Here is a 121,458-nt window from a genome sequence, read left to right on the forward strand (position 1 = left end):
CAGCAAGAGTACTGACAGGGACTAGAAAGAGAGAGCAGATTTCTCCTGTTTTGGCTTCCTGTTAAATCCAGAATTGAATTCAAAATCCTGCTCCTCACATACAAGGTCTTAAATAATCAGGCCCCATCTTATCTTAATGACCTTGTAGTGCCATATCACCCTATTAGAGCACTTCGCTCTCGCTCTGCAGGCCTACTTGTTGTTCCTAGAGTATTTAAAGTAGAATGGGAGGGAGAGCCTTCAGTTTTCAGGCCCCTCTTCTGTGGAACCAGCTTCCAGTTTGGATTCGGGAGACAGACACTATCCCTACTTTTAAGATTAGGCTTAAAACTTTCCTTTTTGCTAAAGCATATAATTAGGGCTGGACCAGGTGACCCTGAATCCTCCCTTAGTTATGCTGCAATAGACGTAGGCTGCCGGGGATTCCCATGATGCATTGAGTTTTTCCTTTCCAGTCACCTTTCTCACTCACTATGTGTTAATAGACCTCTCTGCATTGAATCATATCTGTTATTAATCTCTGTCTCTCTTCCACAGCATGTCTTTATCCTGTCTTCCTTCTCTCACCCCAACCGGTCGCAGCAGATGGCCGCCCCTCCCTGAGCCTGGTTCTGCCGGAGGTTTCTTCCTGTTAAAAGGGAGTTTTTCCTTCCCACTGTCGCCAAAGTGCTTGCTCATAGGGGGTCATATGATTGTTGGGTTTTTCTCTGTATGTATTATTGTGCGATTTACTGTACAATATAAAGCGCCTTGAGGCAACTTTTGTCATGATTTGGCGCTATATAAATAATACTGAATTAAACTGAATATCTCAAAATAAATATTAAACTGTGTCAAACTGTACATGGAGAAGCACAAATGTAAAGTTTACAATTTGCACATGTGTGATTGGATAAATTCAAACTACTGATATGCATCTCACATTATAAAAATGGCTTTAATCTCTAGTCTTTGCCAGGTGAGATTACCTTTAGGAAACTGGCAATTAACGCTGTAAAAATCATTAAATACACACAGCTGCTTCAGGTATAAAATACATATCTTACATATCTTTTGAGCTACAGTGGGATTTATGATTCATGATATTTCCTTCAGAAACTGACAGACACCAAGCAGTATCTGTGTCATCATACAGTCTATATGTGGCATGTTCGAGTGATATGTTTGGCAAAATTTTGACTGACTTATGTCTTTTATTTACAAAAAGTATGTATGTCCATACATCCCATGACCTCCTCTCACCCCCGTGCAATGCACTCTATTGTTTTCCTGCAGCCACTGCATACATTTCATTTATTTTCTCCTGGTACATTTTCACAACAATGGGCCTCCTCAGTTTCATGGTGGGTCCTAGAAGGACAACAAAGAAAAATAGGTTATTTTGATCTCATGATAAAGTTTAGCATTCCGCTGAGCTTAAAGAGATTAAATCACTGCTGAAAAGACTCCACGGAAACACTGTTTGGCAGTCACTCCAGTTACAAAACATTGACCTCGGTTAAAAATGATTAACAGTAAGTTTAAAAAAAAAAAAGCAGAAGCAAATACTTCCTTTAAATGGCAGTGCTACGTGTACTATACTTGTAGGAAAAGGAAAATAAATTTCAGATAGCTGACCTAGTTCTCCTCCGGTGACGGAGAAGTCTTGTTCCACTATAACCCACTTCTGGACTTTCTGGGCATTGGATGTTGATCGGGCATTAACACGCTCAATGCCAGCCTGAATGGCACTGTAAATAGCTGGCTCCTTATTGGCTATAATCTCGGACACCTTGGTTGCTTTTACGCCGTGCTGCTGGCAAAATTCCAAAGCCTCTTGATTCAGCTCATCTGTGGGCTCGCCATTGTCATCCACGACACACTGCAGAAAAAGAAACAGAAGTGGTAACTCTTTTTTTTTTTTTTTTGCTTATTCAGCAACAATGCCTGTATGCAAAAAGAGAGGATCATTTACTTTAAGTGTGAGCAGCATGGAGAGGAACTTGAGCTTGTCTCCAATTAGCATGGCGTTGCTGATGATGGGCAGTTCAGACTTCACTGCATCTTCAATGGGGACAGGAGGGATGTTCTCGCCACCCGCAGTGATGATGAGCTCTGTGCAGGAAAGACAAAAACGCGTCACCTCTTATTAAGTTGGCGTTGTAGGGTTTTAAACAACTAGCAGTGAAAATAGGTAGTTAGTTCCACGCTTGACTTGACTTTTATGCACTCACTACACAAAAAAGTGTGATTAGACAAAAATTCTGAAAAAGCATATTTTGAATTCTGCTGATCATTATGTCCAAATCACTATTTTCATTTATTATACAAACAGATGGGGATTACCTTGAGTAAAATGTCAGTTAATGGTGTAAAAAAGAGAAGAAAGAATTAAAGCTAGAGAAGACAATCATCTTACACCAGCTGTATTAATTCAAACTGTAAGTCTCTAGGCATCACAGGAACTCAGCCGTGAAATGTCCAGGTTCACATTGCCGAAGCTCTAGCTCTGCTGACTCAGTAATTGCAGAGTATTAAACCTACTCTGGTATTAACATCAGCTCAAAAACTGTGTGCCAGGAGCTTCGTGGTGGCCGAGCAGCTCCTGTAGGTTTAATGTGTAGGTGGCCCAGTATTTTTGTCCACAAAGTGTAAGTAAGTTATGTGTTTGCTTGTTTGTTTTTCAAATGTATAATGTACACTTTTCAAAACATAAGATGTTCTTCTAAAGTGTGTGCTATTTTTCCCCCAAAGGAGTTAGATTTTAATGCTGGTAGTGCTCAAATAATCAGATGGTAAATCTGTGACGTGTTTGTGTCAGCTTTCCTCTGAGGTTGTATTATTAGGGTAATACTTCAACCACTGTTAAAGCTAAGGTAGCTTTGACAACTTTATATATGCTCACAGTCGCTTTATTAGGCACACCTTGCTACTACTGGGTTAAACCCATTCCCACATAGCAGACAGGTCTGGCCCGTTTATACGCACGTGTGTGTGTGTGTGTGTGTGTGTGTGTGTGTGTGTGTGTGTGTGTGTGTGTGTGTGTGTGAGTCAGAGTGTGACCCCATAAAGACTTCCCTAAACCTGCTGGTCTGGAAGTCCAGCAGTTCATCTAAACAAAAGGCACTTAGACTAAAACTGACATAGTTACGTTTACCCTTACAATTTTCTCCAGCTAAACAAAAACAAAACTGAAGTAATAGTCTTTGGCGCCAAAGAAAAACGATTACAGGTCACCAGAGAACTTCAATCTATACATCTAAAAACCACAAACCAGGCGAGAAATTTGGGTGTAGTGATGGATGCAGACCTAAACTTAGAAAAACACATTAAGACAATAACAAAGTCAGCTTACTATCACCTCAAGAATATTTCAAGGATAAAAGATCTGATGTCTCAACAGGACCTGGAAAAACTAGTCCATGCATTCATCTTTAGTAGGCTTGATTACTGTAACAGCACCTTTACAGGTCTACCTAAAAAAATCAGTCAGACAACTACAGCTCATTCAGAACTCTGCTGCTCGAGTCCTCACTAAGACCAAAAAAGTGGACCACACCAGTCCAGCTCTGAGGTCTTTACACTGGCTGCCTGTCCGTCAGAGGATAGACTTTAAAGTTCTGATGCTGGTCTATAAAGCTCTGAATGGTTTAGGACCAAAATACATCAGTGACCTCCTGACCCAGTATGAACCTTCCAGATCCCTCGGGTCATCTGGATCCGGTCTTTTATCAGTTCCCAGAGTCAGAACCAGACACGGAGAAGCTGCATTCAGCTTTTATGCTCCTTATATCTGGAACAAACTCCCAGAAAGCCTCAGATCAGCTGAAACACTCAGTTTATTTAAATCCAGGTTGAAGACTCACCTATTCTCAGCTGCATTTGAATAAAGCACGAAATCCACACTTTTAAGCTTAAATTTCAAAACTTACATTAACTACTGATTTTATCTACTGTTCTGATTTGATCTGTTTTGATTTTATATACTGTTTTGTTTGTTTGTTTGTTAATTAGTTAGTCTGTTTGTTTGCTTGTTTTAATCAATTTTAAATCATGCTTTTTATTTCTTTTTGTTTCTAATGTCTCTGTAAAGCACTTTGAATCACCTTGTTGTTGAATTGTGCTATACAAATAAATTTGCCTTGCCTTGCCTTGCCTTACCCTACCATAAAACAAAAAAAAAAGGTACGACCTCTCCCATGCTCCTAGGATGTGGGTGTGAATGCCAGAACACTCTGGAATGCACACAAAGTCTTATAGTGAACAACAGCCTAAGTCATCAAAAGGTCAACATGCAGTATTCTACCATATGCAAACTTATATTATTAAAAGATTATACTGACTACTAAGTACAATTTTCTATTGACAGCATGCCACATCCGGCCCAATTGTGGTTTGGTTTATGTGGCTCAGGCTCATAGAAAACAGGTCTGGCATCAAGCTGGCATTTCTGACTGACTGGTGTCATGGCAGGGTGTATGTCAACCAGAGGTGGGCTAGGTCTGGCAATGATGGCACTATTTATGTTCCTATGTTCCTATTTTAGTTAGAAGATCCACGTGCTATGTTGCAATACTGTACTGCTATGGTAGCCAACGTTTCAAAAGCAGGTTTGACAGGTTTGTGAGTGTACACTTTATCCAAAACCTAGTGACGGTTTACTCATATTTGCCACCAGGTGGCTGTAGAGCAGGTCACCTACTGGTCGGGATGTTAGTGGTTCGATCCCTGGCTCCTCCAGTCTGCATGTCAAGAGTGTGAGTGTGAATGAATGTACTTAGGAAGCACTTAGTTTAGAGAAAGTGTGTGATTGGGCCATGTTGTATAGAGTGCTTTGAGTGATCTGGTAGAATAGAAATAAGAATCAGTCCATTCACTGTCTAAACGGAGGTTTGTCAAGTTACATTTGCACTATTATGTTCTGGCACACAACTTACACATGGCCCACATACCGCAAAGAATGGTGGCCCAGATTTGGTTTGCCAGAGGTAATCCACACTTGGGCCAGCGCAGAACCAACAGTATGTCTACAACTGGCCTTGTGCTGGCCCATGTGTGGGCCACCTCTGGCAAACCAAAGGGCCGTCATTCTTCGCGGTATGTGGGCCATGTGTAAGCACATAGTGTGGGCCAGATCTGGGCCACACCAATTTTGCTATGTAGGTTTTTGCCTTCAGAACTGAACTTTTCTCTCTGAGCAAGGTGCTGGAAACAGGACAGCAGTTTGAAATGATTTATGCTTTGTGACATGGCATGTTTACCCACTGGTTATATCTTAGACTCTTCTTAGTGCTTGAACTAGGAAATAGAAAAGCATTTCTGAACTTGGTTAGAAACAGGTTCAGCTGTTTTGTTGCCAGTGGCAGTCAATAGAAGTGTGATAAGTGTGTCACAACTATAACCTAAATGTGTCTTTTGGTGCATTTTCTCCCAGATTCAGAGCTATAGCTTACCCTTGATCCTTCCTGTGATATACAGAAAGTCTTGTTCATCGTATCTTCCCAGGTCTCCAGTGTGCAGCCAGCCATCCTCATCCAAAGCCTCTGCTGTTTTGTCTGGCATGTTCAGGTAGCCCATGAAGATATTACGACCCCAGAAACAGATCTCTCCATTCCCATCCGCATCTGGATTCACCAGCTTTATCTTACAGCCTATCATCACCTTTCCACAGCTGGAAAGACAAATCAAAAGCCAGTGATGTGACCAGAATCTGCATTAAAACTTTTAATTGAGCACATAGAAATCAGAGCAAAATAACACAAATGTTGCTTAAATATGATCATTTAACATTTTAAGGAGATGGTTGTACTCCTAAAAACAACAATAACTCCTGGCCCTGACACTTTTTTTTTTACATTATTGACTTTTTACAGTAAGAAGCTCCGTAACAAAATTAAATATTTTAATACGTTTGGACAAACATTTTCAAATTGTGTCTGTTTTCTGATGCTTTAGTCTAAATGAACCATCCTCATTTTTATTTAGATGGGAAGTATGAATATATAAAGAGCTGTGGCTGCCTCGTGAAAAAGAGAGATCATCTGCAAACTGCAGAGATATTTGAAATAACACATGGTAATAATAGATAATGGAGTCAAAAAACTAATCATCACACAAATTACTAAAACTAAAAATATCCAAAATATCCAAAAATATGACGGAAAGTGTCACAGAAAGAGCCCAGTTAAGCAGAAGCATCGAGGTTGTGTCATATTTCTTTTTATGTTTTTATTGTTTTACATGTAAACAGGTGTTTCCTCGGGCTTTTAGGACTTATTCTTATGCTTTTAAATATATTTCGCTCTTTCACATACAGTTTTTTATTATTATTATTATTTTAGAGTATTTCTTCCCTCTATTTATGTGTGAACATGAGCACTGTCATACAAACTTCCCCTTCACTATAAAAGAGTTCACTTTACTTCTGCTCTATTTTGAATTTATTAGAAAGCTGGTATTTTATACTCAGGCTGTTTAACCAAATATAAGGTTGTTGTAAGTTCCTGGTAATATGGGGATTACCCTGTAACTAGTTTATCAAAGGTCAATGTCAGCACTGGACAACGTGGGCACTTGTAACATACCTGCTCATCTTTAAAGAAATGTGCCTCTGCAGTCATCCTGAGCTCTACAGAGCTTGAAGTGACTTTCAAGCTCAGCACAAAAACAAACTCCAATAAACCCACTGTTCAGCACCAAGGAGCAGACAAAGTTAAGTTTTTTTTCCCCCTCAGAAGGCAGTAAAAACAAATTCAGAGCTGGAAACTGTGAATCTAGGACTTCAGATGGACTGAAGTGTTGATTCAAAGAAGTTTTGTTGCTGTGATTAAAATAAATAGGCCACTGCTAAGAAGTCTATTTCCTTATTAGATGCTGTCAGGTTTTTGTTTACAGTTATTACGTTGGCTATAATCTATCAGGTATGCTTGATGAAAAACAACCATCTATCACCTTCAACACAATATTTTTTGACCCCTGCTTTAACCACAATCCAACACTTCAGTCACGTTGATGTCTACCTTGTGACGCGGTATTCATCGATGGAGATGGTGTGAGGGCCAGAGCTTTCACTCATGCCATACAGCTCTTTCAAAGGGATGTTCAGGCTCATGAAGTAATCCAGAGTGTCTTTGGTAATCGGTGCAGCTCCAGTGCAGCATATTCTGCAGCGGTCCAAGCCCAAAGCAGCACGCACCTTCTTGAAAACCAGATTATTAGCCAGCATGAAGCCCCACGGCACCTGATTCTGTCTGTAACACACAAAATAAACCAATATTTTATCAAAATGATTGAGGATCTTTTTTGTTTAGGAATAATGAACTTAACGAAACTTTAAATATGATTTTAAATAAGGTTTTTCTAGGTAAAGCTGAGCATCACTGGCCGTAGTGCAAAACGCCTGGCCAGAGTCTTGCATGATTTTTTTTTCACTCTCTTTCTCCTTTTATTTGTTTAACCAACACAAAGAAAATCAAAGTAATTTGAGAACCCACCAGCTTCAGCCTAAGGCACCTTCTTATATGTTGTGCAGACCTGATTGGCCTCACCCTGCTGGGTTATCCTGCAGCCCTGGTTTGAGACTTTCCTCTTCTCTTCATGTTTCTTGCTTTACTTTGTAATTTTATAATTTATTTATTCTGTCCTCTTGTACACTGTGCAAGTTTCTTAATGTTTTTCTTGTTTCTAAAATTATTCTGTAAGTAGTCTGCTCACAGTGTTTGGGGGCTTGTCCGAGTTACTTCAAAACTGCTTTGAGAAAGGCAAATTTACTACAGTTCTCAACACTATGAGATAAACAAATACGTGAAGAACCGATGACATTACCATCACTCACAACTGCACAAATAAATCTTTCTATGCATTATGAATGTTATAAAGTGATGGCCTGGGGATGTTAAACTGTACAAACATGTGATGTGTTCGTCTAACATCCCTGCTGCTGTCTCACCCGTTCATGACACTGTAGTTGTACTGCAGGCCGATGGACTTGGCAAAGCCTGCCACTCTCTTCTTCATTGGGGATGCTTTGGCTCCCACAGCTTTCATCTTCTCCTCGATCTTCTCCCACACACGAGGAACTCCCAGGAAACAAGTTGGGCGAACCTCTTTAAGTGTGTTTACTAAAGAACCCTGGAAAAATGAATGGTCATTACAGTCAAATATATTTAGTTAATGTTTCCTTTTTCATGAGGTAATAGTCATGCTTACTTTAAGGGCATCTGGCTCTGCAAAGTAGACGGTCCCAGCAAAGCCCATGCAGACCCAAATATCAATCATCTGGGCTGCGACGTGGCTGAGCGGCAGGTAACTGACCAGGATCTCCTCACCGCCTTTTGCTTTTAATATGGTACATCCCGCATGGGCAGTCCATGTTATCTGCACATTTAAAAGTGGGGGAAAAGTCACCAGGTATTTTCTTTCGCCAAATATTTGTCTTGAATCTTTAGAGTACTCCTCTCACACATTGATCGAAACAACATTATGAAATTACAGTAGAAGAACTCGCCAGATTATATAAAAGCTCTCTGGTTGAACCACTAGTGCTATGGTTTAACTCTTTGAAGAATTAAAAGCTTGTCCTTACATCCTACAGCCTGCATAAGATATGCTGCAGTAATTCAGCTTGTTGTGCAAATTCAATTTTATTCATGTTTATTAAAGGTGCTAGAACTAAGCTAATGAAGTGAAAACTGGAGCTTCATAATGAACTATTCCTGATGCAAATGAAACATAAAAAATAGAGCTCAAATACTTAAAAAGCAGTAAATTGGTACAAGACTATCTCTCTATCTAAGTTTTTATTATTTCAGTTTGGTATGTTTTCATATGTTATGTGAAGTGTAACATTTTGCTCTCTCTTGCAATGATAAAAAATACCAGATCCAGATTTTGGAAAGTTGTTCACTTCTAACTTGAATCAGGCTCGACTTCAGGCAAAATGTTTATGTAAATCCATCCATGAATTGAATGAATTGTGCTAACAAGCGAAACTAAGTCAGTTATTTTGGCTAATCTCCTTGGAAGAGGTAAACGCTTCTACGTGAAATTTGTGGTTTTTCTGACTTTTGATCATTTAGAACAGGAGTGTCAAACTCAAGGCACACTTTAGGTCGCGGGCCAAACAAGATAAATATTTATTGAACACACTGTTTATGTTTTTTTAAACATAAATATGAATAAAAATAGACAGGAATAATATTCCAGATTAAATAAACTTAAAAAAAAAAAAAACTTTAACTTTAAATATTTTGCTCTTCATAAAAATATATCCTGTCAAAATTATGCAAGTTAGAAATATGAACATGCTGCCAAAACCCCCAGAAAAAATAAATGAAAGCATATACAAGGTTGGGGCCGCATGTAGACGGAGCTGGGCATTGCTTCAGGAATGGAACTAATAAACTGTGCGGGCCATTCAGTGTCGTACTTTCCCTTGAGTCTATCATTACACTGCAGCTCCATCTGAATCTGCACATGTGCAGTTCAGCAAAGTCCGCTGACTTGGTTCAACATTAATTGGCAACAGGGAAAGTGAGGCAAGTTGCACTGGTGCATTTGTGACAACTTCACTTGAAATGTCTTCACCGCATCATACATGCCATGTCCATGAACTGACAGATTTCCTTGCTGAGCTCAAAAACTCTATTGAGAATTTTTATCCCAACTCAGCCAACGGACCTCTGTATGATGAGGATTGTCGGCAAACTCTGAATCTATTTCCCACATAAAAGACTGAAATTGACGGTTCTTTAAACTTTTAGCTCAGAGAAAATTTACGGTTTGCGTTACGGTGATCATTACATGCTCCATTTTTAGGACTTTACCACACAGCCTTTCCTGCTGTATGATGCAGTGATATGCAGTTCTCCCCCTGCATCTTTACTCGCATCCTGCTGACTAGTCCACTTTTTTCACCGCACAACACCGGCGCTCCATCTGTTGTAGGTCCAACAAGTTTGTCCCAGGGCAGTTTCATGTCGGTTACACTTTGACATACGTTTTAAAAAATGTCTTTTCCTGTCATTGTTCCGTGCTATTTAATGTTCAATATTTCCTCTCCACGGCTGAAGATGGCCAGCTGTGCAATGTCCATCATGTCTATACTTTTCTTGTCTATACATGTCTATACATGTCTGTACTTTTCAGCTTATCCTGACGTTTTGTCTCGTAGTGCCGTCTTAAATAAAATTCCTTAATTACAGCCACATTAGCTCCACTAATAAGACACACGGGTTTACCAGCAATGCCAGTGTAACTACCGCCCCTCCCACCTCTGCCCAGCGCAAAGCACAAGGCTCGCATGCGGAGTGAAGCGGAAATAAGTGCGAGAGAGAGAGAGAGAGAGAGAGGGTGAGAGAAAGAAAAAAAAACAACCCATGGCTCGCGATAAGGAGCCGGCTCACGTCGTTCACGTCAAGGATCCGGCTCTAAGAGCCATTTCGTTTGCAACCGACACATCACTAATGCATAACAATAATAATACAGCTATATAAAATGATCTCGCGGGCCAGATATAAATGTACGCCGGGCCGGATGTGGCCCGCGGGCCTTGACTTTGACACATGTGATTTAGAACAAGACAGAAAAAAGCTGCAATCTAAGCCTTAACAATTTGATGGCTACTTAATAAAATTAACAGTATTCAAAGACTTTTCAGTTCAATCTTAAATCTTAAAAGCCAATACCTTTTAGAAGAAGAGAGAGAGAAATCTCTTGTCAGGGCTACTCACATTGTCATGGCTCAACATGACTCCTTTAGGGTTGCCAGTGGTTCCAGAGGTGTAGATGAGGGTGCAGCACTCATTGGGCCGAAGACTGTCAATCACAGCATTCAGCTGCTCATCGGGCACATCCTCTCCCAGCTTCATGAACTCTTCCCACTACAGAAATAAGGAGGTTGAATCAAAACAGTGCATCAATAATAAGTAAATAAATGTTTGCTATGTAGACGTACTGTATACAGGAACGGAGCTTTCTGCTGTAGCTCGCCTTTGTACTGAACAATGGCTCTCAGATGAGGTAGATGATCTTTAACCTGTTAAAAGATACAAAGATAACATGTGAGGACAGAACCTCACTCACAAGTAATACATGTATTACTTTATAAAGAGATGGTGGTGAATTAAGATGAAACTGCCGACCTGCAGGATTTTGTCGAGCTGTTTCTGGTTCTCCACAACCAGGACATTGGCCTCACAGTTGGCAGCCACATACTGACAGGCCTCTGGTGAGTTTGTGGTGTAAATCCCGGCTGCCAGCCCTCTAAGGGACAAACAATTGCTTGAGCTATATATTACCTTGTATGAGTCACTGTCATGTGTTACCAGTTTGGCTACAGCTTGATGGGAAGTGGAAAATAATTATATATTTTGTTTGGTGAACAGAAATGAGTATTTTTTAAACTGTAGATTAAGCAAGAAAAACTAACTAAAGTGAGGGGTGATTACGCCTATCCCAGCTGGCACAGGGCGAGAGGCAGACGGCCTTTCACAATCACACTGATTTTAGAATCAAAAATTAACCTAACCCTGTTCCATGTCTTTAGACTATGGGACACAAATAGAATTCATTGGAGGAATTCTATTTGTGCACTTTTGCAGTTTGTGGCGGTGTCCAAACTGCACAAGTTGAATGTCCCTTAGTACTTCCTGACAGCTTGAAAAAATGCCAAATATTACATCCACGTAATTTTAACTGAGTCTCATGTGGGTGGAGACACAAACAGAGGTTCTGAGATAAGAAAAGACAAAGATAAATGTGCATGTCAGACAGTGTAGAGGTAAAACAGGTCCAAAAGTAGACTAATTTAAAATGTTATCAGATTCAGTTCCTTATAGAGTGATCTTACCCAGCCAAGATGCAGCCGATATCTGAGATGAACCACTCAGCGGAGTTGAATCCCAGAATCCCTACACCATGGTAACGCTCCAGCCCCAACTGATAAAAACAAAGGACAGGTAGATGTTTTTAAAGTGACTTTAATTACACAGCGGAGCAGGCGTATACCTTCGTTACTTCTGCGTCTTGTTTCATTAGCCACTCCACTCACACGGGACACAGATATGGCTGTGAAACATAAAACGTAACACAAGCTGGGCATTTCACACACCCAAGTTTCCAGCACGCTGTTCTCACATCAAGAAGAGTAAGATAAGAAGTGGTGTTTATAAAACCTGGGCCAGGAGTTAAATGATTTATGCAGCCTTCAGTTCAAAAAGTATTGTTCAGTTACATAAACACAGCTTTCTAATTAAAAACAACCAAAAAACAAAACAAAAACCGAGTCGATGTTTGTTTAAATCATAATTCTAACAATCATTTGGTTACTTTGTTTCCAATTCAGAGCATTTGATGACTTAAAAGTTCTAAGTTTGCGCTTTAAAGGAGCACAAGTGTCAAATCCTCTAAGCGCCTGGGTTTGAGGTTAATGCAGGAGGCAACAAAGACCTTTTAAGGCCAAAGAGCAAGAATGGGTGCAGGAAAGGTCTAAGGGAGAGTCCCTGGGAGTGATCCCCAGCATCTGCTGATCTCTTGGTTAAAAATGACAACTCTGGCAACTTGGTTTACAACTAACTTTGTGAATGAATGACAACAGCATACGTTAAAATGAATGACTGCAGTGTATGCTAAATAAATGCTTAAATTATTTAATTATTTCACAATCCAACAAATCCAACTTTACTCTATGAAATAATGTTTAAGGCAAATTAATAACATTCTAAAGATCTACGACTGCCAAATAGCTTCTTTGCATTATATATGAAGTTCACTGAAGTGTAATTGTTGTTCAACAGATGCAGGACAATTTGCAAAACAAGCAAACAAACCTTGAGAAAACTTTTCGCAGCTGCACGACACTGCTCGTAGTATTGGTTCCAGGTTAGAGTCATCCACTGGCCATCTTTTTTGGAAACCAAAGCTGGATGATTCCCATACTTCTCGACTGTCTCCAGGAACATCTGATGGACGGTGATGGGAGCCTCTGAGCCTGGCCCTGATTCCTCCATTCTCAGCCTCACTGCCTGCTCTCTGCCGGTGCTCCATAACTGGTCAGCTGGGGCTAGATTTGTTGCCAAATGGGCCGTCGACAGGGGAACTGCCTTGGGCTCTTCTGTATTGCGAGAACAAGGGCAGCTGCATATACTCTCCATGAATCACAAGTCAAAAGACACAGCTAGTCAGGTGTATCACAGGACTGCAGATATCTCTGTGCTGTTACCCTAGGTGAGTTACTTTAATGTGCAGTGTGCAGTGAAGCCTCCTCTGTTATCTGAGCTGAAACAGGAAGTTCCACATTACAAATGCTTACCTCCCAAACAGGTTCAGCCAGAAGAAGTCATGTCATTTTAGTTACAGGACTGAATGAGCACACAGACAACATACTAAATTCTGCCATCCAGTAAAAATTCTCGAGTGTTTTAAAAGGCATGTTCAAGACGATCTTTAGCACTTGATGCCCCAGTAATCCTGTATGCTTCAGCATTCCTAAGAAATTTTAAAGCCTTGCAGCCATCTGTCTTTATGAGAGAAGTGATTTCTTTTAAGTGTTATTGTCTTTTTTGTTTTCATATTTCCCGAAAATTTCTTTTCCTTCCAGCTTGCGGTCATTTTATGTCTGAAAATATCTAAAATGATATTTATTTTCTTGTTTCCCCACAGAGTAGGTTATATCTAGCCTTAAATGCCTTTGTGTTTTGACATTTAAAGTGACGAAGTTTATTCATTAGCTTTTTTACAGTTTGCAAATGTTTTTACGTAGTCAGTCTTCTTATTGAAAATAATTACTTAAATCAACCTAAAACAAGATAATAAACAGAATTTGTTGAAAAGAAGTGGGTGTCTTTCACTCTAGCTTCTTATGTGAAAACTTTGTGGTTTACACTCAAGGACAGACAATTTTCTTTTAGTTTGGAGGCATTTTCTCATACCGTTACCATCGCCATTTCACCCTTACCTGTGGAAAATCCTTCAGTAGCTCCCTTCTGCTCAGACGACATGGGAGGCTGGGTCAGTAACTCAGTGTTACTGGGTGGATGGATCTTTGGAGGCAGTGTTGCACTGAAGTCGCCCGTCTTGGCTTTCCCATTGAGTATGACAGATGTGTGGGTCTTTATATCTGTGGCATCTGACTCAGTTTGAGCAGGAATGCTGGAGCAGACATTGAGATGACACGAATGAGAACTGATGATAATCGTAAAATCTAATTTTTAGATAGTTTGAAAAGAAGTGGTCCTATATTATCTATTTGACCTGCCCAGGGACTCATCTCTCTTTACATACCTTTCCATGTTACCATCCATAACTGCAGGGCTATTGCTCTTCATAAATTAATTTTCTTTGAGCTTATGTCTGCTAGAAACAGAGAAGATGAAATTAGCATGAAAACCCTCCAGAAACCCTCCACCGAGGACTCTCCAAGCAGTTAAGATTATGAAACAGCATCACTCCACTCATTTATATGTGACTGACATTCACCAAAGTCAGTGCAACAGGTCACAGCCAATGACCGCATGTGCTGCCAATCACACACGCAGCAGCAGTGCATGTTGAAACTACTAGTATTGCGGCAAGAAGCATTGCTAAATCCACGTAGACTTACTTTGCCTCCAAGCAGCACCTTTCACCCAGATAATCGTGAAAGTGCTGCCATTACCAGTTAACATACTGAATAACAATCATGTCAGACTTAAAATAACTCTTCCTTGGCCTGTGCTCTACACAGTGAATGAATGCCCTCTAATGTGAATATTTAGCAACAGCAGAAACAATTGAAACGTTTTCTGCGGATATTTTCCTCCAAGTTCAATTAACTGCACCAATAAAAACAATCAGTCTTTTTGCAGGGATGTAACAACAATAAATCTGATAATCAATGTTGCACCAGATGGCTAACAAATGCTGACTTTGTATTAAAGATTGAAATCTGTCAAGATAAGCAGGATCTCAGTCCAACCTCAAAATTTCAAGATTGCCCTTGACAAGATTTCTCTGGACCAAAGTTCATAAACTTACAAAATTGCAGTTTGGCAACATTAAGTAGCAGAGGAAAAATCTTTGCTCCAGATTATGTAAAAACTTTATAAACTGACCTGTGATGCAAACAAATTCATTTTAGCCTCACTGGTGACTTAGTTCTCACATTACACAGAAAAACACCTTAACGATTGAAAATGCATTGGAAAATCTAAAAACAGCAGCAGTGAGAGATGTTAACTCTCTGTGGATGTGCCTGCTCACATCTATTCCTACGTTTCAGTCATATGTTTGATTTAACACATTCACTATGCATCTCCAGAGCCGTGTTTAACCTGCAGTGTACATACCCAGTGAGGAAAAATAGAAAAAACAGCACAAACAAGTCTGAATTTCTATGAGTAAAAATAAATCTTTATGCACATCCTGCAGTCTAAATAGCAGTTTATTCTTTTCTCACTTAACACATTCAAAAGACAGAAATGTCTGCTGTAGAAATGATATCCTACCTTCTCTGCTGACAGACCCAAGTGGCATCAACTTCAAGGCTGCAGTCAGGTGTGAGACAAAATTGCATCAACCTTTGCTCAATGCAGGTTCACAGATGTTGCCCCCTGGGGTAAATATCAACGCACAGGGGATTTTGATAAGATTGATGTGTTCCTTGGTCTCACGAGACTTGCACAATCCTCTCAACACCTCCTGCAGAGGTTGTGTCAACCAGATAGAGCTGTGCAAGGAGAACTGGCTAAAAAAAAGTTTTGATTTGCACTAAAAAGAAGTGAGTTTAATCCAGTGGGTTTCAGATCTGCTTGTAGCTTTGTTTGGAGTTTCTAACAGCTATAGGCACTGGTTATATTCAGTTGCAGGATTATGTGTCAAGCATCCAATAAGATAACAAAGCTTTGATGGGTGGGGGTATTATTAAAGTGTTTATTGTCTCAGTTAAACTTGTGATGGTGGTTATTATCACATGAAGGATGAGGCCGGTCATAGAAATAAATGATAAAACTAGATGATATCTCTCTGGGTTTATGAGGCGATACTTTGACCTAGCAAAAAACAACAACAACAAAGTTTTCAGCATAAGGACAACTTGTGCAAATCTGGCTTCGCCCACCCGACTTTATTGGCACATCAAGAAAAAGGAGATGTCAGCAATAAAAAAGGATGCATTCCTTTAAAAAAAATCTCTTTAGTTCTTTTCTGAGATATAAAAAGAAATCAATAAGAAACGATAATGGAAAAGAAATATTTAATCATTAACAGAGTCCTCTTTTAACCATCTTCTATCCTCCCTGCGCCATTAAAGACAGGGAACACTGTTTTCTAAGCAAATATAGGGGAAAGGTCATGCTTTTGACACACAGTTACCTTGCTCACAGGAACTAAGGTCACTGAATCATACCACCTAGTCACACCATAGCCACTCCAACTGTGACTCACAGTGGTAGTCTGGGCACAAGCCATGTGTTTGAACCATTAATCAGGGGCTTCATCAGTGCCAGCAGCCATACCGACCAGACGGACACTAAAATACACACAAAAATGAGCTGCAGACTGCCTCCCTTTAAACGGGGTCCAATTTGTGATAAGGCTCCACAGAGATAGTAATGGTTATTACATAATAGGCCATATACATTTCTCTATTATGAAACGTCTCCAGTGGACGAACAATGCTGACTTGTGTTCAGTGCAAAGTGTGAAACAAAAATACTTAAAACATCAAACTTTTTGCAGTTCTAAAGGTTTCTTCCTTATTAACAACTACGGAAAGCTTACTACTTATTAGTGCTTTACAGCAATACAGCAAGTTCGTTCTAGGAGCAAAACATTTAACCCCTACAGGGTGTCAAATCAAAGGGCCCGCACATAAGAAAGCAAATATAAAAATAACTCAAGTGTTTTAAAAGAAAACAAATACAAGTTTAAAAGGTGTTGAGTACAGTCTGGGCAGGTCACTTGTATTTACTGTCTAGGTTTATTAGTTAATATATGCTTATATCACACATATATATTTGCAGCTCCGTTCCCGAGGTTACACTATCCTGTGGGGGGTTGCAGGAGGAGGAGGATTTTCCACAGCATGGCAACCTCAAACACTTCATTGCTGTTAAAGCATTAGTATAACATTATATAATTAATCTTATCCTGGGCTTGGGCGTAGCTCCTCAGTTCATTTGCTGTCTGAAATGAGCTGTTGAGAAGGTTTGAAGAGCAGGTGGGTGAAGGAATAAACTGCCTGAAGCTGAGTGTTTCTGGGCAGAGTGAAGCATGAACTTTTCCTCTGAGAGGGATTACTCGCACATATCTGACCTCGTTGTTTTGAATCTTTGCTCTTAAATGTGAGCTGCTACCATGGTAACAGTATCCTGACTTGATTAGAGATTAAAGAACTGACTTGAGCTTTATTGTTCCATAACAGAATGTGTCTTTATTTGCAGCCATATCAAACATCAACTTCTGACTTTTCCTTTTCACACATTTTTTCCAACATATTTACATTGACATCAGCTTTGTGTATAAACAGGTATTATGCCATTATTATTGGATTAAACTGAGACACCACAGTAAATGTGAAGCCCTTATCCTGGTGGCCATTTCATCTGTCTTCCTCCCAGGACGTGGATGTGAAGGTGGTAGACGGACTGAGCACCGTGCTTCCCGTCGTTGATCACTGGGAATTCAGTGTGGATGTAAACAAACAGTCTGTATAGTCACATTAATGTCTGGAGAATCATTACGGTAAAATGGTCTAACTTACCCACTCTGTACCCTTCAGTCAGAGATTCTTGCTTTGCCACATTTTTGGCAACAACCAATAAATGTCCTAAGAGCTGAAAGTGGAGAAAAGGAGAGCTGATGAGATTATTTCCAGTCGACAGTGAGCTGTAAATGAATCAGTTATGACTTCTTAAAGATTAATATTTAGTGTGTCCGGTCACAGAGGAGACCAAACTGGATGTGAGACCTACAGCAGGCTCATCCAGCTAACTTCGGGACTGATCCTGGGATTTCTGAACTACTTCTAACATGGTAACTTGCTGTGATACTAACCTGGACTAGAGCAAGTTACGTTCCAGATCAGTAATCATCAGGTATGAAATCAACGCCTACTGACCACTCAGATCTCCAGGAAATAGCGTCACCTTTCGTGAAGGATTCCTCAGACGTCTGTGCACGTACAGTAGGAGGTTTTAAAGTTTTTTTAAATATCGTCTGAAGTCTTTGTCTTTTGGTAATGAGCACCAATAATAACAACAGATTCATACAAGAAACTATTTGTTGATTTGTTTTCTTTTTCCAATTTTACAACAATGTTATTGCTCTATAAGTGTTACTATCAAATCCTAAAACAGAACACATATTTGTGCTTGTTGATTTTTTTTTTTAAATCTGATTTAAAAGTAGTATACGCCTTCTGTTTTTAGATTTCTTCTTTATTCTTAGACTGTTAAACAAGGGAATCTAGATAACAACAGTAATATCTGTATATCTATCTAATCTGTGTTTGAATTTTAATCTGGACGGCTGGACTCCTTTACAACTTCCCTGCTATATTATTTTATTTACCTGATATCTATTTAGGATTATAGGTTGCTTCCCTTGTGGGAAATATGAGGCTGCAGACCAGCCCACATTTGTTGCTGGTTATTTGATGTCAACACTGCCCATTCAATGCAAAAACACTCATACTGGTTGTTACATTAGGAAAGCCAGAAAACAAAAGAACATCTGGGCATATTTAACCTGCTCTTTGATCCAAGACCCTGGTTTAAGGCTACACTCTGGGTAGTACTGGTTTCAAATGAGGGAAAGGTAGCGCCTTTAGTGCTTCACCTATAGATTTCTTCCAGTGCTGTGACAACAGTTTGGGGTGAGCTGGTTCCTAAATGCTCTAGAAATTAATCTCACAGACATGTCAAATAGTAAAAACATAGACTTATAAAAAGTGAGCATGTGCTGCACAATCTCACTGCTTGTGACATGATCTGAGAGTCTAGACAAGAAAACACCAGTTTACCTCAGCGTCATCATCTTTGGCCTCACTTATTCTGGGAATAGGAATTCTTGGAATAACCAGGAAGTGAACAGGTGCCTGTGGACTGATATCCCTGAATGCCAAACACTGATAAACACAGAAAAAAAATCTTGTATATGAAGGACTGAACTGCAGAAATGTAACCACAAAATGTTTATTTATGAGCTCAGACTGTGCTTACCTTTTCATCCTCATAAATGATATCTGCAGGGATGCTTTTGTCGATCACTTTGGAGAAGATGGTTGGAGCTGGGGAGCCGTACTTCTTGCTGGCTTCCTCTGCCAGCCTCACCTCGTCACTTTTGGTGCACAGGGGTCTCTGGGGGTGAACAACAGGCATGCATCACACATGGGAAAATCAAAAAGCTGCTTTTAAGTACGTGTCGCAATGAAACCAAACCTCTTGGTGGTGGTGGGGCACTGCAGGTTCACCACAGCCACCACCAGTAGGACAGGTATTGTCAACATGCTGTGCAGCAGCTAACGAAAGGAATATGTTGACAAGAATGACAACAGGACGGTTTATTTTGATAGCAGATACCTCGCTTCGACAAACATGGGGAAAACGGCTGAGCGTAGCCGCTCTCGTCCCGAACAATGGTGTCCGCAAAATCTGACGACAGTACATAGCTGGCTTTTGCAGTTTTGGTGCAAATAATTTTGTGTCTATATATTTTTAAAGGCCGAACAGCCTGTTTATTGACAAAAACACTGCACCTCACCAGAGCCGTTGCACAGTCCTAAAAGTCCAACTTTGACGTAGCCTTCGGGTACTCCCCTACCGTTTGGATTGTTCATGCTGCATCAAATCTCTACTAGCGTCTGCCACCGTTTACAATAAGCTACATAGAAAATACACAGTGTAACACGAGTATGACGTTTTCGCTATAGTTTTGAATGATTTTGGTTTCAAAGTTTAGCGAACGTTTTAGATTTGTACCCACGTTTTTAGCGCGTTTAACTAAAAATTGCGAAATTTCTGAGTGAACGTAAAGGCACCGTCGCTTACGCGACAGGGCTTCATTCAAGAGCCTCAACGTTCTCTGACGCTAAACATAATGCTAATACAAGCTAAGCTTTATTAAATTACACGACCATTTTATTAAATTACCACACCACTGCCACAACTAAATAAAATAAAATGTAATGTTCTTTAATACCGGTCTAAGTTTTGACTTATATTACTTTATCTAGGCGTTAGCATTCAGTCTGGCTCTTTTTTCCGCAAGGGGGCGCTGCTCTGAAAGACTGTTAGTTTGTGTCAACGAAAGTGAAGAAGAAGTTAAGCAAACATGGCGGCCCGCACACGGCTACCCTTGCTGTTCCCCAGAAACTTGTTTCCTTTCAGAAGCCAAAAGCTTGTCCACACTGAGGTTTCGGTCAAGGAGCCAGCGTACCCTCCAATAGTCCCCTCTCTAACGGCTAAAAGTAAATCTGCGCGGCGGCGACAGATTGAGGAACGGGTGAAGAAGATATGCACCTCCTCCGTGGAGGACAAGCTGTCCCTCATCACTCGCATCCAGCGGGAGAAATTTGTAGTTTACCCTCAAACTTTCGCACGGAACGCAGACAGATGGTACCAGCACTTCACTAAAACCGCGTACATCCCGGGCCTGCCCGAGAAATTCACCCCGGGCTTGGAGAAGACCACAGCCGCGGTTCCAGGAATCGACGATGATGCGTTCGCGGACATACGCTCCTTGGTGACCCGTGTGATCCTGCAAGAGCATTGGCAATTTAGGAAACGCAAGCCTTTCATGTACAGACACCAAGAGCAGGTGGTCGGACCTTTTCTGAGGAGCCTGGTGTCTGGACTCACCTACAGTTTAGCTAAATACAACCCACTGCTGCAGCTTTCCAGTCTGGGTGTGTATGATGAAGTGGAACTAAAGACGCTGTAGTTAGTGGTGTGGATACCTTCAGAAAAATAAAGGCATTCATAGTGAACAACACAGACTTATATAACAACAAACGTTCCAAGTAGATTTGTAGACTCGACTAGAGTGGCCCATTAAAATCTGAAACTTATCATATCACAAAAGTCCAGCTTTTATTATAATAATCTTATGACTATTGCCAAAATAATACGAAGATATTAACAAGTTTTATTGCTCAAAGCAAAAAGACAAGGAGTTCCAGATAGCATGAAGTATGAGTGCCATGTTTTTCTACTTAACGATCCTAGTCCTCTAATGTTGATCTATATTTGTTTTCTTAGATCTCAGTCCCCAGGTGAACTTTTATTGGAGGAGGGGTCAGAGAATTATCCCAAAGGGACATCGGAAACGCCGTCTCGAGCCAACCAGGTTCCAGATCGACGACCGCCCACACAGTCAGATCAGAGTAACCCAACAGTTGCCTCAGGTAGGCGTCCTTTTCAGACCACATGGATCATGTAATAGCAATAGATGCACACTAAGGGTTTTTGTAGGCCTTGCATAGTGGGGGAAAATCACACAAACCACTTAAAATGTTTTTCATTGATGTTGTCATTATATATTTAATTCTACTTTATTATATTGCGTCTCATCGCAGTGTTAAAAGGTTTTAATCCAGATTCACACATTTAAAGCATCGCTTTTTCTGCAGTTATATAGCAATTTTCTGATCTTGTCAAATACTCAATGGACTTCACTCAGAGTTCTGCAGTTATTTGTGTATATATTCAACATTATTACCACAAGGGGGAGTTTGGGGGAGACTGAATGGGCCTATGGGCTCTAGACGGCCTATCTTGCAAGTTGGGCTTGCAAGTTAATTTGATCAAATTACTTTGTCAAATAATACATTTACTTTTAGTTTATGCCGCTGGAAGCCTCCCATGCAGCTGAAGTTCCAGAGATCACGCTTCGTCCCAATGTGATGCCGCTGTTCAGAAGGCAGTACGACAACAACATCTTCACAGGTGAAACAATGATGTGGGTCATGCAGGCTGTGCTAGGTGGTTCTAGACATGTTTTTCAGTCTAGTGAGTACATGTTCCTGGTTAGTAAACATGATCACATTTTTTTAATCCTGCTAATCTGATGACACACAGCCACAGCACCACTATGTTTTAGCAAAAAGCCCTGTGGACACTGTGTTTCAAATCGAATCAAAACTACTTTAAGTTTGCTGACTTTGCCCTAAAATCAGACTTTGAAAAGCTGTTTTTCTTTTTTTTTCCTATAGTTTTTATTTTTTATCACTCCTGCCACCATCTTTGCTGCCACGGAGATCTCCCATAGATCTTATTTCGGGATTCTTTGAATGTCCCGTCTCCCTTTATTATAATATATCTGATTCTATCGATCAGTCATGTTTGAACAGATTTTAGTTGCAAGCTCAGTAAAACAGTCCGTGTAGGGAGCAAAGGAGGTAGAAAATATATATACTGCCTTAACCCAGAGCCCCAAAAACTGGCCACTGTCCCAAAGGCAAACTGATTCGTTCCCAAATTGTAATTCTGGTCTCACTAACAGGTCATCAGGTTGATTTTTCTCATTATTTACTTATCGTAATGGTCAGCAGGGGGCGCCAATGTGGAACTAACTGGTATTTAGTAAAAGGTATAGTTTGTTTTTTGAGAACAATTATTTTAAACCCAACCTTGCTTGGTTTTAAATCTTTCTGCTTCTATAGCAAAGTATGATAATAATGTAGCTGCAGGTGGTTTTATATTTGAAGTTTTCATTATCACAGAGGTTACCCAGTGTTTGGCTCATTTTTTTTCTTTATGAATCCCCTCTACTTTCTGTTTATAACAAGCCTCTCTGTTTCATTTAAAGGTGCAAAGCTACCAGACCCAGCGTGCTACGGTCACACTCAGTTCCACCTGGTGCCCGACCGATACCACAGAGACCGGATGGTTCGGCAGCAGCAGGCTGACCAAGTGGAGGTTTTCCTCAGAGCCAACGCGCTCGCCAGCCTCTTCGCCTGGACAGGAGCTCAGGCCATGTACCAAGGTGAGTTCCTAACACAGCAAAGGTGCAACAGAACTGAGATGCTGTGTTTATAAAACATTACAATACATATTTATGTCTTCATGTAGTTGATTTACTTTGTTCGCTGAAGAGATTTAAAGACGTGTCAGAAAGTTAATAGAGCAAATGTCATCATGAAAAGCTTTTTCTTTATGTTCAAGTTGGTTTCTAAACATTTTCTAAAAAGGTCACACACTCACCAGCCACACAATAATATCTATCAGCATCTATCGGCAGCATTTCAGTGCATTTAGGCATGAAGATGTGGTCAAGAGCTGCTAAAGTTCAAACCAAACATCAAAATGGGGAAGAAAGGTGGTTTAAGTGACTTTGAATGTGGCATGGTGTCGTTCGTTGTTCCTCATACACCGGAAACTTCTGAAATTCTTAAGCCAACCCAAAGTATTTAGCATTTCTTAATACTAAGGATTCTGGCGTAACTATTTCCTTCAGCCTGGTCTTAGTATTGCAGAAACTGATGATCTACAAAGAAAATTCCAGTGAGCAGCTGGCTGAGGCAGGAGGAGATTGGTCAGACTGTTTCAGTTGCAACAGTAACTCAAAATCCATCAGTCTTGAACTCTGCTGTGACATTCAGGTGGTAGAGTACAACATAAAAGCATGGATCCATCCCACTCTGCATTAACGGTTGAGCCTGGTAGTGGTGGTAGTTTAATGATGTGGGGGATATTTTAATGGCACACTTTGCTTCTTTTGGTACCATTTGAGCATCCTTTAAAAATCACAGCCTGCCTGAGTATTGCTGGACGTGTCCATCCCGTTATGACCACAGTGTACCCATCTTCTGATGGCTGCTTCCCATCACGAAGCTCAAATCATCTCAAACTGGTTTCTTGAACATGAAAATGAGTTCTCTGTACTCAAATGGCCTCTACAGTCACCAGATATCAATTCAATAGAGAACCATTTGGATGTGTTTGAACGGAAGATTTACATCATGGATGTGCAGCTGACAAATTTGCAGTAACAGTTGTGCAGTCGTGTCACTATTGACCAATCTGAGAAATGTTTCCAGAACCTCGATGAATCTATGCAATGAAGGCGTAAGGCGATCATCCACTTAGTAGCCAAGTGTACCTAATGAAGTGGCAGTGAGCGTTGTTTTGCTTTTTATTAGCCTGGCAGAGTTATAGTGTCTCTGAAATCTCTGGGTATGTGTCGACTATCATAATTAATATTGGTCCAGAATCGTCATTGCAGCCGACCAATCACGTTCTGTGATGTCATAGCTTTGTGACTTTTGGGGGGAGAAGTTTGCCTTTTTGCGGCAAAGCTTTCTGACCAAAAGTCTGATCATGCTTCAGGTTGAAATAAATTTTCAAAAACAATAACTAAGTGTTTAACAAATGTAATATTAAGGGGTGTCTTGTTCCCCCTGTGGACACGCAGTGTACAGGACAAATCTATGACATATCCACTATGTTTAGTCTGTTTCCTCCAGAGCTGCAGAGCTAACAAAGTGACTGGTCAGTGGCATTACTCATGATGCTGCAGGAATAACGCTGATACAGGAATATGGGATTACTGCAGTGTCTACATTTGGCTTTAAATCTGAGAGAAGGCGTAGCTCGTGTTGATGCTTCCCTCTCCCCGCTGTAGGTTTCTGGAACTACGAGGATGTCACCAGACCCTTCGTGTCCCAGGCCGTGATCACAGACGGCCACTTCTTCTCCTTCTTCTGCTACCAGCTGAACACAGTTGCGCTCTCTGTGGAGACTGACGCCAACAACCCCAGGAAAAACCTCCTGTGGGGCACAGAGAGCCTGCGACTGTACGAGAGCGTGCAGGACGGAGAGGTGGTGGGACTGAACGACGGCGTCGTCAAGCTTCTGGTTCAATTCTTCATGAATCAGCCGTAGTTGGATTGTAAGGGAAGGGGTGGAAATCTTTAGGCAGATTTCACTTATGTTTTTTGTTCTCTAAAGAGCAAGATGGGAGTGAAGTTTGCCAGTTTGTATGAAATGTAATGTTGAAAAAAGAAGAATCTGTATTCCTGTGAAAGTAAGTACTGAAAAAATACTGTGTACGCATCCCTGATTATTACAGAGGCCTGAAAGATCACAATGGAAATTTGCGTGTGTGTTGGGTATTATACACTGAGAGTTAAGGGAAGCATAGAAAGAAGCAATAATTTAACAAATATCTGTAGCATCTTGGGCGAATCCGTTGTGTGAATACATATTTCTGACTCCCGTCATCTCAGCCTGGGCTGCTTCTGCGACAGACGTGTTGGCGGCACACAACAAGAGTTCAGAAATATAGTAGCTTCAACACGTTTAAGTAAATTCATTAACTCCAGCCAAACTCAGCATGTCTCACACAGGCTGAGGAACGAGCCGCTCTAGTTTACTTTCTAAATGCAGTGATACAGATTTGTTTCTGACAGTCGCGGCTGAGGGTGTGTCGCCTCTCGCTGTGGTCACAGCTACAACGGTCTACATGATTGTGTGTCGTGGGACAGCTTAGCTTCTTGTGTGTCGTGGGACAGCTTAGCTTTTCCCCGTGGGGAGGAGGAAGTGCAAAGGTTATTCAGGACAAAAACATCCACTGTATTTATAGAAAAAATAATAAATGGCAGATTTTCAAAACTGACTCTTGTTATTGTTGCTTAATCCATCCTAAACTTATTTTTCTGTTGACTGCTCTGCTGACGTGTTAATAGACACATTTTTGAAGTGTTTCTTTAGTGCTCGGAAATAAGTTTCAAATGAATCCAACACTGAAACGGCGGTTTGTGTGGTTTTTAATCGGCTTGTTTGCATACGGTGCAGTCATTTTTGGGGAAGAAACTATGACTCTGTGACTATTCTCCTACACGTAAACGCAAAACAGATGCACAAATATGATGAATATGTGAAGATATATTTTGATTTACATGTTATTCAAGTACTGTAGATAGATTACTGCAAGGACAAAAGTCATCGGAAGCACAGTGAAAGGTTAGTCAAAGAGTGTAAGGCACTGCTACGAACCACAGAGAAGAAAAACGGGTAAAAGTCATTTGAAGTTTACGGTGTTGCCAACAAGAAGAGAAAGTCACTTCTGTTATGAGAAAGGGGAGGGGACAAAGATGACGTGATGTGTCAAGAGAAGCGTGTCTGGGTTTCCGCACAGGAAGTAAACAGGAAAGGAAAGAGGCCCCTTGTGTTGCAAACTCGAGTGTTGATTAGCTGGAAGCTGTTGCACTCCGAGTGTTGAAACAAAGTGATGCAGTTATAACAGATGCCACAATAACCGTATAAATGTTGCTAGCGTTCACTTTTAAAAATGAGTTTTAAAGCTGGCTGCAGTCTTTAAACTTTGCGCTGCCTCATGGACGTATTACCCTCCAGCTCCTTAGCTTCTTCCTGAGGCCTGACAGAAAAAAAAGAAGTCATTCTTGGATTATGAAATCTGCAAGTATCTTAAAAGAAATACTGCGTCATTGTACTCACAGCTCGTTCTTTTGGTTGCCGTTCGGCAGATTTTCTGAGAATGAGACCGATAAATACAAGTTAAAAATAAGCTTTGTCATAAAATGTTGCAAAAAGTATATGATAGTGATACAAATAAGAGCTGGATGATGTTTATCTACCCTCTTCTGTGTTGTTCTTCCTGGAATGAATTTTCTCGTAGAGCAGGATGGCAGTGACCAGCACGATAACTTCAGCCAGGATGGTTAAGAAGGGTTTCAGGGGCTCAATGAAGCTGATAATCTTCAGTACAGAAAGAGGAAATATTATATATCACTACTCCTACTGTTTTCAGTCACATCCACAGGAAAGAAGAACAGATGTACTATCTTATGGGATTAGTAGACCGCACTCAGTGTCTATTCTGCCAAGTAGTTTTAAAAGCTTTATATGTTTGAGTAGTTTTTTGTAGTTTGAAGCCTGTGGAGTTGGGCTCTCAGTGGTTCACCAGACCAATCATGACAGGCCATGATTAATAACATATTTTTTTTTATTTTACAAAAGCAGTAACCAGTGAGTTTTAAAAAAGAATGGGATGCAAAGAGAGACAAATTATTTATTTATTATCAAACTAATAATGAATCCTGGGTCTGAATTACAAACTGCTCAGGGCCTGTACAGGTACAGAGTTCCTTTTGTTTACTGACAGCTCCACAAGGTTTACTGACCTTGAGCTCCACATGGCTCACTGAGGTGCCGATGCGGTACACCGCCCCACAGTAATAGGAGCCAGAGTCTTCATCCGTCAGGTTGCTGATCTTCAGCTTAGTCTTCCACCCTTCATTGTGGATTTCATAGCGCTGAGGCTCTTCAACAACGAGGATCTGTTCCCATATATATCAACATACGTTAACATGACACCGTCTGGATTTTGCTGAACGACACAGTAACAACAACAAATTTAAATGTCTTTGAAGCCAAATGAGGGAAAAGAAGGAGAATTAAAAGGAAAGATTCGCGAAGCTGTGCTATGATCCCATTTGACACCCGACCTGCCTCCCAACAGGAGCGTTGTAGGTTTTTGCTTTTTATTTTTTCCACTTAAAAAAATAAAATGACCCACACAACAAAAAATCAGATAAATAAATCAAGTTAAAAGAAGACCCCAGTCCATTGGGATGTTATCCATTGCATCTATTATCTTAAACTAATACTGCATCACATTACAGGCACAATTAAAATATCAGTAATACTGAACTTGTTATCCCATTACAAACAGCTATAACTACTAGATACTGAAAATGTGTATTTAGCATGCATAATATAAAGCATGACAAGCTTTAAAAAGTATGCACACTTGCACAAAATATGAGGAGCTGTTAAAAATAGACACTTTGTTTAGTATAAGATAATTAAGATAAATAAGGATAATTCAAGATGTGTAACATGCAAAGCTGCTCTTGAAGAATATTCTTGAGAAGAAAAACATGGGAGATGAACATAAGAGATCCTACTTGAAGGAATGTCAATTAAAAATGATCAGTGACACAACTGTACCGGCTCTGAGCAGCTTACCTTTTCTGTCCCATTGACTTTATACCAGGTCCAGGTTCTGGGCTCTGGTTTGGTTTCCTCCATTTTACAATAAATCACCACAAAGTCCCCCAGATAGCTGACTATCGGCTTGTCTCGCACCTCACTGATCTGTGGAGCTGGAGGAAAACGACCGAGATGATGATGCTTATGAAGACATAGCAGCACTGCACAGCCTCAGTCGAGTGTTATATATTGATATTCACTATAAATAGCTTGAGCAGGGACTTGAGGGGCTGATAGCAAAACAAATGAAGCTGTGAAATGTCTTGCAGAGATTCGTTGTTTATTTCCTTACCTGCCAAAATAAAATCTATTTGTGCTTCAGTCCCAAAAACACAGGAGTAACTTCCAAGGTCTTGTTCACTGACAATATGGAAACTGTAAAGCAGAAGTCAAAGAGGGGTTTAAGATATTAACATAATAAATCAAATGCTCCTGTCCTCCAACTATCTGATTATTTTAACTAAACTGTTGCCCTACTTTCATGTAAAGATAGTTACAGCTGACATGGACAGGCATGAGCTGACACTGCAGTTCTATTTAAAACCTTTTATATATTCAGGTCTTTTGATAAAACGTTGTAACAGTTTTTGAGCCACTCGGAGGGGAACTGCAAAGTGGATTTTCTAAAGCTGTCAGATAAAATATGCACATGAAGTACTTACTCTTGTTTGAGAGTATACTGCTCATTCTCCAGCTGCACAGAGCGCTCACTGTCCTGAATCGTCTTCCCATCTTTTGTCCAATAAACGCTAATGTTTGGTAGTTTCTTCTGATTCCCAGTCCACGTACAGGCTAGCGTTAGATTTACAGGCTCATGCAGCTGGATTTCCTCTGTGTGATTTTCACCTGTGTGGAGTTTTGTGGAACAGTTAGAAACACACACACACACACATACACACACACACACACACACACACACACACACACACACACACGTCTCGTTTGTATCTTCATGGGCACACACACACACACACACACATATACACATACACTCAAGGCAAAATCAGGCTCTAATTTAAATCCAGCTCCACATGGTCACAACAACATGGAAATCCTTACATCTTTGTCATAGCACACTATTTTACAAGATAAATAACTTATCAACATGTGTTCTTTAGCCATATTTACATGAGCAGTAATAAGGAAACACAACATGCAGAAATTACCTTTAAGAACAACACTTTTTACAGTTGTTTTAAGAGCAGTGGTGGGAACCTGTGGCGCTTTGGTTGAGCCCAACGTGTCTGACAGGAAAAGAAGTAAATGTATAAATATACACAGAGTCTTTTACTGTGTGTAAAATAATTCAAAAGGTACAATATTATTTATACCAATATTTTAAGGTGATTTTAAGGCAGATATCAGTGTTGCTACTTTGCTGCCGTGTGAAACAGCTCGTAACTGTCTGTGAAAAGTGTCCTCTACATAACGGCAACAAGGTTGTTTCCTTCATCATCTTTTCAAAGAGATGTTTTCTTAAATAAATACATAAATATCTTAAGATTGGGATTAAAATGTATTCGGACAAAAAAAAGAAATAAGCACTGAGTAACTTTAAGGTTTTATCTTTTTGTCTGTTATATAGTTCTTAAACTAACACACATGCACAATCGCAGAATGAAGCATAATGAGGCAACAATTAAAATCATATCAATATAAAAATCCTTTGCAAGCACGATAATTAAGTAACCTACTGTTATGATTTTTCCTTTTACATTTTATCCTATGATGATTACAAATATTTGTCTTGAGGGAAACAGTTTGAGACACATGTATAAGGTGAAAAATCATAAACAATCACTACCAGTATGCTTCAAACCAAATTATGTTGCACACAATTATGTGAAAATCTTATGACATTTCGTTCTGGCCCTTACAAGGTTACGGGACCATTTGGTGGAACAGAGAAAAGGCTGAACAGAGCTTGAACACAACCACAAAACACAGCAAAAATGAAACCCAAAATTAATTTACTTGTATTGATGTGTCTGCAGCAGACGCAAAGCAGGCAGATCTGAAAAAGCGGCTGCTTCCAGGAGGCTGACATGGTTATCGTCCCTCTGTCCTCTCTGTGAGCAGGTTCCTCACTGTCTCTACACACTGCACGGTATAACCACCCCACCCCTTCTCCCTCATCTGCACAAGTGACGCAGCCATGATATCACTCTGCAGCCTGTGGGTGGCTGCCTCCATCCATTATTCACTCAGATGGGGTTCGTGTCTGGATGTTGTGCTGCAGTTTGTGGTGCCCTTCAGGACTGCATATTAACACAAAATGTTAAAATAATGTGTATCTGTATTTGCGTGTATACTTTGATAAAAATGTTAAATCTTTCCCAGCCTGACTAGGCTGCTACTGTGCAGCTACGTGCAAGGTGTCCTGTTGTGTTATTTGAGAAGGTCACATGAGCTGAATCCCCTCATGAAATATCAAAGAGGGGCAACTAACAAAGTACCAATTCTGTTACTGCAAATGACTCATGCAGTTCTACCTTAATATGAGTATAAATTTAATACTATTCAATTGTTCACAGTTATACCAAGTGAAACACTAAAAGTGGCCTCACTCTAGTTCTCACAGCGTGGCGTTTACCTCTAAAGTTACCCATAGTCTCATTGGCCACTTCTTTAGGTATACTTTGCAAGTGCCGGGTTGGACTGTGTTTGCCTGTAGCACGGCTTTCTTTGTGTCATTCTTTCAACAAGGTGCTGGAAATATTTGTGGTCCATATTGACATGATAGCATCATCATCATCCATCCATCCATCCATTCTGTAGTATTCATTCCACTTCATTTCTGTATTCTATGTATATAAGTTTAGATTGGTTATTTATAGTTGATTTACACAGCTTTGTGTATGTATGTGTAATGTATATATAGACACGTGTGTGTGTGTGTTTATGTGTGCGCGTGAGTTACATTGCTGTGCTTGAGAGCCTCCATCTACCAGAATCAAATTCCTTGTATGTGTCTGCACATATACTTGGCCAATAAACACGATTCTGATCCTGATTCTGATCCATCCATCCATCCATCCATCCATCCATCTACTGTCTGAATGTCACAGCAGAAATCAAAACTCATCGATCTGATCTGATCTCATGCAGCTCCATCAGCACTCCTCATTCAGGTCAGAGGAAATTGGTCAGACTGCACATCGTCTTCATAGATGATACAAGCGCATTCATTTTTATTCAGTAATAACACATACCAATTATATAATTGAGACAAAAGAAGTGAAATGGTTAGATATTTAGTGGTTGAAAGAAACTTATTGTGGTTGAAAGAAACTTGAAGTACCTTTTTTTTTTTGTTCAAAACTATAATTTATTTATTTTCTATCTTCTGTCCCTTGTTGTGGACATCAGATCAGTTGCTGTAATTTTGTTCCTAATGCGTTCAGATCATGTTGAAATGTTCACTTTCAGTGTTCACTGTGTGTGAACAGCTCCAACAATATATATGAGAATATGATGAAGACAAATTCTTTAAGCACAATATACTAAAAACTAAAAATTGGCAAAGGCAGAGCAGACATACAAAAAAATAATTTCTTTAAATCTAATTTAGTAGGTGGAAAATTCCCTTTTTCCTGTTCTGATTGTAGCTATTCTGTGAATAAAATGAATTGATTGGTTTGAATCGAAATGATTGTGTGAATTTAGCTTGATCTGATTGGTCAAACAATTCATTTTCATTCATTAAGAGAGGCAAGCTGGGCCTGGGCCAGGCTTCCTGGAGTGCTAGGCCGTGTTTCACCACTGATTTACCACATGAGATTCAGGAGGGCGCTATTTCACACAGGGCATTATACAATCAAGGAATGAGAAAAAGATAAAAATAGGGAAAGCTTGCCTTTTAATTAGCGAATATCAATCAACTGTGCAGCAGACTGTGTGAACCCTCAGCCAGTGATGTCTCAGCATCAGGCCAAGGCCTAAAGCAGCAACACCAACTTGGGGGTGATAATGTGAACAGTGGCAGAAATCCCAGGAAAGGCACTGGAGTGGAACGCTTTTGGAAAGTTTCATGGTTCATTGAAAAGACAGAGGCTAAAAAAAGTCCTCTGCTATAGAAGGGTGTAAGCTGGGCTCATAATGTAAGGCAGTGAGTTCGAGAGCAGTGGGCTCAGAGACAGAGGCTGACAGCAGAGAGGTGTTCTGCTGCCATCCTGAGGGGGTCAATAAAAATAAACAGAAAAACATAGGTAACAAATTTTTGGGGTTGGTTTTTTTTTTTTTGTTGGTTTGATTGTTTTTATTTCAGGTGTATTGTTAGAGATCAGTAGTAGAAATTAACAAACATGAGTCATTAATATATGTTTAAGGTACTTTAAGGATCATTTTCAGCTCCAAGTTTTATAGTAAACCAGCCTTATATGACTTCCCAGTAACACACACAATCAAATTAAAAACAATACTCAAGTGACTACCTGCCACACGCCTTGTAAACGTTACTTATGAACTCGATCTCCCACTCCAAAAGTATGAATATTTTGGAGCAGCACGGTGGTTAGCATGGTGGTTAGCACTGTTGGCGACTTTCCCGCCTCTCGCCCTATGACAGCTGGCTCCAGCACCCCTCCACTCCAGCAAAGGATATGCTGAAGTGAATGAATGGATGGATGGGTGGATTTAAATTATAATAAGTTACTTGATTGTAACCACGTGTTGCACTCTACATAAAGTGATCTATACTAATTAGAAGTCATGACTAAAGGGGACATGAAATGCTGCACCGTTGGGCCCTACTCTCAGAAACTGAAGCCAGGTTTAATAACTAAGGGGTTAAAGTCTCGTGTGGTTGGTTGGTTCCGGAACTAGTGACAGAATCGATAACGCAGAGGAAAATAAGGTCACTAAAACTAAAATTCAGTTTAAGTTGATCACATCTGTGCTGTCTCCCACTGCAACAATGAGTTTTATGTTAAGGATTTACTGTTCACTTTCACTCTGTCTCTTCAGCAGTAAGTGGCTCTTCGCTGTTTGGCTAGTTGCATTCAAACGGGAAAATCCAGGGTTAGCCGTAATGTTCAGGTTTGTAAAGCACTTTATAAATGAGGGCCATATACTTTAATGGTATATATGTAAGATAAAATAAGGAAAGGCCGATCCACTATAAGATTATTTCCAATTTATGCTATTTCTACAATTCAGAGGAAAATAATATTATACTTTTTGAACCGTTATTTGATGGCTGTAATGATATATAAATGCATATAGTGTGTAAGTGGATAGTGGGGAGACCCAAACAGACGTGAAGAAGATGATCTGTCGAGAGCGAAGTAAAGACCGCCGGAATGACGTGGATCCAGCTGAAGAGGACGGTCCAATACAGAGTCCGTTGGCGTGGTGTTGTTGCGGCCCTATGCTCCACCAGGAGTCTACAGGCTTGATGATGATGATGATAATGATGTGTAAGTGTATAACATGTTATAAAAGAATGGGACGTTAGGTTAGACAATTCTTTCCTCAACTTCTAATAGCTAGAAGCTCTTGCACTTTTTGATGATTTCATTGAAATTTTTAAATATTTAAAGCCCAAATGCATAAAACACTGAAATAGTTTTGTTTGTTTTTTTTAAAGAAAAAAAAAGATAAGCCGGTATATTTCCATCCATTTTTGTCCCGTGGTGTCTATCGTAGCTGCCACAGGGTAAAAGAGGGGGTACACACTGGGCAGGACACCTGTCTGTTGCAGGGCTGACACAGACAGACAGACAACCATTCACACTCACATTCACACCTACAGCCAATTCAAAATCACCAGTTAACCCATTCATATATTTACACAGTGAAAGCAGAGAGAAGATAAAAATACACACAAACTCCTCATCCAGCTGGTGGATTCAAACCCAAGACTTTTGCTGTGAGGCAACAGTGCTAACCACTGCACCACCCTTAACCTTCATATATAATAACAAAAAAGCTGCCAAGTCACAAATGTATAAGTAATAATTATAAATACAAGAATACAAACATGGATGTAAACCACCTCTTTTTCTCAGGTTTATTTGATAAAATGCATACCATGTACCGTTTTTATTTTAATGCCCATCTAGTTTGTAGTTTAAATGCATCTGACTAAGAAAAATAGTTTCAGCTCTATTTTTAAGTCTTTGAAATACTGTTACATGAGGACCTATTAGTCAGTTTACTCAAATACATGTTTTCAGTTCTCAAAACAGATTTACAAAGGTCAGCATAACATTTTCCGAAACAAACGATGTATAAAATATACATTTGAAATATGTAACAACAAGAGCAGCAGTAATATAGATTCAGAACTACAGACATTTAAAGCTTCTCTTCTGTCTCACTGTGGCTGTAGCTGCAGACTGTTGATGAACACAGTCTGCAGCTCGTTGATGTCGTCTGTGGTCTCTATGGGAATGCTGAGCCTGCCTGGTGAGCTCGAAAGCCCACCGGAGGTGTACGGTGGGTCATAGCGACACTGGCTGAGATTTTCATAGTAGATATCCCCGCAGCCTCCAACTGCGCCCTGCAGATGTTCACCGATGTCCAAATAGCGATGCTGCGGGGAGAGGCGGTTGTAGTCCTGGGCCTGGTGTGACCCGTGATAGAGGTGGTGGCGGTGTTCGGGTCCAGGGCTGTGACAGGGGCTGTGGGATGGACTGTGGGGCATCAGGCAGGTCTGCAGGCAGCTGTTTCGCCGCATGGCCCGGTGGAGATCCAGTCGGGCTATCAGCGGCTTTCCAATGTTGACGCTTTTCGTCCAGTGGATCGGATGATCGTCGTCCATAGCAGTGAAGGTTCCCTGAAGGCACACGGTGAAGACCAGCTCCTCCTGTTGCATGAGGTGTTAGCACACAAAAAGTTGTATTAATCAACACTCAAAGCTGTTGTAGCACAAAATGAAACCACATCAAATGATTTCTGAATTATAAATCATCTTAACAACTGTGAATAAACTTTATGGTGACCAGGTAAATCCTCCTACTTCCAGTGATCCTATAAGTTTTCTATGTGTCAACTATTCAATAGTTTATCTATACAAGAGGAAAAGTTTAATGACTTTTCCTTTACACATGCAAACATCACTATATCTATTAGATCAGAGATTAGCGAGGATTAGCAAGAGGAGAAGATCTTAATAAATCATAATCTGGGGTGGCTGTGGCTACATGTAGCTTGCCATCACCAGTGTGTGAATGGGTGGGTGAATGGGTGGATTACTGAATGTGTAAAGCGCTACACAAATACAGCATTTCATAATGCCTCACAGCCTCCTAGAAGAGCCACATGTGAAAATGTGAAAATCCTATTTGATTTTCAACGAATTTGATTTTCACATTCGTTGATCTCTGACATCAACATGTTGTGACCCTGACAATATACCATTAACCACCACCTTTTATAGCTGAAGAGTAAAGATTATCCGCAGATGTCGATGTAGCAGCGGAGCAGATGTTACAGATGTTATACAAAGCTTCTCTGCCTATCCATTAAGTGGTGCAGAAGGTGGTCAGGAGAAATCATTAATTTTCCATAAACATTCATCACAGTTATTCATTTGGATGACCTCTGATGGAAAGAATAGCAAATGTGTACTCATTCAAACTAAATTCAAGCTGAATTCAAACAGCAACAGGATTGAAAGGATATAATTCCCTCAGCAAGTAACATGAATGCACTCCACAGCTGGTAGCTTAATATCCAGACACATGTTTGGGATTGCTCCACCCTTTCTGTAATATCTCCACATCTATTCCTACTCCTCAGATCAACTTCTCCATCAACCAGAAAAAAGCCAGTTACATTCACACTGTGGCCTGGGAAGTGCGAGTATAGTTAAAACTCCATGAAACACATCCCACTACGCTCCGATCAGCTCACCAGTCTCAGACCTCACACCATGATGTTAGCTGGATCCAGCACTCTATATTTCCTCCAGTTAGGTCCAGCTCCGAAATCTAGCACACTAAACGATATACTGTAAATATTTATAATTCTTACCCTAAGCTTCTGCAGTGAGCTGAGTCTGGTGTAGAGACAGTGCTGCGGCAGACTGCTGGACAGGAGGTAGATCCCTGTCTCCTCTGGAGTTTCTCTATTCATCAATTTAGGATCCACATCAAGGTCCTAAGGGAGTTTTCACAAACAGAAAAAGTTGCATATTTACAGACACTTACGGTGTAACTTCTCCTTCACTGCTTAGTGATAGACAGATACAAATGTATGTTCTGCTTTCAGATTCATGAGAGCATACCTGTGAGAAGTCAGTGACGTGTGCTTGACAGAAGGACATGTCTGTAGGTTTCTTAACGATGTGAGTGTAAATCACGAGCACATTGGAGAACTCCGCAGCGAAGCCCAACTTAATCTGAGCGCCGCAGTCAAAGTTGAGACACATACTCTCGGGAAGTTCTGCATAAAATACAGAAACGAATTTAGACTCACATACATTTAAGTTTGCATGCATTTGACCGAAAGTCCACCTGTAACCATTTACTTAAAATGAAAACTGAAAAACTTTGACTCCCATGTCCCAAAGATTAATAATAACAGCTTTATTATTATTAATCATGTGTGTGTGAATAGTTTTTTGTTTTTACATTGCCCTTGTGACTAAAAGAATTGAAAGAAAAATGCTAAATATGCATTACACTCCTTTTAGTACAACTAAATAATGACTAACACAACAATATGTCAAATATATATCACTCATTCACCAAAAAATGTCTTAGTTTGTAAAATACTGAATGCTTTCACTGCTTCTCTCTCAAATGCCACAAATAAAACAGGCATGAAAGAAAAAGCAGCATTTAAAGTGAGAAACCTAACAGGTTGGGACAATATTTAGAGGAACTGGGTCCCCCTCAGACACTGTGAAAGCAAGATTTACAACAGTAAGAGCGAATGACTTCTCCATTGTAGGGGCAAATACTAGAAGAGGCACCGTGGCTGTTACAGGGTGCGTCTCTCACTCTACTGATTGTTGCCCCTTCACCAAGTTTCTACCAGTATAAGCTGAGCACTTTTTCACCATTTGTAAAAATCTGACTGAGCCTCCAGTTCTGAGCTGCCATAGGCAAAAACGGTTTTCCAAGCAGAGATAACATATAAAAAAATGCTTTAAATCTCTAGTACTAAACTCACCGTGAGCTTTTGCCCACTGTCGGCTGTGGGCATGAGCGAGATCAGCGCTGTCTCCGGGCAAAATAGGATCCGTCAGCGCTCTCCTCTCCGACAGACTGCTGCGGATCTCCAGAGCCTGCTTCCCCTTTGTAGCGTCAAACTGGCCCATATCTGTGCACAAAACATAAATCAGACAGTCTGCAGTTATTATAACACAAAAAGCCAAAACATCCTTACATGACCGGAAACACACTCAGATTAAAAACATTGCATTGGGAGTTGAGAGGCATTGGATTTTTAATTTAACAAAAGCTAATGGATCATAAACTTGTGGGTCCTTGAAGGAAACTCCATTAGCCAACAAGCATGGAAGAATAATGGAAAGCAGAATACGTTTAATTAAATTGTTTTATTCTTTTCATCAAACTGACCGCTGAAACACATCCTGCAGGAAACACAGTAACTGAAATGCAATTTAATTTTAATTTTGCCAAAGGATTCAAAATGCTCTGCTGATCATCTTTTAACTAAGTGCTTCCTACATTGTCTCTGATGTTAGCATATGCTGTATTTTTGTGTTGTTTCTTACCCTCGGCGACTCTGTCCAGCACCACAGTGATCTTCTCGTCATCCAGCAGACGCTTCTTCAGAAACTTGACAAACACACCGTTAGTGAAGCCGGTGGAGCTCAGCTCAAAGGCCTCTGCATCTTGGCACCTGAACAGCCAAACAAATAATTCAACACTTCATATCTGGGAAAGCAAAACCATGTATGAAGTTAATTTATGGACTTACGTAGCATATCCAAAGACAATGTTGGCGGTAACCCTCAGGACGACGTTTGGAGTGCTGTCATCGTGAATATTCCTGAAAATAAATATGTAAAATTTTGATACTTTCTAAACTTTAAGCTAGAGAGACAATAGTTTCCTAACTGTCCTTTTCTTAAAGAAAACAGAACATATGCAGTGCTCAAAGAAAATTAGAGGAACACTCAAAGCAGACATTGGGTCTTGAAGGTCGACGTACATGCTCATGATGAGACGCCGCATTACACCCTGTTTGATCTTCTCGCAGACCTGGATCAGGACATCGAGAGCTCCTGGATAGTCTGTGGCTTAATTTGACACACGGTCTTTTATCCCCATACCAAACAGCAATCAGTGTAGTGCTGGCTAGCACGTTTAGGTCTGTGTGATCTTCAAAGGATATGCCTCCCCAGACCAACACTGACCCAATACAAACAAGTCATGTTGGATGATGTTACAGGCATATTGTTCACCAAAGTGTCTCCAGATACTTTGTCACATGTGCTCGGTGTGAATCTTCTGCTACACCCTCCACAATCTTGAGACTGTGTCGGGAGACACAGCAAACCTTCTTGTGATGACACATACAGATGTGCCATCCTGGAGAAGGTAGACTGCCTGTGCACCCTGAATGGGCTGTGGATACCATCTCATGGTATGAGCAGTGACAATGCCACTAACAAACACCAAAACTAGAGAGAATCAGTCAGGAGGGACGAGGAGAGAGCAATTCAGTTCAATTTTATTTATATAGCACCAAAACTGTTGCCTCAATGCACTTATAGCAGTGGTCAGTAACGGCCACTTGTGCAACCTTTCCTTTTGGGGGCGATGTCTTCTTGTTACCTGCTCAGTGCCACTGGTATCACTTTTATTTGAACCAACGCTGCTAAAATGGGTTCACAATGTTTCCTGCTTTGTAGCAGGACAGACAGATACCCCGGAGGTTTAACTGACTGTGTGTTATACAGTGATGATCTGTGTTCTCTTGATTTTTTCTGAATGACTCTAGCACTCACCTCTTCCTGCACATGTCCAGCAGAAAAACATTGAGGTCCGTCTCCTTTTCCTGCATCAGTTTAAGGATGCTCTGCACACACAAACAGTTGGCCGAGCGGTACGGATTTGGAGCATCTACTGGCACCATGAAACTGTTTCCATAGTTTTCATATCCGTGACCAGCATAGTACAGCAGACCTAAAGAGGAAAGTCGGCATTTCAGTCAGGCAGCTGAGAGATACAAAATCTGGTTGCATACAGCTTTTTTTTTACTGTTGTTATTTAATGTTTATTTAATTAGAATAACATTTGTTAAGTTATAAATAATCTTGAAAATGCTATGCATTAATTTATATTTTCTTATTTTATCTAAATATTGTTTATGCTTAGATTAGAAGGATTAAAATGGTAGAGTTTCTCTTTCATGCTGTGTTTTGGGATCCTTATATTTCTGTCACCTTCTGGGCTGAAACAATGGCCCAAACCGCTCAGAGGTAAGTCAAATGCAAACGTACCATAGACTCCTTTGTGAAGCAGCAGTAGAAACTCATCTACAGCATTTCTCATCTCTGACTCTGTGAGGTCTAGTAGCGAAACCACCTTGAAGTTTAGCTGCCGCAGGAGGTTAGTGAGATCATAAACATCCACCATTGGAGCTTTAAGCTGCGGGTGGTTCTGGTAAGACAAGTTTCCGATCAGCAGGGCCACTTTGTCAGTTGCTGGGATCAAACACATGAAAGGGAGAAAATGATGAATGTAATAAAAGGAATACCATCCAAAAATCAATGACATACATGGTTTCAGAACTGGAAAGTGAAGTGGAAACAGAAAATAACTGAAAAATAAAATGACATGTGTGACAACGGTGCAAAATCCAGTTATGAAACCTTACAGGTGTGTAGCGAACATCAGAACAAAGGCAAAGTTCACTGGAACATGACGTTAAGTAGTATCGGTTTAAAGGTGTGATAACGCAGGGGTTTTCCTTTTTCCCCCACATACGACTCATCTGCTTTGCTTACTTTTAATATCATGTAAATGACAACAAAGTCCATGGTTCTTTTCCTGTCCTTCATTTGAGTAAATCTGCTGGTACTGTTTTGCACAGGATCGTTTGTTCAGTTAGACTACAATAAACAATGATTTCCAATGCCAGTTCCTATTTTTTTTTGCATGGCTGCACAGTACATGTTAGAGCAAGAAAAACATCCATCAGAAGAAACGGGAAATTTACATACATTCACAGCATTTGCGGTTCATTGTTTGCACAAACTAGAAACTGAGGTAGAGATGATAAGAATCATAATAACCAAGAAATGGAGGGAGGGAGGAAGGAAGTGTTTCATACAACAGTGACATTATTATCACGCTGATGTCATAAAACACGCCAGCCTTTTGTGAAGCTTTTCCTTTTTTGGTGAGTAGCTTTTTTTAGTGGGTGTTATTCTCTGGTGTTTAGTGCATGATGCTGCAAAGTGTTATTTTGTCCTTGTGTGTGGCTGCTAACACTGTGCTACAAGAAGGTTTCACATCTTTGTGTTGGCGTAAGTACTGAGACTGAAACTGATCTCAGTAGTATCGCACATGCAAAGTAGAGGAACTGTGCACCAGCTATCAGTCCTGCATAAAGACACTCACCATAAAGTTGTTCAGGAATACTGTTTAGGAAGAATTCATTGGAACCTAAAAAACAACAAGAAAGTCAACACAAAGCCAAGCATAACATAGGAAGTGCTGTTTAAGAGAAATATTTGATGTCTATGCTTGCTGCGCGTGGTTCCTCTTACCTTCTCCAATGGCGTAAATGTCATCTAGGAAAAAAAAATATCATTATCACTCAAGTTTAGCGTACAAAACTGATTAGTTAAAGGAAAGGGTGAAACTTAATAGTAATAAAAGTAATAGTAATAATATTCAGAATTAATAAGAAAGAAAAGACCAAAACCAACACTGAGGTAATCTGCTAACGTCTCTTTGTGCACAGGGACACATGATCAGTCTGCTCTTTGTCTACATTTCATTTATAGACTCTACAGAGATTCAGGGGAAGCAAACAGATGCATGAAACAGTGAGCAAAAAGCATTTATTGTTTCAGTATTTAAGTAATATTTTCTCCTGTTGCATCTGATTCAGCTCAAATAAATGTGACTGAGCATTCAACTTAAAATGGCTTGCAACTGTTCTCATAGTGGTCCACGGTTTAAATGAGTAAACACTTTTTAAATGATGCTGGAAGCTCGTAGGTTGTTTTTTTTTCCGCAGTAGCAAACACTGTGTCATGTCACTCCTAGTTCCCCTCAATCTCTACAACTGAAGTAGAGAGTACAAAATTAGCATGACCCACAGAGCCACAAAAACCACAATAATTGAAAAAAACAACAGAATGATACACAGAAACTATTTGGTGGTCTAAATGTTTCTTTGTGAGTATTTGTAACAGTCAAAGGATGCTGAGTGTGGGACTGCAACAGTCATCATCACACGTAATGGACACGTAACCACAATTTAGTGCTGCAGACATTTTTCCCCATACAGCAATCGAGCTCTGTCACACAGACAGAGAAACACGATGAGTGGTTGAATTGGATCACTTCAGTAAGTACCACAGATAAATATGAAATGCATTAAAGATGACAGGAAGGATTGATTTTAGTACAATCAGAAAGCATGCATGTGAGTTTTGTGCTGATTAGTGAGAATAATCCAAGACCACGATCCACATGCAATCTGAATGAAGTTGTGATTTCCATTCGCATGCAGCTAACACCTGCTAACTGTTACCCAATTTAAAACACCATGCACCAGTGCCTTCAACTCTACCTTCAGAGCACTCCATTGCCCCTGAAATCTGGACTGATATCCTTGGTGCTTTCAGTTAAGAACAGAGGCAAATAATCGCTCAAATATAATGACAATGAAACTGGTTCAATAGTAATTTTAAACAAAATGTCCTCAAGTGTGACATACCTATCACAACATCAACTTCATTGGTCCACATTCTCTCAGAGCTGCTGCTGATCTCACAGCGATACCTGCCTTGTTGTTCCTGCATCACGTGAGGAATCTGAAATATACACACAGTTATGCCACAACAGTTTTAATGTCTCAAAACACACACACACACACACAAACACACACACACACAAGCAATAAAAGAAAAAACATTTCTTCCCATATCCTCTCACCATGAGTTTCCTCTTTGTAGAATTCGGAATTGGGACTCCATTTCTGTGCCACTGGTATCGAGGAATCGGCCGTCCCACGGCTCCGCATTCCAGCTGCAAATCTTCCCCAACATGTAGCCGCTGGGACTGAGGCTGGATCACCACCTTTAGTCGACCATCTAAAGAGTGATAACTCTGCCCTGGTGATGTGAGGAAAGAAGACAATTACACACAACACTGCATAACGTATTCTTCATCCGTTAAAGGATTCCCATTTGAGCTGGAAAAAGTGACAGAGTTTCAGGTCCCGCAAAAATAAACAAGTCCTGTTCAGACAAAGAACAGGAAACTGAGGTCAGTGAGCTTCAAACACTAACAATATCTCAGTGATGAATAATTTGTTTTCAATGGAGAAAATCTACATAAAGTCAGAATAAAATGTTGGAATACTGGAGAAAACCTTTGTACACAACACCAAGAAAGAAACTTCTGATTAATTGTGTAAACTGCAAGATTTTGCACATTCAAGATGTGTACCAGCAGGCGTGGCTCTGGATTATGAAATACTTCGCCTGCTATCCAAACAATATAACAACAAACTGTCAATCACTGCTGCTTTGCATTGAATAGACAAGAGCTTTTGGTCTTATAACTAATCTGTAACAATTGTGATGTAACAAGAGTGCAGTGTTTAACACCGCGCTAATTCGCACACACGCTAGATTCTTGAGATTCTTGGCTGAGCAGCTGTGGCGCAGAATTAATATTTAGCGCATTTATGCTAATAACCACAGCAATTAACCACAGGAATTACAAAATCACTTCTGCATCACGCTAAAGCCATTCACAAACGCTGCTAAAGAAACTTCAATGTTTTAGCTTTAACTGGAGATAAGATTACCAACGGCTCTACAAAAAAGGCCCTTTCTCTAACAGTAAGAACACATGACAGCCCTCCTGTCTTGGCCAGAGTTGATGTGTTTTTGGAGGTTTTTTGGTAGGCGGAGTCAATCAATGCAAATGGGGGCACTTGGTCAGTTTCCAGCATTTGAGCTGTATCACTCTCTCTCTCTCTCTCTATGTCTCTCTCTCTCTCTCTTATCTACCCAGCATTGTGTTACTTGTTTTGCCTGCTTCAACCTTTTAATATAGTTTTGCATAGTACAACACCTTACACCAGGCGTGGGGGAACTCCAGGGCTCAAGCGCCAGTGTCCTACAGGTTTTAGATGTGTCCTCGATCCAACACAGCTGATTTAAATGGCTACATTACCTCCTCAACATGTCTCGAAGTTCTCCACAGGCCTGGTAATGAACTAATTGTTTGATTCAGATGTGGTGACCCAGGATGATATCTAAAACCTGCAGGACACCGGCCCTTGAGTTCCCAATCCCCGCTCTTACACTCACCATTTTAACTCCACCTGCTGAGATGCTGACAACACTGACCTCATAACCTCTTTTCAGTTAATACTTTTAATTTAAACTGTGTCTCTTTCAGTTTTTGTCATGGCTCATGAGGTGAATCATGACCTGATAACTTCATTTCTTCTATCCACACAGCGGACAGCATATAGACAGTGATGTAATTCAACTCCTAAAGCCCAGAGATGTTAAATATCAACAATCAGAGCTGTAACATCAAACATCACCTTAACTGAATATGATTTTTGGACAGAGCTACTGAATATAAACCTGCACAATCTTACCGTAACACAAGGTGACATTCAGGACATCCACCTGAGCCCAGTGGCTGAACTCAAAGGCATCTCCACAGTTGACTCTGCAGATGTAAAAACCAGCGTCCTTCATCTGGACTGGACTTATTACCAAGTCTGGGGAGAAGCTGTTTGGAACCTGAAGTTTGAAAACCACATTTATTAGTTTACAAGGTTGTTCCCAGCTCAGAAGTGAGACAATTTCGACACCACAGTCATTTTATCTAATGCCTGAAAACTCTGCATGATGGAAACATTATGTCATCATTATGGACATAATAAACTGGAAGGTATATGCATTTTTCTCAACTTGGGCCTGTGAGCTTTGTCTTTCTTTGATCTTCTACTGTCAATGATCTTTATGAGTCGCTGAAATCCAAAAAGGGATGATAAAGTCTTTTACATCACAAGATCAGGAGCAAGCAGGGCATAAGGAGCACTGTTTCTATTTGAAAAAGGTGCTGATTGAGATCACTTCAAGCCCAAACTTGTTAATTTTGTACTTCAGCTCAAGTTTGTGACTCACTGCTTAAAATCCTGACTTCCTTAAAGACTTTTGCCAGGAAGTACTGCTTAAGGAAATGCATTTCAGAGACCGTGAGGCAAAGTTAACAGTTAGAGGAAAAATATTTTTTAAAATAACCTTGCAGTTACCTAAAATTACATTTAGTGTCTTGAAAAAAAATTGGAAAAAAAATTGTGTATTTATAAAACTAATGTCCTTAGTTTTAGTCTGTTAGTTAATTTAGGGAAATCAGGCTGAAGAGGCTGACAAACAGCCTCCTTATAATCATTAAAAACACACAAACAACACTGACACTAATGAAATTTAAACATTAACTACACAACACAATGAGCAAAACCACTCTGTAAACTGAGTGAAAATAAACTAAAACCAAAACACAAACTCATTAGAAAAGATCAAAGCTTTGGGTAGAAACTCAGACATGAGCTCCTTCCTCCTAATAATACGACAGCATCTGAATGTGTCTTTTTCTATGATTGAGCACCCACGTCACACTTCTGAAAAAAGTTACATCCTTCAAGTCAGAATGAGTAACACTTATGTATCCCTTTCAGCATGGCGTCACAAGACTGAATGCATGCTGACGCTGACACATGCAGACAATTGCAACTGTGCACCTTTATGAATTGCTCAGCTCACTAAAAAACATCACTGCGCTATAGGAAGAGATTCAGGTAAGTTTCTTAACCACTTATTTAGGATCACCCATTAACTATGATGAAACAACAATGCTATTTACTGCACCGATGATAGGGTAATCATGTCTTCTCACTATTGGAAATACTCTGTTTTATGGGAAAGTCCTGACTGAGAAGAGAATGCAACCGCAGGACTCACTAGTGGTGAATTTACCGGATCATGCAGGTGGACTTTGTACTAGGAAGTTGTCGGTTTAAACACCATTTAATGTTTGATCAGACCATGTTGGACATTTTTGATCTCACATGCATTTCAGTTGTGTCATTTCTAGTAAAGTTAGTAAAGTTATGGCTGCAGTGAATGTGTGAAAAACGCTAAAGAGGTTTTAACGCAAGTACTTCAATTTAAAGTCAGAAAAAATTCAATGTGTGTGTGTGTGTGTGTGTGTGTGTGTGTGTGTGTGTGTGTGTGTGTGTGTGTGTGTGTGTGTGTGTGTGTGTGTGCGTCAGAGGAACTCACCTCTTCCTTAGATTTGAACCACTGGTACTGTACTGGAGACTTGCCCACAGCATGGCAGCTGAGCCGCAGATTGTGGCCACATATAATGGATACAGACTGGGGCTGAATGAGGATCTGGAGGGCTGCACATGTACAGGATAATTACTGTGGATTTACACTGATTTAGATGGACTGTATACAGCAGAACTTTGTGGTGCCTATAAGTTTCATCCAAACAGCACAATGAACTGCGAGCTTCAGATGAGAAATAAATAGAATGCAGAAAGTGAAGATTAACCTGCAAGATTGACAACATAGCAGCATCGATGTGGTTTTACTCTACCTGGCGGTTTCAGGCACTGCAGAGCCTCTGAGTTGCCTAAAGTTTGGAGGTAGTCCATCAGATGGCCTGTGGTGCAGCCTCGCTCTCCCATCAGCCTCAGCAGCATGAGACTCGGGCTTCCCTCCAGCTCCAGCACCTTCAGCGAGCACATCTCCATGTCGTCCGAGCTGGAAAACATGTAGGTGATTGTCAGCATTTCATATTTCAAATCGTATTACAGTAAAACTCGTCTTTACCATTTTCACACACAAAAACTCAGATCATAAGAAACTGTTAGACAAAGATAAGGGAATAAGTTTACACAAATTTAAAAGAAAGGCAAATTAATGATAATCTTTAAACCATCTGCACTGCTTAGTGCACAATCAGTGAAAGACTTTATCTAACAGATAGATGTTAGTGTCATACCGTAACACTTGTATTTGTTGAAGCTTATTACAAAGCTCCTTAATAGGTTATATTTAAGAGCTGATATGTCTTGCTGTTCAGTTTTTGTGATTCTCTATTTACCTGAACTCCCTTCTTTTGTGCTATTTTACACTTGTCTGAGCTTATTTAGTTTGTACTTATTTGATTGAGCCACGTTGTTTTTTAAGTTTTGGCTGCTGTTTTGGTATAATAATGCATATTTCATCTTATAAGCAGACTGCACTGTACGGGGAATATATGTACTCAAACACACGGTGTAATAGTGATATTAGGCAGGTGTGATATCATATGATAATGTTACAGCTGTACAGTAACAGCTAGGATGAAAAAACAGAGGCAAACATTAGTCATCATCATTATTTGTTAATAAAACTGCATATAAATAATGACTGGACCCTACACTTTTGATTGATAGTTTCATTAACTGCCATTAACCTGGAAGACGCTGTAATGAAAAACAAATATTTGTCCAATTTAATCTCTCAATGAGGGTTTCTTGATTTTATTAACTTGGAGTTACATATTTATTTATGCCAGAAAATATACAGGTTAATTGTGCATTACTGTATTACATACTCTATACCTTTATTTTTTAATATAAACCACAACATAAAATTGACAATAACCACCAAACCGAACAGTGTAACTATAATGAAAGTTAATCGCATTAGTCTCCATTAGCTTTAATAAATAAACCGGTGGTTAAGTGTATGCATGCAATGATTTCTGGTCATTTGCTAAGTACAAGTACTAATAGTAATGTTTAACCCACCTGACTTTAAACCGTCTATCATTGCCAACAATCTCTCCAAGTTTTCGCCATCCTTTAGTGCTGGATTTGTCCAGCACCTCACACAGCCTCTTCACAACCGGCTCCTTCAACGAGTTGATCTTCGTGGACCGTTCCAAAGAGTCCGACATGACAGTTCCTCAACCAAAGCTCACCATCAACGTGTTTCTATCGCACGCAAAAGAAAAGTTATGGCACGAGAAATAAAATATGTCTACTTCCTGAAAGAAATGATAAAGTTGACAGACACGCCTACAGCGTCGTCTTGGTTTTTCCCCGTGGTGCAGCTCAGTTGTGGTTTCCTTCTAACAAAGACCACTTATGCATAAAGATGAGTATCTGCATGTACGCTTGTGAAGCGAGAGGCGAAAAGAAAATCCCGAACTCTGGCCTGTTTTCAGAGTTTACCTCCTTTCATTAATTCAACGCAATTAAGATAAACCAAGTAACTTACTCAAAAATTAACCTGTGTGATATCTCATTTTCTATTCGTAATTTTGTTTGGCGTTAATCGAAAGAGGATAGCCTACTAGCTAGCTCTGTGCAACTGCCAAAGAGAGTGTAGCTGCCCTCTACTCGCCATTTGACAATGAATGAACGATTATTAACTGAGCCAACACGATTATTTGGTATTTGTTCAGTGTAGTTAAATACGTCACTGTTTTTTTTTACTGTAAACGCTGCTAATACTAGCTAGTATATACCAAATAACCCTTATTTATCAAGGTTAATCTATATATTCTTTTCTTTTAACATGCAACGTCCTCGTATATTAAACGAGTGCCCAGGCTTAAAATCACAAACCAAGTAGCACAGACACAGGAACTTGAGGAGAGGTGAGTCATCTCGCTCAGTTTGCACTCTTTGATTGCAGTCAGCCGCTCAGGTGGGAGCCGGTGACCTCCTCAAAGTGAAGGAGCTAGAAATTTTCTATAGGTTATTGGTTGGCACAGAAAATGAACAGGTTTTTTAAAGAATCAATCCTGTTTTCATTTATGTAGGCATCACTTCCTGGAAAGATACATTGAGGACTCAAACAGTTTTTACCCAGTACTGACATTATCAAGTCAAAACTGGTTGCAATATAATGTACACAAAAAGGTTATATCACAAAAAAATTATTCTGTTAATCTGGACGTAGTGTTTTCAGTGGGGAAAACATTCACTCATCACTCATCCAAGTGACCATCTAAGTCTCGGCTGACTGCAGGCTTCCCCCACCTTATAAACTACCACCACTGACTAACCCTAACCTGCAGTCAGCACTGGTTTTGTGAGTTGACCAAAGGAGAGGCTTGACACCCTTGTCTCCTCTTACAGAATCTCAGAGCTTTTCTTCTACATATTCATATGGAGACTGGCTCTCTGTAAATCCTGTTTTGTTTAAAGGCACTTTTTGTAATTGCCCCCTGCAAGCTGTAACAAAAGAATTCACCACAAGGTGGCACTGTTTTACCACTGGAAGCATATCTTTTAGAATAGAATAGAATAGAATAGAATAGAATTCAACTTTATTGTCATTGCACATGCACAGGTACAGGGCAACGAAATGCAGTTTGCATCCATCCAGAAGTGCTTTAGTGATATAGATATATTACAATATATATTAGCAATAATATAGATATGTGAGTATATTACAGAAATGGGTCTATTATGGTATGTTATAATGTACACGGTATGAAGTATGTTGTGAATATTCTATAACTATGAGTATGTACAGGCTGTAGTGAGTACAAGCTATGTACAGGATATGAACAGGATATAAATATGAAAAACTATACAGAATATGAAATAAATAACTTTACAGAATCTGAGATATACAGCTATACAGAAATGGGAAATATGCAAGTTGTAAACAGTTGTAGGATTAAAGATTATCGAATGTACAGAATGATTATTTACACAGAGCTATACAGTAGTGCAGTTAAGATAAGTGAGGGTGTAGATAGTTTCTACAGAGGCTACATATATATATTTTCAGGCGTGTGCTGCTGTTCAATCAGTCCAGTACCATAATAAAACAAAACCTAACAAAACTAACCTGTCTAAACTTAACTAAGCAGCATGTTGTTCATTAATAATATTTTTAAAAGTGATGATGCATGAAAATATTTGAGATGCACAATAGATTCGGTATATAGGAGAATGGAGGGATGAAAAGTTCAAATTTAATGCTGGGAAATTCATGTTGAGGAACACAAGAAAGAATAAAAGTTAATGTACAGAAACACAAACTAATAAAATTATAGTTGTGACTATTTTACAAACTGCAATGAGACTGCATGGTGCTGTTAGTGTACTCCTAGTGCCAGTCCCAAGCCTGGACTTATTTCCTCACATACTTTTGATATTTTTAGTTATTTTTTGATGTCTTTAAACTTGTTAGAGTCCTGGGTAAGTGACCCAGTGTTTTGTGTTATTATAATTCTTTGATTTCATCACGGTTTATCATTACTAGTCTTTTGGTTTATGGTTCTGTATTTGTAGCTCTCTAGTTCTTGGTTTTTGTTCCTGTGCATCTCACATTTAGTGCAGGTTTAGTTCTGACTTCACGTTTTTCTCATTCCCCAGTCAGTCGTGTCTCATGTCGCAGTTTGTTACTGTGTCAAGTCCATGCCTGTCGTGTGTTTTCTGTCTTATTTTGATAGTCCCTGTCCTGTGTGCAGTGTGTCTGGTTTTGCTTCCCCTTGTCTCATTAGGTCTGATTTGTCCCAGCTGTGTTACCACCTGTTCCCCATCCTCTCATTAGCTGTGTCCCAAAACCTAGGCCGCATCCTTCGGAGGACCCAGCCTTCGCGGTCTATGTGGGCCGGGTCCTTTGAAGACCGAGAAGGCCTGAAGTACAAGGCTGTGAAATGGGACAGTCTTGCCTTCAGATTTGCGTCACCGCTGTCTCAGTGGAGTTTAATAAACTCAGCCATCGGCTCCTTGCTATCTAAAATAGAACAGGACACTGCCGTAAATTCTCGGCCATCTCACACTTCTGTTTAATCAGTTTTCTGTTTAATGTTTATTCAGCTTTGTGAAAACCCCGGAGGAACCCACCTGAGGGATTAATAAAGTTTTATTTAATCTAATCTAATAACTTTGATCTCAACCAAACCGATTTACTCCCCAAGAAATAAAACACTGATAAACGCAAAACAATAACGTTTTTAAGTTATCCGAGTGACTTATATATCATGTTTAACCTGAGTAGCGAAAGACTGCGGGGGTCTGAAAACAATGAAGCCAGGAGCCCGCTGTTCTCCCTGGTTCGAGTGACCATTGAACCCACCGGCTAGCTATTGAGCGGGTGGGTAACAGACGTCTCCGAAAATGTCGGAGCACTTTTCCAAATATGCGATGTCTTGATAAACCAAGGAGATATTTTAAGTTTATACAGCTACTTTCACACCTGAAAATATGATAAAAGTTTATTTTGTGGGCCAGAAAAATTAAAAAGAGTAATATTAAAACTTAGTAGCGGCCACCATTGTTGGAAACTGGAATTGGCTGGGCAGCGCTATGAATTCTGGGATATGGTGGGCCACGAAGGATACTTCCAACCCATCCTTCAAATCTGGGGAAAATGAGGACGCATTTGTCGGCCGGATTCAGAGGAGTCTACGAATTGAGACAGCCTTTGTCGCGTTGCTTTGACGTAATTGGTCTACAAATGTGCCCTCAGGAAGATGCAGCCTACGTTTTGGGACACAGCTATTGTCCTGCTTGTGTATTTAACTCCTGTGTTTCTCTCTCTTAGTTGTTGTGTCGTACCCTCACTATGCTGTATCTCTGCCTTCTGTGTTCAAAGTTAATTCCTATTTCTCTGTTCCTGGTTTATTTTCTAGTGTTTTAGTTTTAGTTTTTGTGTTTCTAGTTTCGCTTTTGTATTTGTAGTAAGTTACTTACAGCAAAGTAAAGCTTGCCTCCATTTGTTCACTCTTTCATTTAGGAGACCTGCATTTGGGTCCTACATCCTGCCTGCTACACAGCAAACCTTGACAAAACTGTTTGTGACATACAGTGGGATGCAAAATTTTGGGCAACCTTGTTAATAGTAATTATTTTCCTGTATAAATTGTTGGTTGTTACAATAAAAAATGTCAGTTAAATATATCATACAGGAGACACACACAGTGATATTTGAGAAGTGAAATGAAGTTTATTGGATTTACAGAAAGTGTGCAATAATTGTTTAAACAAAATCAGGCAGGTGCATAAATTTGGGCACTGTTATCATTTTATTGATTCCAAAACCTTTAGAACTAATTACTGGAACTCAAATTGGCTTGGTAAACTCAGTGACCCCTGACCTACATACACAGGTGAATCCAATAATGAGAAAGAGTATTTAAGGGGTCAATTGTAAGTTTTCCTCCTCTTAATTTTCTCTGAAGAGTAGCAACATGGGGGTCTCAAGACAACTCTCAAATGACCTGGAGACAAAGATTGTTCACCATCATGGTTTAGGGGAAGGATACAGAAAGCTGTCTCAGAGACTTAAGCTGTCTGTTTCCATAGTTAGGAACATATTGAGAAAATGGAAGACCACAGGCTCAGTTCAAGTTAAGGCTCGAAGTGGCAGACCAAGAAAAATCTCGGATACACAGAAGCGATGAATGGTGAGAACAGTTAGAGTCAACCCACAGACCAGCACCAAAGACCTACAACATCATCTTGCAGCAGATGGAGTCACTGTGCATCGTTCAACCATTCGGCGCACTTCACAAGGAGATGCTGTATGCGAGAGTGATGCAGAGGAAGCCTTTTCTCCGCCCACAGCACAAACAGAGCCGCTTGAGTTTTGCTAAAGCACATTTGGACAAGCCAGCTTCATTGCGGAATAAGGTGCTGTGGACTGATGAAACTAAAATTGAGTTATTTGGGCATAACAAGGGGCGTTATGCATGGAGGAAAAAAAACACAGCATTCCAAGAAAAACACCTGCTACCTACAGTAAAATATGGTGGTGGTTCCATCATGCTGTGGGGCTGTGTGGCCAGTGCAGGGACTGGGAATCTTGTCAAAGTTGAGGGACACATGGATTCCACTCAGTATCAGCAGATTCTGGAGACCAATATCCAAGAATCAGTGACAAAGCTGAAGCTGCGCCGGGGCTGGATCTTTCAACAAGACAACGACCCGAAAAGCTGCTCAAAATCCCCTAAGGCATTCATGCAGAGGAACAAGTACAGCGTTCTGGAACGGTCATCTCAGTCCCCAGACCTGAATATTATTGAAAATCTGTGGTGTGAGTTAAAGACAGCTGTCCATGCTCGGAAGCCATCAAACCTGAATGAACTAGAGATGTTTTGTAAAGAGGAATGGTCCAAAATACCTTCAACCACAATCCAGACTCTCATTGGAACCTACAGGAAGCGTTTAGAGGCTGTAATTTCTGCAAAAGGCGGATCTAAATTTATGCAACTGCCTGATTTTGTTTAAACAATTATTGCACACTTTCTGTAAAACCAATAAACTTCAATTTACTTCTCAAATATCACTGTGTTTCTCCTATATTATATATTTAACTAACATTTTCTTTATCGTAACAACCAACGATTTATACAGGAAAATAAGGACTATTAACAAGGTTGCCCAAACTTTTGCATCCCACTGTATATAACACTGACTTTTTCTCCACTATGCAATCTTTTGTCCTGCACCTCCTTAAATTGTCTTACTCACTGTGATTCTCTGTTCTTGATGATTTTACATATTGTAATTTGATAGGTATTTCCATTAATTCTTATTGATTTTTAATTCTTTGTAAAGTAACCTTCAGTGTTTAGTGTTATTATTTAATAAAATATATTTTACCCTAAAGATTAATGGGGTCCAGCCATTTATAACTTCCTTGTTAATTCTTCTTAGAGTTATAAAACTCATAAAAAATCCTATTTTATCAGCAGCTGGTTTAAGAGGATGACCTTTTACATTAAAAAAAAAGACATGCAGAGAAGCCACGAGTTTATTCTTCGAGTTAATCACCATGACAGTCTATGAAGATTAGAGATGTGAATCTATGAGGAGGTGCAGCACAGATTTAACATTTGTTTATGTAGAGTCTATTCAACACAGACTGCAAAACATGCAATAGTCTTGCCATAACATGACAAACTGCATTCTTAGGATTGAAAATGCCAACTGGAACAATGATGGTAATAACAACATAAACTCACCTTTATTTAACGTCACCAAACAAACAGGTTCTTTTAATTGTTTATGGCTATATAAGTAAGTAATGTGTTTAATATAAAATGTGAACATGACTTAAACAGAAACTAAAGGTGTGTCACTCTTAACTGACACGCCAGATGGGCTAAGCACTGCCCGGATAGACAGGCGTGTGGAAAACTACTGGGGAGCTTCTCTGCTGAACGCAAATTTTTGTTGCTGTGGAAGTTATCCCGCAAACATGTAATGCTTCGCCCAGCCTTAGGGCAAATTACAAGTAGTCACAGTTAAAGCTTTTCACTGAAACCTGTAATTTTACCACATTTGTTTTAAACAATCAGCCCTTTTTAATAAAGCATTTTATTCCTATTGAGCGATCATGTGAGAAGCTTTATCCTATCTTAAAATCAGTATGAGTAATTTCCAGCCACACTTTCCAGTTTCAAATAAACACGGCCAAAGAGTTGACTGAGAGAGTCCAAATGTAACAGTAGAGAAAATCCTGAACACTGAATCATAGTGGATATATTTAGGCTTTTTTTGGTCAGCTATTAACTGTGACTCATCTAGAATCAAAAGGCCTAAAAACTGTATGACATGACAAATACTACAACAGAAAACATATCAAATGTTTGAGCTGAGAAAATGCATTATTTAAAGCAATATACTAACTAATTAACTAACTAACTAAAACAAAAATAAAAATAAAAATAAAAATATACTAATTTTGAATTTGATGGCAGCAACATTTCTCCAAAAAAGTTGGTGCAGAGCCATGTTTACCACGGTGTAGCATCACCTCATCTTTTTACAACAGCCCATAAATGTCTAAGACCAGCTGCTGGACTGTGGAAGAAGAATGCTGTCCCTTTCTCGTCTGTTAGAAGATTCTAGCTGCTCTTTCATGATGGACTGAATGTTTTCATTGGTGAAAGGCTTGGACTGCTAGCAGGTGAGTTCAGCACCCAGACATATATGCAGTTTGACAAGCTGAAATACCCACGCTCTTCCCTGAAAAATACATAGTCTGGATGGGAGTATTCGATGCTCTAAACCTTTAAGCGTTGATGGTGCGTTTCTAAATGTTTCCAGTTCCATAGGCACTAATGCGCCCTCATACCATAAGTGATCATCTAGATCATGTTCACCTAAAGCTCCTTTCTTACATGACAGAGTTTCAACCGGCATTTGTGGATGCACAATGAACTGTGTTTACAGACAGTGATTTGTAGAAGTGATCCTGAACCCATGACGTGATGACCAAAGCTCACAGACAACCAGTATTGATATTCTGTCTTGTCTCTTGCGCACAGGGATTTCTCCAGATTTTCAGAATCCCTTGATGATTATGTTCTGTAGATGATGGGATAAGTCTTTTCAATTTTACATTGAGGAACATTATTCTAAAATTATTCCACAATTTGTGGACAGTTTTTTTGTAAAATGGTGACCCTCTGCCCATTTTTACTTTGGGAAGCTCTCTCTATTTAAGGTGCTTTTTCGATGCCCATGCATGTTACTCACCAGTTGCCAATTAACCTGATTAGTTGCAGATGTTCCAATTGCTTTTCTACCATTTTCCCCCATCTGAACTTTTTTTTTTAATGTGTTAGTGCTATTATGATGCTATTAATGGCAGCAGGCTTAAGGGAGCTTGTATTTTTCATAAAATACAAGTGAAACAACGTGAAACTTGTGCACACTCTGATCAGGTTTCACGTCATTTGTTTGTTAGCAAGGAGCTGCTTAAGTGAACTCCAGAAAACCTTTGTGGACATGGCGATCTGCAGTCTGTCCTTGACCAGTGCCCCTAAAAAATAACAACACTGATGATGGTGGACAAAGAGGAACGTCCACACCTCCATATCAGACGAGAGCATCCCCATAACATCATTTCACCTGTTGTACTTAACCCTTTCATATTCCAAAATAGAGGTTGTCGTCACTGGAAGACAGCTGCACCTGTTTGCAGCAAACAGTGTACAAGCCATCTAGAAATCAACAATACCGCACAGATGGATGCTTAAAGTAAAATTCAAAGATAAGGCTGGTGAGATTCTATATTTTACTTTTTGTTGCCAAATCCTAAAGTAAGCGCAAAAGTAGCTACGGCTAAATCTACATCAGAGAATTAACACCAACAAGGAGATGTATATGGGACTGAATTAAAAAAACAAATTCTGTGCTCATGGTAACAAAAGAGCTAGTGTGGGGTGTATGTTAATATATTTTTATTTTACAGCAACAGTGTGATTATTGAATTTTATTACAAATTTCAACATTTAAAATGTTGCTCTGATACTGAAGGCCTTATAATTTACATAATGATGTTAGTGAAATCAAAATTCCCTAACATCATTCAACAAACCCATGTGAATGTGTGATGATTAGTGTTTATCTGATAACAAACCTAGTCATGACCCACATATACTCACTCGAACAATTTAGGGTTTTGAAACAAGCTTTTATAAGCTTGTAACCAGTATCTGTTTAATTCTGTTTTCTACACCCCTCGTTCATTTCTTCATTTTATGTTTGTTGGCTATTTAAAATAATGAAATAGGTGCAGAAATATTAATCTATCACAGAAATGGTAAACGGAAGAGAAAGTGTTAGGTACAAGAGGAGGTCGCTCAAGAAGCTCTACTGTAACTTTCTTGAGTTTACAACCTTTTCTTCATGTGACCTGTAAAACATGACAGCAATATATTTTAAGAGAAAATGTGAGACAGGTGTGCTGCTCTCGCTCTGACTGAGTTTATGCATCTTGATGACTCACTGCAGGCAAATATTCAGGCAAAAAAGTACAGTGTACACAGTGTATATATACAACAATAAAATAAAACAAGAAAACATGAATATTTTTAGAAATCTGCCAAAGACCTGTTTAAAATTTTAAAATGGTTTTGTTTTTATTAGGCAAGTAACAAAGTGAATTCACGTTTTTACACCAAAATGCAAAAATAATGTGTTTTACAATTTTTTCTGCCTTTTTTTTAACTGTAAATATAAACTCGTGGATAACAAAATAATCAAAGCATTAAAATATTTTGGAGTAGCTTTGATATGCGTGTGCATACTGGTGGATTAACCATTATAGGAACATTAAAAAAATGTAGCTAAATTTGCTAAAATACCAATAAAACATCATGAAGGTATGAAGACTGCCATGTTACTAACCAGCCAGTTACCATTACTGCTGGCACTTTCAGGGAATTAAGTGAAGTGAGACATCTCGCTGTGTTTACTCTCTCGCTCGTACTCAGGTGGGTATGTCGTGACGACAATAAGCCCCTCCCCCCGACTACTAACGAGACACCTCTCTTCCTTATTTGTGGTCATACCTGGGGTGTTAGGCGCATTGGTTGCCAGGTGTGCGGAGCTCGTCTGGAGCTCGTTTGGCTTTGTGTCATGACTGAAGAAGGCTACCTTTTTTGTTCTGTACCCGTCAACGTCCGATAAATATCGATGATAAACATAGCTGCCAAGATCATAAAGTGGTGAGTGAACGCCAGAGCGCGTCTATTAACTCTCTACTAACCTTTAGTTGTACTTATTTGTGTGTTTCCCCCCCCCCCCGCGGCTTCCTGGTAAATATCACACCTGATAGGGCTGCATGTAATTCTTTGGTAATGGATTCTGTGCGTGTTGTGTGCTCGCAGGTTGGTCTACAGAAAATGAAAACCTAAATGTGCTATGTAATGCAATGCAGGGTATTAATCAGGCTTCCTATCACTGAGTAGCTGAGAGTATAAAGCGCGTGAATCCACATGATTTTTTTTTTTCTTTTTTAATTTAATGTGGGTTTTTAAAAAAATGTTATTTCTTCCACTTTAACACAAAAAATCTGATAGTAATAAAAGGAAGCAATTAGTTAATCAGTATTAGTACACATAATAAATATTATACATATAGTTACATACAGTTTATATCCTTAGGTACAAATTATTAGGCCTATATTTATACAGAGTGTTGACTGAACATCTATGCTGTTGTGTGTTACCCTAGTAACAGTTTTTCAGCATGCGTCTTGCCAAAAATTCTTATATATATATAGACTTTAAACGTGTAGAATATTATATGTACTTCATTAGAAGAATATTAAAATATATACGTTATACTAGATTCAAGATAGGATAGGTTTGCTCCCAGACCAAATGTTTATTCTGATTGCCAAGAAGAGTATTTAGCTTTGGGTTTTTATTTTGGCATGTAATGAATTGAGACATAAGCCCGATCCAAGACTTGCTCGACTGAGCGATCCTGTTAAAACTTGTCAGAATGGGTGTCACAGCAGGAAAAAAGGAGCTTGTTGTCTCTGTTTGTGCTGAGCAAAACAGAAAACAAATTACAAAAAGGGAAAAGGTGTGACCCCTTTGCGATATTCTGTAGATTACAGGTTGGTAACCAGTAAAAGACGGTTTCCTACACTTCCTGTGGTGACTGATTGCATCAATCATGTTAAGGTGGCAGAAAACTACTTTGGTGTCTGAGTTCCCACTGAGCTGAGCTTCAGTAAATTTCCAGTCCATGTAGAAAAGCCGTGCAGCAGTTTGCAGTGACGTGCAGTTGCTTAAGAAATTCATCAAGCATTTCCAACATAATTGTGCGTACTTTGTTTCTGTGTGTAATCTTTATCCAAGTATCTCTCAGGAATAAGGAAGTGCATAAACAGTCCAAAGTGCGTGTTTGTGAATTAGATGACTTTTTAAAAGTCCCCTACACACATATTAATGTATTCATCTCCAGCATTTTCTTAGACAATGTAAAATTTGCTTAACACCAAACGGCATGTTTCAAACTCTTTTTCACGTTTTGTCTAGCAATTCCTGCCAAATCCACTTTGCTTTTGAAACGAGCAAAATGAATCTAACGTCACACTTTCAGTTTATTTATTTACTAAAACACTCATATAATGTTTGAATTCCTTGATTACAGCTGATGATATTGCCAGCCAATTATTAACAGTTCATTTTAATGTTTGATAACCATATGAAAATTGTTACTGACCCGTATATGTAAATGAAAAACTGGTATTATTGGTTGCGTTTGCTGTTTTCCCACCATATCTGCTTGTTTCAGGTAACAACAAGACATCCTGCCTCAAGCTCGTATCACACCATTGCCACTTGCTTGTGATGTCACTTCCCTGTCACAGAGTGTGATGGCTTGTGCCAGGATGGTGAAGCATCTCAGGCTGCCATTGCTGCTCCTGCTGCTGGCATTAGCTGCAGAATGCAACAGTAAGTTAAATCACTGAGGTTCGATTCGCTCAGAATATTTACTTACGGCTAGACGACATTTCAGCTCAAGTATAGACGTTTTAGTGTTAATGCATGGGGTTTAACAGAAGTATTGCTCCTACATCTCTTTTGACGTCATGCTGAGAGGATTGATAAAGAAACATCCATCACTGGGCAAATTATCAAATTATTTTTGAACCTCTGAAAATTGGTGACATACATAAAAGTGGCTGTAACGCCCAAACCTCAATGTGATTCTTTTGTTAAACCCTTTGAATTAAAGCTGAAAGTCTGCACTTCAATCACAGCTTGACTAAAATCCACTGTGCTGGTGTACAGAGTAAACAACTACATCATGGTCCAAAACTGGGCCTTTAGTGCTAGTGGCCTACAGACTATAAAATGCAGATAGTTTTGGAATTTTTTTTTTTTTTTTTTTTTTTTAAAGGATATTCAGTGCTCATTATCCTGAATAATTGCATTTAAAAATTAAAACGAAACACCTTTTTTTTTTTTTTTTTTTTTTTTTTTTTAACTAAAATAAGTTTTCTCTGGTGTGTTATTCTGTTATTTGGAATCTAACAAAAAGCAGCTATGGTTAAGATCTCAGTTTGAAAACACTGAATCCAAGCAAGATTTAATGTACAGACTAATAACTGTGTCTCTACAATAAATCAGTCTGAAGATTAACTGTGAATCTTTGCAAATATAGTCCACGAATAAAATGAAATGAAGTTATGTTTGATATTAGTGGTTTCAATTCTGCCTACTTTCCGTAGCCATGTTACGTCTAGCAGCTGGACATTTCTGGGCTCCTGCTCTCGAGCAGTAGGAGTTTTACCCTCACTTTATCCTTTCTTTTGAGCCAGAAGCTCCCTTGTTGTGCCTCCTCCACCAGATATTTGAGAGCATTTATCAGCATGGAGTCTGTCATCGCAATTCCAACACCCCACACTCTGTTCATGAGCCCACATCTGACAGTCCTCAGTAATTTTCCCTTTTCCCACAGAGCAGGCATGGTAGTGGTAGATATGTTACCATAGTGAGGTTGTGGTTTTCTGTTGTGGGAATTTTGATTTTGTATTGAGCTCATGTTCTATTTCCTTTCAAGCCACAGTAGTTGCCAACACCTCCAACTGCAAATCTGAGCCCCACCTCTTTGCCTGACAAACAGGATCAGGCACTCTGATGTTATCATGCTCTCTGTTTGCTTCCAGCCTTATTGCTTTCAGCTAGGTTATACAGGACCCTCATATCAGGCCTATGTTACTGCTTCCTTCTAGAAAACGTGCTGCAAGGTGGTAGCTCTCCTCTAGGCCTCCTACACAGCCTTGATAATGATGCACAGCCTTGATAATGATGCACAGCCTTGATAATGATGCACAGCCTTGCTTGGGGCATCCACCATACGTGTTCTCATAACAGCCCTTCGATAACAGCCTCCCAGGATGTCCACCTACTGTGCTCCTGTTGACTAACAGCTCTGACTTTATTTGTCTTCTCTTTCATTTTCTCAGTCTCAACCCACATCTATCAATCTGTCCTATATTTATAGAAACAATCTTGTGCTTTTTCAGTCTAATGATGACTGAGTTTACTGAGATTCCAGACCACTATGCCCTGTGCTTGAACATGAGAATGACCCAGTCATATACAGATTTTATTATTGTTTTTTTCTTAATATTATTCTTTTAGTTGCACCTTTTATGGGTCTGCCTCCATTTCACCCGTTCCCTAACATCCTCCTCTGTCACACCAACCACATGCATGTCAATGACTCTATCCATTAATCTTCTCTGTGGTCTTCTTCTTTTCCTCCTCTCTGGAACCTTCACATTCAATACCTTTGTCCTATATACTGACTGTCCCCACCTTGCCTCTCTAGCTTTGTCACTTAAGTATCAAGAAACCTATTAAACTATTTTTGACAAATTTTTCCACCAATCGCTGTGGAGTTTTGTCTAAATAAACATTATAGAAAATGCCATTTCAAATGGTCACAGGTTGAGTTGCTGTGAGCACAGCTTAAATGAATAAACTCTGGGTGGATGAGTGAAACTAAGATAAGTTATCAAAGATAAGAGACAACGTTCACTTACCTAAGATAAGTGAATGCTGTCCTTTAAATGACTGTGCCAAGTTTTTTTATCATATTGTTTATTGGAAGCTGATGTCTCTTTGTCACGTGTGTTGCCAGGCATGTCTCCACCAGAAAAACCAGACAAACTTGGCTGCAGGTCCCCCGACAAGGAAACTTTTTTCTGCTGGTGGACCCCAGGCTCTGATGGAGGGCTGCCCACTGTGCATCACCTCTACTATAAGACAGAAGGGTTAGTTTAACCTACCAAGTCTGTTTTCTTGTTATTTTACACAATAGAGATTGTGGGTCCTCAGCTGGAATCAAACTGGAGTTTTAAGTACGGCATATTGTATTTGTCTTCACCCCACGTTACCAGATACTCCATGAAGTTTCAAATTCTTTATCACCCGCGTTGAGAAATAGTAAAGGTGTTGTTTAGTTGTACGTGGTTCTAGATAAGCAAATGTGGGAAAACTACGGGGTCTCTTTTCACACCCTTGTGAGCTGAGCACAAATCTTTGTGGATGTGCAAGTACACCAACGTAGACGTGGCTCACCCAAATGACCCACATTTCTCTAGCTAAATCCTAGCACTAGCATTTCAAGAATCTTCACAGATGAAATGCCACAAAACTGAGTCATGGTCCTGAGAGGATGGATCTCGAAGATGTTTGTGTGTTTGTGAAGCCCTGACTTGGTGACACTCCAAATCATTAGTCATCCCAGCGAAGAATATAATGTAATTACATGCTAACCAGCTCATATTATCATTTAGGTTTCCAATAGTTGTTTTTACTATAAATAATAAGAATATTATATGATATTTTTAAGTGTGTGTTTTTTGTTTTTTTTTCTCTGCTAGTTTTGAATCATCAATCACTTAACACGCATATTGAGTTAATTGATTGATTCCAAACTGGGCAAACTTGAGTATGTGAGATACACTTAACGCTTAAGCCCATAGAATATGATAGTAAGGTGCAATAGAAATGACTGTACATGCTTACAGACTCATCAGAAAATCCAATTATTCATTTCTTAGGAGATGCAACTGAAGTCACATTGCAGTGATCGGTGATGACATGTATTTTGTTCATGTGCAGTCAGGAGAATATGCGCCAGTGCCCGGACTACCACAAAGGTGGAAGTAACTCCTGTTTCTTTAGCAAGACCTCTATCTGGGTCGAGTACACTGTGATTGTGGAGGCCTCCAATGCCCTGGGGAATACTTCTTCAGACCCCCTTACTTTTGACTTGATGAACATTGGTAAGTTTTTCTAGTTTTAAATAATTTACATGAAATATATAAATCAAACATGATTTTTGATTGTTTTGTGATAAACAGAAACCATTAAAAATAGAAATATGAGCATATATCATTTCTGTAAAGCATTCTTGTACTAAAAATATCCTCAAAGTTTATTTATTTTTTTATTTTCTGGGTTGTAATAATCATTTAAAATATGATTGCTTTTGGCCTATCACGGTACTGTGCACTAAACTATAAATCACGCTGACCCTTCTTTAGCTACACAGGTTATTATTTTACAAGACTGAAGCTTGTTGATATAATTAGGATTTTCTGGTAATGATTAAGGGTCACTTCAAACTTTCTCATTCAGAATTAAAAACTTTTAAAATGTTAATAATAATAATCTGCTCAGATCAAAATATATTTGTGTCAGAACAGGAGTAACACAAAAATCTGTACGGACTGAGCTAATGATTGGCACAGTTTTATTGCCCAGACTGCCTTCTTGAGGCTGGTGAGGAATGGAAAAGTACTGAGTGACATACATGAGCCGCAAATAAAAACCTGAACAGAATGAGGTGGAACTGGTTTGTGCACAGCAAAACTTCTGTATACTCCAGCATCAAATTTCACACCTTTTGTTGGGGTTATACAGGCAGAGCGGTATCTGCGTCCTGTCCTGTAAGCAAACAGTAATTTCACTGCATTAGTTGTGGAGGGTTTTTGGCCTCAGAAAACACACTTTACAAGCACCCATGCATGAGACTAAGCACAGATCAACATGCTGGTTTCTGAACAGGGCAGCTGCAAACCAAAGTAGAGGTGTGGCCATAGGGAAGGCAATGCTAGTCTGCTGGTTGGTTGTTTCACATGTTTGCCTGCAAACAAATCATGGGTGTAGGGTTTCTGTTGAGTATCACGAGAAAATTTAGAGTATCGGACTCTTCATTTGCTAAATTGTGATTACATTTTATGCACTAGAGTGTTTGGGTTTGTTTTTTTTGTTTTTAATCAGTTCATTCAGTTCAATTCAGTTTCATTTACATGGCTCAAAATCACAACAACAATTAACTCAAGGCACTTTACATTGTAAGGTAAAGACCCTATAATAATACAGAGATAGCCCCCAACAATCAGACAACCTCTTATGAGCAAGCAGGTGGTGATAGTGGGAATAAAAACTCACTTTTAACAGGAAGAAACCTCCAGCTGAGCCAGGGACAGTGAGGGGCAGCAATCTGCTGCGACTGGTTGGGAGGGAGAATGGACAAAAGACATGCTGTGGAAGAGAACAAGACATTAATAACTAACGATTAAATGCAGGGTTTTGTATAAAAGAAGTGAGTGAAGAAGAAACACTCAGTGCATCATGGGAAACCTTCTAGCCGAATAGACCTATTGGGAGCATTCTGTGTCGCCTGATCCAGCCCTAACTATATGCTTTATCAAAAAGGAAAGTTTTAATCCTAATGTTAAAAGTAGAGATTCACACTGGGAGCTGGTTCCAGAAGAGGGGCCTGGAAACTGAAGGCTCTGGCTCCCATTCTATTATTGGATAGTGGAGTAGTGAAGATAGACAGGAGTGGGTGGGGGTGCAGCAATGGGTCGCAGGTCAGACTAAAACCTGGGCTGCTGCATTCTGGCCATGTTGAAGGCTTTTCAGAGAGTTCATTGTAACAATAAATTAGAATAGTACAGCTTAAAAAAGCAATAAATGCATTAACTATTTTTTTTTTCAGCATCACTCTGAAAAAGAAGGCATTTCCATGTGCCCCCCCCCCCCCTTTGGAGATGCTAGCACTAACAAAATTAAAAAGACAAGAGGCTAAGCGGGAGATGGAAGGTTTGAAGATAATATCTTCATTGGGAGTGATCTTGATGGACAGGATCAGAAATGAGTATATCAGTGGGAGAGCTCAGGTTGAACAGTTTGGAGACAAAGTTAAAGAGGCCAGGTTGAGATGGTTTGGACGTGTTCAGAGGAGGGATAGTGGATATATTGAGCAAAAAAAAAAAAAGTGATGAAGATATGCGGGAGGACTGGTGGAACAGAAGAGGATGTTATGGATAGGCTGAGATGAAGTCAGGAAGCAATTTTGTTAAATGAGCTAGCTAGAGACCAAAATATTTACGATTATGATTTTTGCCTCACTTTAACAGCCCTACCTGATAGCTTGACAGTAAACGCACAAACTGTGGGTTAACTCTTGGACTCCAAGAACCTTATCTAAAGTCACTCCTCACTCCAACATGCCCATCTGTATCTACGCTGGTGTTATTGGATAAAGGCAAAATGACCAAAAAAAATACAATCACTTTTTTCAGCCTAGTTCAAAATTTCAATATGTAAACAAACTAAAGTTAATGCTCTTCTCATAAAACTTAATTTCATTTTGCTTTTAGTGCCAAATACCAAATGTTGGCATGCAAATATACTGAACTAAGTTTGTACCTGATAAACAGCATCACAGTCTCTGTTTCTCTCTATTGATGAACAGTGAAGCCCTTTGCACCTGAAAATGTTACAGTGGTGGTCAACATAGAGGACAGTCCACACCTCACCATCCAATGGCATACACCGTCTAACATAGACACAAAGTCAGGATGGGTCACTCTGAAGAATCAACTGAGAGTCAAACCAGACAAGAGCAAAATATGGAAGGTGAGTGGCTGACAGAGCTTCTCTAATATTGCATGGAAACGTTCTTACCCTGTGCCAAAAATGAGTCTCCATGGAAAATTACCATTGGATGAATGAAACATGTGCCAACCTATTTTGTTCTCACCACTGTGTGTATGTTAGTAAATTATAATTGTTCGGAATAAACAGTTTTGCAGACTCTCCGTGCTATTTGGATACTATCTACATGCTAACCCTCCCCCACCATATATAAGGAAACAAGTTTCCAAAATGACAATAATAGTTATTATTGGTATTATCAGTAGAGGTGGTGGTGGTTGTTGTTGTTGTTGTAGTAGTAGTAGTAGTAGTAGTAGTAGTAGTAGTAGTAGTAGTAGTAGTAGTAGTAGTAGTAGTATTAATTTTAAAGATTTGTTTTCCTAAGGCAGCCAAGCTGTGATTTGTTTGTATGCATTTTCAGGGGGGCTTCTAAATGTTACTTTTCTTTTTTTGTTTTTTAAGATACATGATTTATCAATATTTTTATATTTTTCCGTGAAACTTCATTTAGTCAATTGATGAGGTCTAGTTATCCCAAGCACAGTGGCAAATCTACTATAAAATAACTTCAAAAGAAAAAAATTAAAGTATTGCAATGGCCCAGTCAACGTTCAGACCTCAACCTGACTGAAATGCCGTGGCGGTACCTTTAAAAGAGAGCCGTGCATAAATGAATGACCGCAAAACTCAGTGAACTTAAGCAATGCAATAAAGAGGAGTGGGCCAAAGTTCCTCCACAATGAGGTGAGAGCCTGATAAAGTCATACGGAAAATGATTGCTTCAAGTTATGCATGACCTTGTGTTTTTCACACACTGCCTCTGCCTTTTGGCTTAGTTTTTGTTAAATAAATAGTGACATGGTGTAATATGTCACCTGCTGCTGTATCTGAGGTTGTGTTTACCCAGTTTTAAAACCTGGAAATGACTAGGTTTTTTTTTTTTTTTTTTTTTTTTTAAATGTCTCGGTATATCAAACCTTCAAACTGACACAGCGCACGCTTCCTGTTTGTATTGATTGTATGTGAAAATTGTAAATAACTTTCAAAAATCTGTGGATCTGAATGCCAATCAAGTCTAAAAGTTACTTCTTCTTAGAAGTCACTTCTAAGTTTGACCAACATTAATTTTATGCAAACCTTTTAACAAATATACAAATCAAACCGACATAACATTTTAGAATTAAATATGAAATCAAATTAAACTCAAAGTTTAAAGTAAATTAAGTATTATTATTATTATTATTATTATTATTATCATTTAGATTTTCTATCCAAAAAAAACAGAAAGCCACACAGTGAAAGCTTAACATGTTACCCATTATGAGTTGAAACTTCAAAATGTTACATTTTGAAAATTAATGCAATCACAAAATTAATTTTAGGTCTAACTTTTAGCAGTCTTGGCTAGTAGCGATTATCTCCTCTGTCAGATGATGAATCCATGTTGGCAAGTCAAGCATGAAATCAGGCTCTGGAATGAACTGCACCAGCCCAAATAGGAAATCATTAAACAACCTTTTACTGTCATGTGAAGAATAAAGTTGTGGTATAACCTGTCACACACGATTAATCAGTAAATCAGTATACTGCAGTTTAACCATAAATTTTATGGTTAAATTGTTTTATTTCAAAGTAAACAAATGTATTTTTAACTCTCGTTTAGTCCAAAGGTGATCTTAACAGTAGTAGAAGTCAAATGTTTTGTGATTTCTTTTCCTCTTTCTTTCTAGAATTACGCGTCAGAAACACAAACACATTTCACCATTTACAGCATTGATCTTGGGGTGGTGTACATGGTTGAAGTGCGCTGTGCAATAGACAATAGCTGGAGTGAGTGGAGCAACACTACCTTTGTCAAAGTCCCTAACTGTAAGTCCCGAAAGCCCTTTACTCCTTCTTTACAACATATTGGCAAGTGCTAACAGTTAAAGATTAATAAAAATGTGCCTTTTTTTTTTTTTTTTTTTTTTTTTAAAAAAAAACAAAATTCAGTTTCTCGCAAGGACAATTCCTTTTGGATACTGGTTTTCAGCCTCTGTCTAATTCCATTGCTTGCGGCAATGATTATCTTGATCCTGAAGAGAAAAACGTATGTATCTGATATAAAGTCTAAATCACTCTATTTTACATGAAGACAAGATGTGAAGACTTGACTCATGACTGTTTTCTTTCTCAGTGTGAAGAAGTATATTCTGCCCCCTGTCCCTAGTCCAAAGATAAGAGGAGTTGATGTTCAACTTCTCAAGGTGATTGCCTCTCCATTCTGCTTCTAGAATATGCACACACAAAAAAAGCCCCATTGTTTTGGTGCTGATAATAATGTACTCTATTAACCTTTGCAGAGCGGCCAATCTGAAGATGTCATTAATGCCATGCTTCTCAACCAGAGATTTCCTGTTATGATACCCTGGAAGGACCAGAAAGAGGATTACCTGATCGTGTCTGATAAAGAAACCTCATATTTGCCGTTGGAGAAAAAGAAAATATTCATTCTGCCACTTGCCATGGCATTAGACTCAGAAGTCCAATCTAAGGAGACAAGTGAAGTGGATCACTTTCCAAAAGACAGAGAGTCTTCCTCAGAGGAGAGTTCAGATAAGACAGAGTCGTCGCAGCTTCTTACTAAATGCTCAAGTGCAAACGTTTTAAATGATGAGAAGGCAAATCGGCTAAAAGGTGTCACTGAGAAGATCTTCCAACCCTTTGGAATCGGTGGTTATGTGGATATTCCGAGACATGAGCACATACAGGAAGCAGACTACAGCAGAGTGAACGAGGTAAATGGTGACAATATTTTAATCATGAAGAAAGAAAATATTCCCCATACTCTGGACACACAGGGACAAGAAGGCAGTGTGCCTGATAACTACAGCATGGTGAAAGAAGTGAATAGTGACAACGTGGTTTTCCTGGAGAAACACAGTGAGTCAGTTAACGCTTCTTTTAAGGCTAAAGGCTACATAGACTGGGTCAATCAGAAGCCAAAAAATCTTCATATGACTGGGCACAGTGAAATGGGAGTGTGCCCACAACTAGTTGGTTGTGAATATGTAGATACTGTCCCTCCACCAGCTGTAATCTAAAACTTTTTATCATATAAAAATGCTATTATAAGGTGACAGCAGACATTCATCATTACTTACTGTTGAATCAAAGCTGTGAATAGTCTATATTTTTGCTGTTCTCGTTGGATGTACGGTTGGTACAGACATTCGTAAAAACCATAAAATGTACCATCTCTGGTCCAGAGTAGAATTTTTTTTTTTGATAGCTATGGGATGGATTGCTGTTAAATGTGCCACAGACAATCAAGGCCTTGGGCTACTGAGTATAAATTATACTTGCACCAACAGCAGGTAAAAGTTTGTCCTTATTCAGCAGAACAGTTTGACATGTGCTCATTGGATTTGCGCATTTTGTCCAGACATCCATGAGAATGATAGTGCTCTGTTTCATCTCGAGTTATCTGGGGGCTGACTTTTTGTTTTGAGTAACATCCAGTGAATGGATTCTTTTCAACCAGATTTGGCTAATACTGTGGTTTACCAATTAATACCTGCAAAAGCCTCAGGTGTAATTTGTGTTTAGTAGTAATTAGTATTGCCAAAGTTATGCTGAAATAGATCGAGACTATACCAGCTAAACATCAAATCCCTGCTTTTAGCTCAAAGCATGATGTGTCAGAGTACAGCATGACTGAATTGCTTTTAAGTCAACTCTTATATTACATTAGCCATGTCAAGCTTTCAAAACATTATTAGTAGAATGCTTAATTTGTGGTATAGCTAAGTAAAGTAACCCAAGTTTAATCATTTAAAGCTTGTTGGCAAAGAGACGGTTGCTTGATGGCTTTACAGTTACTGTTTTCCTTTTTTGTTTTTTTGTTTTTTTTGTTTGCCTCTGGAAGGTAAATTGTGGTCTGTTTCATTATCAAGAATGTACACAAAAAAGAGCATATCCAGGTTTCTAAAGTCATTACAACGCAATATTATTGGCACATTTTTATTTATTTTTTTTAAAGTGGTGGCATACTGTGCTGTAACTGACAAGCAAATCTGCATATGAACCTGTGCCTAGTCTAATCAAGTGATTATTTTACAAGATATGGTATCATTAAAAAAGCTTCAGACTTAAAGAATAGATTTGTTTTACTGATGTAAATTTATAATTAGATTTTTAAAATGCATCTTGTAACATAATACAAGGACTTCCAGATAGGTAATACTTATGCATTACGCATGTAAACAAGCTAATTACATGTGGAATTTAAAAGAAACTTTTGTTGTGTGTGTTTGTTTGGTTTTGTTTTTGTTTTTTGTTTTTTTTTTAAACACTCAATTAGAGAGATGGGGAGAGAGAGCGAGATCAGAGGGAGCAGAGTTCAAATGGGTTAACAGAGATGACATAATAAAATATGGAAAAATCATTGTTTGTTCATTTTTCTTCTCTGCCTGAATCTTAAATACTCTCTATGGTCTAAAGGAGCATTTGGCTACCATACATTTCATTTTTTTCAGAACTGGTTCATGTATGAACTAGCTTACATTCACCTCAAAAAAGGTGTTGTTGTTTTTTTTGTTTTTGTTTTTTTAATTTAAATAAATTTTTATATACCAAAACCTGAATGTCAAAGATGTATCGGCTCATCCAGCTCACAATCCATCACCAGTCACAGGTTATTGCCTGTAAAATGACAAATGTGACCTTGGGGTGGCTGTAGCTCAGGTGGCAGAGCAGGTCAGCCACTAATCAGAAGGTCGGTGGTTTGATCCCAGGCTGCCTCCTGGCTGCATGCCAAATATCCTTGGGCAAGATACTAACCACATGTTTGCCTACTGGTGGTGGTCAGAGGGCCCGGTGGCGCCAGTGTCCGGCAGCCTCGCCTCTGTCAGTGCGCCCCAGGGCAGCTGTGGCTACAATGTAGCTTGCTATCGCCAGTGTGTGAATGTGTGTGTGTGTGTGTGTGAATGACTGAATGTAGTGTAAAGCGCTTTGGGGTCCTTAAGGACTAGAAAAGCGCTATACAAATGCAGGCCATTTAACAATTTGGATAAAAACCCATTAGGTGATCACCGTGTGCATGTTTCATTACAACCTGATCAATACTGTTGGAGCGGCAGCGATTCTTACTTCCGTTTAGCATTTATTGATAAATGCTGATTGAACAAATATTTTTATGTTTATTTGAGAAGACAACTGAAGGTTGCAGACTTGCTGTTCTCTATAATGTTGGGGGTATCTCAGCCAAATGTACTCAACACACAACAAAGATTAAGATTAATAAAGATTCACTTATTAAGTTGTGATTACACAAATGACACTTAAAATTGAAATTTAAAATTAATGGACTTCAAACTGATCACAAAATAATGTAATTCCATTGTTCTTGGGAAAGTATCTTTTCTATAGTTAAGTATTTGTCAAAAAAATATATACCTTTTTTTTTTTTTTTTTTTAAAAACAAAAACAAAAACAAAAAACCCCCAAAACATCTCAACAGTGTGGCAATACATACTTATCAGCACTTTTGGAGCTTACTAAATATTTATTATCTGTATAATTCGATTATAACAAATGTCATAAACTGACAAATGTGATTTCTTACAACTTTTTCAGGTTTAAACAAATCTACACAAACAATACACAAATTAAATGAATGAGACTAAACATCTTAAAATTAAGACTATGCACAGACAATTTGACACAACACACACGTCACATGACACTGTTACCTTGCAAAACAATTTCAAATGTATGAGCCCCAGAGCAACATATTGCATTTTGTTACTTTTGAAAATGTCTGTTATGAAATCTATTTTCAATCTATTTCTCCCTGGCATGAATCACAAAAGTGATAATGATCTCAGAACTACTTTGCATGAACTCGATTCCAATCTTGTATAAGATGGACCACTTTGAAGCTTTGTCTACACAACATCTGTAAAACTTCATGCCTACTTTCCATAAATGAAAAACATATCAGAATTAGGTCACATTCATCTGCAAGTCCCTCCATTGCAATTTTGCTGCGATTGTCACCTAGCACATCAGATTCTCATTTTCCTTTTCATTGCAATAAAAAGTCAAGAGCTACCTGCTAATATTTTGTAGTAGTTGCTGTTAAATGTAATGACTTGAATGTAAAACCATGTAATATCAGTCAGTCATTCGGATATTAAAATCCAAGCTTGGTTTCTACTTTTAAAAAAATAAAGTGCAGTTTAATGGATTTTAGTTTTTTTGCCCCTGTGAAATATTGCATGGTTTAAGTTTATTACCCTGTGTGAACCTGCCAAAAACTGAACCAAATGTGTAGAAAAGATTTGTATTTGTGGGTAAAATTTTGAAAATGTAAAAAACAAACTAACTTATTAACATGAGTGAAAGTCTAAGCAGGTTGTTTCATCTTTCATCCAAGTGGATTCTTCAGTAATAAAATCAAATTTATTTAAACCCTACTGAGGGTTGTGCTACATATGCTAAATACCAATTCTAAGCAGTGTGAAAGTCACAAAAGTCTGTATTTAAAAAAAATTGACTGTGTCATATGCACTCTAAACAAATCACAGGTATTATGTTTATTGTGTATATATATTCTAATATACACTGCTTTATGTTGAATTCTTGTGTACAGACGGTATGCTATAGAGACTGGTATGCAGCATATGTTATATAACATGAATGAGAACATTGGAGAAGAACATAAACATTGGTTTATCATTGTTCTTAAATTAATGTGTAACTTCAGTGTCATGGCAAAATAAAAGAAGGTAAATTTAAACCATTAATTCTTTTAATATGCAATCTTGAACTTACTCCACATGTTTACAAAGGATGATACACAACTCTTTATTCAAAACCTTCAAATTTTACTGGAGTCAAGGAATGTCACTATGTCAAAATGTCATTTCTTTATGTAAAATGACACTAAAATGTCAAAATCGTTTGAACTGAAGTTTATTATAAAGAAAAAAAAAATGCAGTGTTAAATCATCATACATCCCCTTAACAACCTCCACACACGGTCATGAAGCTGCTGATCATTCAGATTGTGGGATCTCTTCAAGTTCAGCCCTACTAAGTTGGTGATTTACCTCACAAGAAATCATAAATAACTGGAATAAGCACTAACATGATACTGACAAAGTCCTGGAAAGCTGCGAGCCGCAGTTTGAGAAACACCTGCAGCACTGTAGCCTTGGAAGGCTCTTTTTCTGCCAGCAGGATGAGAAATAAGGGGATCCATTTTTCAGGCACAAAAGGCTTCACAACTGTTAGCTCTCTTCATCATCAGTGTTTTCAGTACATTCATTGTCCAAGTGCATGGACCGCAGCTCCACCTCAAAGTCCATTAATGTGTGGTTATACTCCTCCTCCAACATTTTCTTCCAGATTTTTACTGAGAAAGGGAGACAATATGTAATTATTTTTTACTGTTTCACGATTACTGTTAGAGACACTTTGTTTTTTACTAGACAGAGCAATATCATCGCTATCCAATGTTACAGTTACTTACTGTATTGTGGTTCCTCTGGCTCTGTTACATCCGGGTCAGGCACAGGTTCCTCAGTGTTTGTTTCAAGCTCTGCCTCTTCCTGGTCTCTCTGCTCCAGGCTTGACACCATCCCTTCATAGGCTGCCCTGGCCTCAGAAGACAGCTCGATCATCTTGTGATAATAATCCTGTAGGTACGAAAGTTTTCAGCTCATTTGAAATTACCTATTAATGTCATCTTAAAACAATAATTGTGCGTACTTTTGCCTAACAATAACCCTGACCTGTGCACCATCATAGTTGAAGATGCCGACCAGGGTGACAGGCACGGCCTTGTTGACACAGCGTCCCAAAGCTTTTCTAGAGAGTGCAAATATGAACGGCACACCCTGCTCACGACATGTATCGATGATTGTGTGGAGAGCCTCATCCAGGCCGCCTGTGAAAGGTGATATTTTTGCCCTTTTCATGCAATTGTAAGCATTCCTTGTACGTCACAGCTCTCCCAGGATCACATTTATGAAAGACTATATGACAATTCTCGCTTTTCCATGTTGCTTGATAAATCAGAAAACAAATTGTATTCTCTCCATTTTGTCTTCTCTCTAATTTGTGATTTTTAAGACCAAAAAACATTTCTGAAATGCCAACAGGGAATAGTGTGCTTTCTAAAAGCAATAGCATAAAACTAGAAAAAAAAGGAGATAATGAAGTTCTGAAACTGTAATGGACATGTTTAAAAATATTAAGTGACCATAAAGAATTGGGATGCATACATATAACTCCTGATGATCATAGCCTAGACTTGAATTTTAAAGTAACAACACAAAGAACATGAAAGTTGGACTGGCCCAAATTTAAAGAAAACCTTCAGAATTCCTAGTTTCCAAACTGAAAGCCAACTATCAGGTCTTATAGTACCTTTGGACTGGATGCGTTCACAGTTAGGTGAGATAATGACACACTTGATCTTCCTGAGTTTGAGGTGCTTGTGGACCTCCCTAAGGCCCATCACGAGCCGCCTCTTCATGCGGGCCTTCATGGGGTCCTTCTGGTACAGGCGGTCCTGGAACCGAACGAGCTCCTTTAGCAGCAACATCACGCACTCATCCACATCTTTGCTCAGCATCTGGCTGCAATAACTGAAATGCAAATGAAAATGGAAACGCGATATACTCAGGGTGCAAGCAACCAACATCAACTTGTGACTGGTCATGCAGTGAAGCATGCAGCTTTGGCAGTCTTACTCTCTGAATTTTCTGCTGTGGATTTTAGGTGCTGGGTATGACTGAGGTGAGGGGATTTGTTGCTGTATGGTCTCATTTTTGTCCATCTCTTCAGCTTCTCCCACGATCTGATATGTGTCGTTTAATTCATCAAGTCCCTCTGCAGGAGAGCTAACCTCATCTATGGTTTGAAAAGCACAAAATTAAAAATATTAGCTGCAATCATTCGTTTCCAACAGCTCAGAACAAAGCATACTGGCAGCAATAATTTCACTGCATGCTCTGACCTGTGGCGTTTGCATCACACTGCTCTTTTTCTGTACAGTTACTCGCAAGTTTATACTCGCTTTCAGGCAGCAGTCCTCTCTCCTCCAGTAAACGCCTCTGCTTCCTCTCCTCTCTCTCCTTCAAAATGACCTGAGGAACCAAAACATGAGTTCAAGTCTATAAACAGAGCTACACAGCTGAAATGAATTCTCATAAAATTGATTATATTTGTCTTTATTGCATAGTAAATAAATGAACTTTGCCTTCTTCAGAGGAGTTGGTTTCTTTGCTTTGGGCACCTCTCTTTGCTTGCCTTTCTTTACCAAAGGACTAGTTGAATCGAGGGGATTGTGTGCAATTTTATCCTGCTGCCACAGAGGCTTCTTCTGGGCAGATGTTTGCTTCTGAACAACAGGTAGTCCTCCACCAACTACACATACAGGAATACTTATTTTTCATCAGGTTATGATAGCATGCACTCCAAGATCGGGGTTAGGAAACGACTTAAATTAGCATTATTCTTCAAAACAAAGTATAAAGTGATATCTATCAAGCCAACCTGACCAACCTGTGAGAATAACTGGCTTAGCGTCCTGCTTGGCTTTCTGAGACTGCTGCTTCTTTTCCAGGGTGGCCAGCATGTTTCCGATGTCCAGTTGCATAGGAACCTTGCTCTTTTTCCCAGAGGCTTTCTCGCTTTTCTAGAAATCAAGTAAACAAGAACAGAACTGCACATTAAAGTCAAACCTGTTTCCAATTCTAAAGGTTAACTTTAATGTACACAAGACACAAACCTGTCCTTTTTTTCCTGTTTCAGTGGGTTGTGTCTTTGCTGCAGGTGATTTTCCCTGGTTCTGGTCAGCAGATTGATGCTGACTTCCTTCTCTTTGGTTTTCCTTAAAAAGAATGTAAAAATCACTATCATAAAAAACACTATAAAATGTAATTTTAGACTAATATTAAATATATATATGATGAAATGATGAGTACCTCATTGCATAGTTTTGTATTGCTGCTGGTTATTAACCTTTCAGTCTTCGACAAAGCAAGAGTCAAGTCTGGGAACTCCTCTTCATCCTTCAAAGAAAACCATACAACAGAAGTAATCCTTCTCCTAGCAACAGAACGAGTTGAACAAAAATTCACAACTCAGATTTTCTTCACCTCAAATTTTGGAGGCTCTTGAGAAATCACCGGCTCTGACGAGTCACCTCCTGCACCCTCACTGCTACTTTTCGGCTTCTTTTTTTTCTTTCGCTTTTTCCTCCCTGGAGCTATCTCTTCCTCCTGTGCAGCCATGCTCTCAATCTGATAAGATATAAAAATGACAAAGCTCAAACACCCCATGAAAATATAAAGGCTTACTGTGAAAGTTTAGCTTTTTGTTATGTTGAGGAACCCATTTGATAAATTCTGTTATATCAAGGATGTAAACACCATGATATATAGTCTGTGTGTCTATAATTACATGTTTGCTTGATGTTCACAAATAATGTCTCTTTGGCCTCATTACTCTGTTGCCTTGCTTATTTTGGTTTACAATGTCTTTGTAAATAAAGAACAGCTCTTCACAGAAACTCTCCAGTGTTGCCATAGTTTGAACACAATTTTAAGTACTGCACTCTAAAGACTGTGCTGATAATGTTAGAGATTTCCATGGCTGTTGTGAATGGCATTGTTTGTTGTTGTTAGATCAATAGATTTCTGATAATCCACAATGAAAGTTCAAACAAAGTTGAAAAAGATTTTTGGAGGGCGGTTAGACAACATAATCATATGCAACTATATCTGCCTGTGCTAGAATGACTTAGACTGTTATAAGCGATATGTGTCTCACACAGTGCACAAACTATGTCAGGGTGCTGCTGCTTCCTGAACATAATGGAGGGAGGTGTGCCTTATTCAGAGCTAGAACACGAGTCCCTCTGTGCTGATTGCAAAAGAGGTACAAGTTGCAAACCTGCAAATGGGGCTGCTAAATGTGGAAAGTGAAACGAGGCATAATAATCTCTACTTTGACTGTGACGCATGTCAGGTGGACAAGCTGATATGGTATTAAAAAACTGTAATTACCTTGGACTTCAACAGGTGTGCTGTGTCAGATTTTATAACTATTGCAAGTTGGCATGCTGTAATTTCATTTACATTTATGAATAAAATGCAAGCTTCGAGAGAACATTTGTTGCTTCTTGCTTTTTCTGTGATGGTGCTCAGCCTCTGTGTGGATACAGAGTGTAACGGGAGAGCAGTGGGAGCTCTGTTGCAGAGTAATACTGTCCACATATTTTTAATTAGTGTGAAAAATCTACCTACATTTAAGAAAACCTAATAAAAAGGTTAATTACAAAAAACGCCAAAAGCTACTAAATGGATGGTGCATAAGTGAAATTAAGTGTGATGGTTACTGCTGTGCGAGAGACATCAAGAGCCAAGAGTGAGCTATTTAAAAACAAAACAAAACACGACAACAAATGGTAAATGGCCTGTATTTGTATAGCGCTTTACTAGTCCCTAAGGACCCCAAAGCGCTTTACACATTCAGTCATCCACCCATTCACACACTGGTGATGGCAAGCTACATTGTAGCCACAGCCACCCTGGGGCGCACTGACAGAGGCGAGGCTGCCGGACACTGGCGCCACCGGGCCCTCTGACCACCACCAGTAGGCAACGGGTGAAGTGTCTCGCCAAGGACACAACGACCGAGACTGTCCAAGCCGGGGCTCGAACTGGCAACAGATTACAAGGCGAACTCCCAACTCTTGAGCCACGATCGTCCCAATACCACAAAACGAATACATACACAACTCACAAATACTCAGATATATCTAGTAATATTTAGTAACAGCCTTACAGATTTCTTTCCATCTTGTGGTAAGTATATAAAGTGTAACGCAGAGCAGGGGTAGTGAGAAGGCTGTTTCGCCTTTCTTGTAGAATAATGAGAAAAGAAAAAAAAAAGTGTTCACACCTATAATACTCACAAATTAACTTTTAAGTGTCCAATTAAATCTTTTTTTTATATTTACTCAAAATTTATTTATAGAAGTTAAATTCGGCTGCTCTCTTGTCACAAGGGACGCAGGAGCATCCCGTGTCGATTTGGCAAAACATGATGCCCTTCCGAATGCTATCCCCGAAGGGACTTGTGTTTCCAGCTGAAATCAAAACATGGGCCCAGATAAGAGCCAGAAAATAAATGGTAGGTTTACCTCATGAAAATAATTAATTCACTTACGGATTGTTAAGATTTGCCAATTGCCTAGGAATCTGGTATAACTGTTGAGAATCTAAAACATGCATCATACCTGCATACTGTTACAGCTGATTGTCTTGTCATTGGGATCAAGTTTCTTCGGAGGCTGAGAGGCAATGTTAGCCCAGGACGTCACCACCGGTTGGACTGTGCACACACACCAAATAAAGATAATCAACGTGTGAAATATTTTTAAAACTGCCTTAAAATTGCTGAAAGACAGACTAGAGTAAATCTGAGCCTACCTGCTTGGATAACTTGGCTTTCTGGCTTGGCATTAGTGGCACACACCTGAGGACCAGGTAGGGTTGGAGATCCTCTGCTGCCAGACTATGCAACAAAAAATTACAGCAGCACCAACATCATGAGTATAGCTTTCTGTAATGTGCAAGAGCTGTCACATAGCTTAACATTTGAGATTCCCATGAGCTGACCATCCAAGAAGATGCCAATTTTGGAGTTTGGGAGCTTGTGAATGGAGGATCCCAGCACTCTTTCCGAACAGTAGGAGCTGCTTTGGCCACTGAAACACCACCCAATTCTGGAAAATCAGCCATCTTCACTTCAAATGGGACAGAATTTGTCTGTGCTGGTTTTGGCTTCCCTGCAGAGGTTGGGGCAGATCTTGTACCTTTAAAACCTGGGAATGAATTATGAAATATTAAAGGAGAAATATTTACATAAAGCAGCGGGTTTTAAACATTTTGTGCCCAACATACTACAATTCTGTTCATCAAAACTGAACAAACAAACAAAATCTATAAGACAACAATATGCTAAAGAATCTCATCAAGAATTACTGCAATTCTCACTGTATTGACACCTTTGCTCTACATCATCTCAAATGAATGTTGTCAGTTCATTCTTTAATTGCATTTCAGACAGTTACAGTTTATCTGCAGCATCTAGATCTTGCAAGATACCGTTACACACAAACCATCAAATGGTCTTGCAGCTTCAGCTGTAGAGCTCCTTTAAAGTAGGCCAAGCTTCTTTCAGAATCTCTCTGTGCCCCTTTAGCTTTCTTGGCACCATATTAACATTGCCAAACTGCTGCCAGAGGTTTATGCACTTGGGCTAAAGGCCACAGACATTCCAAATCCACGTGAAGCTGTAAGACAGGCAGCTTTCACAATAATATCTGCTGGGTCATCGGCATAGGTTGTTACTTGGAGTTTGAGTAACATGAGAAAGCAACAAGGTTGGTGCACAAACATGCCCAAGGCACTAAAGCAATAACCAAGCCTTTAATGTGTGGGCAACTCACAAGTTAGCCGATCATTCGTGTCGCTTTGCCCTCCTGTATATGGCAGTAATACGTGCAAGCTTGATACCAAATCCCATGGGATATTTGGGAATCACTTGACCACAAAATGATTTCCAATGTTAAAAATATTTTGTTTGTACATTCAATACAAAAACTAGCATCTGAACCAAGAAATTATTCCCAAAATAAGTTAATACCATGTACGCCACTTACCTTTTTTCTGCATGTCCACTGAGGTTTTGCCCATGAATTTTCCTTGAGAGTCCTTTTTGTTTTGAGGCATCTGTGAAGATTAGAAAATAACAATTTACTTCATGAATAAAGTTTGTTTATATGTAGGTTTCTGTAAATAAAAATAAAACCAACCTTAGCTTGGGGATCCTGTTTGGTCCTATTGCTCTGTAGGAAGTTATCACTGGCCTCTCTAACAGGGCGGCTGCTGCTGTAGCCATGACTCCTCGGTGCATCTCCTCCTCTGCCTGCTGGTTTTGGGCTCAGACCTGACTGGCTTCTTAACAAATTGTAACAACATGAGCACCTGATGAAAAGCCAAATGATTAAATACCCCTGAAAATGATAACTTCCTACCCTCTTGAAAACTGATCGGAGGTATAAGGGTTTGGTAGAATCAGAGGTTGCGCTGATGCTGATGTGTGGGGCTCTGCAGGCGGTTTCCTCGACCCCCTCTGGTGTCTATGGTCAAAGTCCTGGAAAGCAAAGCACATGACAGTTTTTTCTTCTGCCACCAAACAGCGCGTTGGTGTTTGACCTTTGATAATCACGCCATTAATTCCAAATTCGAGTAGAATTTGCATAAAGAAATTTAGCTTAAGACTAACCGCTATATCGATGTTTTGGACTCACAATGCACTAAAAACGAAACGCATCCATCTCCACTTGATTACAGAACATCCAGCTTATGTTGCACAATAGTAACCGCCGGGTTGAAAATGTCTTACAGTATAACTGAACTATTAGCTCATTATTGTGTTCAAACCACACATTGTCTTAGCAGTATCTCACTCGTGTAACTAACAGTTAAAGTTTGCTAAGAGTTAGCTCACGCTCAGCTGCAAAAACTAACATTCGTTAGCTTTCTAGCTAACTAGCTAGCAAAAGAAAAGAACAAATGTGGCATTCATTTTCATAAAATACCTTGTCCATCACTCTAGTTGAAGTCACATCTTCGTATCTTCATATAAGCTCATACAAGTCGCCAAGCTCCATCTTACGAGTGTACAGACAATAATCTACCCCAAAAGTGTGTGCATGGCTAACCAGGCTAAGCAACCTGTTTGACAGCATGTAGCCGGAGCAGCTAGCTGCGTGAAACAGCTGGTGTTTACATGTGCAGTCAGGAGATCCACAGCGACACCCTCTGATAAAACAATGTAAACCATTTAACGAGTATTCCTGTTAATTAAAAAAGTATAATAAACTCTATGAATCCATCTTTTACTGAGACCCCGAAGGCTAGAAAGACGCATAAACATATCTATAACTCTATACTCTGTGCATATATGTGTAAATATAAAACACTTAACATTATCTAAACATACCAGGAGGACCCCAGATTAACGTTGTTGCTTGGCCCTACTTAATTTAAGTTGCTTAAAATTGCACTACATACACATTATTACTGACGCTGGCTCCGTAGTGTAGTGGTTTGCACATCTGCTTGGAACGATAACACATTATTAGTTATATTTTGTTGTAGTTTGCTTGGACTTCTTTGAAACTCCAAAATAAATTGTTGTGTATTTATTTAGTATTTCATGAAAGAGAATTGCGTCTTTAAATTTTCTACTTTGTTAAGTTAACAAAACTAAAAAGCTTTACTCTGAGTACCAAAAGTCAATGTCTGGTTTAATTATATAGCACATTTCATCATAGGCCTGCTTTAACTCAATATGCTTTACACAGAAGATAAAAACACCTATGCAAGTTTATGATGAAAACAAAACGAAGTAAAGTGCACATCCATGCACACAGTTATTAACTGTAAGCCTGTGAGAACAAAAAGTTCTTGAACACAGATTAGATTAAATTTAGGTCTGTAGACAGCTTAATCCAGAGAACACGACCATACGTGAAAGCACCCTCAGCACACTTAGATTTATCTCTGGAGACAGTTAAAAGATCTGCAACTGAAAATCTGAGAAGAACGACTGAGTAATAGACACTGAGCTATTTAGAAGTTTACTGGAGGAAGTCAGATGTGTACTATACAAACCACTGAGAGCTTTATGAGCTAATAGAAGGATTTTAAATGTAATTCTGTATTCAGCTGGGATCCAGTGAAGTGACTTTAGCACTGGGATAATATGGTCCAATTTTCATGTCAGGACTCGCCGCTGCACTCTAGACAAGCTGAAGTTGTCCTACTAGTAATTTGGATAATCCTGCAAACAGAGCAGTAGTCCAACTTGCTGAACACTTGGACCAATTTCTCAGTTAGTTTGCGATTAGGATTTTCTAACTATATCTGTGGTAGAAAGCAGTTCTGGTGACCTTATTGATGTGATTATTAAAACTGAGATCACTGTCCAAAATGCTGCAGAAGTTCCAGACAGAAACAGAGTGAGACTGTATGGGATGATAAATATGAAAAAATGTTCTCTCTCTGACTTTTTGGACCAGGGACAAGGATTTCCATGTTTAAAACGTCTCTAGACAGCCAACTGTTAATGTCATCAGTGCATCAGTTTGTGAACAGAGGTTAGATCATCAGAAAATGATAAGTACAGCTGTGTAAGTATGATAGGATATATTGCGATTCTTTATGATAGTGCCAAGGAGGAGCATGTAAAGGTTAAAGAGTAATAGACTAGTAACAGACCCTTGATTTAATTTCTGTTACACTTTAGGGGCCAGATGTTTTGCAGTGGTACAAATGTGTTTTAGAGTAAAAAACTTTTTTTCTTCTTTTTTAGTGCCTTTTAGTACAGCCATTTCATTTTCAAGGTGCAAAATGTAGAGAGGAGAATATTTAAATCAGTGGTACAAACTGAATTGAATCATGTTTTCAGCACACAACTGCTGACGGTGTCAAAATTTAACACTGAAAAAAGTATACCTTGCTTTTTGCACTTCATACTGACCTGAACTGACTGTGCCTATGAAATAATTGCACCTTAGAAATAAGCGCAACTTTTGTAAATCAGCCATAAAACTAACCACACCAGTTTGGGTCTTGTGCTTACATGTTATTTTGCCCCATGATGAGAACTGGTTAAGAACCTGAACTGTTAAACCAATTGAATCACAAAGTCGTTGACTAAAAAGTCACACATAATATATCAAATTTAAGTTTCTTTCATATCGTACATGGAGTGTAAGGATTTTCATGGATGGTGTTTACACTTTCCTTTGTTTTAACTGGACTTTACATTTATTTTAGTTCTCTTGATATGAAAGCATCGAACTGTGTATACTATGCTCAGAATAAATCAAGTTAAACTCAGATTAAAAAACAAAACTCATGAAGAATTCCCCTTTTTTGCATTTACCAAGAATAAAGATTGTAATCTTTATTTTTATATACTAAAAAAAAAAAATATCAAAAACATATCTTACCTTTAAAAATGTATTTTAGATACATATTGTGAAGTAAAATGTATGCAGCAAAAGCATTAAGTAGACCCAAATACTAAAGTATAAAGATGTTGATCAAAGCTGTACTTGAGTACAGTATTTAATGTGTAGTTCACATAGAATGAATTAGAAAAAATTATACAAAAGGTTCAAAGTAAGATAACTGTTCATTGCCATGGACTGATGTTTCATTCTCTGTAGTAAAGAATAGAACATCAAAAAGTTTTATGTGTGTTAATGCTAAAGTATCCTTTGCAAAATAGAAAATCTTAGTGATTAATAAAATACAACATTACAAAAATATCTGTGTACCAGGAGCACTAATATCACATGGAATTCCTTCTAACCCACCCAGTCTACAATACACACCGGTCTATATGAACACACAAACAACATTATGTTCATTCATTCGTTTTTGGTATTTGCACCATCTTCTCATATCATTTTGTTTCATTTTTTGATCTTTGGCCAACAGCATGGAAAAGTAAACATCCTATTACTGTGAATTTAGTGCTTGCTTTCCCAGAAGATGTAAACATCATTGCATTGATGTAGGTAATGAAACACAAGGTTTTTTTAAAAAGTCTTTAAGTTGCTCATTCCTCTTTTAGTCTCCTGGCTATGCCCAGGAGAGCTAAGGGCAAGACGAAGGAGGCCGATGTGATAAGAAAGCAGGTCTGTGCTCCAGCAATCCAATACACTGCAAACAAATCAGTTAAAACAAAACAAATATGAATATATAACAAATAATTCAAATAGCACCATCTCAAGAGAAAAGCAGCACTATGGAAAGATCCTTTAGTTTCAGTTTCCTCACCTGAGGAGGACACAACTGGGCCCAACGCTCTGGCCAGGGCACCCAAACTACGCAGAATCCCCATCACAGTGCCCTTCTGACTGGCTGAGCCTAGAGGAATCAGCAACAGTGGGTAATCAGCAACAGTACCAACATTATAGCAGGATCAAAATATTTTTGATACTTTGATTTGATAAAAGGCTCACCATGGTCAGAAACTAGAGTCGACAAGCAGGGGACAACTATGGCAGCCGCTGTAAGAATAGGATACATAATACGTTGGAACAATTTTATAATTTAGGGACATTTAAGTAAAATGCTATATAGCACAATATCATACAAAACAATAACAATCTGATATTTTGCTTCTTAGAAAAGTTAGAGGACGACTTGATAAGAATAACACGAAGTATTTAAACTAAAGTGATATCATCCACTCCTGTTAGGGAGCAGACTAAAAAAAAAAAAAAAAAGGATCCCTACTTTAATATGCACACATATTCTGATCAAAACAACGCCTAGATTTATGGACTTTGCATCAGATTAAGTATCAGGTTAGACACCATGTTTCTAAAATTTTGGGGGCCAAATATAATAACATTAGTTTTTATCTCAATTTTGAAAATGAATGAAAAAAAATTCCAGACATCCAGGCCTTTGTTCTGTAAGATATATCTGTGGTTTAGCTACATAATTTGCTATAAATATAGCAGCATATAATCTGTATATCAATGAAAATGTATGTAGGATTTTCTTAGGGAAGAATGTAAAATGTAAATAGAACTGGTCCCAGTACAGAACCCTGTGGAACTCCACGTGAGTATAATTCATTCTGAAATTTGACTGAAACTCTTCAGATAAACCACTCCTCTGCTAATGACTTCTTGACTATATTATAGTTGTTCATTTAAGAATTTTTGAAATAAGAGAAGGGATGGGGATTGGTCTATGATTACTTAAGACAGCTGGATCAGGCAAAGTCTTCTTAAGCAATAGTTTAATTACTGCATCCTTGAAAGTGTTCTTGGCAGTGTTCTTCTATTTTAACAGTGTACTGTCCTGTTATGTATTTTGGCAGTAGTTTATCACATAGTTTTTAGATTTATTTACACATTCTTGGGTGCTGTCAAGACAAGACAGATGAAACTGAGTTACTGCATATTTTGAATACAGTAATTTTGACTCACCAAAGGAATACAATGACAACCCAATGTACAGCATTGTTACATTCCACGATAACCCAATGATTACAAAGGCTGGGATCAATGCTATGATTGCCTGAAAACAAGAAAAATGGTTCAGTAAGGTAGACATTTGTGCAGTGATTTATCCTGTTCCATTAACACTAACAACGGCATTAGATCAGTATTTGCCATGCAAGCAGTTGGTGACTTTACCATACGAACAGCCCTGATGTGCTGCCCAGGTTTTATTCTGCGAGCATAACCACCCTGGATTAAAGCCATGATGACACCAATAAAGAAGAACATCTTTCCCTGCTCCATGCTGTTAGAGAGAAAAACATAAGGTTGCCGTTTGTCAGACTTAAAAGGGAAACTCAGAGTACACAGCCTTATCTTTGAGTTCATACCTTGTAAACTGGAAACGCTGGTGAGTAAGAAAACTTAAGGTGAACTCCAGACCAGAGAACAGGAAGAGGTAGCAGAAATAAACCAGCCCCAGCACTCGAAGGCTTTGCATTCCTGTGAAACACAGCCCAATAGTGCAGCACTCTGTTAAGGTTTATTCACTCTTTATAAACAGGACAATCACAGATGAATGCAGTGTATACACTACTCACCGTTTCTTGAAAGTTGATCTTTTTTCTTACTAACAGCTGCAAAATAGAACAAGGATAATGGATGCAGCAGGTCCCTGCAGTCCCCACAGCCTGAAGACAAAGCCTAAAATGGAACAAGAAAAATGATCTGCATCTCTCTCTCAGTGAATAATGATTTGAAAAAAACAATGCTGTTTCTTCAGAAACAATAAGAATTATGTGAACTTGTAATTTTATTTTATTTATGTATTTTTTCTGCGGTGGGTAGGTGAAAACTGAGAAAAATCAGACATGTTCAATCCAAACAGTGATCACTGTCTCTTTGAAACATTCCTCGCCTGGTGGTTTCAGGTATGTTGCTCAATCTGGCAGACATGCACATAAATCATCGCCTTACTAATAAGGTGGTGTACACAGTGGATCAGCAGCCATAGACCTGTCCAGACATGCGTTAAGTGGAATGACAAAAATTGCTTAAAGTACACCTCATAAGGTTTTTTTGAAAAACTTTCATATAATTTCTGTTGAAGAAGGAATAAAGAGGGTGGAAATACTCTAAACATTGGACATCAGTATATCCTGTGTTTAGCAATGTGAGTTTGAATGTTCTCCCTGTGTTTGAGTGGGTTCTCTCTGGGTTCCTCCCACAGTCCAAGGACGTGCAGTTAGTGGGGTTCTGAACTGCCCAAAGGTGGGTGAATGTGGTTGTCTGTCTCTATGAGTAAGCCTTGGTCAGATTGGCAACCTGTCCAGGGTGTACCCCGCCTCCTTCTCTCCCTATGGTAGCTGAAATATGCTCCAGCCACCCCACAACCCTGATAAGGATAAGCGGAAGAAAATGGATGGATGGGTGTTTGTTGGCGGTGGTCTGACTATTTCAGAAATGGATGATCTACTTTGATTTTCACACACAACCATCTTTAGGGTTTTCAGACTATGGCTCAAAAAAGACAAATTACTCAGTGAGTGGCAGTTCTCTGGATGGAAATCCAAAAGCCAGAGAAGAATGGCCAGACTTCTACGAGCTTTTAGGAGCACAACAGTAGCTGAAATGACCACTTACAACAAAGGTACGTAGAAGAATGCACAACATGTGGAATCTTGACGCAGGTGGGCTAAGGCAGTCAGAATTTGGTTTAAACAACATGAAGGAATGGATTCATCCTGCAGTATATCATGATTCAGGCTGGTAGTGGTGGTGTAATGTGTGGGGGATAATTTTTTGTACACAGTGAGTATTGTTGCTGACCATCCCAATCTTACTACAGTGTGCACATGCTCTGATGACTGATTAAAGTAGTTCACTGCACTCAAATGGACTCCAAAGTCAGCTGATCTCAATCTAACAGAGCACCTTTGTGAAATGGTGGTAGTGAAATTCCCACCATGTATGTGCAGCTGACAAAATCTCCACCTGAAACGGTGTGGTGCTCTCCTGTCAGTATGGACCAAAATCACTGAGAGTTTTTCCAGCACCTTGTTGAATTTATGTCTTGAAGAATTAAAGTAGTTCAAAAGGAGGGCAAAGGATGGTCCAGCACCCAGCAGCCTGTTACCTTAGCTCAGCATGAAAAATTGAAAACATTGGAAAACAGATAGTCACTGATACTGGTACTGATATTGGCCCTTATTGAAATACTTTGTATTTAAGGTGTGTGATACTTCCTCTTCATGGGAAAAAAGTACTTTTTTACTAAACTAAATGTATTTTTCAATTATAGCAATCATTTTTAGAGAAACATATTGTAAACACAATACAAATATATGGTTACATTGTTTTTTCTACTGTTAGATCAGTATGTTGTCAAATACAGTGGATGTCCTTACATGGTCATTTCAGACAAACAGCTCTGGCAATTACTAAAGCGGTCTAACCCATCTCCTGTTGGGTAATAGGGAAGGAGAACTGAGCTAAAGACTTCTTGTTTGAGACAAAGCCCAGTGTAAGATAAATGAGCACTGTTTTGAACTGTGAGTCATGGAAATCTACACAATTGTAGCATAATAGGTCAACTTTAAGTGAAAAAGGTTCATACTTGTTCTACCACAGGGTGTTTTGGGAATCCATACAGCACAACTGATGGCTGGAAAATGTATGTCTACTGTTTAAAACTGCATTTAGTTCTGTTTGCATTAGCAAGAGTGTTTCTAACTAACCTTGACGTCCTTTGTTAATGTTTCTGGCAGCATCAGCCAAATAAAGAGCAGATCGGCAGTGCTGAAAGCCAGGGCGAGCAGAGCTGGAGTGAGGTAGAAGACATTTCCTGTTGCTTTGGAGGTGATAGCAAAGTAGGCGCCCATCAGAGGCCCCACAGTGAAGCCCAAGGAGAAGGCAACGCCGATCATGGCCTGATTACAACAGAGGGAAACAGAAAACAGAAAGACACTTTATTCATCTATTCTCAATACATGTGCTAAGCTAAGTGTACTGATAACAAAAAAAAGTATGTATAAATATAACACAAAGTAATTTTAATTAATTTCACTTCAACAAAACATTTCCTGTAATGACCACAAATATTTCTGCCTACCATTCCTCGGTTCCGTGCTTTCGGGCACGGCAGGTCGGCTATGATGGCAGTGCAGAGGCTGACGTTGCCCTTACAAATGCCCCCAATTACCCGAAACAAAAGGAACATGCTGAAGCTCCGGGAAACAGCCCAGACTGCATAGGAGGACATCAGCCCTAACTGAAACACAAGGCACCCAATTAGATGTGAATGAGTCAGCTCTGGAGAAAGGGCTTTGTGTTTTCTTACAGAACGAATAGTGATAAACAAAACTTTAAAAAGTCTTAAAAAAGTGATGTTTTCCTCACTGTGGTGAGCATAAGCAGGGGTCGCCGGCCATATGAGTCTGACAGAGCCCCGGTTACAGGTGATGCCAGGAACTGTAGCAGAGAAAACAGTGAGCCAATCAGACCTGTGGGGGGGGGGGGAGGAGCATTATTAAACCAATGAGCCTGCAACACTGAAAATGTTGACCTTAACGTTGAATAAATCTGATGTTTAAAATTAATCCAATATACCTCCAAACAGGACACTGTTGTATTTCTTTTCCAAAGGAATCCCAACAGCCTCCCGGAACCAGTCCACAACAGTTTGAAGAGACTGATACACACCATCCTGCCCACACACAAACAAAGCATCACAGAGCTATAGTATAAATACCAGCAAAGTGGTTGCTTCACCATGACTCAGCAGGCGGATTCACCCACGGACTAATCGAATCAAATCACTCATGAGTTTGTTACAGTTTTTATGGAGGAGATTCTTCAAACAAAACCATCTTTGTTCGAGGATGTGTTCACAATGTAGAAATGGTCCGTTGAGGGAATTCCATTCAAAAAAATCCTATCTAACAATTTTCACAATGTCGTCAGTAAACACTGTTACCCTTTGATCATCACTGGCAGGAAATAAGGCTGCTGGAATCACCTTCAAAGTTTTAATGCTTTTAACCTGTTTCCTTGTCGTGTATAGCAGGCTTATCAGCTTAATGGACTGGACTGGTTCTTATATAGCGCTTTTCTACTCATCTGAGCACTCAAAGCGCTTTAATATCTGCTGTGATTTTAAAAGTGCCTTTACATGATTATACTGCTATAAATAAATAAATAAATGAAAGACCAACCCCGCTTTCTGCATAGTGATCCAAAATAGAAGGCAGCAGAGGTAGAATCAGAGTGAATCCCAGCAGGTCCAGCAGCAGGATGATAAACACAATCTTGATGACCTTTGTGGAGAAGTTGCCTTCATCTTCCTTGGATTTGTTTACGGCTGACATTTTTCCACCTGATAGTGTTTCTTTTCCTGCTGTACAAAGAGCAGCACTTTTAATATAGTGTGTTAAAATGCCCCTTGTGACTTTTCTCAAATAACACAAACAATCAGAGCCATCCTTAAAAGAAATTCACCCTTAAAGAGTTACTATTGTAGGCTATCCCGATCAAACTGAAGTAGTTTCTTTACATTTCCTTGAGTTTCTTGCTTTGTACAAATCATACAAAATCATCATTTAAGTACTTTTTCCTTTTAAATAAACTGAATTACTGTAACTGAAATAGGTCTCTATTTGTCTTATCACTTAAATGTGTAGGTACAGTACCTGTACCATGTGTATTTTTAAATCTATTTTTATTTAGTTAAATTTAGTAAAATAATGTTTATTCAGTTACTCAGTGTGCTGACATTTTACTCCAACTGCGGAAAACTTGTTAAAAACAGAAATAATCATTCATTCAGATAAGCAGGAGCATCCAGGGCTGGGTCGGGGAGGGCATCCAGCATAAAAAGCAGAGCCAAATCAAATATCAAATCGTTTAAGTTGCATATTTTGGTTTCAACAACTTAAAAAACGAAATAAAACTGAGAAGGTCGCTTTTACCCCAAAGGTAATACAGTAAGTATCACTATAGTGTCCTAGAGAAGTATACTAAAACACTTAAATACTCAAAGAAGCACCTGAAGTCGGTACAATATTTAAGTAGCTGTATTTTCGCGTTAAGGTTATAAAAATGTGGACGCTATTAGTATGTAAAAAGAAGCGTTTCATGGACTGGACAGGTTTAAAATACAAAACGTTTACACCAGTTTATGCCGGTAAACGTGTAATTACCGACACCCTTCATTAACCACATCTACTTACAGTAAGTAATCAGGAAACAGAGGGAGAAAAACGTGTTGGTCAAGGAAGGAGGAAACAATTCCTGCAGCCTTCCTCACCCGAGCAAATCCACCTCAATTTGTATGAACTTAAAAAGCATCAACACACAAATGTGTTAGGTTGTGCTTTCAAATATCTTCATCTAAAAGCACAAAACACGTTTCTCTACATGTAAATGGTTTGGATCCAGTGGTACTGACCAATATTTATCAGCATCGCATTTTTTCCCTCGATTTTTCTCCCTATGTATTTCTTCTAATGTCACCTTAACACGTTTAACTTACCCAGTGTGCGCAGAGCGGTGGACTCAGAGTAGCAGATCAAAGTGAGGACAAGTTCACCTCGACCTGGCTCATCAGTCAGTCCATTATTGAGTACACACCAGGAAGCAGCGTCCTCTTACATTTGGATGACAAGAGTGTGTCGTAACCAACGCAAACACAAGAAAATGCTGCCTTCACGTGACCCCCGTAAGCTCGTATTTTCGCCTTTCTCCCTCGTTAAGGGTTTTCTGTGGTGGTCCAACAAATCTTTTGATTCAGTGCGTCAAAGCAGTGCTTAGAGAATTTATTGAAACAGTAAAGCTGTAATGCCATGTAGTTCACTTTGATGACTGGAATATAATCAAACAGTGGCATGGCCAAACGTTGTATTGTCATATTAACACCATTACTGGTGGCAGAGTGTGTCATAAAAAAATTTGAGAAAACTGAAAAGACAGCCTTTTAGTCAATCCATCTTCTGTTCGCTGATGCCTCATCAGAAATGGTTTCAGTGGCTGTCAAGAAGCCAGTGGTAGAAAACAGGGAGAAAATGCTCAGTATGCCAAATTGCACAAGAACTGGGCTGAAAATCAGTGACAGAAGTTCTTATAGAGGGCTGAATCCAGATGTGAAATGTTTAGTTCAAATTGTCAATATGTATAGAAGAGGTTATGGTGGAGGTGCTGTCATGGTTTGGGGTTTCATTTCAGCCAGTGGTGTTGGGGATCTTATTAAAAAGGTTTTGATCAAACATGGAAAACCATGTAGGAAAGCATCTGCTTGGCAATAAGAAAACTTTTCACAAGACTGATCCCCAAACACACCTCCCATGCAGTGAAAGAATATTGGGATAGAAAAAACACACACACAACTGAACCCAGTCAGTCATGGATTTTCCTTCCCAGAGCCCGGAACTTAACTCATTCACTGCCATTGACGTCTATAGCCGTCAATTGCAGTGAATGAGTCAATGGGTTTAACTCATTCACTGCCAATGGCTGGCAGTGAATGAGTTAATATTACTGAAGCAGTGTGGGATTATATTGACAGAGAACAAAACCAAAGTCAACAAACATCCAAAGAATTACAAGAGAAGCACTCAAGGGAACAAGGCTAGGTTAAGAGAGTTCAGTTTGTGTTGATGAAAAAAGGTGGCCAAACCAAGTATTGAATTTCAGGCTCATCAGAAATGTCCAATCAGACTTTTTTCTCAGTATACTGTATTTCTATTTTCACATTTTTATAATTTGCTACACCCATTTCCTAGATCCACATCAAAATTAAAAAAAAAAAAAAATGAGGGGTGGGTAAGCCATTTGCACAGTATTATTTAGCTAATGCGCACATTGCTCTTTACATCAAGACATTTGAAATCAAACATTTATTGTTGTAACCAGATTATATTTTCTTAATGCACTATTTGATTTTTGCTACAGGGCAACATTTTTAATACAAAGCATCCATGTTTTATAATACAAGGATATGAACACATGTGGTCTCATAACACATTAACCTTTTAAACTTGAACTGTGTTTCAGTCTTCTGTAAATGTCCCTGATTAGTTCTTGGTCCAGCCTGCGTCCGTTTTTTGCTGTTGTTCAAGAAATTGAAAAAATGTGGACCATTTATTAATCATTTATGACCTATTGTGCACGAGTCTGTATCTTCAGATGTACTGCCTTTTCTGACACCAGTGACATCTACTGTAATGGTAAAATTAACTAAAAATGTTTAAATTCACCACTTTCATAGAAGGCGCCACTCTAAGCTAGGAGGAAAATAAATATCAGGTGCTGCAAACACTTTAAATTCAAAACAAATTGAAGTATAAAAAAAAAAAAAAAAAAAATTTGTTAACATGGAATACCAAACTAAATACTGATATTTTACTGTCAACTATTTTCCTTTTCAGTACAAAATACACAATAAAAGTGTGTTGAAATACCAAACAACACCTGAAGGCAGCATTTAATGAACTTTCTGTTATGGAAGTTGGTTCAGTTCATGGTATTTAACTCTGTAAACGTTTTCATGTAAAATTAGTTCACAGTGTAGAGGTTTCTGCAGATTTTACAGTAATAACTTCTCGTAAATAATACCTCCCTGCACAAACTACAGGAATAAAAATGAACTCTGGATGACAGTTGATCACGGCCATTATCCATTAGTGTTTAAAAAAAATACAAAAAAAAAATTCTAAAGATTTTAAATACAGTGTGTCACACATAATACATTCACCATATTGGTTCAAAGTTTTATTTACTGAATCACATCTATGTTTAACAGCTTTACCATAAAAGCATTTTATAGGAAGAAGTTTAAAAATGCACAAAAAAAGGAAACGTAAACATGTAAACGTACAGTTAGATAAGATATGAGAATAACAAAATCTAAAATGCGTAACTCAACACAACACTGGAAGGAACTTTCCATAAAATGGAAACCCAAATAAAAAAAACGTGGAAAAGACTGTTAGATTCCATGCCGCATGACGTGACGCTTCAGTTCAGAGCTGTTCACCAAATTTCTTCCACAGAACTCACAAGTAAATCGTTTCTGCTCTGTAAGCGAGGAGCACAGGACTTCAGCAGGTTCTTTTGTTGTTGTATCTGAGGGAGGGGACAAAACAAAACAAATCAACAACGTAATTATCCCATACCGAAGATTCCTCAAAATCTATTTATGTTCACAACCCAATACTTACCTACAGTTAGTTATCACAAAAAAGTCGATAAAAGCTCAGAAAAAGAGTAAAAAATTACCATTAGAACTTAAGAAAAACTGAAACCCGAGAAGTTCTCATATTTTTTGCTTGAACGACTAAATAAACAATGATCACACACATAGATCATCTCCTTTTGAATCACTTTTTATCATCAGATTTGTCTGTAATCACACACAGTCCTGTTTTTTTCATTTAATTTTTCAAATTAATATTAGGAATGCACTAAGATACAGTCATGTGAAAAAGAAAGTACACCCTGTTTCAACTCTAAGGATTTACATATCAGCACATAATAAGAAAATATAACAACACTGTATATGTGTAATACACTATATGTATTACTAATATTACATTTATTTAACAGAAACTCAGCCAAAATGCAGAAGCAGTGTGTGAAAAAGTAAGTACACCTTATATTCAGTATCTTCTAGAACCATTCTTAACAGCATTCATCGTCTGTATGACTTTATCAGTCTTTACAACATTGCTTCAGTTCAGTTTGAGGTTTTCAGGCATTCATTTAAGCACAGCCAGTCCTGTGGATCAGAAACGAGCCTAAATCATCGCCCCTCCACCACCCTGCTTGACAGGTGCTGCAAGGTGCTTGTGCTGTTATCCTGTTTGGTTTTCTCCAAATGTGATGCTTTGCAGTATTGCTAGACATCGCTATTTAACCCTTTAGAGCATAGGTGTCAAACTCTGGCCCGCGGGCCAAATTTGGCCCACAGCCCAATTACATTTGGCCCGCGAAGCCATACCAAATGACTATCAGAGATGGCCTACTGGTATTATACAGCTAATATATATATTGTTTAGTATTAAGCTTTGTTTGTTCCATATTCAGTTTTTCAGCAAAACGTGTTTGAGTCCATAAGAAAAGATTCATTCTTATATCTGGAGGAATAAATATATTTCAATAAATATTAACGTTAGCCCGCGACTTTGTTCCAGTTTTGAATTTTGGCCCACTGTGTATCTGAGTTTGACACCCCTGCTTTAGAGTCTCAGATGTAGCTCTTCTACATATATTTCTTTGGTTTGTCTGAGCATCTTCGCCTTGTGCATTGTTTTATCACACACGTGAATCAGATCAATGAACTGCCAGACAATTTGTTTTCATAGAGGTCACCATACTTGCTGATGATTGTAGCATCTGGCTGTTACTTACCTTCTTACATCCTATAGACGCAGCAAAGATGGCCTTTTTAGTTTTTCCACACTGCTTCTGCATTTTGGCTCATTTTTTGTTAAATTATTAATGACATAATAGTTCATCTTTAATTGTACTTATCTAAAGTCCTGACACATAAAACCTTACAATTCAAAGAGGGAGCACTTTTATTTTCATAACTCTATCATTGATGTTGCCCAATATCTGCATTTACCGTCTCTTTTTCTGTACTTTAAACAAGTGTTAAAGTGTACTTAAGAGTGTACTTTTAAGTGTACTTAAAATATGTGTTTTGCTTACAAAAATGCACAAAAACTAATATTTTAATTCACTCATAATTTCTTTTTACCTTCAGGCTCTTGCAGACAATCATCATCCTTCATCCCGTCGTGGTCACCAGGCGCCTGATCTTGGTGTCGTTCCTCGTCTTCTGTGAGCATCTCAGATTCTTGGTTCTGCTTCTGCTCGAAAGGACCGTTCTCTTCTTCCTCCTTGAAGCATTCAGGAGAGTGCACTTCCTTCTTCAGACATTCTTTCTCAAGTACTGGTATTTCTGTGCAAGGTTTAGGTTCCTGTTCACTGCTTTGCTGAGTGTGCACTTCTTCCTGCTTTAATTTTGTAAACGAGACACCTAAAATATCGCCGGTGATCATCTTAAGTCGTGCACAAGTGGGCGGGAGGGTTAACATATGTCTTTCAATTTTTAAACTGTCCTTTGTCCTTGTGTTATTTACATGTGCAATATTTAGCTTTGTTAAGGCTGAATTTGCCTCTATACCAACTTGACTCTTTGGATTCTGGAACAAAGGGAAGTTGCTCTCTTCAGCTAATGGGATATCACTTGCATCACTTGCCTCAGTGCCCTTCTCCATCTTGACCGTTTTACCCTCATCTGCCTTGTTATGCATCTTGCTGTCATCATTGGCCAACTGTAAGATATGACGCAGTATGTCATCTTCTACCTTTGCCTCAATGTTCAGTGTTTTATGCTCAAGTGCTTTAACGTCTTGCTTTTGAGCTGGTGTTTCTTCATCCACTTTGAAATCATTTCCTGTCTCCATTTGTTGTTTGTCTCCAGATTCTGTGAATTTAGGTTGGGCTTGGTTTTCATTTGTCTGCCTCTCTTCCTCTGGATCGCCGTAATCCTCACATGGGGTATCTGTAATTTTCACTTCTCTTACACTTTGTTCCACATTTCCTGTCTCCTGTTCTCTTGCAGTCTCTAGCAGCACAAGCTCCGCTTGTTTTTGCAGCTCTTGTTGGACAGTAGAGTTTGGTTTTGCATTTTCACGTTGAATGCCTGATTCGGAAGTCTCGCCAGGACTTTCTCCGTTGGTTTCCTGGCATTCCCTGATCTGGAGTGCACTTTTCTCTGTGGTATAGTTTTCTTCCAGGTTCTCAGCTTGTGGAACCTCATCACAGTCTGCAAAAAGGTCCTCCATTTCTACATCTTCTCTGTCCTCATCGAGCTGGTCCATGTTAGACAACTGTTCCTCTTTTGTTACTGGCACATTACCAACGCTTGCCTCCAGCTGATCAAGGCTCACCTGACCCACGAGTTCATGATTCCTCACGACCTGCATAGACAGAATCAAGGTCCAAATTATGATACACTTTTCCATCACATTATATTGGGGTGAGGGTGGGGCACTGATGATGTAGAAGCCTCAAAAACTCATTTATCCAATATAATATACTTGGAGTTATGGGGTTGAGATAAGACTCCCAGTCCTATAGTTTATGGGAAGCCAGACATGACATGGTAAACACTTTCGTGGTGAGTTTATGGGCTTAGTCCCTGATTTTGGAGGCATACTGAATAAAAAAAAATGGTAAATGGCCTGCATTTGTATAGCTCTTTTCTAGTCCCTAAGGACTCCAAAGCGCTTTACACATCCAGTCATCCACCCATTCACACACACATTCACACACTGGTGATGGCAAGCTACATTGTAGCCACAGCGCACTGACAGAGGTGCCCCAGGGTGGTAAAACATTATTACAACTATTTTGCAAATCATGTTTAAATTGCTTAAAAATGTTGGATTATCTTTTGTCTGCTTACTGCATAGAGATAGCAGTTTCACAGTCAGTCCCTCTCCTTCTCACCACATCTTATTCTTTGAAACTAAGATGGTTGTGGTGAAAATGCTAACTTGGGGTATCAAAACACAATTTCAGAAACCAACGGATAATGTCACAGTAGTTGTCCATGTCCATCTTTGACATTACCTATGGTTTAATCCCCGTAAATGTAGCACTTTTCAATAGCCAAGGAATTGGGGTAGGATATGCACTGCATCACTCCATTAGGTGCAACCTTAATCAATCTAAGGAGCTTGCAAAGAAAAGCGTCTGGACTTCTTTGAGTTGCTTGAAGACGTTTCACCTCTCATCCGAGAAGCTTCTTCAGTTCTAAGGGTCAAATGGTGGAGAGTCCCAGATTTAAACCCAGTGGGAGTTTCCCCCCAAAGAGGGACAAAGGACCCCCTGATGATCCTCTACCTAATCATATGAGCCAAGGTGTAAAAGCGGGTGTGGGTCACAATCAGCCAGGGTTTCGGGTGAGCTCATTGTGAAGCCTGGCCCCACCCTATCATGTGATTTCCTGAGGTCAGATGGCCCAGGATGTGAGTGGGCGTTAAGGCATCTGGGAAGGGATCTCAAAACTGGATTATAGATGGCAGACAGTTGGTGTCATAAACCACCGCCTCTGTTCAAAGATGCTCGCTCACAGTGGACGTAAATGGCTTCTTTCACTCCTCTTTCAAACCATCTGTATTCTCTGTCCAAAATGTGAACGTTGGCATCCTCGAAAGAGTGACCTTTGTCCTTTAGATGCAGATGAACTGCTGAGTCTTGTACAGTGGAGGTGGCTCTTCTATGTTGTGTTATGCGCTTGTGAAGTGGCTGTTTGGTCTCTCCGATGTAGAGGTCTGGGCATTCCTCGCTGCACTGTACAGCATACACCAACGTTGTTAAGTTTGTGTTTAGGAGTTTTGTCTTTCGGATGAACCAGTTTCTGTCTGAGTGTTTTGCTGGGTCTGAAGAACACTGGGATGTCGTGCTTGGAGAGAACCTTGAGTTTCTCTGATACACCGGCTACATAGGGGATGACAATGTTGTTGCGTCTGTCTTTCTTATCCTCCCTCGCTGGTGTCTGATCTTCTTTTCTGTGCATCTTTGCTGACTTTATAGGATTCCACTTCTAGGATATAAGGATTCCACTTCTTGTCTTTTGATTTTGACCCAGGTGTCGTCTACATATCTGTACCAATGGCTGGGTACTCTCCCTTTAAAAGAGCCAAGAGCCTTTCTTTCCACTTCCTACATGTAAAGGTTGACTCTTCAAGCAACTCAAAGAAGTCCAGACACTTTTCTTTCTAAGCTCCTTAGACTACGATGACCTGGATGACTGAGAACCTTCACAGACACAACCTTAATCAATATTAAACAGATTTGTGGCAAAGTTTTTGGACTACAAAAACATTCAGACTAAAGGAATCAAATGGCCCAGTGCCAATGTCTCCGTAGCGAATGTGATATGTGAATAAAACCATTCTTTTGCAAAAGTAAGTCCACTGTCTATATGTAGCTTGTGAAAGTGATGCAGTGCTACTAAACAAGATGCATGGTTGACATTTAAAAATGTCATTCTGATGAATTCTTTACATTCATTTTTATATCTATTCAAATTTTTAGGATGTATGCCCCCACTCTCTTTCGTTGGCTACTCCCTTCAAATATCAGACATGTAGACGTCTGACATCTAATTGCTGCTTACATTTTTTATAGGCTTAAATAACTTAATTCAACTTCATTTTCTCTTGATTTTCTAAATCTTCATGGTTATGACAGCAGTGTGTAGAACAGAAGCACCGTCTGCCCATCAGTTAAAGAAACAACGTATTTTGACCCAAAGGAATTCCAAGGATGCACAGAAGGCTTTAGAGAAATCCTGACCTGATGCTTATCGCTCAGGTGTGCCTCCAAATCACTCAGCCGGGTGCAGTCGAAATAGCACAGCCGACACTTGTAGGGTTTGATGTCATCGTGCCTCATCATGTGCAAATGCAGGTTTTCTGGGCTGCCACTGGTGAAAGTACATTTGTGACAGCGGAAGACGATGCCTTGAAGGTAACGTGACAGTTTGGGGCGACGAACCTCTATTGGCACTACACGTTCCTCTGTAAAAAAAAAAAACAAAAAAAAGGAAAAAAGGGAATGCCTGTGTGACAGCGTCAGATATCGGAAAGCAGAACACATTCCTACAAATCCTGCAAATGCTCCAACATACCACGATGCAAGACAATGTGATCAATCATGTTGTTCTTGTTCTTAGTTTGGTACAGACAGAAAGGGCAGCAGAGGTCCTTCTGATGAGTAGGCTTTGACTGGCAGGTAGAGTGACCCGTCTCCATGTGCATTTCCAGAGTTTTCCTAATGACAACAGGAGAAATCAGTGATAACATTGCAAATCTGTCGGTGTTTGGTGACAAATCGTGTTGAGTAATGAGTAAAAATGACAAATTCAAGATGTCTGTCAAGTCAAATACCTCATAAAACTCATCCAAGTTATTTCCATACATTTAAAATAATTGACAACAATGTCTAAATTTGAATAAAAGAAGCTTCTTCTTCAAAAAGGGTTCAAACATCAGATAGCGCGGCATGTTTGATTTAGCACACTTTTATGCCAGGTTCTCTTCCCGATGCCACCCCAAAGGGATTTGTGTCTCCTCCTTGAGGCAAACCAGGAATGCATTATGTCACCTGACTATAGAAACTAGCCAGATCCTGCACATCTGTGATGATGCAGAATTAAAAGTATTAATTACAATTTGCAGATTTTTAGTAACACACTAAATTTTATTAAAGAAAAAAAGAAAGCCAAAAATCTTTTGTACACAGCAAACTACAAACTCTTACAGCACCTTACCTTAAACCTGTGAAAAAGTTGCAGTCTTTACATCTGAGGATTTTCTTTCCATGCCGATTTAGGTAGTGCCGCCGGATACTAGACAGGTGTCCAGTGCTGAAATTGCAGAACTCACAGTGAAGCACGCTGTTCTCAGGTAATTTTGAAAGTTGCACGTTCACTTTAGATTTGATGCTGCTCTGTGCCATCATGGTGTAGTGGTTTAACTGGCGCCGCACATCTGGGGGCTCCAAGTACAGAGATCCTGTCAAAGTTTCAAGGACCCACAGTCTGTTAGTACTGCTACAAAACCAAAAACTGTTTGTTTTATGAAAACCAAGACCAAGTTTAAAAAACAAACAAAAAAAACAAAAAAACAAACAAACAAACACACACACACAAAAAAAAAAACATGAGAGATGACTTGCCTTTAATCAGTTCAGGTCGCTCATCAATTTCAGGCAAGCTGTTCATTTTCTCTGATGAATTAGAGGACTCCTTAAACCTCTCTTCACTCTCATCTTTGTCTTCAGTCTCAGCTGCAGCCATGATAAGATCTAAGCATTCAGCAAAAGAATAACCAAATGAAAAAGGAAAGACATAAACACAGACATGAAGCCACACGAAATCTCTCAAACCCCTTCTTGTGAAAGATGTGGCTGTCTTTAAAACTAAGCCAAAACCATCCCAGTCTGAACAGTTAAAGTCAGCTTCTAATATAAAATGCACCTGTGACAACTCATATTAACTTGACCAAATCCAGCATACAGAAAACTTATGCTAATAATCTACAACAAAAGACTAATTTTAAAAATTCTGGTGATTTTGAAATCAATGTTCGCAGATCAAAGTCAATGCATTTGACACTTAATGCTCATAAGATACCACTGGTGATGTTACAAATGAGTTCTTACCATTATGCTTTTTCATAAAATGACTCCTCCAGAGGCCAAAGACTGTTGTCCGATAGGTACAGCAACTACACAGAAAAGGTCTCAGAGTTCCAGATTTGTGGATGAGATATTTGCTAATGCTGGTGAGGTAAAAAGAAAAAAAAAAAAAAGGTTCACAATCATTCAACTCTCACAAAAAATACAGCTTGGGGTGTTTGGGACTTGCTTTAACGAACAAAGCAATCAAAATTCAATTTCAACAAGCCTGTGAAAGATACATTAGTCAAACAGAGAGTAGATGAAGTAACTCCTAAAATCTGTAAAGGAGGTATAATTTCTTGACTTTGGTTCTCTTGTCAGAAAGCCATTGTTTCGATTTATGAGGAAACGGTCTTCTTGTGCAGTTTAAAGTTATACAGGAGTGGATAGAGGTGGAATTGAGGAAAGTGGGAAAGGGGAGTCTAACTTTTTATTTAACCAGGAAGTGAAAATGTTGAGATAAAGAAGCTTTTCTGCAAAGGTTTTCCAATACCCAGATAGGCACTGTACTTTTTCAGACTAAACAAGACCAACTGCTAAAATTTCCATTTGGCTATGTTACTTTTTAAGTGAGCCCACAAAAAAAAAAAAAAAAAAAAGTGGCAAAATGGTGTGACTGCTTTAATAGCATTATTAATACGTTTTTTTTAGTTTAGTTTTTAACAATAAAAAAAGCCCAAAGTTCTTACTTGTGTTTTAATCCAGATGTGGAGCTATTGTCCAATTTCTTGATGGCTGCCAGGGCTGCGTGGCTGTGCTCATGTGAATGCAAGCCTTTCAATGACATAAACATCCGGCCGCACTGTCTACACGTGTGTTTGTCTCCATTCGATTCTAGTTCTGGCTGCTGTACATCAGAGAGTTCTGATGTAGCGGCGCTCTGTACTGGTGTCCCGTTCCAACGATTAACCTCGTTCACAGTTTCCAATGTGGTCGTTTCGTCTTGCCTGCAGGGCTGGAAAAAAAATAAATAAATCACAGTAATGGTCAAATAACACGAGTAGATCAGAAGACAAAGAGCATAGACAGGAATTACAGCGTCAACTTACCTCGCTGGATTCTTGCTCTAGTGTTGTGCTAATAAGCGACTCCTTTCTCTGCGCAGCCTTGGCCTTCTCTAGCATCCTTGCTCTGTGGCGATCCATGTGATAACACACCTTTCTAATCCCATTTAATTGTGTGTTGCAGTGGTCACATTTGTAAACCCCTGTGGTTTTCTTTTTCGTCGATCCTAGTGACAACACAGTAAAGTCCAATTTCCACTCTGAGCGGTGAAAAGTACTATAGTGGTCAATGAGCAGCTGCGACGACTTGAATGTTAATTCTGGACATTTCAAACATTTAACCTTTGTGCTGTTGCCTGATTTAAGTATGTTGCTGGGAAAGTTCCATTTACGCTTATTATATTTCTCAAGAAGTTTGTAAATACTGACTGCATCCAATTTGTGAGTATTTTTGTAGTGGCACTGGAGGTATTTTCGATACAGTCCTTTATAGGTGCACATCTGGCACTTGTACAACTGTTTGTTGCTGCGGAGGCCGGACAGCAAAGTTGATGGGGATGCCTCAGGAGTTTCCGTTTGTGGAGCCTGTCTACTTTCCGCAATGCTTACTTCTCTCGAAGTTTTGTTTTTCACAGAGGCATCCTTCCGTGCTGAGCCCTGAGATGTGTGAACCGGCTGGCTTTCAGTGTCTGTGTGCTCATACACTTCTGTGTCATGATGAACCCTCTTACAGTGAGCATTGAGTTTTGTCAGTGATCCATGGATTTGTGAACATTTTTTACACAAGTACCCTCTTTCATTAGAACCTTTTCCTAAAGTACAATTGACCATGTTTGATACAAAGACTTCACCTGTCTCAAGTTCATCTGCCCGGACTACAATTGCTGGATGCTTCATTTGACAGTGAGTGAGGGTCCCGTGGTAGCTAGCATTCACATATGGACAGTTTGGACACTTGTAGATCAAGAGGCTTTCTTCTGCTGTTATGCTAGACTTAAATGTCTCAGAGGCTTTTTCTTGTTGCTGAGTTGATGGGTCTTCAAATGGCGATGGCGCTGTCTTCTTGAGAGGCTGTTTGTATATGGGCACGTAGTATTTTAAATAAGCCTCCTTTCCATGCGTCACTGCATAGTGGCCTCCAAGATGCTTTTTCCTGAAGTAAACTTTAGAACACAGCACACATTTGTATACGCAGTCCTTTGAAATAGTATGCTTGTGGTTAGCAAGCAAATGGCGACCAAGAGCAAGTTTGGTGGTGCATGTGTAAGAACAGTGCTGGCAGTTGATCACGGCATAGATTTTCTTGCTTAAAACTGAAGTCTTTGATACAGATCCATGTGTACTGTAGGCTTTAGATAGAAGTATTTTACTTTTAACTAATGGCTTAGGAGCAGGTTTGGCCGTGCTTTGTGCTGTGCTTGCACCAGTCTTCTTGTGGTCTCGCTCGCAGTGTTTGTTCAGTTTCTCCAGTGTTGCGCAGATTTGGGGACAGGTTTTACACATGTGCCCACAAAGTTTCAAAGTCTCACCAGGAGGACTGCTTTTCCGGGTTTCGTCCAAATTTTCAACATACACCATATCCACATGGAGACTGTCGGCCCTGGATGGGAGGTTGGGATGCTTCATCTGGCAGTGAGTGAGAACACCCTGATAAACGGTATTGACGTAGGTACAATACGGACACTTAAAGACATGCAGACGTTTTTGGAGCTGCTTTTTTGGTTTTTGTTCTTGTTCAAATTTTTTGATTACAGTTTCCGGGTGTTTCATTCCACAGTGAATATGGAGACCGTGTTTGCTATTAAAATTTGCAGAGCAGTAAAGGCACTTGAACACTGTGGAGGACGCCTTTGCTTCATCCTGTGATTTACCAAACTGGTAGGAGTCAAATGAGCGAGGTCTGTCACTTTGGTCTTCCACCCGCCAGCTTGCGCTTGTTTTCTTGGAAAGTTTTGCACTCAAAGGATGAACCATTCGGTAATGGTGTGCCAGATCTGACAAAGAGTTAGATTTAAAAGAGCATCTTTTGCAAGACAAACCAGCTTTATTTTGTCCGGATCTTTGGGATAGCAATCTGTTTTCAGTGCCATTGCCTCCACTCTGCTCTAGATCAGGCTTCTTCTTTTTAGAAAGGACCATTCCAGGACCAGCATATAACCGAGAACTTACATACTCAACGCAGGGGACACGTCCTAGGTGGCGTTCCTGGTAGTGCTCATAAACTGCTGCAGCTTTTTCATGTCTGAAAACACAGAATTCACAATAATAGCCGGGCTCTAATGATCCTCGTCTAAAATAATATCTTAAAATATCTGTGACTGTACGCTTTACTTTGTGAATTTTCCTTAAATGCGTCTTCAGAGCATATATCACGTCAGTTTTGTATGCGCATGTGTAACAGTTCAGGGACCTCTTTGTGTGTGGGGTTGTCACTGAGGGTGTTGCTGAAATGACCAAAGACTTTGAATGCTTCTTTGTTTTTTTCTTTTTCATTTTCATCTTGAGGATTTCCTGAGCAGCTTCTTCATTTTGAGTGGATGTTAGAGGAGATTTCTGTGCCTGATCGTGGATCTTAGATGTATGCAGAAGGATTTCTGAAGGCTTCGCCTTAAATCCATGATGTGTTTTGCTGTAATGGCGCATTACCTGATCCAAAGTACTATGCCTGTAGTTACAAAAGTGGCAAAAAAAAGCTTTTTCTTCGCCTTCATTTATTATAGGAAGAGGTAGATGGGAAGAAGAGGAATCCTTTGCATTTGCTTTCCTGATTTCATCATGGATTAAAGCTGTATATTCAAGAACACACTTAGTGCTGGAATTACACTTTCGATGAACCTTGGCCTGATGGTTAATTACTCCTTTTACAGATGGATTTCCGAAGTTGCATTTGTGGCAGTAAAACAAGTTTTCTGGACATGCGTAGGACTTGTTCTGTCTCTCTCCTGTTTCTGAGGCATCTGCTGTGTAATCCTCCTTATACAGATCTTCTTTTCCCCTATACATCTTCACTTGTTTACTAGTATTAAATTGGGAAGATGAAGAACTTTTTGACATCTTAGATTCACTCTGACGTTTCTGCATCTCAGCACTATACCATAGGACATCATCAGTACCTATTGGTGCATCCATAGAATGTTTTGCATTGTGATGACCAAGGATACTCTTAACCTTGGTACTTGTGTAACTGCAGAACTGGCAGTAAAATGTTTCATTTGGTAAACTGGATGAGGAAATGTCCAGTCCAGTAGTAATTTCATTACTGGATTTTGTTGGAAACTTCGAAGATTCCCCTTTCGTGGTTTGGGAAGATTCTGAACGATTCTTACAGGCTTCTGGTGTGGTCTCTGAATGATCTACTACAATCACAGAATCTGAACACTTCTCAGATGTCATCTCTGATGCTGCATGTGATGTGGGACAAGCTGACTGTTTGATTTTATCTAATGTGATTACTTCATCTGGGTGGCTTTTTTGGTAGTGAACATGCATAGCAACAACTGACCTGTGACTAAACATGCATTTCTGGCATTTATACAAGGCCATGTCTGCTCTTTTAGAAGAAGAATTTTGGGATGTGTGGGCACGCTCAGGAGAAATTCCATCTGATTTTTCTAAACTCAGCTGAGACGATTCCTTTTGGCATTCAGACATTGAATATCTGCAGAACAATAAGGAATTCTCCACTTCATATGTTGCATGCTTTGCCTTGTAATGTTCTTTCAAAGACTTCAATAGATTGGTAGTAAATTTACAAAGAAAGCATTTGAAAACCAAACTGAGGCCACATGATTTCATGGCAAATACATCTGGGGCATCTGGATGATTTTCCAAGTAGTGCCTCTTGAGGTCAGCTGTGCTTAAAAACTCAACTGGACACTCCAAGCAACGAAAGGTGGCACTGTGATCACTTGCGTCCTGAATGTAGACAGAATTGTATCTGATATAAGGGTGGTCACTTTGATAATGGGCAGAAATTCGCCTGATGCCCACGTCACTGTAGTCACAATGTTTACAAGAATACACTTTTGCCGCGTCTGCCTCGTCTTCATCTTCGCTGACTTCAAATGAAAACTCGTTGCTGCTGGATGACTGCTGTCTTTCATTTTCTTTTTCCGTGAGCATCTCTTCGTTATCCAACTTGGCTTTTTTGATAGGATGACCTTTTAAACTTTTACCACTGGATCTCTTCACAGCACTGTCAGGAACAGTTTCCTTTCTGAATTGTTCCGGAGTTTTAGATGGTGTCAAATCAGTAGTCAAGTCAGTGTGCAAAAAATGGTACGACTTACTTCCTGTGATATCTATCACAGACTTTGCTGTGACTTTAAACACACCACTACTGTTTGGACAGGAGCTTGAAGGAGATTCCTGCAAAATGATAGTTCCTTTGGTTCCATCAGCTAATTTTTCAGCAGTCATTGCATTTGATTCAGATGACACTGAGAAGTACTTTGTAATGGTTTGCAATGGCCTCTTGTAGGTTTTCAGGTCCTTTAACGTGCATTTCCCTTCTGAGGTAGAAATATCTGAAAGAACTGATGGATCTTCCGATGTTCCTGCAGCTTCATTGTTCTGGTTTGCTGAAATGACACTTAAAGTGCTGTCGAGGTTTTCTGAAATGATGACACCTCCTGACACGTTAGGATTTTCTGAAGTTTTGTGACACAGTTCCTCGTGTTCACTTAAACCATCCCAACTACAAGCTTTAAAATCACACCTCTGGCATTTAAAATTATCTCCTGAACTGCTGCTGCTGTTCTCTGTGTTGGCTTTGTCAGTCCCAGGGGATAAACCAGCCTCTCTGAGAGAAATTTCTGTATTGAGGCCATGCACCTTGTTGAGGTGTTCAAAAAGGTACACCTTCGATTTGAAGACCAGCACACAGTGACTACAATGGAAAGCCTTAACTTGGGATTCTTCAGTGACTGCTTGGCTGATGACTTGCTTGATGTGGCCAGAGGTGGAGCACTCCACTGTATCTGAGGGGGCAGGCAACAGACCAGTATAGATCAGCATAGGTCAGTATCTATTCACAAAGACATTGCATACCTCTGTGATACATACCGTTTTCCATCTTGCATGCCTCTTTTAACCCACAGCCTTACACATTAAGTGACACACCTAGACAACTGAAAAAACAGATTATTATTTTTCTCAAGGCACAGAAGCAGCACAACATAATCCGACGCTACTTCGTTACCCGTTATTAAGTTAAACGCACAAGTGAATACTTAAAAAAGAGAGCGAGAGAGCGAGATTGTACGCTTTGCTAATATTATCTTTAAATATGGCAGCACAAAGAACTCAACACCTCTATTTAACTTTCAGTGTAGCATATTCAACAGGAAGGAGACGTAAAACGAGTCAACCGAATAAACAGATCCTACCTATTTTAACAAAATGCCGAAATGTGCAACTCGCTAAAGTGCGCGATGCACGCAAGGTTTTTACTCACGCATGCACACAAAAACAGGACAAGGCTTAGGAGGCACCGTTTTGAACCGCTGCTGGAGGTCGCATGAACACGGAACACGTTTCCGCCATTTTTCCCGCGAGTGTGACTCTCCCTGGCCTGTGCTTCCGCCACCGCAACAAAACATCTTCACTTCCGTAGAATTCACCAACCCTTCAAAATAAAACTACCTGAAAACTACCTCCGCTGTGTAAGTAATTAAAATATCAATTATAATGTTATTTACCAGCAGTTACACGAGATTCGATATAACGACAGGATATTTTGGTTTAATACGAACTAGGATTTCTTGATTGTATTTCTTTTTTAATTTTATCAATTTGATTAAAAAAAATATGTGTTTGTTAATATTCACGAAAACGTATGGAGTTTTTTTGTTGTTGTTTTTTTTACTTCCACGCTTAGTTCATTGTGAAATCTGGGGAAACAGTAACCGGAAGTACGTAGATTTCATACCTTAACGCCAAGCCCCCCTTTTAAAAGTCTTTTCTGTTTTTGTGATGGTGTTGTTTTCTGTTTCTATGGCCGGCGATATAGGTATTATAATGTCCAATGAAAGGTATTAACAAATCCTCCATACTGTAAGTGTTATATAGCACCGCATATTTAAATAAATGGGCGCTATTGTTATTAAAAACTTATAACAGAAATCCTTTTTTCAGGCTCGGTTTCTATCGCAGGCAGTTGGCCACGTGCTTGCAGTGACGATGCTTGCTGAGCTGCACAGGTCACAAAGAAAGCAAGAAAAGCTTTGTTTTACCAATATCACCTTGGTATCCCAGAGAAATTTTATACTGATGTTGCAGACTTTTGCAGAGGGTCTGGCTTTTACAACAAGATGAAAGCTAAAACATTCTAGGGGAAAATTAAAGGATCTAGATTTGTGTCATATATCACATCTTCACAGCAGTTTTTGCTCAATATGTTTCAAATTCACTCTTTATATGTTCATGATGCGCAAATCCTTTCGAGGCAGATATCCTGCTTTAAGCAGGAGGCCGTTTGTGTAAAAAAGGAACGACCATCTCTCAAACGAGAAGGGGCTTAAGAGTTTATCTTTCACGATCTTATAATGCGGTGAATGCAGCCATTCCTCATCTCACAATGAATAGTACTCATACTAAAAAGTACAAAATGAAAGCATGTTTTTCATTATCAACTGCACCACTTAACCAGCCACACTGCTCTGTTTCTATTTTCATTGTAGTCTTTGGGGCGATCGTGGCTCAAGAGTTGGGAGTTCGCCTTGTAATCGGAAGGTTGCCGACATACATCGCCGCTTTACGTCAACTCCGAAGCCCTTTGGAACAGGGCCCTGTGCAGCACTGTTCAGCAAGAGCAGTGAGGTTTCAGTTGTAATGCTGCTTACACTTGTCACATGTTTTTTGCATATGCAATAATGTTGCATATTCCACAGCCCTACCCTGTCTTGACAAGTAAATTTAAGAATCTGTTTAGGACTTATTTATTTTATTTCTCACTTTGAATTTTTTTTTATTGAAACTAAGCTTCTGGCTTATTGGTGTTATTTTAGTCGTTATGCAGCCGTATTGTTTGTAAAGTTGGTGAAGCCTGCAGTTGGCTGAAACTGAAGAAGTCACATAGATAAGTGATAAAATGTTTCTACTAAACGCTGGGTTCAGATGAACAGAAATAAATTTCTAGGATCCGATCAGCTTACACTGACTACTACTCCATGGTTGTTTTGTATGTTAACAAGAACAAAATAAGTGAAGTAGACTTACAGGGCTTGTTCAAAGAGGTTTTCCAACATATGGTTTTAACCAAAAAAGCATGGGTGCTTTTTCCTTAAAAAGTGCAAAAAAAGAAAGAAACAGGCAATTGTTAAGAACGCCTTAGGTGAAGCAGTGTTAGATAAACTAACAAAACACTGCTATTAAAAAACTATTGGCATATAAAAGCTTCCATTAAGCTGAATGTTATTTATATTATTGCATACATATGGTTGACAGAAAGTGACCTCTGTAGCTATTTCCCATTGAGGATTGCAAAAGAAACCACAAAAACGAATAAAACCAACTTACTGATTGTTTGTACATGTGCAGAGGAGGCAAAGTGGATATACTGGATAAAGAATGCTGAATATGGAGCTGCCATAATAAAAAATAAAAACTAGTTAGTGTGAGACCTGGTTTTTATTTAACCAGTAAGGAAATTGTGATGCACACTCCACACCAGTTGGAGGCGCTGGTCCTCCAACTTGTCTGTCAGCCTCAAAGAAGAGACGACCAATGACGACCCAGCAGGGAAGTATTGATGTGGTTGTCATCTGTCCAGTGTTTGGTCTTTTTAAAATCGGTATATTCTCTATTGTAACCTTCATTGTAAGCTTGCTTTGGCGTTATATCACACTAGAGTTAGCAAGTGTGTTGGTAGCATTCATTATATTTTCAGTGATAGCTTAGCCTTGTTACTGTAACACCGGCTTGTCTTATGTAGGTGTGTGCAGTGTCTTACCTAAACAGCTAAAACAGTCAGGTTGTTTCAGCCAAAAGTTTCACACATCTCTGTTTCTGTTGTACCAAATGTATTTGTTTAACCTTCGTTTGCATGTGTTTTTCTGCTTCTGTGTGTGCAGGGGTGATCTTTATGAGTGCAGAGAGACACCATGTTCCCAGCCAAGCTAGCTTTGAGCACTCTGAAAAGGATCCACCATGGAGCTTGTTATCGATGTCTTTCTACCTGCTTCATCCAGAAGGAAGGGATACAGGCTGGAGATGGGCCCCCCTCAGACCCCCGTGTGTGGAAGAGAAAGCCTAAGAACCAATCTGCAATCTGGTCATCAATAAGACTTCTTGAAACACAGCAAAACGGGAGAAGACGGTTCAGTTTATCAGCTGCTACTATAGTAAATTCAGCACCAGTACACGTCCAACCGTACCTCCGGCTGATGAGGCTGGACAAACCTATAGGTTTGTACTTATATGAACATCACATTGTTGGGTTGTCGTGTCTTCATTCGCTCACCCCAACCAGTCGCGACAGATAGCCGTCCCTCCCTGTTAAAAGGGAGTTTTTCCTTCCTACTGTGACAAAGCAAGCTCATGTACTCAGGTTTAACTTCAGCAGGTCATTATGACCATGTCTACACATTCATTTTCTGCTATGCAATGACTTTTATCTGTGTCAGTTTAAAAGAAAAATATTGATATCTAGAATATTGCAGAATTTTGACTTTATTCCAAACATGCACTCTTTAAGCCCAGAACGATTTTTAGCAGCATTTTCACCATGTTAACAAAACAGAACAAAACAAGAAGCTATATAACATTAATACAGTCTTCAGAAAACAAATGGCTAAAATAAGCACGTCATCTTTGACCTTGTAGAGCTATTAACTGGCACTAACAGGGAAGCACCTTTGTAAGCATGTAGCCCTAACTCATGATGTAGATAATAATTGTTAAAATTGTTCTTTGAAATAATCCTACCAAACTGTAAAACTCTTATGTAATTACTGTGCAAGACAATGAGTCTAAAATATCTTGCCCCTGCATTTTTTCAGTGTCACTGCACAGATGCATCTAAAACCAAACCACATTTAAAATGCCACCAGATTAATGTAGCTATTGGCTGCGCATTCATCTCTTTGTGGGCTTTGTTTCTGTTCTTATCTTACTTCCTTGTTTAATTCCCTTGAAATTCATTGCCTTTTAATCGTAGGGACATGGCTGCTGTACCTCCCCTGTACATGGAGCATTGCTCTGGCTGCTAACCCTGGATGCTTCCCAGATCTGGGCATGCTCACACTGTTTGGTACAGGTGCTCTTCTCATGAGAGGGGCCGGCTGCACCATCAATGACATGTGGGACAAAGACTTCGACAAAAAAGTAAATGAGATTTTCTTACAGCTGACTCCAAACAAAGAACAGGACATGTTTTTGCAATAAAGTAAATTAAACCTCCATTTCTAAGCAGACGTTAGACTTACCTGTGTCACTGTCACTCGCCTGCTCAAAGTGTTTCTTTATTTTTCAGCTCTGATAAATTGAAAGTGTTTGTGTTTTTGCGCAGGTGTCCCGCACAGCCTCTCGACCAATCGCATCAGGAGAGATTTCTCGAATGCAGGCGCTGGTCTTCCTGGGAGGGCAGCTCTCGCTTGCACTTGGGGTTCTTTTGTGTCTCAACTATTACAGGTACTCAGAATCAATTTTATGTATGAACATTAATGACATTTTATTAGGAAAATATAAATAGAAGAATAGGAACAGGTATATAGGTTAGATTAAATCCTCAGAGTCATGAGAAAAAAAAAATCAGTGCAACAGTTGAACTGGATCACAATATTACTACAGTGTGTTAATTTTCATAGTGTAACTAAAAGTGATTATTTATCCAGTTATTTTGCAGTCTTTCCCTCACATTGTTCAAAATGCTCTCACAGTATAGCTCTGGGTGCTGCTTCTTTATCTCTTGTTATCACCTACCCGCTGACGAAGAGGTTCACTTACTGGCCACAGTTTGTGTTGGGTATGTGCTGTGTAAAGTTATCTTGTAGTGTTCTTTGTCTAGAGTTAATATTTTACAGATTACCAGAACTATAGCTGTTCTCTTGTTCTCTTCTCTCACTTTAGGACTCACTTTCAACTGGGGCGCTCTGCTCGGCTGGTCCGCTATTAAAGGCTCTTGTGATTGGTCCGTGTGTCTCCCGCTATACTTCTCAGGAGTGATGTGGACGCTGGTATATGACACAATATACGCACATCAGGTAAAGTAGTGGGCCTGAGAGATCGCACCACTTCGTTCCTATTAAACACAATTCTTTCCTTAAACCAAAGGCTGAGTGCAGTAAATGTAAAAGAACGCTCTCATACACCAACACTACCCTGAACCAATGATACCTGGCAACATGCTTTTTTTAATGCCAAATTCTGACACTGCCATTTAAATGTTGCAGCAGAAATCATGACCAAGGTCATCAGCACCAGACCAGGAAAGCAGTTTTTCCAGTCACCTGTTGTCCAATTTAGCTTGCAAATGATAGCTTCAATTTCCTGACAGGAGCCTCCAATGTGCTTTTCTGCTGCTATAGCCCATTGTGTTGTGCGTTGAGAGATGCTTTTTAGCAGATGTTCTTCTGAGTGGTTATTTGAGTTAACCTTGCCTTCCTATCAGCTTCCTTTCTGTCCATTCTCCTCTAACCTCAGACATCAATAAGGGATTTTTGCCCAGGTGAACTGGTATACATAATAAAGTGACTGTTGAGAACCTGTAAATTTAAGAAGAAAGGAACCGAGAAACTGAAACTAATTTAAAAACAGTTTAAACTGTGAGTACATGGTAGCTGTTCCTTTATATTTAAGAAATGCAGTTTAAGGGATTGCAGTTTACTGTGTTTACTGATGTTTTTCTTTGAGGTGAACATGAGATTAGGGTGTCCTATGTTAAAGTAGGGACCTTGATTGACTATGACCTCGTGTTGTTTTGTCTTTCATAAATAGGATAAGGAGGATGACATCAAAGTAGGAGTCAAATCTACTGCACTGAGGTTCCAGGAGCAAACCAAACCCTGGCTGAGTGGCTTCGTTGTGGCCATGATGTCTGGACTGGTATTAGCTGGGGTCAATGCTGAACAGACTCTCCCTTACTATGCTGTACTCACCGGTGTAGCAATGCACCTGACAAACCAGGTGAGGATCATGGTCAACTTTAATACAACATTTAAATGAGAAACATGCGCAGATTCAATTCTAATCGAATATGTGTTTTAAGATTAGGTTTTCCATTGAAGTATATTTATTTTCTTCTCTCGTAGATTTACACATTAGACATCAACAAACCAGAAGACTGCTGGAAAAAGTTTGTTTCAAACAGAAACCTTGGACTGTTGTTGTTTTTAGGTATTGTTGCCGGGAATTTGTGGAAAGAATAAAGACACACTCTGAAGAAATGAACAAGCCTTCATATAATTAGAGACAATGTTTTATTACATTTGTGTGTTTTGTTTTTTATGAGAAGCACTCTTTTAACAACTTATGTATTTTCAAAAATGCCAGTAAATCTTAATTTAAATTGCTGCAATAACTTTGACCACCAGGGAGCAGTATGATTCTTCCTACCTGATGAATGTACTGTACGCCAGTGGCCTCATTACTTTGTTTTGGTCCATAAAACACATAAATATCTGGGTCTTTGCGTGACATCCTTCACAAGTCACTGGTTGACATTGGTGCTCTTTGTTTTTATTCTGGCCAGGCAGCATTTACCCACTTTACCTGTGCTTATGTGTCAGAAACCACTTCCAGTTATTAATTATAGGACTTTGGTGAGAGTCGGCATGTAGATCTGCAGACTTTACTGGTTCTTTTTAGTGCTTTTGCAACATGAGACTGCTCTCACCCATGATGTTTCAGTACTCTAAAACTTTTAAACAAATTTTAAAGAGAATTCATTTACATCCAGTCCAGTGAAAAACTAAGTACATCTTCCAATATAGAAGGTATGTTTAGTTGCAATAACTTAATCATTTTCTCTGAGTTTATCAGTTCCTTACATTGTTGTAGAGGAATTTCGGCCCACTCTTCTTTACAGTGTTGCTTCAGCTCGATATTTGCAGGCATTTGTTTATGCAAAAGTTTCTTAAGGTCCCACCACAGCAATTCAATCAGGTTGAGGACTGGACTTGACAGGATGCCATACAGCAGACCTTCCCAAAGTGTTGGGCCCGCCCCTGGGGGGGGGGAGGCATGAAAAGGGGAAAAAACAAAGCTTGGACACTGCTAGCACGGCGCCCACACAAACGCAAAGCAGGAGCTGAAGCATAGCTGAATATGTTTCCAAACCAACTTCATTCTATGCCGAAGACTAGAAAATACAGTGAAGCATAACTTCCCTTTGGTTTCACCTGCACAAGTCCAAGGTAGGTCTCCCCTGCAGAATTGGTTTTCCCTTCGTTGGGAGCACGCGCTGGGCTCTCCAAATCACGGACAAACAGTATCCCACATTCTTGATTTTTAGTTCACAAGCACTTGTTGTAATGACTAATTACTCCTGACATTTTGGAGATGTTAGCTCTTTATACAGTAAAGTTACAGCGGGATACAAATAACACCAGGCTGATACTGCCACGATTTGTTCCCCCTCATCTAAATCACGGACAAACAGCATCCCACAGTTGTTTATGTTTTTAAACCCATTTGGCACAGAGGCATTTTTTTTTTTTGAAAAATTTATTGATAGCAATGTTGAATATTACACAGGAAAAAAACAACTACATGTAAAATAATTACACCGTGACGCCTCTGCCTTTCTAAATGGAGGGACAGTAACTGCGTGTTTATATGTAAGCATGTAAAACCTGAAGATGGAGACAAAATACTGTTAATCTAAATAGCTGCCATTCTGCAATTCCTCTCATGTAAACAATAACATTGCCCACAGCCTGACATGAATAAAGGCACATGCCTTTAATGTTGCATGACGAACTCTGTATTCCTCGTCCACACAAACACAAAAAATGAGTTTTAAAAAAAATCTGTTTTCGGTGATTCGAAACACCATTTACGTGTGGACGAAACAGCTGCGTTTTCAAAAATACCAGTGTAGGCGTGGATGTAGTGTAAAAGAGTTAGTAGTTTATTTTCTTACTACCAAGGTTATTATTGCTAACGAAAACTAACGAAATAATGAAAACTAGAAGTGAAAAAACATTTTCGTTAATGGAAATAAAAATAAAAACAAAAAAAGGAAAACTAACTAAAACTGTAATGAGTGTTCACAAAACTAATAAAAAATTAACTGCATTTATAGCAAAACTGTGTTTAATTTTCATTGATGTGTGCGTGTCATACAATAGTCAAGGGTGAAAATGAAGTTTAGTTTCCAGATTTTTTTTGCTGTCTAATTATGCCAGCAGGTGGCAGTACGTTAGTCGAGTCGTCTGTGTTGCTGCTCCGTCCACGCGCAGAATCATGTCAGGAGAACGCGCCAGATTCCAATTTGGGATTACTTTGAATATGACTGTTTTGGATAAAGCAAGTGTCTTGTAGTGGAAAGAGACAAATTATGAGGGACATTTCTAAAGGGAAAAAAATTCCCACAAACCTTAAAGTGCACTTGAAAAGCTCACACAAGAAGGCTAACCTAGCTTACCTTGAGAATGTAAGGGAGCACACTCAACCCTCGTCCCCAGAAAACAGAAGCTAACCCCAGGCAAGGCAGCGTGATGCATCCCGATGGTAGCTGGAATCGCAACATACCCAAGGAGTATGGAACGCCAGGACTGCCATAATGAATTAATTAAATACACCATTAAATAATAAATTAAATGTGTCAATAATTAATTAAATGTGTCAATAATTAATTAATTAAATATGTCATAACTATTTATTTAATTAATTATTTAATGGTGTATTTAATTAATTCATTATGGCAGTCCTGGCGTTCCATAAAGGATAAGCAGAAGAGAATGACTGATATGATGAAACTGGGATTTTGTTACACTTAATTATTGCAAACACAACTAAAACTATAACTGAAACTAATCAAAACTAAACTGAAACTAAGGATTTTCAAAAAAAAACAAAAAACTAAACTAGCAAACAATTGGTAAAAACTAATTAAAACTGATATAAAATTGAAAATCTGAAGTCAAAACTAAATATAAAATAAAAACTAATGAAAATTGCAAAACTATTAAAACCCTGCTTACTACCTGCAGATTACTTGTATTTGCTCAATTGTTTACTAAATGTTTGAGGTGTGAAATAAACCGCAATTGAGCAAAATATGGGTGTGTGTGGTTGGAGGATGTGTTAGTTAGTGCGTGTGTGTGTGTGTGTGTGTGTGTGTGTGTGCGCGAGCGAGGGGGAGGGGGCGAAGAACACTTTTCTGTAAAACAAAGGGGGGCCCAGCAAAAAAAGTTTGGGAACCACTGCCATAGAGGATGCCAGGGTTGAAATCATGGATAAGATGTTTCAGAAAAAAGACAAGATAAAATCTAACCCACTCTAGCATTAACACTTGCATCAGCTTTAGGAAAACTACACCTAGAGGACTGGGTGGCGAGGTGAGGTTGATCCCCTCCATTAGAGTAATGAATTGTCCATAGGAATCCAAAGGACCACCAAGCAGTGTGGTAAAATTGAGGATGTAGTTGATTAGAGGGAGAAGCGTGACACAAGTCTGCCTTTTGGATGGTGTCAGTACGACTCGTTTCTCCTGAAGGTCCAAAGACACAGAGGTGATTCTCTGGGTGAGCAGCATCAAAGTGGACACTGCCAAGAACAGTCTGAAAGTGAAAGAGATATTGCTGTGATTAAATAGGATATCTGTATACATATAATGTTTTTACTTTAGATGTAAAAACATTATGTCTAACTTAGGCTAAGAGTTCATCTATAATGGTGAAGAAATGGCCTCTGACATTCATATCAGAGTCTTTTTAGTACATTAGCTGTTCTAGAGCTGTGATCACACAAAGTTGATTCTTGGAAACGGCATCTGAAAGGTTAGGCAACAACATAACAATTCTTGGAAACGAAACAAAGTCAACAGGCTGCTAAAACCACGTGATGTGGTTGAATGCTTCAAGCAACAGATTGTTTTATTGAAAAACACATGGTCGTTTTGAGTTTGACATATTTCACAAAAGTGTGATTAGGAACATTTTTGCCACTGTGTTTACAACCCTGTACGCGTTTGAAAACTGAAGGGACTGTGCTGTGTTCTAATCCTATCAAAGATCAGAACATAGCTTATATAATTGAAAGAGCAAGATAAATTGCTCAGGAGTTTCACCTCATCTCCCAACCGTTGTGGCAGACGTCTGTCCCTCCCTGGAGGCTTCTTCCTGTTAAAAGGGAGGGTTACCTTCCACCATCACCAAGTGCTTTGCCCATAGGGTATCATCTGATTGTTGTGGTTTTCTCTCTAATACTGTAGGGTCATTGCCTTACAACTTAAAGACCTCACTTTTGTGATTTGGTACTAAATTCAAATGACGATTTTATGTTCTACATTGTTATATTTCTAATTTCATGATGCAAATGTGTTCTTTCTTATGTAAATATGATCTTTCTTAAAAAAGCCGTTGTCTCTGTTGTTCTAAACCTAGTAGATACTATTAAGCATTAGTGATACCTTTGAAGGTAATCGATGCCTGGATACCATCACGGATACTTGATTTGAAATATGTGCTAAGCATGAACTGCACCTTCTTCAAGTATCCAAAAATGTACTGCTCTGGTCACAGGTCCTCATTCTTTTTAAAGGTGCCAACTTCTGTAACTTGTTATAGAAGAGAGAGGGGTTTTAATATTTTTTTAAAATAAATACCATAGAGATACCATACAAATCACTGCATGCTGCATTATTTATATTTATACAACATCCTAACTCTGAACAGGCTTGATTCATACATCTGTACACCCTAGAGAATATCACTTACGAAAGGTTAGGAGGATATAGCATGAAAACTGTCCCATATGTTATGTAATTTGTAATGGCAGAGTGAATCAAGATTAATACCTAATAAGGACTGGTTCGTGCAGGTATTACTTCCCTGTTAGGGCTGCCACAAACGGATTATTTTGATAGTCGACTAGTCACAGATTATTTTTGCAATTAGTCGACTAATCAGATCATGCGTCCACTGACGTAAAAGTGCATCTTATTGCACCAGCAGCATCTGCTCTTATATAACTACCATTAGCTTACAGCTTTAAGTGTTTAAGGTCTGTGCTACTAAAAATAAAGACAAGATGGTAGTTTATTAAACTTTTAATGAAATTTGCAGATTGTTCTGTAAACTCAAATATCTGCTCAGTTTATCAAGACACCACATATTTTCAAAAGCGCCTCCGATTTTTCGGAGACGTCTGTTACCCAACTAGCTCGATAGCGAGCCGGGGGCTAGGCTCACTAGTGCCCTGAGACCCACCGCTGTCTTTCGCTACTCAGGTTTAAACATTAAAGTCACTTAGATAACGTAACAATGTTGTTTTATCTTTTTTTTTAGTTTTTTATTTGTCCTGAGTAATCAGTTTGGCTGAGATTAAAGTTATAGTTTTTACATAGCTGAATAAACGTCAAGCAGACAGCTGATTATCAGAAGTGTGAGATTCTCGAGAAGATTACTCCTAGTGTCCTGTTTATTTTAGATAGCAAGGAGTTTATTAAACTGTACCGACCTGTCCCTCCCTGGAGGCTTCTTCCTGTTAAAAGGGAGGGTTACCTTCCCACCATCACCAAGTGCTTTGCCCATAGGGTATCATCTGATTGTTGTGGTTTTCTCTCTAATACTGTAGGGTCATTGCCTTACAACTTAAAGACCTCACTTTTGTGATTTGGTACTAAATTCAAATGACGATTTTATGTTCTACATTGTTATATTTCTAATTTCATTATGCAAATGTGTTCTTTCTTATGTAAATATGATCTTTCTTAAAAAAAGCCGTTGTCTCTGTTGTTCTAAACCTAGTAGATACTATTAAGCATTAGTGATACCTTTGAAGGTAATCGATGCCTGGATACCATCACGGATACTTGATTTTGAAATATGTGCTAAGCATGAACTGCACCTTCTTAAAGTATCCAAAAATGTACTGCTCTGGTCACAGGTCCTCATTCTTTTTAAAGGTGCCAACTTTCTGTAACTTGTTATAGAAGAGAGAGGGGTTTTAAATATTTTTTAAAAATAAATACCATAGAGATATCATACAAATCACTGCATGCTGCATTATTTATATTTTATACAACATCCTAACTCTGAACAGGCTTGATTCATACATCTGTACACCCTAGAGAATATTCACTTACGAAAGGTTCGGAGGATATAGCATGAAAACTGTCCCATATGTTTATGTAATTTGTAACGGCAGAGTGAAATCAAGTTAATACCTGATGCTGACTGTTTCGTGCAGGTAGTATTCCCTGTACTGTATAAGTAGGTGCCAGAAGGTTTGCCACAACATCTGCATAACAAATGCCCAGGTGTGGATACAGCTGTGATCCACACAGCACACGAGTAGAACAAAGGCAAGTGTGGAGGTGAACAGGAGGGTGCTGTAGATGCCCATCGTGAAGACTGCCAGGACACTACCTCCAGCAGAAACAAACAGGTACCTATAGAGGGGAAATCATGCTGAAGGTTCTCAGTCATCCAGGTCATTGTAGTCTAAGGAGCTTTAAGTTGTTTGAATACGTTTCACCTCTCATCTGAGAAACTTATTCATTTTTAGAGTCAAATGGTGGAGCTTCCCAGATTTAAACCCTAATCTGCCTAATCACATGAAGCCAAGATGTGAAAATGGGTGTGGGTCACAATCAGCCAAAGTTTTTGACCTCAGGAAAGGGTGGGGCTACATTTTACAATGAGCTCACCTGAAACTTTGGCTGATTGTGCAAAGGATCATAAGGGGTCCATTGTCCCTCTTGGGGGGGACACTCCCACAGGGCTTAAATATGGTACTCCACCATTTGAACCGAGAACTGAAGAAGCTTCTCGGATGAAACATCCTCAAGCAACTTAAAGAAGTTCAGACACTTTTCTTTACAAGTTCCTTAGACCATCCTGAATACTAAAACTACAATGATTGGCCAGTTAATCAGTGTTTTTTTTTTGTTTTTTTTGTTTAGTAAATACCAAATAATTTATTTCAGGTGGCAGCTTCTCTAGTTTGATGATACAGTTTTTCTTTTGACATGCAATGTATCACTATAAGCTAAATTTCTTTCAGCTGATGATGTCAAAAATTTAATGTCCTTTTGTAACATTTTCTCACCTTAAACCAAAAACATAACAAATAAAATGGCTAAAGAGTAAGATTTGTGTGTATGAGTGTATATATCTATATATATAGATAGATACACACACACACACACACACACACACACACACACTGATTCATATAGTTAAAAAAAACACCAAATGATATGTTTACTCAAATATGTGATCCATTTGATAGTATTTACAATCCAGATGTTACAGTGTTTGTATATGTAGTACAGATCATTGTATGATGCAATCAATCAGTGGACTCATAGGCCATAATTATACTGTACATACCTGTATGTCAAGGATAGATGCCCCCGTTTTGCAAGAAAATAAAATAAGAAAGCAAATGGAAGTGAAAGACATTGATACATTAAAAAACGATGTTGCTCCCACGACCAGCCGATCGAGCCCATGTCTGCATTTCAGGCTGAATACCACAGTTGAACTCAGGCAAGCACAGTAGAGATTTGATGCTGCTGCTATCAAACGTAGGTAAAATATTTGTTTTATCTGTGGTTCCTATTGCAGTTTTATAGTGGTCATTTCTTTTGTCTGGCCTTATCAGTGCTGATTGTCTGTACAAACAGTACTGACATTTGTATGGTTTTGTAACTGTTTGTCTGAGAAAGCTTGTCCTTACATATTTCTGCAACTGTAGCAACCAAAAGAAAAAAGAAATGTCTTTTTATTTTGCAAATTAAACACTGACTGTTCATCCTTACTTTGTTTGGATAAGGTTTCTGCTCTACCTTGACCTTCAGCAGTTTCTATAGGCTTGAATCAAATATACTTTCTATATAAACTCATATACTCCTGTATATGAAAGATAAAAATGAGGTGTGGTGGTGTATTTGTGTGACGGTGTAGAAAACACGAATGAGTGTAAACAAAGCAGGAGGCTAAAAGGTTAAAGATAAAATGAGGGGTTATTTGTACCCCAGCAGTCAACAGCAAACTTTTGGAATTTACTCTAAAATAAACATCCAGCGAAGAAGAAACTCTGAAGGTCAAGAGATTTGTCATTATGAGATTTCCTCAATTGACAATAGATTGACAATATTATTTTTTTATTAGTTTCTAATCACTTCTAAGCTGAGCTTCGGTTGTAACCAAAGAAAATGTGACTTTTAATACTTTTTTAATGTTTCTGTGGCTTCAGGGTTATTGTTGTTACAGTCAGAACCAGTTTGTTTCAGAAAAATAAGAATATATTATATAAAACATATATGGAGTGCTGTAGAGATGTGGAAATTTCTATGGGGTAAATGAGTGAGGATGGATTCAGTCATAGAGGAGTAAAAGTACACCACTTCTGACGTATGCAGGCTGAATTTCTCCAGTAGCTACAGGACATGGATCCTCCGATGTGTGGGGGTTTTTTTTGTTGCCTTTTTTTTTGGACAGACATTTAGCTTCCACTTTAAGTCGTGGGAGAAAGACTCGTCAATGTCCACTGGGCAGGCAGGATGATGGGGCTGGGTTCCTCCTGAAGTCCAAAATCATCTCCACTGTTTTGACAGCAGCATCCAGGCTGTTGCCTCCCCACCGTGTTGCCAAATTGGCAATTTCAGCCCAAAGGATAAACATCTGAGATGAGCTCAATGAGAATTCATATTAAAGTTTGACATTGGTGACTGAACACATTTTTCCTACCAACTGATCCTCTTGAAGAACTCGCTCCTAATTCAACAGTCGGAATCTGCATCATTCAAGATCTTGTATTTGTCACGTGCATACTAGTACACAAGTATAACACTCAGTGAAATGTGTCCTGATACGCTCCTCGACTGTGCAAAAATAGAGAGAAAAAACATTATATACAGTAAGTAAGTAAATATATACAAAGAGGCCATTGTGTGCAGTAAATGAGTGAATTATATACATTAAGTACGTCAAATAAAATAAAACAATCTGTTCAAAATTTGGGAATGTACATTGTGTAAGTGGGGTCAAAACTAATCTGGGATTCCCTTAACTATCATAACTTCCATAGTATATTAGCAGTTCCATTTAATATCATTTAACTTTACTGTTGATCGTTTTTGCAACAGAGAGAGAGAGAAAAAATTACAAAGACCAGTCAGGAAAAGAAAAGAGTAGAAAATTATGCCATGAATTGTAATGTTACACCAAAGAGCACATCCTTCTCCTGTGAGCATCATTTTAAGTATATGGACAGATTCCTTTTTGCTTCAGGTATCAGAGAGACAGATCTGTGACCTGTAATGTCATCTCAGTGAGTCTATCTGATGATAAAGACAAAACAAACAAAAAAACAATTAGTCCCATGAGTAAGACCCACACTATGCAAATATTGCTTCAGTGACACTATTGTTGAGTGTTTGTCCTCACAAGAGAGAGGAGACCAGAAAGCATTTTCACTCGTGAGGTTTGGTGTTTGGTTTCTAAGGGGTTGCATTATTAACAGGATGATGCATCATTAAAGAGCTCCCGTGGTAAGCATTTCAATGATTATGAGGCTCACTATTACACAACACAGGTCATGTGGATCACAATGACTTAGATATAATAAATATAGCATTGGTTTGTTACTATTGGTGTTTTTTTGAATCATTGGCTCTGTAGTGGTATTTCATATGGTACAAATGTCTCAAATGTTCAAGGTGAGGTGACCTTTAGACATCTAGAATTTTTTTAATTAAACTGCTACTTGTCCTGGCAGACGTCCACCAGATTTTGCCCAACATCAATAGATTTCTGGTTGTTGGGGCCTGGAGCCTGGGGCTCGCTCGGGCCACTTCGGGGGTGGGGTGCCCTCGGCCTCTCGGCCTGGGGCTCGGTCACTCTGGCACAGCTGGCTGCCGGCGGAGCTCACGGGCACGTCACTGCAACCCCCCCCTGGCTTCTGCTCCGCGGCTGCTGAGTGACCCCTCATCTGGGACTCTCCTCAGCTCTTTCTGGGACAGTGGCGCGGCTGCCTCTCTGTTGGTCTTCCTTGGTCTCTTGTGTTCTGAGGGCCTCTGGATGTCTGGAGTTTTGATCTCCTCCATACCTGCTTCATGCCCTGGAGGACGGGGCTGTGGCCTCCCCACACCCTCTAACAGATCATTACATGAAGGAACCTTTTAAAAACAAGCGCGTTCATGCTCACAGGTGTACACACGGGTGCTCACACACACAAACAACACCCTTTTTGGCTCCTACCTCAAAGCACGCTGTGTGCTGTCGATCTTGCATGCTGCACAATAATGTTTAATATTTAGTATTTACTTTTTTCTTTCTCAACAGGTGATCCAGGTGATTGATATATGTATTGTTTTTGTCTGCTTATTTTGTTGTTTTTTGTTTTTTGCCCTTTATCCCCGTCCCTCTTCTCTGCTGTTTTTCTTTCCCTCTTTCTTTCTCCCCTTTCTTTTCCTCAGTCAAGTCGGTCCCGTATCTAACAAGTGAAAATAAAAAATAAAATAAACAATAAAAGATGAATCAAATAGATCATTACGGCAAGGCTGGGATGGTCTATTTGGTAAAGTA

The 121,458-nt window shown here is 39.2% G+C and overlaps 11 protein-coding genes across 30 annotated transcripts; 3 read left to right on the forward strand and 8 right to left on the reverse strand.

The window, feature by feature from the left end:
* Positions 1-918: 918 nt before the first annotated feature.
* On the reverse strand, positions 919-15,606 carry LOC120745665 (long-chain-fatty-acid--CoA ligase ACSBG2-like). 2 transcript variants are annotated; one of them, XM_040050719.1, is made up of 15 exons: positions 15,462-15,606; positions 14,260-14,331; positions 13,934-14,127; positions 12,807-13,090; positions 11,828-11,916; positions 11,121-11,241; positions 10,934-11,014; positions 10,710-10,859; positions 8,188-8,355; positions 7,928-8,109; positions 6,999-7,229; positions 5,433-5,650; positions 1,955-2,094; positions 1,618-1,861; positions 919-1,350 (listed from the first exon to the last, which is right to left on the reverse strand). In XM_040050719.1, the coding sequence occupies exons 2-15, from the start codon at positions 14,301-14,303 to the stop codon at positions 1,259-1,261; spliced, it is 2,238 nt and encodes a 745-aa protein (XP_039906653.1). In that variant the 5' UTR covers positions 14,304-14,331; positions 15,462-15,606; the 3' UTR covers positions 919-1,258. The 2 variants fall into 2 exon arrangements, with proteins under 2 accessions (XP_039906653.1, XP_039906652.1); XM_040050718.1 differs by lacking the exon at positions 15,462-15,606 and having other exon boundaries at positions 14,260-14,413.
* A 1,753-nt stretch (positions 15,607-17,359) lies between these two features.
* Positions 17,360-20,589, reverse strand: hint2 (histidine triad nucleotide binding protein 2). 3 transcript variants are annotated; one of them, XM_040050726.1, is made up of 5 exons: positions 20,475-20,589; positions 19,176-19,313; positions 18,977-19,081; positions 17,717-17,789; positions 17,360-17,629 (listed from the first exon to the last, which is right to left on the reverse strand). In XM_040050726.1, the coding sequence occupies exons 1-5, from the start codon at positions 20,511-20,513 to the stop codon at positions 17,538-17,540; spliced, it is 447 nt and encodes a 148-aa protein (XP_039906660.1). In that variant the 5' UTR covers positions 20,514-20,589; the 3' UTR covers positions 17,360-17,537. The 3 variants fall into 3 exon arrangements, with proteins under 3 accessions (XP_039906660.1, XP_039906659.1, XP_039906657.1); XM_040050725.1 differs by lacking the exon at positions 20,475-20,589 and adding an exon at positions 19,712-19,958; XM_040050723.1 differs by lacking the exon at positions 20,475-20,589 and adding an exon at positions 19,536-19,710.
* On the forward strand, positions 20,236-25,565 carry mrps30 (mitochondrial ribosomal protein S30). Its single transcript, XM_040050721.1, has 5 exons — positions 20,236-20,860; positions 21,213-21,358; positions 21,794-21,899; positions 22,762-22,938; positions 24,577-25,565. The coding sequence occupies exons 1-5, from the start codon at positions 20,287-20,289 to the stop codon at positions 24,834-24,836; spliced, it is 1,263 nt and encodes a 420-aa protein (XP_039906655.1). The 5' UTR covers positions 20,236-20,286; the 3' UTR covers positions 24,837-25,565.
* Positions 25,566-25,700: 135 nt separating this feature from the next.
* emb (embigin) lies at positions 25,701-30,078 on the reverse strand. The gene is made up of 9 exons (XM_040050722.1): positions 29,943-30,078; positions 29,135-29,212; positions 28,631-28,814; positions 28,261-28,343; positions 27,945-28,081; positions 27,098-27,253; positions 26,552-26,672; positions 26,412-26,445; positions 25,701-26,331 (listed from the first exon to the last, which is right to left on the reverse strand). Exons 1-9 carry the CDS (start codon positions 30,013-30,015, stop codon positions 26,271-26,273), a joined length of 927 nt encoding a protein of 308 aa, XP_039906656.1. The 5' UTR covers positions 30,016-30,078; the 3' UTR covers positions 25,701-26,270.
* A 3,877-nt stretch (positions 30,079-33,955) lies between these two features.
* Positions 33,956-47,596, reverse strand: malt1 (MALT paracaspase 1). Of its 3 annotated transcripts, XM_040050920.1 has the most exons (18): positions 47,239-47,596; positions 46,965-47,150; positions 45,764-45,930; positions 45,442-45,563; positions 43,749-43,896; positions 42,062-42,240; positions 41,844-41,940; positions 41,697-41,744; positions 40,663-40,686; positions 40,514-40,558; positions 39,391-39,594; positions 38,896-39,073; positions 37,863-37,934; positions 37,657-37,784; positions 37,089-37,238; positions 36,199-36,356; positions 35,946-36,071; positions 33,956-34,776 (listed from the first exon to the last, which is right to left on the reverse strand). In XM_040050920.1, exons 2-18 carry the CDS (start codon positions 47,111-47,113, stop codon positions 34,285-34,287), a joined length of 2,487 nt encoding a protein of 828 aa, XP_039906854.1. In that variant the 5' UTR covers positions 47,114-47,150; positions 47,239-47,596; the 3' UTR covers positions 33,956-34,284. The 3 variants fall into 3 exon arrangements, with proteins under 3 accessions (XP_039906854.1, XP_039906853.1, XP_039906856.1); XM_040050919.1 differs by lacking the exon at positions 47,239-47,596 and having other exon boundaries at positions 46,965-47,232; XM_040050922.1 differs by lacking the exons at positions 41,697-41,744; positions 47,239-47,596 and having other exon boundaries at positions 46,965-47,232.
* Positions 47,597-56,474: 8,878 nt separating this feature from the next.
* Positions 56,475-70,932, forward strand: prlrb (prolactin receptor b). Its single transcript, XM_040051141.1, has 10 exons — positions 56,475-56,644; positions 58,227-58,387; positions 60,585-60,717; positions 61,571-61,734; positions 64,218-64,381; positions 66,130-66,268; positions 66,392-66,488; positions 66,576-66,645; positions 66,742-69,074; positions 70,267-70,932. Exons 2-9 carry the CDS (start codon positions 58,309-58,311, stop codon positions 67,480-67,482), a joined length of 1,587 nt encoding a protein of 528 aa, XP_039907075.1. The 5' UTR covers positions 56,475-56,644; positions 58,227-58,308; the 3' UTR covers positions 67,483-69,074; positions 70,267-70,932.
* A 242-nt stretch (positions 70,933-71,174) lies between these two features.
* LOC120745923 (selenocysteine insertion sequence-binding protein 2-like) lies at positions 71,175-79,258 on the reverse strand. 2 transcript variants are annotated; one of them, XM_040051140.1, is made up of 18 exons: positions 79,065-79,258; positions 78,498-78,616; positions 78,276-78,417; positions 78,123-78,192; positions 77,077-77,282; positions 76,888-76,972; positions 76,695-76,789; positions 74,551-74,694; positions 74,377-74,463; positions 74,181-74,282; positions 73,955-74,087; positions 73,650-73,816; positions 73,407-73,536; positions 73,141-73,300; positions 72,815-73,035; positions 72,178-72,332; positions 71,916-72,081; positions 71,175-71,798 (listed from the first exon to the last, which is right to left on the reverse strand). In XM_040051140.1, the coding sequence occupies exons 1-18, from the start codon at positions 79,071-79,073 to the stop codon at positions 71,674-71,676; spliced, it is 2,316 nt and encodes a 771-aa protein (XP_039907074.1). In that variant the 5' UTR covers positions 79,074-79,258; the 3' UTR covers positions 71,175-71,673. The 2 variants fall into 2 exon arrangements, with proteins under 2 accessions (XP_039907074.1, XP_039907073.1); XM_040051139.1 differs by having other exon boundaries at positions 78,276-78,420.
* Positions 79,259-81,566: 2,308 nt separating this feature from the next.
* mfsd10 (major facilitator superfamily domain containing 10) lies at positions 81,567-89,163 on the reverse strand. 3 transcript variants are annotated; one of them, XM_040051143.1, is made up of 13 exons: positions 89,029-89,163; positions 87,713-87,891; positions 87,108-87,204; positions 86,898-87,001; positions 86,611-86,769; positions 86,237-86,428; positions 84,101-84,203; positions 83,891-84,002; positions 83,697-83,805; positions 83,487-83,577; positions 82,506-82,553; positions 82,321-82,410; positions 81,567-82,203 (listed from the first exon to the last, which is right to left on the reverse strand). In XM_040051143.1, the coding sequence occupies exons 2-13, from the start codon at positions 87,863-87,865 to the stop codon at positions 82,100-82,102; spliced, it is 1,362 nt and encodes a 453-aa protein (XP_039907077.1). In that variant the 5' UTR covers positions 87,866-87,891; positions 89,029-89,163; the 3' UTR covers positions 81,567-82,099. The 3 variants fall into 3 exon arrangements, with proteins under 3 accessions (XP_039907077.1, XP_039907076.1, XP_039907078.1); XM_040051142.1 differs by having other exon boundaries at positions 87,713-87,894; positions 89,029-89,162; XM_040051144.1 differs by lacking the exon at positions 89,029-89,163 and having other exon boundaries at positions 86,898-86,969; positions 87,713-87,847.
* A 1,210-nt stretch (positions 89,164-90,373) lies between these two features.
* On the reverse strand, positions 90,374-105,367 carry LOC120745921 (zinc finger protein 462-like). Of its 5 annotated transcripts, none has more exons than XM_040051136.1 (11): positions 105,250-105,367; positions 104,822-104,886; positions 99,803-104,736; positions 99,443-99,708; positions 98,736-98,854; positions 98,250-98,378; positions 97,843-98,086; positions 97,201-97,343; positions 96,867-97,090; positions 93,253-94,480; positions 90,374-91,616 (listed from the first exon to the last, which is right to left on the reverse strand). In XM_040051136.1, exons 2-11 carry the CDS (start codon positions 104,829-104,831, stop codon positions 91,480-91,482), a joined length of 7,434 nt encoding a protein of 2,477 aa, XP_039907070.1. In that variant the 5' UTR covers positions 104,832-104,886; positions 105,250-105,367; the 3' UTR covers positions 90,374-91,479. The 5 variants fall into 5 exon arrangements, with proteins under 5 accessions (XP_039907070.1, XP_039907068.1, XP_039907071.1 ...); XM_040051134.1 differs by having other exon boundaries at positions 105,213-105,340; XM_040051137.1 differs by lacking the exon at positions 105,250-105,367 and adding an exon at positions 105,145-105,178.
* Positions 104,664-111,368, forward strand: coq2 (coenzyme Q2 4-hydroxybenzoate polyprenyltransferase). 8 transcript variants are annotated; one of them, XM_040051149.1, is made up of 10 exons: positions 105,641-105,811; positions 105,893-105,957; positions 106,438-106,571; positions 107,830-108,163; positions 108,915-109,081; positions 109,266-109,387; positions 109,636-109,721; positions 109,826-109,959; positions 110,693-110,881; positions 111,007-111,368. In XM_040051149.1, exons 4-10 carry the CDS (start codon positions 107,860-107,862, stop codon positions 111,121-111,123), a joined length of 1,119 nt encoding a protein of 372 aa, XP_039907083.1. In that variant the 5' UTR covers positions 105,641-105,811; positions 105,893-105,957; positions 106,438-106,571; positions 107,830-107,859; the 3' UTR covers positions 111,124-111,368. The 8 variants fall into 8 exon arrangements, with proteins under 8 accessions (XP_039907080.1, XP_039907083.1, XP_039907081.1 ...); XM_040051146.1 differs by lacking the exons at positions 105,641-105,811; positions 105,893-105,957 and adding an exon at positions 104,664-104,775; XM_040051147.1 differs by having other exon boundaries at positions 105,641-105,957.
* A 2,571-nt stretch (positions 111,369-113,939) lies between these two features.
* On the reverse strand, positions 113,940-118,394 carry mboat4 (membrane bound O-acyltransferase domain containing 4). The gene is made up of 3 exons (XM_040051051.1): positions 118,258-118,394; positions 117,090-117,314; positions 113,940-114,480 (listed from the first exon to the last, which is right to left on the reverse strand). Exons 1-3 carry the CDS (start codon positions 118,377-118,379, stop codon positions 114,009-114,011), a joined length of 819 nt encoding a protein of 272 aa, XP_039906985.1. The 5' UTR covers positions 118,380-118,394; the 3' UTR covers positions 113,940-114,008.
* Positions 118,395-121,458: the final 3,064 nt, after the last annotated feature.

Source organism: Simochromis diagramma, unplaced genomic scaffold, assembly GCF_900408965.1.
Source record: "Simochromis diagramma unplaced genomic scaffold, fSimDia1.1 OVJJ01000131.1, whole genome shotgun sequence".
In the NCBI taxonomy this organism is placed as follows: Eukaryota; Metazoa; Chordata; class Actinopteri; order Cichliformes; family Cichlidae; genus Simochromis; species Simochromis diagramma.

Bases quoted from the DNA above. Each gene is read 5' to 3' on its own strand.
- LOC120745665 (XM_040050719.1), bottom strand. From the start codon at position 14,303: ATGAAGAGCAATAGCCCTGCAGTTATGGATGGTAACATGGAAAG. The intron at 11,242-11,827 runs GTAAGATCACTC...TTTGTCCCTTAG, and splicing joins ATCGGCTGCATCTTGGCTGG to AGGGCTGGCAGCCGGGATTT. The intron at 7,230-7,927 runs GTGAGACAGCAG...TGTGTGTTACAG, and splicing joins AACTACAGTGTCATGAACGG to ACAGAATCAGGTGCCGTGGG.
- hint2 (XM_040050723.1), bottom strand. From the start codon at position 19,622: ATGTACTGTCGTCAGATTTTGCGGACACCATTGTTCGGGACGAGAGCG. The intron at 19,082-19,175 runs GTAAGCACAGTC...TGTGTTTATCAG, and splicing joins TCATTTATGAGGATGAAAAG to TGTTTGGCATTCAGGGATAT. The intron at 17,630-17,716 runs GTAAGTTAGACC...CTGAATTCCCAG, and splicing joins GACTGAAGGGTACAGAGTGG to TGATCAACGACGGGAAGCAC.
- mrps30 (XM_040050721.1), top strand. From the start codon at position 20,287: ATGGCGGCCCGCACACGGCTACCCTTGCTGTTCCCCAGAAACTTGTTT. The intron at 20,861-21,212 runs GTGTGTATGATG...TTGTTTTCTTAG, and splicing joins GCTGCAGCTTTCCAGTCTGG to ATCTCAGTCCCCAGGTGAAC. The intron at 21,900-22,761 runs GTGAAACAATGA...TTTCATTTAAAG, and splicing joins CGACAACAACATCTTCACAG to GTGCAAAGCTACCAGACCCA.
- emb (XM_040050722.1), bottom strand. From the start codon at position 30,015: ATGTCAGCCTCCTGGAAGCAGCCGCTTTTTCAGATCTGCCTGCTTTGC. The intron at 28,344-28,630 runs GTAAGTACTTCA...TCTGCTTTACAG, and splicing joins CAGTATACTCTCAAACAAGA to TTTCCATATTGTCAGTGAAC. The intron at 28,082-28,260 runs GTAAGGAAATAA...GTTTTCCTCCAG, and splicing joins AATAGATTTTATTTTGGCAG to CTCCACAGATCAGTGAGGTG.
- malt1 (XM_040050920.1), bottom strand. From the start codon at position 47,113: ATGTCGGACTCTTTGGAACGGTCCACGAAGATCAACTCGTTGAAGGAG. The intron at 45,931-46,964 runs GTGGGTTAAACA...CATGTTTTCCAG, and splicing joins GATAGACGGTTTAAAGTCAG to CTCGGACGACATGGAGATGT. The intron at 45,564-45,763 runs GTAGAGTAAAAC...GTACATGTGCAG, and splicing joins GCAGTGCCTGAAACCGCCAG to CCCTCCAGATCCTCATTCAG.
- prlrb (XM_040051141.1), top strand. From the start codon at position 58,309: ATGGCTTGTGCCAGGATGGTGAAGCATCTCAGGCTGCCATTGCTGCTC. The intron at 61,735-64,217 runs GTAAGTTTTTCT...ATTGATGAACAG, and splicing joins TTTTGACTTGATGAACATTG to TGAAGCCCTTTGCACCTGAA. The intron at 66,646-66,741 runs GTGATTGCCTCT...TAACCTTTGCAG, and splicing joins TTGATGTTCAACTTCTCAAG to AGCGGCCAATCTGAAGATGT.
- LOC120745923 (XM_040051139.1), bottom strand. The intron at 74,088-74,180 runs GTTTGTGTCTTG...CTTGATTTCTAG, and splicing joins AAACAGGAAAAAAAGGACAG to AAAAGCGAGAAAGCCTCTGG. The intron at 73,537-73,649 runs GCAAAGTTCATT...TTGGTTCCTCAG, and splicing joins AACCAACTCCTCTGAAGAAG to GTCATTTTGAAGGAGAGAGA.
- mfsd10 (XM_040051143.1), bottom strand. From the start codon at position 87,865: ATGTCAGCCGTAAACAAATCCAAGGAAGATGAAGGCAACTTCTCCACA. The intron at 83,806-83,890 runs GTATGAACTCAA...TCTCTCTAACAG, and splicing joins CAGCGTTTCCAGTTTACAAG to CATGGAGCAGGGAAAGATGT. The intron at 82,411-82,505 runs GTGAGCCTTTTA...TGATTCCTCTAG, and splicing joins GACTCTAGTTTCTGACCATG to GCTCAGCCAGTCAGAAGGGC.
- LOC120745921 (XM_040051136.1), bottom strand. The intron at 98,855-99,442 runs GTAAGAACTTTG...TTACCTCACCAG, and splicing joins ACATCTGGATTAAAACACAA to CATTAGCAAATATCTCATCC. The intron at 94,481-96,866 runs GTCAGGATTTCT...CTGTCTATGCAG, and splicing joins ACCTGAGCGATAAGCATCAG to GTCGTGAGGAATCATGAACT.
- coq2 (XM_040051146.1), top strand. From the start codon at position 107,860: ATGTTCCCAGCCAAGCTAGCTTTGAGCACTCTGAAAAGGATCCACCAT. The intron at 108,164-108,914 runs GTTTGTACTTAT...TTTTAATCGTAG, and splicing joins GAGGCTGGACAAACCTATAG to GGACATGGCTGCTGTACCTC. The intron at 109,388-109,635 runs GTACTCAGAATC...ATGCTCTCACAG, and splicing joins TTGTGTCTCAACTATTACAG to TATAGCTCTGGGTGCTGCTT.
- mboat4 (XM_040051051.1), bottom strand. From the start codon at position 118,379: ATGGGCTCGATCGGCTGGTCGTGGGAGCAACATCGTTTTTTAATGTAT. The intron at 117,315-118,257 runs GTATGTACAGTA...TCCCCTCTATAG, and splicing joins CATCTATCCTTGACATACAG to GTACCTGTTTGTTTCTGCTG. The intron at 114,481-117,089 runs GTATTAACTTGA...TTTCACTTTCAG, and splicing joins CACGAAACAGTCAGCATCAG to ACTGTTCTTGGCAGTGTCCA.